Below are 124,902 nucleotides of genomic sequence, written 5' to 3' on the forward strand. Positions count from 1 at the left end.
TGAATGCTGGCATAAACACTTAATCTACATCATTCTTACAAATATATGTTCATACAACACAAATTGGTCTGCTACTACTTTATGGCCATTGTCACAAATGTATATATGCTTGTGCTTGTAAGGTAAGAAAAATACATTGTGTAATTTGATTATTATAATGTAATTCAATCATGAATAATTCTACCGAGAGAGAAGTCAAGACATTGCATTCTAATAATAATTTTAGTAATCATTACATTAAGGTCTGGACTGGCCATTCCAAAACATGAACATCTTTTTAAACCACTCTGTTGTTGATTTACTCATCTGTTTTGAGTTTGTGGCATCACCCAACTTCTATTAAGCTTCAGGTGACGGACCACTCTGTCTGACATTCTCCTGTAAAATTCTTTGATACAATTTTGAATTCTTTGTTCCCTTAATGATTGCAAGCTGTTCTGGCCCTGAGGCAGCAAGGCAACCCAAACTATGATGCTCCCTCCACCATGCTTCATAGTTGGGATGAGGTTTTCGTATTGACGAGCAGTGCTTTTCCCCTCCAAACATCTACAATTCTGCCAAAAAGTTCAACTTCTCTCTCATCCTTCCATAGAACATTGTTCCAGAAGCATTGTGGAATGTCCAGGTGGACTTTTGCAAACTAGAGACATGCAGAAACGTTTTTTGGAGAGTGGTTTCCTCTGTGGTGTCCTTCCATGAATACCATTCTTGTTTAGTGCTCTTCTTATAGTGCACACATGAAAAAAGATTTTAGCAAGTTCAAGAAATTTCTTCAAGTCCTTTATCCTGTTACCTTAGGATTCTTTTTGAGCTGCTTCAGCATTGCACGTTGCACTCATGCCATGATCTTTGCAGGATGCCTGCTCCTAGGCAGAATAGCAACAGTACTGAATTTCCTTTATCTGTTGCTTTATTGTGGATTTTTTAACACCCAGGCCTTTAGAAATGCTTTTGTAGTCTTTTCCAGCTTTATGCATCTCCACATTTCTTCTTCTATAGGCCTCTAAAAATAGTTTTGTTCAGGGCATGATTCACATGAACATATGTTTCTTGAGAAGAGTAGACTATGTCAGTAACCAAAATTAGCATGCCGTTTTATAAGGCAGGCTTCAATTGAAATCAATTGAAATTCTAGAATCAAAACTAGCACTGAAAGCTCTCTTATACCTGCACTAAGGAAGCAACTGAATATACCTGACTAATCAGAAACACATATTACGCCATTTGTACCAAACATTGTGATGCCCTGAAATGGGGGACTACATATAAAAAGTTTTTTCTACATGATGAAAACAAAATGTACTTAATACTCTTATATACACTTTAACCATGTGTGAATTGTTTGATTACAAATCTGAAACTGAGGAGTACAGAGACAAATCATGAAAAAAAGTATTTGTCCCAAACATTATGTATATGTGTACTGTAGATAAATAACTAATGCATTCTTTGAAATTAATTCAGATCTAACAGAGTGGTTGAAATGACCTAAGCTGAAAGAACAAAAGCTCCATCTTGTGGCTCCTCAAAGTATGCATTTTGGACACAGGAGGGGGTCAGTTTATTATTACATTTCAATTAACCAACTACTGCCAATGCCCAATTAGTCCCATAATCAGTTAAGATAATTTATGTTAAGGGACCTTTTAGGATGTTGTACATGGCTAAAAATTATTTAATACAATTTTACTATGCAAACAAATAACATGTTCAGTGTAGCACTGTAGCAAGATTTATAGTTTCTGAAATAAATTGTTTGCTTAAAACAAATACATAAACAAATATTTTAAAAGCATAATTTGGAGCACATAACTTTTACAGGGCCATTTAATCAGGAGTCTCTCCAGGTGCAAGAATGCAGTGATTAAGAAAATTGACACCCCTCTGGATTATGCTGAAGAATCATCTTCTCTTTATTATATATGAATTACGGTGAGATCAAGGTCGAGTTGGCCAACCATTCCATATTCTTGGTATTTCACTGGAATATCTGTAAACATTTTTTAGCCGCATAAATTAAATGTAAACACTAATTATCAGGGTTCCCGCTGACTGACCCCATAAACATTAATTTGTCTGTCACAGCGTGGCTTTATGTTAACCTAAGTCCTGCAATAATTAATAACTTTAAGTACTTTAAACTGAAATTCAACCATTGTGATATATGTGCTAGATTCAATACTCAGTCTCTCTGATTATTCTGTCATGGTCATTTTTGATGGTCAGGTATTGAGTACACGCTTGGTAATATCCGGCTGGTGTACATCGTGTGCCTGTTTTCCCTTACAACAGAAGTCCCTGATGGATATCATGTGTCGTAACGCTCTATGTTCTTGACATTTAAAAATAAGTTTAATGATAATTAATTAACAACTTATATGCAGTGAACTCCATAATGTTTGGGACACAGAAATGTTTTATTGATTTGGCTATACTGCACAATTTTAGATTTGAAATGAATTCACATGTGGTTAAAGAGCACATTCTCAGCAGGACTACAGGACATTGCACCCCACCCCCTTATGTCAGGGCATCATAATGTTTATGACAAAAGGAATCACAGGTGTTTCTGAATAATCTGCTGTGTTCAGTTGCTTCTTGTGTTCAATTGCAGGTATAAGAAAGCTTTCAGTATCAAGTTTTGATTCTAGCCTTTTGATAGCCTTTGGAGTCTGTTATTGTCCATTGTCAAGAAGAGGACCACATTTGTGCCAATCAAAGTCAAGGAAGCCCTTAGGAGGCTGTGAAATAAATAAATAAACAGTTAGAGCCAAACCTTAGGCTAACCAAAATCAACAGCTTGGAACATAATTAAGAAGAAAGAGAGCACTGGTCAGCTCAGGTGTCATGGTTCTGTGTTTTCCTGTCTGTGTTTCCCTTGTTGGGCCGCCAGATGGCGGCACTTCTGTTTTGTGTCCTGCTCCCCCCTGTTAATTGTATGATTGTTTCCAATTGTCTCGTTATTCTATCATTGTTCCCACCTGTGTCTTGTTATCCCCTCCTTTTCTGGTTTGATTGTTTTTTGAGTTCACCTGTGTCTTGTTACCCCCTGTCTATTTAAGTTCTTTGTTCCCTTGACTCGGGTGCTGGTTCCTTGTGTTTGTTTCCGACGTATGTTTCAGACCGTATGTACCTGCCTGCGTTTTTGACCTGTTTGTGTTTGTTTGCCCTTGTACTCTGCCTGCCTGTGTTCTGCCCTGCCTGTGTTTTTGAGTTTCTGTTTTATTAGATATTTTTTGAGTTTGTGTTTTTGCCCATCATGGCCTTTTCTGTTCCCTGCTTGTTTGCCTGTCCTGTAAGTAAAGTCTTTGTTAATTTTCCCTTTTTGAGTTTGTGTTTTTTTTCCCTCTGTGTTTGGGTCCCCCCTACCCGTTACGTGACAGAAGGAACCAGCCAGCGCTGGACCCAGCAGAGTTTTTATTTTTTTATTTTTTTATTTTTTATTTTTTTGTGTGTTTTTTTTTGTTTATCATGCCACCGGGGTCGTGGAGTGACCCGGAGGACTTGCCACCCAGCGACTGGGAGTCCCTCGCCCTTGAGCTTCCCAGCGCCCGGGGCGGGCGGTCACGGAGGCGCCGTGGTCGGGCTGCCTCCCGGTCGGCCAGACCTCCAGCTGCCCAGCCAGCGGTTCCCGGCCCTGCGTCATTCGAAGGGTCTCGACTGGTGATCTTTCCAGGGTCTGGCCCGCGGGGGTCTGGCCCGCGGGGGTCCCGCCGGTCCCGTCCGGCTGCCCAGCCGGGTTCCCTATGGCTGGGGTGTGTGTTCCTGTCCCCTGCCCAGCCCAGACGGCAGGGGCCTCGGCCTGCTCTGCCCCAGGTCCAGGAGGGGCCTTCACGGCCTGCTCCGCCCCAAGTCCCGGAGGGGCCTTCACGGCCTGCACCGCCCCAAGTCCCGGAGGGGCCTTCACGGCCTGCTACGCCCCAAGTCCCGGAGGGGCCTTCACGGCCTGCACCGCCCCAAGTCCCGGAGGGGCCTTCACGGCCTGCACCGCCCCAAGTCCCGGAGGGGCCTTCACGGCCTGTACCGCCCCAAGTCCCGGAGGGGCCTTCACGGCCTGCACCGCCCCAAGTCCCGGAGGGGCCTCCGTCGCCGGCTCTGCCCGCCGCTCCCCATGAGAGGCCTCCTGCTTCACCCCGCGCCCAGAAGAGGCCTCCTGAGCCGCCTCCAGCCCCGGAGAGGCCTCCAGAGCCGCCCCGAGCCCCGGAGGGACCGCCTGCTCTGACCCTCATTCCGCGGGGGCCGCCTGCTCTGACCCTCGTTCCGCAGGGACCACTGCCGCCTGCTAAACCCAAATTTCGTGCTTCGCTTGCACCTCGAGCCCCGGGGGGGGCCTCCGGATCCGCCTCGAGCCCCGGGGGGGGGCTTCCGCAGCCGCCTCGAGTCCCGGGGGGGCCTCCGGAGCCGTCCAGAGCCCCAGAGAGGCCATCTGCTCCGTCTGTTGTCCCGCAGGGGCCACCGCGGCCTGTTCTGGCCGCTGTTCCGCTGGCGAAGCCACCTGCCTTGCCCCCTAGTGTTCGTGCTCCCCCTAGCGTTCGTGCTCCCCCTAGCGTTTGTGCTCCCCCTAGCGTTTTCACGCCCCCTAGTGTGTCCAAGCCATCACTGCCCCTACCCAGTGCCCCGAGACCTCGCCCTATCCATGTTCCCCACCGTGTGTCTGCCTGTGCACCTGCCTCCTTGTCTAGTTGTCTGCCCGCCTGCCTGTCTGCCTGTTTGCCCGCATGTGTGTCAGCCAGTATGTTGGCCTGTTTGTCTGCCCCCCAGGCCGTCAGCCTGTCGGCCAATCTGTTCTCCTGCCTGTCTGTCGGTGTGTCGGTCTGCATGTTTTTTTCAGTTCTTCAATGATCATCCCATTGGCCACGCTTAAATATATCTTTAACAATAGTTATGCTAATGTTTTTTTTCTTCCTCAAAGGTTTCAATACCAACCAGGTCCATCACAGAAGTATTACACTTACTTTTAAAGTTTTTATTTTATTTACCAAACCAATAAATGCAGGACCAAAACAAAACTTGGACCATTTGTTATCAATTTCTGGTGCTCTTTTTCATTTCATAGCTGTCCAAATAACTGCTCCAGAAAATTCTGTTGGAAGTAGTCTACGAAGCTAGAGATAGCACTTTCCTCACTCTCTAGTGTGCAAACAGTTCTGGAACATTGTCAGCACACCAGCATTTATAAGAAAGGCTCACTTTGCCAGGCTGGACAGTAAGTTATATCCTTTACATAGTAATATACTTATTTACCTTGTAAATCAATCTTTGTTGATTTAGTTAGTTGTTACTGCCATGTCATATGTTTACTGACATAGCTTACTTCCATTTACACTTAATTCAACATGATCCATCTGTTCAACGTGACAACCACAACGCTGGGTGATTTTAGAGGGATAGGATAGAAGGGGTTAATCATGGTCTGATGATGCCAAAACAATAAGATCTGTAAGGTGCACCTCTATCCATGAGCCAGCCCTTAACAGTGTCATTATATGATGGCTAGTGGGCTCAGACAACACATGTAATAAATGGTGTAGCTACACGAGTGTGCTGAGGTACTGTATGTAAATACAAATGAATAAGACCAGGTTTGTGGAATAGCGTGTGATACATACTGAAAATTATTTCGGTAAGTTATTAAACTAGTATATTCATACTGTAGATTTAGAATGAAATCACCTGGGTTATTAAACCTGTTGAAATTAATGAAGTCCTGATTTGAAAGGATTGAGTCATGAGAACCTGGGTTTTCATAATGATGAACCAATTTATTTTTATGCCCTGCCATGAATAGAGGGCCCATCCTATACATACCTTTTTCAGTTTTTTTAAAGATCTCCTAATAGGTTACGCATAGTAGACACAGGTGTAAGCAATAGGAGCATGGTACAATGCACACTTCATTTGGGGCAATAAATCACATTTGATAATACTTAAGTTTCAAACATCAATTTGATTTTATCAGTATCATCAAGCCAAAGAAAATAAATATTGATGTTTTAAACTTAAGTATTATCAAATGGGACCTTAACCCTGCCTTAATGTGAACGGGTTAAGAGACAAAAGAAATAATTAAAGCAAATCCCCATGTACAGTCACTCAACAAAAGATAATTAGGCTGATTGTTGTGCAATCATAATTGGAAGCCTTTCCCAGGCTTTACAACAACAGTAATTTGCCTAATTTGCAAATTGAGATCAATTGTTTCAGTGAATGGTTATTAGTGTTATTTTATATCTATATTAAAACATGAATAGGAGGGTTAATTTATGATACAACAATTATACATTTATTACAGAACGCCCCATACAGCACTCGCATCACAAGGTATAGAACCAGTGCTTGAAGTGGGCCCAAATGGACCTGTATGCCGTACTGGGACTGCTACCTTTCACTCACATGAGTAATCCACTTATTCCGTCCACTTTGATCACAACCTTCAATGAACTAAAATTATTGGTTTCTGAAGGTCTGTTTGTCTATGTGGTATTTGTTTGATATTAATCTAGCAGTTCTCTGCAACCGCACAGGTTCTGAGACATGTATTCGATATGCACAGAACAAATGCTTTTTTCAGACGCCTCCTTCTCTGGAGGGTGCTTTGGATTGGACAGCATATGTGCAACTGACTGAATTATCAGCCAGTTGAAACATGCTTTAGATGTACCCCTTTTGCTTTCGTACTCCAGTCTGTAGATACTGATACTTGTGCTGTTGACAGGTGCTACTGTGGGAAACAGCAAAAGCAGTACTAAGTGGAAAAATAATTGAAAATGAAAATAACCTAGAACAAAAAGTTTAAGAATTAGGTAGCACATGTCCAAGAAGCCCCACAAAAATCTATTTCAATGAAGTAGGAAAATATAAATTCCAACTGAATGACATAATGAATAAAAACACAATTTTTAATTCAAAAACATACAAACTTTGAATACAGTAATAAATCAGGAAAATATCTTGTAAACCAACTACAACAGAAAAACAACCATTTCTGTCATGAGGAATTCAGCAGGGAAGACCAAACCTTCACCATAAGCGATGTAATCCACTTTTTACAATAGCCTACACTCATCAGACAATGAACCTGACTCAAAGGACATAAACTCTTTTCTGGATAGCTTAGACCTCCCAAAACTAACACACAATCAAGTTGACTCAATAAACAGACCATTAACACCACATAGATTTCATATAGTACTTAAATAAAGCCCCAGGCCCAGATGGTTTTCCTGCTGAATTCTTCAAACATTTTTGGCCAATCATTTCACCTCTTTTTATCAGGATGACACAAGAAATTAAACATAACTCCAAAATGCAATGCCACATGAAGACCCCAATCATCCCAGTATTATCAAAACCCAACAAAGACCCCACATGCCCTTCGACCTCCCAATATCTTTAATCAACACAGACTTAAAAGTTATCAGTAAAGCTCTATGTAACAGAACTGAACGACTCCTAATTCACCCTGACAATCAGATTAATCAAAGGACGGCACTCATATAATAATACACACAGGCTGTTCAGGCATCTCATGAAAAAATGAAGAAATCATAGTCTCACTTAACACAGAAAAATCATTGGTTAAAGTTATGGGTACTATACAACTCACATATGGCCACAGTCACAACTAACAAGTTAATATGACCACGCTTCACACTACAGAGGGGGACCAGGCAAGGTTGCCCCCTCTCCATCACTATTTGCCATTTTTGTTGAGCTGCAACTGCAAATTTTCAACACACACTTATATGCAGATGACCTACTTCTTTATTTAGAGAATCCACAAATCTCCCTTCAAGAAATCATGAAACACATTTCAAATAAAATAAACACATTTTACAAAATAGCCAATTATTCTATCAATTTGTCTAAATCCAATATTTTAGAGTTGTAATTTGGCAGCCCAAATACCCCCTTTCCCCTTATCCACCAGCACTTGGTATTAATATTTCCACAAAACTGAACCTGGCCTGCACAGATGGATGAATCTACCATTATTGCTTATAGGCAGAATAGCAAATATCAAAATGACAATCTTACTGTAACTGAAATTATCTTAACTCAGCCACCCCCACCTAGTGCAACTCCATAAACTCAACAATAATAACAAAATACCTAAAATTAAACTGACCACCCTGCAGAAGCATACATCTGAAGGAGGCCTATTTTAAAGTGAACCAGCTAACATTCACCATTCATACCATTTGGAGCCAACCCACTAAACAGTGTACCTCATGGATACAAAATTGAGCTATCACAATGCAAAGAAATCAAAATCTCAGGCCTCCCATGTATTAACCCTGCCAGGAAGCACAATAACTGTTTCAAAAGCGTCACCACAGCAATGGCTCTTACAGCTTAGGGAAAAGCCCACAAAATGTCACCAACTCAATAATTGCACCATGTAAACATACCCCATACCCCTCACTTTGTATATAACAGAAAGCCACTAAACTTCACAGCTTGTAAACAAAATGGCATTACACAACTTATCCAAAACAATGGAGTTATGACATTTGTTGGACCTGGTCTGAAAGTACAATATTGGAAACAAATCATTTCTTCAATATCACCAACTTTAATCCATTATCACATCAAAAGTCATTACAATACAATACAGGTTACACCCCCTGCTCTAGAAGAAATTCTAAAAAAAAATCTCAGCTTCCACAAAAACTCTTTAAAAATTATATTAACTACTCAACTACTCAGACGTGACAATATATTTTCCATTGAACAAATGTGAAAAAAATGTATCCCTTTCACCCAATGACAACCCTGTACTGTACCCAACTCTGCAAAAACACATTTTCAATGACTACCAAAACAAACTTACAACTTGTCAACTATTTTATGCCACTATAAAATACATCACAGACCACACGATACAAAAAAATGCACCAGGCAATTGCACAATTCTTCAGTATTTATTACATTTATATATATAATTTTACAACTACCCAGTCTTCATGTAACGAAATTGAACAAAAATAAAACCTGGTGGAATTAATTCATATTTAGTCCTTAGACATAAATGTTTTTATTTTTTATATTATCTTTGCGCTGGTTCATTGAATTTTACATAGCTTGCTGAACTCAATGGCTACGCAATCCAAGAGGGAGAGAGATTAATTAAATCTGCGCACCATAGTTCTATACACTGATTAAAAAAATTTTTTTAAAATAAAATTCCTGTGTGCCATGAAATCACTGCGCCCATTCATATAGTCGACGTGTAACTTAAGACGTATGCTTGCAGAGACAGCCTTGCTATTCGTGGGAATCAGTTCAAAGCAAATGCCTAGCGAATCCACTAGACTGTAATAACACATGAATGCGGTAAGTATGCGCATAGTCACCACTTCGGCGCACATATGACCACTTTATCGTATCCCCATAAGATACGGCTCAGTTTATCTGCGCAGGTCTTGTTCTTACTTGATGTTCGTGAACAAACAGGACACACAGTCACTACCTCCGTAAGGAAGTGAATCTACTCAAAGTGCACAGGTAGGGCACTGTTTACTGCAAACTCACTCAACAAGAAATGTAGCTCTTTGACTCAAAAACAGTGGAAACCGGGGGAGTTAACATGGCAACATTCGGGAGCAAGTATAATATAACCTTTCCAACTAACTTTTAAGTTGCAACTGTGTTGGCAACAAATGGCATGCAGTGTAAATATTTCGGGGAGTGAACAACGTGGGCTTTCACAAGAGGTAAACATTCAAATAAGAAACCCTTTTACGATTTCCGAAAGTAAAATTAGAACGTTTTCATTTGTATATTTTGCATAAATTTCACTGTGAAATATGTTCCGATTTCTGACGGATTTATGATAAGTTGCCAACAGAAGTTGCCTCTTATGAGATGCCACGCAGGCATAACTATTACACAGTTGAATATTATAACGATAGAGGTCAAACTGCTTACATGCCCAGCTCGTTGATTTTTATTTAAACAGGTACATTTTTATTTAAAACAAAGCCTGCTAAAACAAAGAGGATGAAGGTTAGGAAATATTTTCGAGGTAGTGGTAGAGTACTTGGTTTCGTGTTCATTGCGTCTGTCATATGGCTGCTTTTTGATATGGCAGCACTAAAGATTTCAATTAATGACGCTAACAGCCAGCTCTTGAAAGAAATTATTGTTAAGCAAAGGGAGGCGGAAAAACAACAGGTCACAAAACGAACACATGTAATCAATAGGATAGGATTTAAACATTCAATTCAGAAAGTTGATCGGGACTTGGAAACGGAGCTGAACTTTTCAAATAAAGGTGGCAAGAAGGTGAATGCTCTCAACAGAAAACGAAACCTGGGCCCAGCTATTAAAGACAATAAATTGTATTCACAAATAAAAAATGAAGAAAGTGAACTTAATGAAATTGGCGACGGAAAATCTGTATTTGCGATGAATGATGGAAAAGAGATTAACAAAATTGACGTTAAACCAGCGAATTTGCCGGCAGCTATTAACACCAAAGCACCCATCGGTGGAACTCCAGCAGGTCTCAAGAACGTGTATGACGGTACAGATCACCATAAGCAGAACTTGCCTGCACAAACTTCATCCTTAAACAGAAGTGGTTTATTACAAAATGCCCCAAGGAAAGTTCCAGCCGAGCTACCAAATTTGACCAAAGCGCCACCTGGCGTGCAGGAAGAAAAAATGCAGAACCATGATGAAAACCTGAAGGATTTTAAGCAAAACAATGAGAGCATTTCTAATAAGGCTGCCATGACTCGGAACAAAGTCGGTGATAACGTGCTGCATGAAAAACAACACCGCCCTCCCAAAGACAAAACACAGGTGGCAACGTCAATTAAGCCTGAGAAAGAGCACTTAAAGGAAAAGGATAAGATAGTGAACCTTGTCAACAAACAGAACAATGCGCACAACAAGAGTGACCCTGACAAAATGAAAGACCAAGTGCTACTAACACTACCAACAGTGGTCCCACAGAGAGTGGAGATCAAAACAAACCTCTCAAGGGTGCGGAAATCGGGCACACACAGAGTGATGCCACTGGATATGACTGAAAAGCCTAGGGACGGCGGCGCCATTGGGCAGTTTGGACTGCCGGCTGTCGTGCCCATTGGCAAGCAAGAGGAGATGCGTGGTCGGTGGAATGAGGGCCACTTCAATGTCTACCTGAGTGAGCAGATTCCAGTGGACCGGGCCATACCAGATACAAGGCCTCAAACGTGAGTTTGGTAACCATGGGGTGAAAGTACACAGTAAGGCTGAGTGGAGAGGGGTGGACAGCGCTGAGTAACCACCCTGCGTTATGAACCATTTTCAGGTGCTCAGAGAATCTGGTTCATGACAACTTGCCCACGACCAGTGTGATTTTCTGCTTTGTGGACGAGGTGTGGTCCACCCTGCTGAGATCTGTCCACAGTGTTCTCAACCGCTCCCCACCACACCTTCTCAAAGAAATCATTCTGGTGGACGACTTCAGCTCCAAAGGTAATAATAATAATAATAATAATAATAATAATAATAAACTATTTATTTAAATACCACCTTATGTAACTTAAAGTGCTTTACAGCAGTGGTTTACAAACTCAGTCCTGGGTACCCCTGTGTATGCTGATTTTTAATTCAATTAGCAATCCCATCATTTTAACAAGCTGTTAATTTGTCTTAATTATGCTTTTCATGTTTTGAAAGATTACTTACCCTCTCAAGCCGTATTATATTGGAAATGGCTATGCATGTCATAAAGAATAAAAGTCCCACATTCATAGTGTGCTCTACTGCAAATGATTACATGAAAATCTTTTTTTTTTACATTGAAAACCACTGCTTCACATTACTGCATTTAAAATCAGAGTAAGACTGCTAGAAGACAAATGGGGCATGTGTACCAAGCCACTGTAACAAAGCAACAATAATGATCAGTAACAAGAAAGTAATAAAGACTTAAAATTCCACAAGATAAATACGATATAGCATTGAAAGAAATAAAAATTCTAGAGCAACAATACAATTGCCATTTGGCATTAAGCTACATTGTGCTTATTGTGCTACATTGGAAACAATTTCATAACTTTTTTCGATCAAATGAAAGACGGGTAAATTAATAGGCTCCTAATTAGGTTGTTGAACTCGTTTAATTTCTTTTATAATTTTTCCCTTAAACTTATTAACAATGCAGGTTTGACTCATTATCATTTGCTTTGTTTTTGCATTCTTCATTGTCTTCCAGATGGTTAGTTTTAGTGGCCAAGTGTCTACACTTTCACCAATTAAGAGCCTATTGATCCACCTCAGTCTTGAAATTTTACCTGTTTTTATGCAATTGTTTCCAATATAACACAATAAGCCCAATATGAACATGGGAATTTTATTTTTTACGGTATGCATAGCTATTTATGATGTGGCTTAAGTGGGTAAATAATCCCTCTAAATGTGAAAAGTACCTAACTAAGAAAAAATAACAGCTTGTTAAAATTCTGGGATTGCAACTGGCTAGAATGAAAACCAGCATACACAGGGGGCCCCAGGACCGAGTTTGGGACCCCCTGTTATAGAGATTTTATGGTAGTTTTAAAAAGTACAGTTGGGAGGTAATGTGTACACATCATATGACACCCCACACTTGTTTCTTGTTTAAGTAGGATAATTCCTTCCCTTCCCTCTCCCCTCCTTTTTCAAAGACTACCTCAAGGATAATCTAGACGTGTACATGTCACAGTTTCCCAAAGTACGGATCATCCGGCTGAAGGAGAGACAAGGTCTTATCCGAGCCAGATTGGCGGGAGCTGCTGTAGCTACCGGTAGGGCACCGCCTGTATTCCCCCCCCCCCCCCCCACCACACACACACACACACACACACACAAACACACACTTTGACTCTGACTCTGACCACATTTTCTAGAATAAAAAATACTGAAATGTAAGAAGCCACGTTAAGAAAATGTCTTGCAGTATAATGGTATAATGTGGAAATAATAATAATAATAATTTTTTTATTATTTACGTATTTAATTTAATTTTGTGTTAGTGTTAACATTATTATATAAGGAAATGCTCAAGAAGTAACCTTAAGGCCAACAACACTAGCACCACAAGAGAAACTAAGAATTATATAAATGTACTTCACACTCACATGCACACATCCCAGCCAATGCCTTTCCAATGTTAACATCATGTTCACAGTCAAAGATTGCTCCTAATGTGATCATGCCCTTGACCGTGACCATGCCCCTTTTCCCCTCCATCTGGCCCAATGAGGAGCAAGGGGATTGGAAGGACCAAAAGCATGGGTTTGAGAGATTAACAGGATCCGACCAAAACACTGCAGTGAAAAAACAAGCACTGCTGTGGAACGACTGCTAATGTGTGCTCATGCTCTATGTTACTGTGGTGTGTTTATTTAGTGGCCTATGTTTGTGAACAAATTCAGTTTGCTGTGCTTACTGTGCACTTGCTATTTAAAATATAAAATATTTGTATTTTCAGATGGCCATCTGCTGTTTTATGATTGGCTATAAAAATAAGTGAGGTGGAAGATGAGGAGGTGGGGTAATAAAAGGAAATTCTACAGGTTGTTATTTCTAAAGATGTTTGCTCTCTCTCCAGGTGAAGTTTTAACTTTCCTTGACTCGCACATTGAGTGCAACGTGGGCTGGCTGGAGCCTCTGTTGGAGAGAGTGTATATTGACAGGAGAAAAGTAGCTTGTCCTGTTATTGAAGTCATTAATGACAAAGACATGAGGTAATTACCCTGTGGAATGGTAATTATGCTATTGATGTTAGGAATTGCAGAGAATGGTGTTGTCTTCTTTGAGTGTATATGTATGTGTGTGTGTATTTTTAACTAATGAGGAAAATTTGATTCATGAAAATTTTCAGTACAGTTGCCAATCTTTCATAGTGTTGGGCCAATGGACAATGACATCGATGTTACACACACTGACAGTGTAGCACAAAGAAGATTTAACTAGTTACCAGCTCCCTGTTTGCTTACAAAGTTGGCTTAACATTTACATTGTGCAATTATTATTTTTATGTATTAAGATGGAAAAAATAAATTGTGAATCCCCTGAGATTAGAGAATGTTCTCAGAGACCAAGTTAGACTGGCATTTTCTGGAGCTCCCAGTATTTCTGCCAGCTGAGATTGAATCTCCCGATTATGGATCGACGACACGGAATGTCTGGCAGCACCGGCTCTCCCCTGCTGCAGTTTGTCACTGCTAAATTTAAAATTCTTCTAAAGCAAAAAGGATAATCTCTGATTTGTGCAATTCTCATTCACAGTTGTGAAAGGTATTGCTAGTGTGCAGCAGATGCACATTACCATGCTTTACAGATTTTTTTTGTTATTTTTTTCCCCCAGTTTAACCCCCCAACATAAGAAATTGGCAAACTAGGCTTTGCAACAAAACAGCCTAACCTAACCTTACAATATAAAATGTGCAAGCTTACAAAAATGTTTCTTTGTTCACTTTGTTGACTTTAAAGGTGACAGCTTTGGATTTACAGTACATTACTGGTCATCATTTTGATATTCAATCTCATTTTTAATATCAATAATCAATTTTTTCTTTTGCAATATTCAGAGGAATGTTAATATTCATCTGTTAATACATCCGAATAATTGGTTTCTTTATCAGCTTGTAAGTGTCCCGATGAACAGTATTCATTTGTGTTCTGGTATTCTGATTTTTTTACCCACAGCTATGTGCTAGTTGACAATTTCCAAAGAGGCATATTCAAATGGCCCCTGGTTTTCGGTTGGAGTACTCTATCAGAGGAAGTCATCAAAATGAATAAACTGAAGGATTCTGACCCAATCAGGTGAGGCTTAATGCTGCATCGCTGTATGCATGTGTTAATAAATATACAGGTGTTAAATATTAATGTATTAACTGGGTGCGCAGTTCTGGTCCTGTTACAGCAGCAGACATTTGGAAGCACTTTGATCAATTATGTGTGTGAAAACGTGATCCAACACATTGTGGAAATATTCCTAGCCCTGTGAGAGCTTCATACGGCTTGCACATATGCATTTGCTGGCTGTTGAAGAAATACAGAGGATAAAAATTGTGTTTGCTCCTGAAAATGCGTGCATGTTTCTTTTTGACACTACGTGACAACATGTCACGTTCATTCAGTCTTTTTATTAGAGATTTTTGTAACCGGGTACATTTTACTGTTAAATGCTAATGGAAAATAATGTATCATCCTGTTCACGTAGCTGCACAGTACATACATGTTAATAGAAAATAACAGAAAATGCACAACATGTTTTTCAGAAAAAGAAAAATATAAACTGTACAAGCTGTTTCTTTGCTTGAATTTTGTCCGCAGTTTTGAATTTCACTAATGTCATTTTGTGTAACCAATAAGAATATACCCTTCTGGACCATATCACTCTCCGTCAGTTGTAGAGCGTGAAGCAAAGCAAAGGTCACTTACATTTATTTCTATTCTGAGAAACTAGTGGGAAAAGGCTTCTCCCTATAAGGTCAATAAGCAGTTTTATCAATAAATATTTATAAAAGAAAGGCATTTCTTAATGTAGAATACATATAATTATGTAAAACATAAGATCAAATATTCAATTGATCAACAGAACATTATTTCAGGTAATCACTGTCCTTGAATAAACCCTACCATAATATGTCAGATGCCTATTAATAAACTCTACCTTCACTCGATTGCATGCCTTTAACGTATTTATACAGAGACTATACTATTATTTGGCAGGGTTGCAGTGCCCTCCAAAAGTATGGTAACATTTGTGACATTTGTTATTGTTGCTATATATTTGAGACATTTGGATTTGAGATCAAAATATGAATATGAGACAAAAGTACAATCAGCTTTTATGTCATGGTAGTCACATGCTGTTAAGTTTTTCCATTTTAAAGCTGTTTTTGTGGTGAGTCCCCCTATTTTCAGCTGTGAAAAATGAAGTTAAGTTAATATACCAGTGGCAGGTATTGTATTAATCAGGAAACTGGGCAGGTTCGATTCCCAGGTAGAACAATGTCATTGTATCCTTGAGCAAGGTACTTAACCTAAATATATCCATCTGTATAAAGGGACATTGTAAAAATGCACAAAGGGGTATGAGTCACTCTGCAATAAGAACATCTGCTAACATTCCTATAGCATAAGATAATTTGAGTGTCATGGTGCGGCCATCTTTTATGTACATTTCTAATAGTTTTATTAATAGAAATTATATTTCTATATTTCTTAAAATTATAAATTATATATGTTTTATGTAATGTCAGTAGACCTGAAGGCCACTTTCAATGTATTTATTATTATTATTATTATTATTATTAACAGCAACAACAATAGTAATAATAATAATAACCAATTTTATTATTAGTATTTATATTACACACTCTCGTGTCTTTTCAGTCAATAATGAATTCATGTCTTGATTATGTGTACATGCAGCTATTCTTACAATGTATGCCATCTGACCTTTCCAAGCAGCTTAGCAGGCATGTTAAGCATTTCCAACATTTGTTGAATGACTCAATGCACCATTGGCACCTGACAACTGAAAGTTGAACAAAGGTGTCTTCATATCTTCTGCCAGAGTGCATTGTGTACCATACATTTTGATACATTCTAGTGAGGATCAAGTGTGAAATATATTGGTTGGTGGCACCCATGTATTTTCATGTAGTAACTTTCTTTTGGCAAACAGAAAAAACTAATTAATAATGCCCATGTCAGTAAGTCAAATGGTCTTACTTGTTTTCAAATGCTTCTCAGGCTGATAGAAATTGACTACGGCTCACTGAAATCTTACTGATGTTGACATGAACCTATGAACCTACTGGTGATATTTCCCCTGCAATATTTGACTTGAGCGTGCCCTCCTTAAGTTTTTCTTTGGCTTTATTCAGACAGATAGAAAGCAGAGAGGGTAACAGAAGGTGTGACAGGTTAGAAGGTACCATGGTGGGGATCAAACCCATGCACAGATTTGCATATGGCTCAAGAAGTGGCCACCCAATGGACTGTTCCACACATCTTGCCAAAATATTTGCATCTTCAAAAGTGAACTTTGTCTGTCTTTGTGATCCTCAGGTGTCCAGTCATGGCTGGAGGCCTTTTCTCTATTGACAGAAAGTACTTCTATGAATTAGGGACCTATGACCCAGGGCTAGACGTTTGGGGTGGAGAGAACATGGAACTGTCTTTCAAGGTACAAACCGTATATATATATTTTTGTTGAATTTTAAATACCTCAAGAGATGGTTTGTTGAATGCTGTTCCATGTGACCCAATATTTGACCCCATTTCTGTGGCAGATCTGGATGTGTGGTGGAGAGATCGAGATAATCCCTTGTTCCAGGGTGGGCCACATCTTTCGCTCAGAGAACCCCTACAAGTTCCCCAAGAATAAACAGAAGACTGTGGAGCGGAACCTGGCCCGGGTGGCTGAGGTCTGGCTGGACGAGTACAAGGAACTGTTTTATGGTCATGGCTACCACCACCTTCTGGACAGGAAACTCATTGACATTGGCAACCTCACTGACCAGATCCAGCTGAGACAGAAGCTCAAATGCAAGAGCTTCAGATGGTACCTGGAAAATGTGTACCCAGAAATGGATGCCCCCCTTGTTCGAGCACAGGGATTGGTAGGTGAATAGGTGTTCATTGGTGAAAAGTGTGTTATCTAAATTGCTTGGTCAGTTCAGTGCAGGTTTTCTATATGGAACACAATATACTCAATAATTTGTTTTGGAGATATGTAATTTTGAACAGCAATTTCAGTAATAATACAAGCCAAAATTATGTGTAGTTTGCAGTAGTAACGTGATATTTCAATTATAGTGTGCACAGATGTGTGTGACAAAAAAAAAATTGTTTCTGGAAGGGTTTTGTTTTAAAAACGTATCTTAAAATAATCTTAAAATGTTAGCCCTTGCTTACTCAGCTTTCTGTGTTTCTTTTTGCAAGAATCTTTTCTTTGTGAAAGTTTCAGACTGTTGTTTTCTTAGTGCCGAACAAAGAGGGAGCTTATCTCATTCCCTCTAACTGTTCTCTTGGATGAACTAACAGCTTTGTTTTCAAAACAGTATCATCATTATGCCAAGGGCACTATTTTATGCAGAGAGAGGCAGAGGTTTCATGCAAAACTGTCTCTACTTTCCTAGATTTTCAATCTCGGAGCACGAAAATGCCTGGCTCTGGAGAAAGGCATCATCTCTTTTGACACCTGTGATCTTAGCAAGCAGGTAAAAAAAAACAACCCAGACACCGTGTACAAGTTTGATCGCATATTTCAAAGCTTAATTGAATCTATTTTCATTAAGATATACAGTTTTACTTTTGACATAATTTTTCCTTTTTATATTATGCGAGTGCCTTTTTATTGATTTAAAATGGCCACTCGTATTATTTCTAAATTGCCTCTCATGTATTAACCATTGGATTAATGTGCACATAATGTTTTATATGTCATTACATTGCATTACGTTGCATACATTTTAAATGTCAATGTATTTATTGTGCTACCATGTTTTCTTGCTCTCACTAGCATTTAAAAGGCCAGCTTTGGAATCAATATTTTTTCATGCAGTTACTTTTTCACGCATATATTTTAAAACTGAAATAATTTCAATTCTTGTGGAAATAGTAAGAATTTTGATTACGAACCACATGAAACGTGTTCAAATTTATGAAGCAAGCACCTAATAAATTGACTTTACAAGAAAGCTGCATATGCAGCCCACTCAGACAGTTAGCTTTTCATAGTTGCCTTTAAAATCCTAGGGTAACTTCCTGTCTGACTCCTTTTCTGCCCCCAGAGTCAGCTCTTCAACCACACGTGGATGAGGCTTCTCCAGCAGCAGCAGTCCTGCATCGGAGTGCACAGTTTGAGAGCGAGCGTGACCCTGGAGCCATGCGACAACACCAAGTCCCACCTGCGCTGGCTTCATAAATCACTCATCCCCAGCTCCGCTCTGGTGAGTCTCATCATTGTGTTTATATGCAAAGTAGAGCAACCCAAGATACAGACACACTCGGAGTGCGGGCGGTTCAACATTCGGACTGTTTGAGAGAACATTTGAATACTCGAAATCCTATCCAACTGACCTGCCGTTTTTCCTGAAATGAAGGCATGAATGAAAAGCAGTGCATGTTGGAAAACACTGTCACTGGCCAAGTAAGATTACTTAATCTTGTTGAATGACTTTTAAGTCTGTGGTTATTAGAATTTTCCGCTTTCTTGCCTGTTTTTCCCTACAGCGTTGTCTGGAATAACGTACTACATGTAAACTCTGCAAATAACACATGCGGATACTGAAATTTGCTCAGCTTACATATTGGGCACTTAGTTTGTCAGACCTGCATGACTTGAAACATCTCATGATAAATAAACCATTGTTTAATTCAGGAGTGATATTTATAAAGTAACTGTTACAATCAAAATGCTGTAGGATTCAAGTGTCCAGAGCTGCAGTATTGACTGTTGCTCCCATTGGTTTAAAACACGAGTTAACACCCTAATATATATTTTTTTTCACGAATCTTTGGAATTCTCAATCTCCCTACCCTACCTGAGTGGCACAAAGCCATTTACACATCAAGTGGGACAATGTGATACGATCCTGAATTCAGAACTAATGCTTTAGCTTGAAACCGAAGCTTTCCAACAGGTTTTAGTTCGAATATTTTAAAAATCAGTTTTTATTTCTATTTTATTTACAGTATTCCTTTCCACATCAGTTTAGTTTCAGTTCAGTTCAGAGTTTCTCACCATTTTTATTATAATTTTAGTTTATAAAAATGGGACACCCATTTCTATAAGGTTTGATTTTAGTTTTTGATTAGTCTTTGAAAAAACCCTGCTCTGGCCTGCACCACCCTTCCATTGAATCACCAATACTTCTGATATTCTGTGCCCATGCAAAAATATGAAGGTGTCAACGAATTTAACACAAATGGATTTTATTGACACCAAACTAAAATTATTTTACATACATCCTGTCTGTATTTTGACATTGCTAGCTTTGCTGCACTGACCATTCACAGGTGTGTTTACTTTACTTTATTCAGTTTATTTTTACAGGGACAGTGCACATTAATAAACATTTCTGTAAATGTGCCAGTTTAGCCAGCATGGCTTATTTTCAACTGTACTGTTGTTAAATGGCTGCAATGAAAATTCCAAAAATAAAAAGGTTTGTTAATGCAGTTATGTGTTTTCAAGCCACTCTGATTTTGTCCAGCAGGACTGCGATTCAATCAAGCAGAATTATTTTTGGTTTGCCTTCATCTAAGTGCCTGATGATATTTTTAACCTGCAACTACTGCAAATTTCCATTCTGACGGCTTTCTGTTGCCATCTGGTGGAAAGAACACAAAAGGTCAGGTCTATTCATATTTTGGGGGATTTTGTTGCAGCTGAAGCCCTCAAGTAGCAAGCGTAGATCACCAGGGGTTCATTTCAGGGACACATCGCCCTCCACATTTTCAACCAAACACTTTTTCAAGGTTTTATTTTCATATATGAAGTTAGTTATTCCTGCGGTTTAGGTAAACTATTTTCTAACTGCCCAGAATGTCGAACATTTATAGAAAGCCTGAGGTTACACATTTGGGTAGCTTGGCATGTCCGTGGTGATGATGACAACAGGTTGTTTTTCCTCGGGCAGATGGAGCACCTCATCCTTCAGCACATCCCGAAGCGCACGTGTTTGGAAGCTGCCACCCACAGCGAGGGCATTCGCCTGAGTGACTGTGACCCAGGCAACCGGTTTCAGAAGTGGCACTTCACACAGTACTTCACGCCGTGACCACAGTCACAGGCCGTGAACCTCATCACCCAGTCCTCCCGGCCTCCCGGTTTATATTAATGCTGGTTTCAATGTTAATATGCATGGCAGTGATTTGTATGTGATATACTTGTGGCAGGGGGGCAGTCTTAATATTACTTCAATTTTTTCCATTTAAAATATTTCTGTAAAATATTTCTGTTGTGTATCTTGAAACACAGGGTATAATAAACTCAAAGAGGTGGTTATACTCAAAGTACCTGCTACATTGTGTAGCATAGTGTAGTATTGTGTACCACAGTAAGTTTGATACAGAACAACATACAGCAGTTACAGTTACACTTTAGCTGTGGTTATTTGCTTATACAGAGTAACAAGGGCAGATGTGATTAAATGATTAATTAACAGAGTGCTGGATTAGACTGAAAGGTTCTGCTACTGACCAGCAGTGATGAGAGAAATTGAACCCCATAATGGCAGGAGCTAAGTGTGCACTGCCCAATTACTGATCCATATGAAAAACTGCAAAAGATTGCTCTCCACAGCCAAACACAGACTTGATTTAGTGCACCATTGATGGTACACAGCAGTGCCAGCCATTTTGGGGTTCACAAAGACTCCCTCTCCTCAATTTGGAGTATCACTCCTAGCTCATCCTGACCAGTGTTCACATTCATAATGCTGAACAAACTAGAGCAGGATTCCCCCTCTCTCCACTGCAAAGGGAGGTGGGGGGGATGACTTACGGTTAGTTAGGTCAAGGAAAAAAGTGACCTTGTGTTCAAAGAGAAATTCTAACTCTACAAATGTATGATGGCCCACACTTCTAACAAGAAAACAACATTGTTTTTCTCAGTTGGTACGGTTTTAGACAGCACATATTGTTTTATCTTATGTATGCAGGGGGATTATGGTTAGGTTCTGGTTAAGTTTCTCATAGGTATTTCTGGTCCGAACTGGCATGTTCTTATCTTATTTGTATAAAAATGGTTACAGAGCTGTGACATCTGAGGATTTTACTGTCTTTTTTCACAGTTAACGTTTATCACTCCTGGTGACTTTTTTCTGATTTAAAAGGGTCAAAGTGCTGTCATTACAACAATAAGCTCTTTATTTTTCTTTGTTGTGCAACTTTCTTAAAATATACCTGTGAAGTCATGTGCCAAATTTGGAAGGTTGTAATACATGTAATGCATTGATTAGCATGCATGCACTGTTTGTTAAATTATGCATTTTGTTTCATCCATTATGTGGTGAGTACTGTGAAAGTTTGTGTTGAACAAGTACTCCTTGAAATCTTCATGAAATAAAGTCCATTAGTTCATCATTTCATAAATGGTATTTTTGTATAAAGGTTTTGACAAACCATATATCAGTAAAAACACAGACATATTTTGTGTGAAACAGTTCAAAATGTTTTCGTGTTATAAAAGTCAGGTCATTTTTAAATTACCTTTTAACAAATTGAGTGAGTTTATGTACGAGTAAAGCTTTTCTCCATGGGTTTGCCATACTCTTATGTAGATTACGAACACCTAACATTAGAGGGAGCTGTTGTCAATGTTTGAAAATATTTGAAAATGCACAGTAGAACCTGTGACGCATGAAAACTTTGGGAAGGAGAGAAATTCAAAACTCTGAAATGTTAATGAGTCAAATTTGAAAGTGAAGTTATGAGAAATTTCAAGAATCAAATCCCTTGCGTAAATGGTTGCTTATATTACTGGAATTTTATTTTTAAATTAGCTATTTCATTTTATAGCTATAAATCCTTAAAGTGAATAATCAATAATATAATTCAAGTAAATCAGATCTCATGAGTTCTTTTTAGACATACATATATTCTGATTTTTGCTTTCCATAAGGTACATGTCCATTTGAATGAACTGCTATCTTTGATGTCTTCTGAAAATTGTCAGATTTTGCCCTGGCCCTTTATGTCAAACACTGTTGACATTCCCACATTGTATTATTTAGCTACAGTGAAACATGACCCCTTTCTAATTTTGATATTACAATTTCCCCTCTGTAATTTCAATGTTTTGACTTATGTCCATAGGATCTAATTCAGACTCAGTACAGCTGTAACAAAGTAGAAGACTTTGTCTGATATTTTCTTTTGAAGAAATGGAAAGAATGGAAAAACTATAGACCTAAGATATTCTCTTTCATCACAGAAATAATGCATGGCAATAGTGGCAGTGTTATTGGTTTAAATTGTATGACAGCACTGAAACAGTCAGAATGAGCTTTTGCTCAGTTCATTGTGAAGAAATAGTATACATATCATACATATTTGTTAAATCAACAGGTTTCCTCTGATCTCTGCTGAAAGAAATGCACCATGTCATATTTATTCATGATACATGTTGCGTCTGGAGTGAATTGAATAGACTGTTGAAGGATTTCCTCCTTAATAAATATATATATCCCTTAATAAATATAAACATAAATATAATGGAGGACGGATTCTAAAGCTGATACTGTAAATGATACATTAATTGACCATGTTTTGAGCCATTTGTAACCATGTAATTCCTGCTATTAGGATTAAGCCCCTCACCCCACCATCTCCAAAACAAATCTTGATTTATGGCTTAAATCCAGTACTAGGGCAAAACTTTATTTATTTTTATAGTGCTTTGGTAGTGCTAATGTGCAAAGTTGTTCGTTAACAAGAACTGGAACATGCAAACATGTTGAAGTACCTATTTGGCACAACTATTCTTATGTATCCGCAAACTTTCTTTTTATGTGACTGGTATAAATACAATGCGTAGTCTGCTTTCTACCTTTTCTTCAATATGCCTTTGTGGTATTTAACTTGCACTTGCATTGGAATTTAGAGATAATTCCCCCTTGAGTCACAACCTACGTACAAGCAAAGTGGTGTTCTGGAGGCAAAATGCATCAGAGGGCTAAGGACCAATGGGCAAGGCACACTATTTGTTATTGCCGTTGTTTTTATAAATTTTTTAAAAGTTTTTGCCACTTTTAAAACATGAAATGAAATCCACAGTATTCTTAGAAACTCCCAAAATGTGGGCCTAAAATTTTGTGGCATATAGTGACATACAGTGCAGTTCATATGCATTTACACAGTTGACACAATTGTTGTTTTGGCTCTATATTCTGGCACATTGGATTTGACACATCTATGCCTACATCCTGGAGAATTTTCTTGATCTGTTTGATAGTTGAAAAGGGGTTTTTCTTCATAATTCAGTCAACCACAGGTTGCTTTGGTATTGCTTACCAGTATGTTCTTGCTTCTTTAAAATGTACCAAACAGTTTGACAAACAATGCTTTGGCTATGTCTATGATTGATTTGTTCTTATTTTAAGTCTCATGATGGCCTACTTTACTGACACTTCTTTGGTTCTCATGTTGAGAGACAACAGCAACAGACTTCAAATGCAAGTCACACCTAGAATCAACTCTAAACCTTTCTTGTGCATGAACTAATGTAGTTAGTGAGTTGTGCATGAACTGATGCAGTGTCACACAGCTGGCCAAGAATCAGCTGAGCTGCCATTTGTCCAATTACTTTTGTTCCCTGAAAATTGGGTGGACTATGTATTCAAAGGGCTGTAATTCCTACACAGATCACCTGATATGGATCTAATTTCCTTCAAATGTTAGCTCACTGTCAGTACTTTAATCTCATATTCATTGTTTCATTTTGAAAACAAAACTTCTCACTGTCCAAATATTATGTGCACTGTATATCCCTACTGCCATAATGCACATTTTTACAATTTACATTGCCTTGGTTTACTATTTTGGATTGTTACGTGCTCTTGAATTTTCACAGGAAAAGTATCTACATTAAATAACTGAATTGAATAATCAAATATTAATCCGCCCGGGTACAAAATATTTTCAGATAAGTATAAACGCAAAAATATTTTTTCAGAAGGTCACTAGATCTTGCCACCACATCATATTCAATGTGATAATGTTGCAAAAAAATTAACATTAATATCAATAACTAAAATACAGCAAGCAAACCTGCCATCGATCTCATGATCTGGAACCATATGAAAATAAGTTGTGTTTCGACCTTATGATCATACCAAAGTCCATTTGATTCCAAAAAGCTTACGTAAATATGAACTGGTGTAATCTCATTTACAAATAAAAATGAAATTAATCAAATTTGTCGGCAATGTAGGTGTGCGCTCATAGTGCACCATCTGAATAGCATTCCAATGAAAACCAAACATTTTAAACATTTAAAAATATTTAGAACCATAAATAAGGTTAATTTCAAATTTAGTATTTACCTCTAATTTGTGTTAATTTCAAATTGTGAAGGGAAAGATGATGACTACAAATCAGAAATTGATGAAACTTTACATTTTTTCAGGTTTATCAAATCCCAAACAATTTCAGTGATTGTTGGTCACATGACAGCAATGCTGCAATATTTATTTTCCTTAATTTACAAAAACATTGTTTTAAATGAACTATATGCATGCAAAGCATTACACTTCTAACATACTTTATTGATCGCACTTTTGACACCAGTCCTGATTTTTCATGACAACATGACATGTTGTCTTTGATTCCCAGCCATTGCTTCTTGCAGATGTATTTTGACTTCTACATAAACCTATGGTGCCTGCAACTTTTTTACAAGTGCTTCCATGCCTAGTTTAATGTAAATAAGTTTCATTGAAAGGAGAGTGTATAGTATTAGGATAACAGAATCATACTCTGTTATAACTAAAGCCCTGTGTAGCATAATCACTAAAAACAAACTTAAAACAAATTATAAATCTGTTAAAGGTAAACAAAACAGCCACTTCAACCCATGTCAGTCCAATAATTTTCTTAGTGAGACATTGCTTTCAGAAGTAAAACAATCCAGTAGATCAACATTGTCTTTTATGACCAATAGACTCAACTAACTTGTTACAACTTCTGCAAGCGTATATAATTGCTACAATACAAACATACAATTTCATTTTATTGATATAACCACTACCAATGTTTTCATCGGTTTAGTTATAACGTTAGTAAAATAATTTAATTCCCACTCCCTTTATTTATTCTCCAAGTTTGACTATTGTTACAATTTGCATTTTGAACCAGATTATGACTGCAAAGTTAATTTCAAGCAGAGGTGAAAATATATGTATTTTTATTTAAGATGTAAAACCATGCGGTAAGAATCAACTAACGCAAAAGATGTCACAATCTACTGCTTCTGTGTGTGACATCACCATTAAGTGTGAGCAGTATTAAAAATCTGAAACTTATGAAGGAACACAAAGCTTATGAAATCTAATAGTGTAACATTCCAGTTTGTGGCATAAATATTGACATTTTTAATGATGATTTGAAGTTTAACACTTTCTTCTCTTCTCTGGCTGGTGAAGGCTACACAACTCATTTGACCAGTAATGTGCCTTTTTACAAGTGCATCATGGACTCAAACTCATCGATCCTTTGCTTCGTGTTTCCTTTGCGGATCTTACGGTAAGAGACGGTGTTGTACTTGGAGTTGCTGTGGCGGCTCGTGGATGATTTCTGGCTGCCCCCAGGGGACATCTCTCCAGAGGACTGGACACTGCACCTTGGGCTGGCTCCCTGTGAGCTCTGAGAGCCCTCTGAGCTGCTCTCCTGCTGCACACCTTCAGTCACCTCTTCCTCCTCCCCCTCCTCATCCTCCTCCAGCTCATCCTGGCTCTCACTCATGAGCTCCTCGCTGGGCCCCTCTGCTGGGGCCTTTTCATCCCCATTCACCTGACCTTCCTCCTTCTCAAGCACGGGTACTGAGGCAGCCAGCGGCGTCACTTCCTGTGCCATCTGCGGCACTGATATCACTTCGTCTCTCCCTAATGCAGGAGTGACCAGGCAGCAGTGTTAGCTTGCAGCAGCAATCAGCCTTCAGTTCTCAATACAAGTCACCATTTAATTTATTTAAAGAAGCTTCACTGTTATAATTTAATATCTAAACATCAAGGGATTATTTACAGTCCTTTGCTTGCTCCATTTTGTAGTAAAAGCAGCATAGCCTCTATCTGAACTGGACAATATTTACCAGAGGAGCAGTAACAAGTCTGTGGAATTTTAATTTGGTTTTCTGATGGCTTGAATCCCAGGCAATTTGAAGAACAACATTACTGTTGTTTCACTCAATAATTGGGTTATCTACAGTAAGGTGCCACAGAAATGTGCTATACTGTAAAGCTGATTATGCAGAATATTACTATTTTCTACTAATTTCTTTATTAATATTACAAATGAAAATATTATAACATTATGTTTATAGGATATGGCATCACAGAGGAGTGAAAGCATAAACAACAATACACTGAAGTGGTTGTTGGCTATATGCCATCCTATACCAATTATTTTCTTGCTAATTAAAATACAGTATATACTGGAAGGTTAAAGGATTTTTGTATTCTTAGATGTTAAGTAAGTCAATAATATAACGAAAATGTGGAGCAAGCGCAGTTCTCAGTTATACTGGTAACTATGAATTTCCAGGACAAATTTAACTTAGTTGCGTAAAGATACAAATGAACATGAGTCATATCCAGGCTATTGCGATATCAAGCCTCATTTGTCACATCTAACAGCTGTGTGCAAGTCCTGATCAAATGCCCTGTTGTTGTAGAAAGCAATCACCATGAAAGGACGTAGCAAATTACTATCCTTTTATTCCCCACTTACTTTTTAGTTACATATTCCCCCACTTACTTTTCAGTCATTTTATTCCTCAGTTAAAGATGCAATGAAAGGCATCTCCTTACCTTTTTTTCTGTCCAACTCCAGTCCAGACGAACCTGCTGAGCTTTTTATTTCAGTTCCTCCTGGATTTTGGGCAGTGGGTAGGCAAGAACCCTCTTGGGGTTCAGTTTGAGGTTCTGATTCCATCAGATTCAGGGGAGTGCCCTTGTCCTCAGACTGCACAGCTCTGCTCTGGTCGGAAAGGGGGTCGGCGCTGCCATAGCTGGCACCAAGCGGATCTTCAGACTCCAAGGGGCTGGGGTTTCTGGCAGGCTTTGTGACAGCCTCACTGGTGTCTGCATTATTAGGCCCTAGCACCAGCGAGGCCATTAGAGGGCAGGAAATGAGATCAGCCCCTCTCATGCCCTCTTTGCAGATGCCTGGCAATGCAGTTTCCCTATTGTAAAAAACTGAATCATTGTCGTCATCTTCCTCCAGAACGTCAGTGGTGGCATCCACCACATCCACTAGGGCCTGGGTGTCTCTTTCCCCGCCAATGACCTCCACAGCTCCAGTCAATGATGCACTTCCTACCAGGTCCAGCAGGGTTGCATCAGTCCTCTCAGCCATATTTGTGGCAGTTGTGGGCTGTGATTCCCTGCTTCTCAGTCTTGCTTTTTCTCTCCTTTGTCTACATACAGAAGTACGTGTTTTTTGACGTCCTCGCTTGAGTCTGCTCCCCACCCATTTCAAGTCCTGAAATGGTGGGCTGAACAAACAAACAAGTCAATAGGTCCCTAGCCTGCCAAAGCTCAATGCCATTCCAGTTCTCCAATCAAAACCATTTAATTGGTCACAATTATCCCATTGGATTACAAGGGAAGGGACATCTTGCATTTTGATAAATGAACAGTGTGAGACTGGCAGTCCTCTGTGCTGGTTCGCGATGTAATGCTTTAAGCACATTGGCTTGCTGAAGAACGGAGGTATTGTGTTGGGTCAATAAATAGCCTTTTGTCTGCTGGCCTCAACAAAAGAACTGTTTGTCCTAATTCTTTAATCCTTCTTAAGCGACCACCTTTCCTCTGAGACATTATGTGGCCAGATTAACATTCTCTTGCAAGTTTACTTCTGTTTGTGCATAGCTCCATAAACCAGAATGCTCAAACTGAAATCCATCACAGATATACACACTGAGTCATCCATATGGATGATTTAATAATGCATGTTGACTGCAGAAAGATTGACTTTTAAATAAGAGAATTCCCTTTGAGATTTCCTACTGTGCACCAGAGCTGGAACCAAACATTTACTCTTAATATGAGGCAACAGTTGAGGAGTTCAAATTCATATGTAGAGTAATTTAATTCTAGAATAATATAAGGTTATAGGAGGAGACAGCCAATATGCACAAACCCACACAAATTTAGCATTGCATTTTGGGAGAAATAAGACTTAAGTTGAAAATAAAAGGTCGATTGAAGGGCTGCTGAGAGGGTCATCCTGTTAAGACACTGTTAATAGTGTATGAAAGGACCCCACAATCTGGTATTGATTCTGGACTGCACCAGTGATGCCTGTCGCCAACAGTACCACAGGGCAACACACAATTGGCTCTACTGTCACCCAGGAATGGGAGGGTTGCAGTTAGTCAACTGAGCACCAAGAAGTCTACCTAAGCAGCACACAAAGTGTCCTCCTCTGACTCATGTCTCAGTAAGCCAGCAAACTGTGGTGTACTAAGAAGCAGCAGCTCACATCATGTTTCAGAGGAGAGCACACACTGCGCTCCACTAGATCGATAACAGAGGTTATGGCAATGTTCACTGAAAAATATTTATTGGCATTCCAGATTGGGGAGAAATGGGATAAATGCTTTACAAAAGTTTTTTTGTTTAGCAAATTTCATGTAACATACATCACAGTTCACCCAAAAAACACAATTATCACTGGAATCAAGTAACACAGGTGCAAGGCACACTGTTGAATGCTATTATGGTATCTTCCATCGCTTTATCTGGCAAAACTGGTCTCATTTTACAAAACTTGACTCATTGATAGAGGGCTACTTCAAACGGTTGCTCTTCTTGGTAGTGCTACAGAAATTTTGGTCTCCAGCATTTTGAATTGGCTGCCATTTTGGATTTTGTTTGTTCATATGCTACTTTCCCCACTTTCATCTGGTTGATTCACATGACACTTGGTACACTGATAGAGTACCTCCCAACCACAACTAACTAAATATGGTGCCTATTTGTCATATGGTGGCACTATAGTAGTCTTTCATTTTCAAGAATTCTAAATTCAGAAGTCCTGCTTCGTTTGTCCTAGGGAACTCAAAATACCCCCCCTTCTCACATTAGTCAGATTTACATGAAACTTGACAAACAACATCTACAGACAAATTCCTCCAAATGTTGCATAATCAAAGTTGCAACAAAAGAATTTGTGGTGGCAGTAAAACATGGAATGTTTTTCTCTCATAAAACATGACGCCAACCCATAATAATTGGACAAATCAAGAGACACAATGGCACTATAGAACTAATAATATGAACAAATAAATATATTTTTTAAATCACTGTTATTTTATATATTCCAAACATACCACAGTCACTAATTGTCATATGAGAAAAATGTATGTGGTGCATTACTGAAATTATGATTTGTCCTATATAATCCAGTCTGAATTTCCAAATACCTCTGCCAACACTGTGCAATTACCAAATATACCTATTCCACATGCCGGTTATTCACCAGAAGTTAATCATTTCTTCTATGGAGATGCATGCATGCAAGTGGCTGGAAATGAGCTCTCCAGCACCTTCTGCTGATAGGCACAAAAAATTCCATGGTGATGTAAATCCATTCAAAAGTTGTATTTTTGTGAGTAGTTGCACCTGCTGCCACAGCCCACTTTGAGCAATTAGTGTGAAAAGGTAATCAGTTCTTTACACCTTGACCAACTATTCCACAAAGTGTTGTGGTATTAGGTGAATCCCTTTGGAGGTTACATGCCATTTCATGAGAAATCATTACCACCACCACCACACCCCGCTTTAACCAATTGGTGTGAAAAGTAAAGCAGTTCTTTCTTGCCCCTTGATCAGCAAGTTTTGTGGTGTCATGTGAATCTATTTGGAAGTTATATGCCTTAGAGCAGGCGTCCAAATCTTATCCAGAAAGGGCCAGAGTGGGTGTTGGCTTTTGTTTCAACAAAGCAGTAACACACCTGATTCTACTAATCAATCACGAGAGTCTTTGCTAGTCACCTTGATTAGTAGAATCAGAATCATGTTTCTTGGTTCAGCCTAGAAAATACTTTGATCCGGGAAAAATGTATGGATTGTATGTAATATATTGATATGTTTGAACAAACAAAGGTAGAGCACAAGATTACATGTTACCTATACCAGAGATTTCAAGGTACAACCTGCTGAAAACACTCCAAGACTACCTAGCAAGGAAAAAACAACCACACTTCTTAATAACATGACTCTCAAAATTGAAAATGAACATCCTACCAAAAATCAACTACTTATTTTAACATAACACCATTCACTCAAACAGTGGTTCTGCAAATTAGAAAACTTGTCAAGGTTTAGAAGCACCTGGCTTCTTCCTCTATTTTATTTCCATTCTGCGGTATGTATGGTACTAGATGGTACAATGCACTTTATGGTTAGGCACAGAATATCCTCAGAATTCTAGTCTGGCTATAAGAGATACCTAAGATAAACATTGGATCGTGTGGCCCCCCCCAGCGGTTGTGGCCCTAAACAACCGCATAGACCGTTTATGCCACGGGCCGGCCCTGAACTCAGACATAACCCTATGCTTTAAATGAATAACAAATCACTCATATTCTATCTGGAAATATTATGAATTACACAATTGTAAAACCTCTTTAAGGATGGCCAGTTTGTGACATTTGACCAGTTACAAGAACAATTTAACCTTAAAACTATAATACCAAAGTGGATCAATATGTCCCAATTTTAATCAACCATCATTATTCATGGAACTACAGCTCCTCGGTAGGAAGAAATTACTTTCCCAGATATACACGCTTTTTTCTACCACAAATGAACATATCACCATGCCAACAAATAAAGGATAACCTATCTCAACTTGAACACTATCATCCAGATCTACTAAATGTTTGTGCCAGTGCACATTGAATTGTCAGTGTAAAAACATTGTTTTCTGATCTAAGACTGTGCAAAGGAGCTTTGCGACTGAAAAACTGTGTGTTCTACGTGCAGATTTTTTGCAAATTGTCCTACTTATATATGCATTTTTGGGTGTCCATAAAATGAAGCACAAAATAATGGGAAGGGATTATGGAAGTTGGAGGCAGAGGTTACTTACAGTATCAAGAGGCAATACATCTGTTGATTGTGCATGGATTTTTCCACCCCAGAAAAGCATAACTGCTTTGCACACAGTATGGCTACAGTAGTAGTTTGCTAGATGCATAGCCAGAAACATCATCAAAAAGAGAGAGCATTTGGATTTTGAGTGTCTCTTTTTCAATTATTTAGAGGATAAAATAAGACAAAAATATTGGCTATCAAATCATGCTATACTTCATCTCCTTAATAATATCAAGTTTGCCTTGGAGCCTTTTATGGGAAGAAGCCACACTATACCAGCTCTCCCGAAACTTCTGTCCACCCTTCACTTTTTGAGTTAGGGCAGTTTTTAGCACACGGTGGCTGCTGGTTGCAGTCATTTCCCAGTCACGCCTTGTCACTTTGCGTGTTCACCATGATGACAGTGCTTATATGCAGGAAGCATCAGCACATCTACTTTCCGAGTACCCCTGAGGAGATGCAAAGGGCCAAATCAGATTCATAACATCAGGTTATGAATCTACGCCACAGCAGGTTTCCCCAATGGCAATCTGATGGCACACATGTAAATTTGATTTCACCATCCTAGGAGGAAATGTTTTCCAAAACAGAAATCATACTTTCTCATTGAATATCCCGGTGGCATGTAATGCAAAGTGTCACATAACTGATGTCATCACCAAGTACCCAGGGTCCGCACACGACAGCTTTATTTTTTGGAACGCAGCAATTTTCAGGTAGATGAAGAATGTTTGGTGTGAGGGTGGCTGGTTGTTGAGTAAGTTAAACCAATATGTGTACAATTTTCTGTGCAATTTGGCCCACCACTGTGCCATGTTTATATTTCAACATTTGATGAAGCATATCCCTTGCATCCCTTTATCCTGACACCTATTCTAAACTCCACCACAGCAACTGAGACAAGGTATGAGGTCCACATTATTATCAGGAACACAGAGGAGGGCCACTTTGGCCAGCTGAAGTCTTGGTTCCGCTGCCTGGGCAAGCCAGGTTGAGATGTCTCGACACCACCGGGGAATGTTTGTAGGGTTGTGGTCATCCACTGCATCCTGCATAACACTGCTGTGAGCGATGGTATGCCTGAAGGTGATGATGGACACCATGATGATGGACGTGATGAGGTCTCCATTAGCCTGAAGAAAAACAGCAGTAGGCAGGTGAAGTGGAACTGCAGCGGTGCAGCAATGGCAGATGGATACAAGGTGATGTCACACACTTCTTTTCCTCTAGATTTTGTTTTCACGCACCTTGTAAGCATGTTATTAGAAAATGAAGAATGTTTTGATATCATCCACGGACAGTTGTGTTAACTGTGTTTTGTTATTAAAAGCAGTGCTATATCTGTACTTATGATTGTTCTGATTTGTTTCATTGTAATTTTTATCGAGGGTTTTCCCAAATGTAGCTTACCTGATGTTGAAAGTTGTGCAATAATGCAATAATGTTGGTTGCTTTCAATGGCCCAAACTCTCGCTGAAGATGCGCATTGATATGAAACACAGTAAGATGAACTGGTATGTCATAACATAACATTTAACATGGCTGGAATGCAGTATTGGCCAATCAGCATCCAGGACCAGAAATATCCATTTTATAATTTAAGTATTGCTATCCATGGGACAGCAACAGAATGATAGTGACTTGAAATACATCCCCCATAATACAGCCAATTGTCCAGTACATTTTATAATAGCAAATGTGACAATATCGTCACACTGTACAGCTAATTGGGTGCACCTGGTGGCCAAGTACCCAGAACTACCCATGACCCGCCACTGGAAAAAACTACACTTGATTAGGCTGGTCAGATTTTAAGAACTGTTATGATCAAACTCTTGATGCATTTTCTAGCTTGTATGTCTTTATGCTGTGACGGTAGACTCTGAGGCTGCAACTTGAATGGCTTTCCGTCCCCCACACACTTCAGCATTGCCCGTGTTTTTGCATGGAAAGAACGCAACCCAACCCAAGAAACCCTAGCAAAGGAAGCAAGCCAGCCAGTGGCTGGCTAGCTAGCATTTCTAGCTTGATTTAATTCAATTCAGTAATGCTAGAGCATCAGATAATTCACACATATTATAAAGAGAGCGGCACTCTATTCATGGTAAGATGGGCTTTGGTTCACCTTCTGAGATCATATCACTTCTTCCTAATCACAACACCATCACACTATCCAACTGCATTTACTTTATTTGTGATGTCTTCCCATAGCACCGCTTTATTCACCGGTAAGACACGTTGATAAGACACTCCATAGCAAAGTAATCTTTCAAGTTGTCTCTGCAACCAACACCTCAATTTCGAAATTTCTCAATCTCACCTCAATTTGCCAAGATTCCTCTGTGTTTTTTGTGGCGTAATGCAGGTTTATCATTCAAAGTGTGTGATTTTGCCTCTTATATTTCCTCAGTGGCAATTCAAATGAAAGATTTGTGCCTGGGTTCATTTTCGTGTCATGCCATAGTAGATACCTCACATAGGTGGGACCAGAATTTACATCAGATGTTAACAAAACACAAAATGAAGTAATTCCCCCATTAAATGCTCCCTCAGAAGCTCACCCATCCCACCTTCGCCCACCCATACATGGGAACTCACAAGCATTTAATTAAAGAAAATACATACATATACAGAGCATATGTATAAATGTGTACATTTTATGTAAGGAATAAACCACGATGGGCTGCCCCGTTATTGGAAAATAATGTACAATGGGGGAGGTGATGCGGCCGAGGCGAAGCCGAGGTCAATTAACCACCCCCGAAGTACGTTATTTTTCATTAACGGGACAGCCCATCATAGTTTATTCCTTACATAAAATGTGTGTTACCCACAATGACTATATACGGTTACTTTCATATTGATTTTTATGGACTTAATGAGCTGAAACTGACATTTTCTTCTGTGGCTCTTTGGGCATATGGTTTTACCGTTTTCAAGCAATACTCGTTGATTGTTCTATTTGGACCGTTGTCATGCAAAACTCTGGTTGGTAGTTCAATGAAAACAATGATTATATCAGTTTAAAATAGTTCCTTTTCACTTTATGCCATACAATTAGCACCAATTTTTGTCATTTTTGTCATTACATAATTTAAGAAAATCACATGGAACCATAACTCAATCAAATTAATCTCCATAGCTCTGTCTTGCTTTTTAAAATGGTGTAGTCACGCAGTGCAGTGAGGCTGGTCGGTCACTGCCAGAGACACCGGGAGCTCCCAGCCAGCAAACTGGTGCTGTGGGAGCCAACACACGGGCATCCATCATGAGGGCGTCCCACAACAACGTACGTGGAAGTACTAAAGGAAGATGCAGGGGCGGAAAATACTGGCGAGCTAGCCAGATGCATGAAGGATCGAGATGACTGGAAACGCCGCTGGAGGGCTCGTCTGAGGACGACATAGATAGATCACATACATAGTGTCTTTCTACGACCCTCTGACACCGGGTTTGAATGTCAGCTAAATTTATGTTCGCCGTCACTTGTCACCTAGCTAATATTAAAATTCAGCTGGGTTTTAGGTCAAAATGGTCTCACGGCATGCTTGTTATCCCGGCTAGCTTACTAGCTAATTATTGATTTATATTCAAAACAGCAGTTACTATTAAATCAATAATTCACAAAGATATGGAAGAAAATGCGTCCTGTAGCCATGAATTAAATATGGAATGCCTATTCTACTATCCAAATAAGGGACAATTCCGTATTTTGTGGGATGCTTGGCAACCCTAAGTGAAGCTAGCTACAGTAACTAGAACCGTAATTCAACATTGCCATCAATTTTGAAATTGGACATTGAGAAGGGGAGGGGATGTAACAATAATTCAAAATTGAAAGAATGACATTGTTGCTTAACCGCCTTAGATTGCTGGATTTTGTAGCACATTGATTTTAGAACTGTTAAAAGGCAGAGGTGTCCGTTTACTGAGAATGAATGCACACCTTTGGACCAATCAGAATTGAGTATTCAGCCAAGCCGTTGTATGAAGCCAAAAGTATTGAGTATAAATCCAAGGAAGTTATACTTATCTTATACAATACATTGTTAGACCACACTTAGAGTATTGTGTGCATTTCTGGGGACCGTACTATATGAAAGATATAGAAGCTCTGGAAGAAGTTCAAAGAAGAGCAACCAAATTGATTCCTGGTATGAAAGATAAAGCCCCAATAATGAACCCTCTTTCAAAATCACTCAGATCTTTTCCACTTGCCATATGTCCTTTATTCTGGACCTCAGCATTCCAATGACACCATCTTTACGCCACCTTGTGGACCTCTCAACCATTGACATTAATCCATTCCGAAAGAACTAACAACAGCTAATAAAGTAATCCTATTGAATTGGAAAGACAGAACCAAACTATCGATTGAACACTGGCTCAATTTATTGACAGTCCATTCAAACAAGGAAAAGCTCACAGCTCCTTAGCGCAATACATAGCTTCTATTTATTTGCATTGTAAGGGAGAGCTGAACCCTCACCACCCCCACTATTACCACCTAGGCTTGAGCCCTCCACACAACTACACGCACAATATAAGCCATAGAAATATAGGTAAAGGCTACATCCCTGCCCATACAGGGGAGCGTATCTATGTTCCCAGGATCCTATGTTCCCAGGGTCCTAAGCTCCCAAGGTCCTATGTTCCCAGGGTCGTATGTTCCCAGGGTCCTGTGTTCCCCAGTTCAATATTCTGTTAACACACATTAACCCTCCTATTGTGTTCAGGTCAAATTTGACCCGTTTCAAGTTTAAATATTTCAGAAATATTATCCTGTTTTTTTTTTTATTGGAACAAGGCTTCAAAACAGCTATATAAACACAACAAAACCCCATTATGTGCTATATAGAGCTGGGGAACATAGGACCCTGGGAACATAGGACCTTGGGAACATAGGACCCTGGGAACATAGGACCCTGGGATAGCACATATGTAGAGCTGGGGAACATAGGACCCTTTGTCATGTTCCCATTATGTGCCATATAAATCTGGGGAATATAGGACCCTGGGAAATAGGAATGACCCGAAATCAGGCACATACACAAAGAAGCAATATAAAAGTAATAATTACCCAATCAGCCCCAAGCCCCCATTCTGCCTTTTTTTTGGTTGGTTGTATGTTTGTTGTTTAATCTACTGTTTATCTACTGTTTTTTATTATTTCCTTATTGTGTTATTGTTTACCATCATTATTTGTTGAATTAGTCATTGTATGTTGTTCATGCTTCTCAATATATCTATTTTCTGTATTTCTATTTAATATGTTTGTATGTGATCACAAGAAAAATGTTCAATAAAAATGGATTTGAAAATATTGTGGCAAGTGGCAGCAACTAAACAGCCAAATAAGGGAATAGCGAGATCGAACTTGCTTTGATAGCCAACTGGCCCGGTTTTATAGCCTTCCAAAATGGCTCACAACTAACCCGAGGTTGAGAACGCCGTGCTATCCCTCTAGTGCAAATTCTCTCAGCCTGAGCCAAAAACCTGAACTAGTCCGTCCCCCAAAACCTTCCCGCCTGCAATCCTTCCTTACACAAAAATGACCCACCCGCATACTACTAGCCATTTACCCCTGCAGCAGCATCTCCCTCATAACTCCCCCAGTAACACAATACCAATTCACCCCCCCCCCCCACAGTCCCAGAGTCCATAACCCCAGTCACAGCGTTACACTGCCCCCCCCCCGCCCCCCCCCCCACGACTCCTCGACGGCTCCATGTCGAAATCCTGAAAACGCTGTGGCCTCCTGTGTGTTCTGAGAGGCTGTGGCACCCCTATGGGATGGATGACTGCGCCCATTGGTGTGACCACCTCTCCCACTCCAGGTTGACAGGGCGACCCGGCATCTGGTACCAGGGACTGGAACGCAGGGCTGACTGCCCTTCTTGGGGACCCCCAGTGTTGGAAGGGCATGCCTGGTGAGGGGGGTCATCCGGAGGAGGGCTGAGCTGCACCCCGGTAAGGTGCCAACCAATCGCGGTGCAACACCACAGTGCGTCCTCATGGAGCAAGCCTCACTCTGTAGACAACTTCACCAAGTCACCCCAGGACCGCACAGGGTCCCACCCAGGCACTCTGCAGCTTAGGGGACCTCCCCTTTGTCCTTTTGGGTCCGTACACCCACACCAGGTCGCCAGCCTTGAAGTGTGTCCCCTTGGTGTGCTGGTTGTATGCTCTTTTCTGTCGTGCCCCTGCTGACTCTGATTGCTCCCTGGCGAAGGTGTGTGCTGCTTCTAACCGCACTCTCAGCTGATCGGCGTACTCAGGACCTGCAGGCACGGACGGTGTGTCCGGAGGTTGGCCAAATGCGAGGGAAGGCAGCGTCCTGAGCTCCCAGCCAAACATTAACAGGGCAGGCGTACAGCCTGTGGTCTCTTGTGTGGCCGTCCTATAGGCTAACAGGATGAGGGGAGGCTTCAGGTCCCAATCCTTCTGGTCCTTACTGACTACCACTGCCAGCTGCGCCCCAACAGTCCTGTTAAACCGCTCCACTAGGTCGTCACTCTGTGGTCTTAGTGGAGTGGTACGCGTCTTGAAGATCGACAATTGCTTGCACATTTCTGCAAACAGCTGATTCAAAATTGCGTCCCTGGTCGGAGTGCAACTCTGCTGGGACCCTGAATCTGCTAAACATCCCCTCGATAAGCACCTCGCACACCGTCGCTGCCTCCTGGTCGGGTACGGCATAGGTCTCCGGCCATTTAGATAAAATAGCCCATAGCGACTATTACGAAGTGGTTGCCCCGCGGCGTGCAGGGGAATGGCCCCTAAATGTCAACAGCGATCCGTTCCATTGGAGCCCCAACACGATACTGCTGGAGTGGAGCCCTGCTTTGGCCAGCCGGACCTTTGCGGGCCGTGCATGGGTCACATTGCCGACAGAATACCTCTACGTCAAGCTGGCAGGTGGCCCAGTAGAAAGACTGGCGGACCCGGTGCAATGTTTTATTAACCTCAAAATGTCCCACTCTCAGCTGGCCGTGACTGGACTCCAACACATCCGTCTGCCGGCTCTTGGGGATCACCACCTGCCACCGGTCCCTTCCCGTGGCTGGCTCCTTCCATCTTCTCCACAGCACTCCATCTCGGAGGCTCAGGCCATCGCACTGTGCCCATAAGCCCTTCACTACTGGACCCTCCGCAGCCACCTCAGCCCATTCAGGTTTCCTTCCCCCTTCCAGCCAGTGGAGAATCTTCTGCAGCTCGGGGTCCCTAGCCCAATCGGTCGAGTCATCTAACCGGAGCACCATGCATTTCTCTCCCCATGGCTTCGCAGCTTCCATCTCCTGTGCCTCAGCACGGCTACACTGGCTATATTCGGGCCTACATGGCCGCCTCAACAGCCCATTCGCATTGGTGTGACTTCCCCCCTTCCGATGGGCAATACTAAAGTTAAATTCCTGTAGCTGCTCGATCCACCTAGCCACCTGCCCTTGGGGTTCGCGGAACGACAGCAGCCACTTCAGGGAGGCATGGTCCATGCGGATCTCGAACTTCGGGCCACACAACTAGTACCTGAAATGGTTGACGGCCTCCACCACAGCGAGTAACTCCCGACGAGTAACGCAATAATTACGTTCAGATTTCGAGAGGGCCCTGCTGTAATAGGCGATAACCCATTCCCCATTGGGAGTAACCTGAGCCAGAACCGCGCCCAGGCCCTCACTGCTGGTATCAGTGTCCAAAACCAGCTCTCCTGCTACATCAGGTGCTGTCAGGACGGGGGCTTGACAGAGCACCTGCCAGTAGCCGCTCTTAAGGTCGAGGGTGGAGAACCATGAAGACCCCCTAACTTTGTCTAGGGCCTCGTCGATTTGGGGCAAGGGGTACGCGTCCTTCACCGTGACGTTGTTCAGGGAAGCATGTCAACACAGAACCTCAGCGACGAGTCCTTTTTAGGCACCATTACAGCTGGGGACAACCAGGGGCTGTCTGATGGTTCTATGACCCCTGCTGCCTGCATTCCTGCCAAGCACTGCCGCATCGCTGCCTGTCTCTTTACCGGTATCCGGCGGGGGCGCTAGCGGATGGTGCGGGCCATCCCGGTGTCGATGTGATGTTCCAGTAGGTGTGTGCAGCCAAGGTCTCTGCTGCTGGTCTGTCAGCCCTTTGCTATTCTGCTCCATAATCTTCTAAATCGTCTCCTCCACTGTTGGGCTCACTCCTACTATCACGTTGTTGACCACATGCTCACTGGCATCAGGGACCCGCTGCCTCTTGAGAGCTTGGTGCAGTTTCGGTTGGAGGCCGGCGACCGGCTGAAGTGGTGGGGAGTTCAGCTGCACCACGGTCGAAGGCACATCCACATCCTCCAGGGTCGTCCTCCAACGCTGTGGAGCTCCTGGCTGCTGGTCACCTGGGGGGGGGGGGGAGACAGCACGGGGGCAGGAATGGTGGGAGTGGGGGTCAGTGTTGTGTCTGGCGAATCTACTGCCCCGCCCTGATTGTTGCCAGGGGAGGTCTCAAGCAACCGCAAGCTGTAGCTCAGGGGGCAGGGGGGTTCGCCCATCAATGACACTATGCCTCAGCCCAAGTCTAACTCCAGGAGCCCCAGGAGACATGGCTCTGGGATATCTGCAACCCAAATATCATGGTTTATGTTGTTTGCACCTACCCTAATGTTGACTAGACAACCCCCCAGCACCGGAGCTCGTTCACCAGTAACAATAATCAGGTGGAGTTTGGTGGGGGATAAGGGCTGGTTATCCTTCAGGAGCCCGGGCTGAATGAGCGTGATGGTAGAACCAGTATCTACTAAGGCCTGCACTGCATTACCCTCAATTTCCACAGGAAGACGGCAACCCTGCGCCAGCTGGAAGGGGATCAGTGAACAAACTTCCCTCAAACAGTTATTCGCAACATATAGGAGTGGGGGAGATCCTGGGACTGGGGTGGCGACACTCCCCTCTACGTCGCTCCTGGCTCGTTTCCTGGGAGGGACTGGGTTGTGTGGGAGGCGGGGTTAAGGGCAGCAGGGCAGCGGTACTGGATGTGTCCCTTCTTACCACAGTTCCAACAGGTCTGCATCTGGGGCTCATGCTGGGCCCCATTCAGGGAGGTCTGGGGTGTGCGGGGCGTTCCCTGTGCTGCATCTCCCTCATAACTCCCCCAGTAACACAATACCAATTCACTCCCCCCCAGCCACAGTCCCAGAGTCCATAAGCCCAGTCACAGCATTACAATATGTTTGTAAAGCAATTAATTCATTGGCTATTATTGAATGAACTGTTACTGTGAATAATTAGTATGAACCTGAACTAGAACATATGAAAATCTAACACGTTGGTCCAAAATTTCCCATTGGTGTTCAACTGGGTTGAGATCTGGTGTTTGCAAAGGCCATAGCATATGATTCACATCATTATCACAGCCCTCTGAGGCCCAGTACACCATGTCGACAACAGACACGAATTACTCACAGTAGAAAAAAAGGAAAGGGCCCTCCTCTGGGGAAATAATTGTTCTTAATACCATTATTAGGACCGATGCCCCTAAACAAACACAGAACCACACTTACTCCTGCTACACAATGAAAATCGATTGCAGACAATGAGAGATCACTCATGAGCAAAAGACAGAAGCAGCCAGAAGTTACCTAGAACATTTTTCAACGTGTAGTAGTTTTCTTGAGGAACAATAATTTATTTTGTCATTTAATTATTTATACACCGATCAGCCACAACATTAAAATCACCTACCTAATATTGTGTAGGTCCCCCTCGTGCCGCCAAAACAACTCTGACCTGTCGAGGCATGGTATATTTGGATTTCTGTATATATTTGTATCTACTGTATATTTGTATCTGATATTTTGTATCTACTGTAAATTTGTATCTGATTGTATTACTTTGTTGTCTTTGATGCTGCAACAGTGCAAATTCCCCCTGGGGGTCAATAAAGTACACTACTACTACTACTACTTATTATTGGTCATTATTGGTTTTTATTACATAAAAAATTTGAAATGGATTACATTATTGGGAATATTACACTATTGGTAGTTTATTACATTATTAGTTGCTACAGGGCTATAAAAAGCTAAGATATTGTTAGAGGGTGAATTATTTCCACATGATTTTAAAAACTCTCGACGGGTCAGAGCTGTTTTGGTGGCACGAGGGGGACCTACACAATATTAGGCAGGTGGTTTTAATGTTGTGGCTGATCGGTGTATGAATAACTATTTTCAGCAATACTCAAAAATAATACTTTAGCATATGCATGTTTCATTCATAATGAATGATTAAATTGATAAACTCTATATGCAACACTGCAGAGGCTGGTTCAGTTTTCTTCATACATGGTCACTGACCCTTCAGGGAACTAAAATGGTCACTCCGTCGAGGAGTTGTAGCAAAAACCTATACACTATACTTGCTTTGGCCCAGAAAATGGTGAAAGAGAAAATGCTGAACCTTTTTCACTTACCACATCCTGTTTTCAACATTTCTCATGTGGTTCTGTTTAAAACTGCTACTTTTACTGTGAGTGTTCCATTAGTCACTAATGCCAATTCTACTTCACTTTCTCTCGCTTGCCAAATTATCACATATCCCTGAGTGCAGGAGATAAAGCGGAAGAGTAACATGTTCTCTACGCTTCAAATGCACCTGGTGTCCTCTGCACAATTTTCACACTCCTTGCAACAAAAGAAAAACACTAAAGCAAGAAAAGACAAGTAATTAATTTTATTGGATTTCCCTTGAGGCAATTCTTAAAATTAAAGGCTTATGATGTTTTTTTTTTGTTTTGTTTTTTTTTTTTAATAATTTAAATTTACATTCTAGGTTGAACTCACATCCAAGAAAAAGAAGAGTAGGATCCGCAGAGGTTTATAAAGATTTCAACACAAGCCTTGAAGGGCCCCTGCAGTCAAATCACATCATTCAGCCTTTCTGACAAAATGAATGAAACACTCACTTTACAAAGTGCCCCCACAACATAACAATACTCAATATCTAACTGCAGCAATTTGTCAAAAAAGCCAATACAATGTGAGAGAAGTAATGTTGTTATTCCCTTAGGATACATTCAGTGGAGAACAGAATTATTTTCAGAAAGTTTTAAATAACAATTACATGAGAAACAACTTTAATTTTTGAATTTATGAGTACACTAGAATTGTGATGCTTTGACCGAGCATAGTTTACCCAGATTCTGAGCGTTAATGTTGGCTAATAGTGAATGCCACTTAATTGTAACAAAAATAAGACAAATAAAATTAATAATGTTTCCGTCCCTCTTGGCCTTTTACCCTGTGTTTTTTTTTTTTGTGAGGTAAATATTTAAACACAATCTACATTATACATATCATTTTTGAAGCCTCAGTAATGCTTGCGTGATGAATCATGTCATGGAGGGATCGTGTGGCCATGGGTCAGTGGCTCTCTTCTTTCTTCAGCGAGCAGTTGTTTCCAAGGATTAATTTCATAATCCGTTTCCTGACACTTGTTTGTCGAGACTTCCAGGGTAGTGTCTCAAAAGGTGAGGAGGCCCTATTGACATCCCTGGAGGGGGAGGGTGAGAGAGATGGGGACCCAGTGCTGCCAGCTAGGCTTACACTGCACGTATGGCCACGTGGGTAAAGGAGGCCCCTAGGGGTAAAGTCACTGGAGGAGAAGCAATCTTCGCCAGTGGCAGATGTATGACTGGAGTTAGAAGGACTCAGGTCCTCAGAAATGTAGGGCAGGGGGGCACCCTCCTCACTCTCCACTGCCATAATGCTCCCACAGCTGCCGTCACTGGAGCAACGCTCACTCATGGGCAAGCTGAAAGAAACGGACATGTCCAAACTGGGGAAAGGCAGGGCGTCGTTGAGGTTTCCTGGAGAAACAGGAAAGAGTTGTTATGTCAATTATAACCAAATAATAACAGACGGCAACATTTTCTAACTAAATTCGATAAAATAAGTTTCTTATTCTTTAATGCATGTGAATGTTTATATGTTTCAAAATGTTCATAATTTTCAGATCATCTTCTTTTGAAGAGACATACAAAATTCTATGATGGCCTAACCAACTTTTGTGTCCACTTCAGAATAGACACAGTGAAAATGATAAAAGCGATGCTATGGTTTTAAAAATAAAAAACCCCACTCACCCCGGATAAGGCGTTGTTCCTGTAAGGTCACTGCTCGCAGTTCCACCCATTTTTCTCGCAGACTTTTCTGTGCGGGAAATATTGTGTTATCTTACCATCTGGCCAACTTTGCATGACCAGCGCTGTTTTCATCTGAATCATTAGCTGTTTCTCAGAAACAGTCACACATTGTCAAAAGTGCATTGCTAAGGTTAAGTAGGTTGACCATTTGAATCTTGAGGCTACTGTATGTGACGAGCATCACAGGTAATTCCTGACCATGTTTAAATCACCCTGTGGGGAACCTGTTGACATCAGCATCTTCAGTATCATCATTCATCATTTAAGTCAATTATCATTTATCAGTGTCACAACCAATAGTTTAAGTCCGATAAAAGTACATATTTTACATTAACTATCATAAAATGTGCAAAATGGAGTTTGTGGATTTAGTTCTTTAAGCAGCAAAACAAATTGAGCAAACCCAATTGCCTAATTGTTTGCTCGAATAAATGTTCAGAGTTCAGGATTGGCAGAATTAAGATGTAACGGTTTAAATAGGATATTATTCAGCCTGTGGAGGAAGATGGACAGTGACTCAACTGTCCTGTTATCTTCAAAATCTCATTGATTATCTGCAAAATCCTCACTCATCTTGAAACAGGATGTCCTCTTTCCCTTAAATGGTTCATCTGCTACAAAGGTCCAAGGTCAAAGACCAAGATGAGCTACCGAATGCAGTATTTTACAAATTTGTTAACTTTATCAGTAATCGATGTGTGGACATAGCAGCATACCCTTCACTTGGTCAAAGCTACAATAACAGTTCGCCATTTGAACCTGCAAAACTGATTATAACAAAAGAAGAGAGAAAACAGAGGATAGGGAAAAGCAAACAAGAAGATTGTGGTGAGAGAGAAACAAAAAAAACCCTGAAATATACCTTCAGCATCCTTAGTTTGTTCTCTAGCTGAATTATTTTCACCATGGTTCCATTGATTGTCTCCATCCTAGAACGAAGAGGCAGCATGTTGACACAGTTCTGGATTAAGAAAGGGATTTTCTAGTTTAATCAGCAATGCTAATCACTGATGACACACCATACCACTGCTACACTCTGCCACTACACTACACAATGCTATGCATGTCCCTATCAATGCACGTGTGGTGTTTTTGCAGATTACATCATGCTACATTTGTGTACTCCATTAGTGCATTTCAAACTCATAAAGCATGACTTCTGTCAGTATGTATTCCCATAAAGTAACATATTATGGGAAAAATACCCATTGTAGAACAAAAAGTGTCTAAATATATTAGGAATTGATTGTTGAATTTATCCCAGGTTCTCTCCAGACACTAAAGACCCTAATAGACCTGTGTTTGTACAGGAAGAATCACATAATCGTTGTGTAATACTGCAACTACCCAAAGTGATATACCTATGACTCATGAAAGCCAATGATTGTGTTGGATAGTTAAAATGCCTACAGTATTGCATCATTTTTCAACAGAGTAACATATGCCTGTGCACAATTTTGGTTGTATTAAGATAATAATCAATAGCTACCATTGGATAGTTAGCTCTGAACACAGTGGAGTAGCTAGAGCTATCTACTGCAGGTCTATAGTAGGGTATGCAATAAAATGTGTAATGTCTACTGCAGTTCAGGTATAAAGTAGGAAACACCAATAGTAATTATTGCAGTTACATTTTTACGGACAGACCACATTAACTAATTGTAATACTTATGGTCAAGGGGCTGTGTCAAACAGTATGGTAATGCTGCACCAAATGTTGCCTTTGTTTAAAACTTTGTCCAACATGGAGGCACTATCTTTGTGAATTTACTATTAAATTATTTTGTTTCACCAGAGATTTAGCCCCATTAGTACTTTTCATTTTAAATATATAGTGGTTGAGCTTTTACTTTAAGTGCATAATAAGAGATATACCATATTAGAAATGTATAGATTAATCATCTGTTGACTGGTGTTAATTATTTTCATGGTGTTATTATTATCTCAGTATGTCATACTTTCTCATTTCAAAAAAGCATCCAAATGACATCCAAATAAAAGCTGCTTCATCAATTTGTGCATTTGGGATCAAAACAATCTTAGTCTTACGCTAATAAGTTGGTGGAGTTCTGAATCAGTTCCAGAATGTGCTGGTGCGCAGAGCCCTCTGTGGAGGAGCCATTGACAGTAACAATGATGTCACCTGGTATGGAAGAAAGCTTGGTTAGCTTTTAGCCACACAGCAAGAGAAGAGAGTGAGGAGCTATGTGCATGCACGACGACTGAAGGAGAGACAATGGAGCCCAGACTGATGAGGATGAGGAAGATGTAGTGCCTACCGATGGCCAGGCCTGCATTCTCAGCAGGGCTGTGTTCCTGTACATTACACACAAATGTGCACATCTCCACTGCACTGCCGTTCTTCTGCAGAAGGCCATATGTCTGCCAAGAAAAAATCTGTTCAAATAATGTACTCAGGTACAGAACTACCACGAATAGAAAGCAATTACATTTCTTTCAGCATACAGTGCAGCAGAAACAGAATTGTACATGTTAATTATTATGTGGGTGTAGTTTCGGGTCAGGAAGTTCATCTGGTTTTGCAGTTGAACTCTCAATTTGCTGTTGCTGTACTCTGGAAAAGTTCTCATGGTCCAGATAATGGATACAATTAAACAGGATGTAGTTTTAAAAAACTGCACTGTGAGTATGCTGATGGACTTCAAAATATAATTGTAGGAAGTGCTATCAGGTGTGCTTAGATATAATGAAAGAATCTCACTTGAATTTCAAATCCGAATGTTTCATTATCCTGTTTCTCCAACAGAACCAATGTCCTGGGAAACAAAGCACCATACATGTCAGGTTCATGAATACAGTATTGAAATGACTGTGAAAATCCTTACCAGGCTCAATCTAACAGTGACTTTCCACTGCATATTAATGTCCACATGTTATGCATTCCAAATACATAATATTTAATTTTTTATTTTTTATTTACTTCATTCATTCATTCATTTATTAATTCATTCTTATGGCAAATGATCATACCCAGACGGAATAATATGATCTAATTCATCATAGCAGATGCAAGAACTACAGCCTTACTAAAAACTTCCCAGTTCAATGGAATATAACTATTTAAATCACTTTAGTGGTATTTCACAAGCAAAGGACAGGTAACAGTGATTCTATCCTACATATGGTGGGAATTAAAAAATAAACCAATCATTTTGTTTACCTTTCAGGATCAGTATAATCCACCAGGGAATTTGATAAGGAACATGTGCCCTGAAAAGGAATCTACACATTTAATTATCAAAGGATAACAAACTGGTCTTTGTGTTGTAACAGTAAACATTGTAAGTCAAGGTTTGCATGAGAATGCAGTTAATGTAAGTTAATTTATTAAAATGAAATATTTAGTTGATATCTGAGATAAAACAGTTTTTCTAAGGTTCTCACAAGCTCATAGCCCATGTGACTGACAAACTCAAACAAAAAAAGGATATTGAAATTATGAATGCCAAAAATGAAATCCCCCTCAATGGCATTCATACTCGATTCATGGTTCATGGTTCATACTGAAAATGAATGGCGAATTAAAAACATTTTATGATTTAAAAATATTCAGCAAACCCAGAAGACATGTTCATTCACCTGTTTTTGTCCTCTTGGCAAAGTTCCAAGTGTTGAAACTGCATTCTGAAGGTGTTTGTCTTTGCTATCCCTGTTGAGCGAGCATCTCTGCCACGGACGGCTCTTTTTCCTTTGGGAACCTTGCAGAATGTCATTTCTGAAGAATCCCTTTAAACTCATTGCTGAAATCATAACAGCCAAGAGTCCTTACTGCGTCAGGGTGTAGCGCTGCATGACTTGTGAGATCTAGCTCAGCGCCAATTCATGTGCTAAATGTGTCAAAAAGGAAATCCAAACCATGTGACTGCTGTGAACCTAATTTACAGATGACAGACTGTCAGTTAGATTCTCTGCCCCCCCCCCCCCCCCCCCCATCTTTGCTGTGAACTTTCCATCTGATTTGGAAAGATTAGAAATATGCTGATGTTTCTCAAGTTTTTTTTTTTTTTTAACAACAGTCAGTCATATTCCTTGTGCAGCCCCTGCGGTCTGGTTTGTGGTCTGACAGAAAGCAGAAACAAGTCAAAGATACATTTATGTGTACAGACACATTGTCAGCACCTGCCAAGTACAAAACTGCTACATGAAAGTCAACATATATATTGTACATACAGTACAATATATTTCAAAATATTAATAATATACTGTAAGATTACCAGACAAAAATTGATTCCGCCATGCACATCTTGATTGTGTTAGTAATTATTTTTAATAGCATTAGTTTCAATTTTTTAAAATAATTGATTCCAATCCTGAGAACAAATTTTGGGATTTCTTTCATTAAAAAAATTCAACATTTTAACATTCTAATCCAAGTTGCATTTGAAGTACAGTTTCAGGAGAAAGGGACAGCTCACACTGGTTTCATATTACAATTAATTTATCAGCATTGCACTTTGTCCTTAATTTTAGCTAAAAGTATTGTTTCGTTGTGAGTTTAGTGATCAGTGAAAAGTTATATAGGAAAAGTCACTACATATTTGAAATCCATCAAAGGAAATCCTTCCTTGAGCCTTGTGATATTTCAGCGACAGAAAACAAGTATGTCAAGGATTTCATCAAAATATAGTTGCTTGCAGTATAACATGGACGTGTGCCTTTAAGAAAACTGGACAGTTCTACACAGTTTACATTTTCACTGAGAGACCCTGTGACATCATCAAGTCACTTCTTGTTACGTGCCAGGTTTTTGTTCTCTCCCGGTCTCATTATCCCGTCAAGTCTGCTACAGGTCACTCCGCAATTGGTGAGGCAGAGGAAGAGTGCGTTGTTTTCCCCCCAATCCTCTTCTGCGGACCTGCCTGGCGGCCAATGAGGAACCGACCCACACCTATATATAGCTAATATTGTCAGTTACCCGGGAGTAACTTGGATTTGAATTTTAGTTCACTTCTGTATTGACTCTGTGCTATTTTTGACTTCTGTGTTTCGACAGTATTTTCTGAATAGACTTCGAGTTTGGGTTTGCGTCTCTGGTTTGGTTGCTGGTTTTGTGTTGGGTTAGGAGTGGGATTTAGGTAGGTTTTTTTATAACTGTCACTGTTAGTTTCACTTGTGTATATATATAGATAAGGGCGTGTACCACCTTTGTATGTTTTTGTTCAGTTTAGAATAGTCAGTATAGTTAGTTAGGTTTGGAAGATTTTCGGGTTTCAGTTAGTTTTTTTCATTTCTAGAATTGTTAGTAGCTTATATTTTTGTTCTTGGTTATTTTCTTTTGTTTGGTACTGCCCAGTGTTTCCCCTCCTGTTTGTTCGTTGTATATAAAAATAATTATGTAAATAAAATTAATCATTAATGGTCATTCATTTTGTTATACCCCTGTACCCCTAGACCATCTTGGGGACGTAACACTTGTGTAATACATAAATTGCACCTGCAATTCAGACACCACACTATATATTGACCATTTTCTTAGAGACATTCAGTGAATGTAATCTCTTGATTTTCTACTCTCATATTCAGACTGGAATGAATAGGAGCTGCACTGAGAACCAGTGCTTTTTCAGGAATAGCTACATGACAGTCACAATGTATGGCACTTTTTAAGTGTTCTGTGGGGCAGTTCCATTTGTGTTATGATGTGTTCCTCTCTGTCTTTTGTATGTTATTTCACCCCATGTCTAGATCATGGGTGATTGTTCTCACATTGGTTTATTAGCTGGTCATAATCCTTTTGACTTGAAACATAGAAACCATGTGCATTGAGCACAGAAACGAAGGCTTATCATCCACCCTGATAGGCATCCTGTTAGTGAGAACTGTGTCATTTAATTTTACTGTTTAAAGTTAAAGGGGGAGGAGGTTGAACATGATGAATGCCTGATGATGTAAACCATTTACCGGTAATCAGCAAAAACATACAGAATTACAGTTCATTTAGACAAATGGTTCTGAACGTTTGTTAATGTAATGGCTCAGTAGGTCTGTTAGCAAGCTGAAATGCAGCAAAACCAACAGCAGTATTTATAGAGGCAAACTGCATATAACGCCGTCAACTGTAGCTGCAACCCCTAAGGCACTGAGAAAAGTGACATTTTATTTCTGTACTGGAAAGTTTTCACATGTACAGCTGAATGAGCCGAAAAGGGGAACCAGCTCCATACTGAACATGTTTGTGTTTCTTTCAATTCAAAAACAAAAAGACTGATTTAAGAATGATTTAATGTGACTTTCTGAATGGGAGAACAGGAATCAGCGAAGCTCTTTATTGCTCTCCAATTTATTTTTGACCAAACTTTACAGCTTCCTTGTGTTCATTATGCATTGTTTTGAAGGTAATTATTTTATGCGCTTTTCTAGAATCCTCTCACATCGAAAGGGATCTTGCTCTTGCATTCCGAGAAACGGTCAGCCAAACCACAAAATAACTGTCAAGTCAAATTTTTCCACCATTACTCCTGTTACCCGGCAATGAGTACAGACTCAACGCCATTAGTCATTTAGGTCACTGAGTCAATCCTTAAGTGTGGTCAACCACAAGAATGAAAACTTTCACTGTTTAACTGACAAATAAATTGTTGAGCTGGCAGACAGTTAGTTATGTGAATACAGAGTATGTAAAGATGCAGGACAAATTCCTGTTTTTCAATCAGCAGAAGTCCAGTGCATTCCAGAAGGTGCTTAACCTGAGAGTGCAATGTACTGGCATGTTAATGTATTGCCAAATTAATTAAAACTGAATTACTTATCTTTGTTTTTACTAAATTTATGTTTCACGTTGACTTCATATTTCTCACTTATTCTTAGACTGCTATCCGCTGAAGTGTTTTTGTATATTTTTTTCTCTGAAATAATAATGATATATATTAGGAAGAGCTGTCTCCAAAGACAACCGCAGGATTGAGTGGCTGAGGTTTATAAGTTTAAATAGAGCTTCAAAATATAGTCTTCAAATATTTTCCCTCAATCATACTATTTATACACCAGTCATCTTCCTGTCTGAAAGGAAATGGGTGACAAAAATCAACATAAATTTATTCACTATTCACGAATCAACACAATGTCAATAATGCACGCCAGCCATTTAATCCCCACATAGGAATATATGGAAATGTTTAGACTGATATAAGCTGATATTGCAATGCAATTGCTTTCTTGTACTGTTGCTGATGCTTAATACATACCATAGTAACCCTATGCAGTGTAGTCTGAAGCCATTCATGCATTTACCTTTACCTATCACTTTAAGTGTTGCAAGTAAGAAATGCAAAGCCTGCAGAGCTAGTCAGCTGTATAAGGTTGTGGGGCTTATGAGAAACAATGCAGGGAAAGTTATAGACATTATGATTAGTGAGTAATTCTTTCTCAGTTACAGAACAGTGAGTGTAAACATTGTATTAGTAAAGCTTGAATATGACATAAGTGACTGATGGACAACTTTAAAGAAGATTCATGCATCATGCCATAACCCTCATACTGCAAACTGTTGTTATCCTCCCTCCTCAACTCACCCCCTCCCCCACCTCCCTCTTCTCTCACAGCAGATGACTTCACAACCTACTTTCACTTGAAAGTAGCAGACATCTGCAGTTCCTTCACACAATCTCCAATCTCTAGAATGTATATATGTGCATGTATGTCTCTCTAGAGGTTATCTTATGGTTTATACATTTATATGCATTCTTATCAGTTACTCATAACAAACACAGTACAATCAGGAATGATATCTCAACAAAGACACATTTTCAACAAACAGAAAAGTCATCAATTAAAACTTGGATTGCCTTGGATTGTAACGGTTCTTCTGCTGGATTTGGACCATTGCATAATAATGGGAAATAGGCCCAGAAACACCTGTGTTGACGTTGCTTGGCACATTAGCAATTTACAACATTAGCATAAAATTCAGACTACATTCACAAACTTATGAATGGTTTTGCCTGTTTCATATATATGTTAGAAGCTTACTACAGTCAGAAAATGTATCTTGTAAATATTCTTATCCCTTTTGCAGACCCAGATGCCCTAGTACTGACTGAAACCTGGCTAAAAAATAGTGTTACTGATTTCACTGTAACTATTGACATTTACAATATTTTTAGATCTGAGAACTGGAAGGGGTGGTGGTGTAATCATTTACACCAGTTCATGTGCTTCAGTCTGTTTCATTTAAAAATCAATTAGAATTTTGTGCTTTAAGGTTACTCCTGGGACAGAACTACTTGTTTATTTTAGTTCGAGCCTATCACCTTCCAGCTGCAGAATGTGCAGTGGATAGTTTTAGTGATTTGAACTACGCTTTTGCATATTCTGAATTAATTAATTGCTATGGGTGATTTTAATTTTGATTGGTAAAAAGATGTTTCTGATTGTGGTGTGGGGATGGCTGGTTTAAGCAGCCACACCTGCCCTGGGTCAAGCTAATTAGACCTGGCCAATTGGATAATTGGTTAAGAATTAGATAATTGGCCAGGCTAATTGGACCCAGGAACAGGAGTGGCTGCACCTGTGCGTAGTGAGGTAATCACTGCGCACAGGTTAAATCTGCCATCCCCACCCACACAGGGGAGCTCTCTGTCATGACAGGGTTTAAGATCGGCTCATTTGGCTGTACCACCTTGCCAAACCCTCGTAAAATAAATCTGGACTGTTGGAACATCTTCTCCCTGTGTCTCTGGAGGGCCCCAAGGAAAGCCACTTCGGTGGCCTGTGGCAGGCGTGTTTGCCACAGTGGCGCCCAACGTGGGGCCGCTCCGGCACAGGAAAGAGGCACAGGAGGGCCAGCCAGGAAGCACACTGGAGGAGAGACAGCTGAGGTGTTCCCGACAGGGCTTCGGGTGGGGTGGATCCTCCGGGCCAAAAACGGAGTGGAAGATGACCAGGGAGGGGAAGGAAGCGATCCTCAGCTGGGACGCTGGGGAGCTGGACCTGGCCGTGAAGGCAGGTCAGCTACGGGCGGTGCACGAGAGGTGGTCGCGCCGTGAGCTGGACTTGGCCGGGAAGGCGGGTCAGCTACGGGCGGCGCACAAGCAGTGGCCGCGCCGTATTGCTTCCTTTCTTGTCTGTTGGTTGTTTTAGTTCGTCGTTTTGGCCTGGTTGGGTTGCCCGGAGCCCGTGAGGGAGGAAAGCCTGCACCAGCCTTCCAGCAGAGCCGACTGGCGGCCACCACACCTGCAAGGGTTCCTGGTCCCCCAGCGCCACAAGGAAGCCAGCCCACCAGCCCAGCCAGCCTACCAGCCCAGCCACCCCACCACAGCCCCTGGAACAGCCCAAGCCGGTGACATCCCCACCAGCCAGCTGAGCAGCCCAGGAATCCCCGCGCTCCGAGAGGGAGGAGGAGGAGGAGGGAGGGCTGCCTCATCGTCCGGGGGAGGGTCACGACTATGTACTGGACTGTTCCGGGGCCCTTAAAGTGTTAAGGGCGCTTGGTTTTTTTTTTTTTTTTTGGTTGGAGTGCTGGGGGGGAGTTGGCTTCGGCCAGGGATCCTCCCTGGCCTCAGTTTGGCGTTGGGGGTATGTGGTGTGGGGATGGCTGGTTTAAGCAGCCACACCTGCCCTGGGTCAAGCTAATTAGACCTGGCCAATTGGATAATTGGTTAAGAATTAGATAATTGGCCAGGCTAATTGGACCCAGGAACAGGAGTGGCTGCACCTGTGCGTAGTGAGGTAATCACTGCGCACAGGTTAAATCTGCCATCCCCACCCACACAGGGGAGCCTTCTCTGTCATGACAGGGTTTTACATCTGCTCATTTGGCTGTACCATCTTGCCAAACCCTTGCAAATAAATGTGGACTGCTTGAACATCTCTCTGTGCTGGAGGGCCCCAAGGAAAGCCACTTCGGTGGCCTGTGGCAGGCGTGTTTGCCACGCTGATAAATTGAGGTCTGTTCTGATTTAAACCTAACACAAATTATCACAGAATCAACTGACGTTTCTACCTCATCTGAAGTTTTAGCTGCACTTACATCTCTCAATTCATACAATTCAACTGGAGCTGATTGTCATGGTTCTGGGGTGTAGTGGCCTTGTGCTGCCACTAGAAGGCACCCGGCCATTGATAATTTCTTAATTTGTTCCAGGTGTCTGATTCCCAATTATTTTCACCTGGGGAGGTGCCTTTATAAGCACTGACAGAACAGCCATCAGCGCTTCTGTGTCAAATCCCGTTATCACAAAGCCGGTACGGTATAGGTATAGGTGCTCGGTGGACGGTTTACTGAACTGTGTTCGTGGTTGGTTCTGTGTCCTCTTAAGGCGGTTAAGTCTCTTAGCGCAGTGAGCGCATTCTGACGCCTTAAGAGCATTTATACTTTTATTTTGAGCTCGTGTGAGCCGGTGGGTATCGGGACGTTGTCCCGGGTAATGTATTTTGTTTGTGTTTTTCTGAGCTGCGTCTCAGGTTTTTCTTTTCGCTGAGTAAGTTTTGCTAATCAGTTGTCTTTTCTTTTGAGACCAGTTTTGGGTTTGGTACCAGAGCTTCGCCTCTGTACCACTGGTCCTTTTCTTTTTTCGCCCTGGTTTTCACGGGTCGCTTTTGATTTTGCAAGCCAGTTTTACGGCTGGACAAGGTGGTCCTTCGGAGTGGTTTTTTACTCCGTGTTTTTTTGTTGTTTAGGATCCTTTGTGTGCGGGAGTTGCTCTCCCAAGGATCTTAATTGTTTTGTGTTTTAACTTTCGGGTGTTCCCTTTCCTTTGTCCTTCGGGACTTTGTGGCTAACGCTTCCAGTAGCATTAGCTTTTCGTTCCCCTATATTAGTCGCTTCTGGTTCTCCTACACCCCCACTCCATTATACTGATAGTCTAGATCTGTTTTTTTGTTTATTTTCTGCACCGCTACTTACACAATGCATTTTGCAAATATATAATTTGACTATTACTACCAGTATAATCCTCAAAATGTGGATGGCTGCTTATGTACTCCCTTTACATAAAGGGGGAGATTCTGGTGATTTAAATAATTACTATCCTAAGTAACCTAGCTAAGCAAAAATGTTATAATCACTGATAAATGTGCAGCTTCTTATCTTAGGTCTTCCTGGCTGGTCATTCAATCCAATGTCACCAACAGTCTGGTTTTAGGTCTGGACATAGCACCATCACCGCTACCTCCTTAGGCATAAATGATATTGTATCAGCTTTTGACAATCATCAGTTCTGCACAGCTCTTTCTGTAGCCTGGCCAAGGCTTTCGATAGAGTTGATCATCTCATTCTTTTACACAAACTTGGCCTCAATGCCACTCCTCTCAAGTGGTTTAAGAACAGCCTATAGATCACAGTATGTGGTTTTCGGTAGTATATGATCTGAATCAATACATGTCACAATAGGAATTCCTCAGGGTTCTATCTTAGAATCCGTCTTTTTTACACTGTACATTAATGATAGTGTATCTTCTATAACTTCTGGAAAGTTTTACTGCTTTGGTCATTCTATACATATAGCTTTTGAAAATTTTCAGTCTGCTTTTAATTATTTGTAGCATGCATTGATGAATCTCAAGCTTGGGTTAAATACATCTAAAATGAAATGTATGTAATTCTCAAAAGCAAGAAATATTGAATATGCTAATCTGATGATCAATACATTAAGTGGTGCTAACAAAGAAAGTCTCTAGACATAAATATCTAGGCATTTGGCTTGACACCAAATTTACTTTTAAAACTCACATTGACATTTTGTATGGCCTGTACCATTGCCAGATAGGGGAAATGGACCTGTCCAGGGATAGCATGTCTCACAGGTAAAACACTGTTGTAGAGTAAAACATTTGAGCATGGAACTCATAGGCATATACTTGCACACTTTTGACACACAGTTTATTAACTACAATCACAAACACTGCTGCTGTACACACTGTCTAATAAAGCATTAAAGTACAATATATGTACAATATTTACGCTTCAGAATGTCTAGTGTATAACTCCCTACACATGTAATGCACTAGAATAAGAAAAATAAAACACTGATGTAATGATTTGTGCAAATTACAAATGCACGGAGGCCAGTTGTTATTACAGTGCATCAAGTAGGGCAAATGCAAAGGGTATGTCATCCACTTGGAAGGCACAATGTGCACCATAAGAGTAAAAACTGAAAAGAGTAAAAACTTTGGGAAAATGGTCATGTCTGCAAAAACATCCTACCAGTACATTCATTTTAGGCATGTGTATACTGCTGAAAATGACAGATTGTTATTCAGATTTCTCCCTCAGTGCAGAATTTGTGCTTTGATGTGCTGCTGCTATCTTCACCGATGACCACAGAGGACAGTTCAGTCTGGAACAATGCAAAGTCATGGTGACAGGCTCTTACACTATGGTGGTAAATGCCGATGTGTTGGGGGTGGGTGATTAGTCACATTTTTTTTAAAAACAGCAAAACAGCACTTATGTTAAAACCCAGCAAAGGTGACATGAAAGAAAATTCATCCTAAGATTTGGATCAACCAAATCGACAGAGTTGATTTCATTGTAGGGAAAAAAAAACTGAGAGTAAGCCACTGTGATAAGGGGGTAAGAACAGCAGCCTTCAAAGACAGCATACACAAGTGACTCAGGAGACAGATCTAACTCAGATTCCCCAAAGGTAGGACATCCCAAAAGTAGCAATTCACCGCCAAACATTGTGGTTTTTGTAAAGATTCAGAGATCAGTGAAAACATTTCTGTGTAGATAGTCAAACATTGATGGCAAAGCTTTTTAAGCTTTGAAACTACCGGTATGCCTATTTTTCAGACATGTGCATATGTCTACATATGTACCCCTTGTCCATATGTAGACTCACCTGTCCCCAAAAATATAAGTATGAGTCCAGTGGGCTCTGTTTGGAATTGGGTCAATGTTCCATATGCCAACACCAGGCAGTTATACTGACCAAAATGCCCATTTTTAATTTTAATCTTTAAAATTTAAATCAATTTTAAAAAGTTAATCTTTCTTCTGCACTTTAACTCAGGGGAAATGTACCTTTGTTCATGCTACCTCACTACTGCTCTACTAAAAAAAAAATAGTTCACCAACTAGAAAGCTAATTGTTTTCCAAAGAGGTTAAGCTACCACATGCTATTGGGAAATGTAGTTAAGCAAGTAGCTCTGTTACATGTAGTTCTGGTATTTATGTATGCTGCTATCTTGGTCTTTTCACCTTTTGAAAAAGATAAAAATCTCAATAGGACTCTCTCCTGGATAAATAAAGCATACCTAAAAAATAAAAAAATGAATAATTTATTTGGCCTCACAGACACTTGTGGCACCCCGGAGTGGGTTATCTGCCCAAACTAACAAACAAAAGCATCAGGTTCACATTCTCTTGCTAATACAGCTTTTCAGTAATACACACAGAATATGTACTCATGTAAACACGCATATATGGCAGCTTATAGCAACGCTACAGTGCAATAGAAAACAATCCACTCAACTTACATACAATGTAGAAAAATATACATGTATATTTGTAATCTTTGCATCAAGGAATATTTTTGATTTATGCTTTGCAATAAATGTAAAAAATAAATGCTTGGATTGCACAAAGATTTATAGTGATTTTCAGTTACATTCAGAATATCTTAAATACAGTAAAAGTTGTACTTGCTTTGCTTTTCACAAACATCTTGGAGACAAATTCTGCAACCCCCTCCTCTAACTACCTCTAGCTGACATGTATTCTGTACTTGAGCAGGGGATGGTCAATGTAAGGACTCATTGAAATAACACATTGAATAATCCTGTAATGGAGGTCCGTGTTGTGGAATTAAAGCTGTTACAGACTGTAAAGAAAACAACTTCCTTTTTCAATCCCTTAAAATAAGAATGAAAACATTCAGTGTTTTTCAAAGAGATATTATTCTCTGTAAAAGTAATCACACAATCTTTAGTTTTAAACTTTTCAAATCAAACTAAACTGAAGTCAGGTATTTGACAAGCAAATATGTGGATTAAAATTCCCAAGGTTAATGTAAAAATGAGTCATCACTTTAGGCACTAAGAACTAGCTTCATTCATTCACAAGGATAAAGCATTTACCTCTATCGTAGCGGCTGTGGCAATAGGATACGTGGTAACATCCCCGGAACAGAACACAAGTTTCCTGTACAATCAGGCATAGCAGCGGGTGTGTTACATGGTAACATTAACATTAACAAACAATACGCATGTTTCTCAAGCAATACATGGATGGCAAAAATAGTTGCTGTACAGCTTCTCTGGCCACTTTTTGAGGTAGTGTGGAATCTATACAATATACCTGCCTTTTCTCGGTCTTATATGACCATTATGGTGAGGTTATACCTTGGATTGAATAAGTAACTTCTAGCAGTGACTTCTGCTTCTTAATAACACCTTGTTTCCCAGACAGCACACTGAGAAAAGCAACATGGGGCCAACGTAGGTGCTCAGTCGCTTTCCATCTTTATGAGGTAGTCGTGACATCGTGTGGAGGTAGTTTGCCCATTGGGATGATTTCGCAGCTACGTTGCTTGCCGCGAAATCAGATGTGTCAAAATCAAGAAAACATTGTATTAAGTGTCAAACACAGCCGATAGTTTTCACAGCACAGAAAACCAATTGATTGCAATATTTTTCCATTTTGTTCCAGATTCAAAAGTCTTAAATTTTACTTTTGAAATCAATTTATTCGCAATATGTATTTCTTCGCTCTCAATCAGAAATATTTTGCTTGATAATTTTGGCACAGATCTGTCAAACGAATAATGTTTTCTCTAATAATTTTGACACAAACCTGATTCCGAGGTAAGCATCTGCCTGATGGGCTAACTACCTCTGGGCTTCGTCATGGCTACCTCCCACAGACGGAGCTTGACAGAGTGTCTACGTTGGCCTAACGTAGCTGTGCTGTCAGGGTTCTTTGGCATAGTAGGCCAAGCATCCCACTGCAGGGCATTTATAGTTCATGGGTGAAGGTCCATGATTGAAGTCCTGGTTTTACATTCATGTTAGCTGTGAGGCCAGCGAGTCTTTGCCGTCCATGATGGTCATCACCTGGGAGACAGTTTTCTTTATCCGTAGCGCAGTGAGCCGAGCAACAGCATTGGCATACCAGCACTCTCGCATGATTTTACCCATCACCCTTAGTGCCTGCCAAATAGAGAATCATAGACAAGGAGAAAACCCATTACAGACCTAACCCAAACCCCTGTTACATAGTTCACATTTTAGCTGCCATGCTGCTTTTCATACTATCAATTACACTATGTACATTTCTTCCGAAGTAATTCCACTGCCCCTCTCCCACCCTTCATACCTCACAGCTTTGCCACTGGTTGGGAATGTTGGGTCTCAATTTTTGGTCACAGACCACCTTTTTCATGTCTTCTAATGATGGATCTGAAGCCACCATGTCATAGTAAGGCAACTGATAATCTTCATAGATGCCTGTACAAAAACATATGTTTATCGCTTCATGAAAACTGCAAGCAGAAATGGTCAGAAATAAACTCTACTATACATGATTGCATAGCGCTTTACAATAAAGTATGATCACATCAATCACAACCACCAATGTGAATGTAACGTCTTTATTGCAATGTAGTATTTCTCATCAATTAGTCAACTCAATTCATTTGAATGTCCTCCATTGATTTAGGGGGACATACCAGCATGCAAGCCCTCTAAAATTCATGCAGTCAGTCAGTTTGTCACAGGTCAAAGTTGGGTGGACCCAAATGCAGACTCAGACAACGAAGTGGCGAAACCCCCGAATGGAGATGTTTAATGTGAAAGTACACAATACAGCAGGCAGTCTCGTAGTCAGTTCGTGCATAGATCAAAACCAGAATTTACACCGGGGCAAAAGTACAAAAATCAGGCGAATGTCAAAACAGGAAATCAGCAAAGCAAAGACGGCAGGCAAAAATCGGTGGTCAGGAAAACAGGCAAGATCAAACACGAGTCAAACTAGCAAGAGAAAAACGCTGGAAAGGCAATGTAAACAGAAGCACAATCTGGCAGAGAATTTATACCAAGGGAACCAGGTGAGTGAAATGAGAGATACTTGAACAGAGCATGTACATGCAAACAGGGAACAGGTGAATGAAATGACTGATTAACCAATGTGTGAGAATGCGGCCAGAACAGGTGAGAGTGATCAGCTGAGGGGAGAGAGAGTTAGAGGAAACCACGCCCATACTACAAACCGAAACAAAGATCGTGCAGGAGGAAAAAAAAGATAATCAACTAAAAGGTGAAGTGAAACAGAAACATAACACAGTTTTCTCTGTAATTCTCTAGATGAGCTACCCAGGTATTGCTCTGGATGGCTGAACAACTGAAGTAGCTGTTGCAGGCAGACTAAGCTGCTGATCGATTAGGGGAGTGGCCATTGCTCAATGAAAAACCTGTCAATCAAAACCCTCCCTCCATGGGTAAAGCCTCAGCCCTTACTGCTGCAGTTCTGCTTGCATTCCTGATACAGTGGGTCACATTGAGAATAGTACTTTAATCTCTTCATCACGCTGAAATGAATACATTTTATTTAGCATTATAATCAAGTGCTTCACTTCCCCACATGTTTTTAATAAGATGGCTCAGTTGCACTGATGTTGTGCTTGGAAGTTGTCTGAACAACAATACCTGTCACAGGGCACCTCCGTGCCAATTCCCAGAACACTAAGCCCAAGGAGTAGATGTCTGCCCGCTTGAACGACTCAAAGGTGTTCATGTTGATTGTGTCGTCCAGGACCTCTGGAGCCATATACCTGCGTTCAGAAAGTTAAATGTGCTGTCAATTATAAGCGTTTTGTGACTGATAGTGAACTTGCCTCTGTCAAGTCCCAATTGTAGAGAGGGCGCGACAAGTAATTCTGGTCACAACCATACAACAATATTCTTTGCTGCAATTTAAGAAAAAAATCCAGTTTATGTAGTTTATGATGCCATGAGGGAGATGCAGTTTTGCAGGGTGAGTTTAAAAGCACCCTGGCTAGTTGTAGAAGAAAACTAAATCCTGGAAAATGCAACCTGTTTCAGATACCCCAAAGTCACAAACACATTCACCGTTCAGTTCATTCGCACAAGCGCCAACTGATAAATCCATGTGTCCATGAGCATGTCACCAATTAGGAATAGATTGAGGTGGGACTGATGTGAGTGGGCAGATAAACTGGGGACAGGGAAGCAGGAATGCTTGTCTGGTTAGAGGAAGTGAGGCCAGATAAGGTAACACTGAGATCAGACACAGCTGCATGTCTGTGGTGGGAAAACCTAGGGCCCAATAGGGCCTGGTCTGACTTGACAATTTAATTGTTTATTTATGATAGCTTACCAATCCATTGATAATTGAATTGTCAATTTATGATACCTTACCAATCCATTGATAATTGAATTGTCTATTTATGATACTGTGAAACACATTTTCGACAACCTTCACTGATGAAGAGATTGGATTTCAGAAAAACCAGCGCTAACTAGGTTAACTAAAGTAGGCGAAATGCTAACATGTTAGGGTTAGCTAAAGTAACGTCAGGCGATAAAGCTGTGCTTAAAAATCTTGTGCCGTTCGAAGTGGTGATTTTGGGAGATGCACCTGCGCATGCGTCCTACTAAACGAAGCACCACCTGCGCATGCATCCTACCAAACATCCCTCTCAGGTCGTCCATGAGTGAGTGAGTGAGTGACCACAATTTGCCATGCATAGCTAACAGTGGCAGGCAAACCTGCTCGCCGTGGGGAAAAGACATACAAGATTTAATGGATGCATTTTTGACATTCCACTTGAAAAAGCGGGCAAATTTTCAATTATGTGCATTTTTAAATGTGGCAGACCTGGTCAAATCAATTGACAGCATGTCTGTGGAAACAAACAAGTCAACAGACGGTAATTATTTTTGCAAATTTTATTCATTCTGCAAGGAAAATAAATTAGGTCTAATGATTACGGGGCAGTAGGTATTTTGCTGTACTGTACCATTCCCAGTACTTCAATATGTACTCCAGATTTGAAAAAAAACATGGATCTTTCAACCAGATTATAGCCTTATGAACCAGGCACTGCATATATCTCTCTGGGACAGAGGCAAAAAAAAAAACCACTCAGAATGTTGTTCAGAAGGCAAAACGATACGTGCCTGTTTCAACCAACTCATGCTGAAAGATGCACCACCACAGAATGACAGAGGAAATTGTTTGAACAACTAACTACAATCAAATTTTATCATAAATTTAAATCCTTTTTTTATCTGAGCTCATCTGTTGTAGCCTTTCAATTTTATAGCCTACACGACAGCAAACTATTTATTATTAGTCTTATTTTTGTGCAGATAATATAATATATAACACTTTTTATGTCTAGGTCTACTTCCCATTGCTTAGAAATGTGACCACTCAACACTTGTCAAAATTGTCTGCTACATGTCCGTAGTTATATGCGCTGAAAATGTCATAAACAAAAAAAGGCTCTATCAACCCCTTCCTGAGCAATGACATTGAATTCCAGGTCAGAAATCTGCCCTTTATAAACTGGTGTTCTTATGCATACAGGTCTGATTGTCTTTGCCAGATGGGGCACTGTTCTTACCTCTTTGTTCCCACTCTGTGATTGGATGAAATATCTGTAGTGTTGGTGACTGAATCATGCTTCACCGCCAGGCCCAGGTCAGCAATGACAGCAGTGCCATTCTTCTTCACCAAAATGTTCTTGGATTTTAAATCTCTATGAGCGATGGCCGGCTTGCCTGTCACATAAGAAAAATTGCACATTTCTTCGTTGACTGTGTTAGAGATGAGGATGCTTCACATGCATTTGAATTCTGAAAATGACAAATTAAAAAATAAAATATATATAATTTAATTATTATAAATTTAAAATTAATTGATATATAGTATTAATCAATATAATATAGTATTAGTTATATATTTAGCTTTGGTTTAGGTTAGGTATTAGTGATGTCTATGATTTTTAGCATGGTCTTTTTTAACTTTGACCAATAAAGATAAAAATATTGTAGGCAGTATAACTGACTAAGAAAATGATATTTCTGTTAATAGACCTAATTAAACTATTGGTAAATTGGCAGATTTAACTGTCTGGAACAGAAAATCTTTCAAAAAAAAATTTATGCCCACTTAATCACAATACATGTGTATTTCGTAGACTTTTACTTTTGATTGACAGTGCAAACTCTGAAGGTGGAATTATCTCAGTCAGAAAAACTGTGTTCTCAGATTGAGAAGACAGGCTTATCTAACTTGGTAAAATCAGATAAGTAACAAAGCAGTTAATTATTGGAAATGTATGAACATTAAATGCAAATGGTTTGCATTTGATGTTCATACATTTTATTTCTTAAATAGTTTATGCAGAAAAATGTAATTTTTAATTAATGAAGAGCCAATAATTTACTACAATAAGTTTGTCTTTGATTACTTTTGTGTCAGAGTTGATTGACAGTGGGCGTTACCCTGAGCACCGATGATCTCCATGTGCAGGTGTGCGAGTCCACTGGCTAAAGAGACGGCAAGGATGACCATCCCCTCCACAGAGATGGTGTACCTGTTCAGGTAGTCAAACATGGATCCATGCTCATGGTATTCTGACACCAGCCAGAGCTGAGTCCATGACCCGTTGTCTGCAACAGACAGGAAAACCATTTTCTTGGCATGATAAATGGTACCATTGTTTTTTAGGTTGACTAGCAGAATGTTTCAGTTCAGTTCAGTTCTACTACTTGGAGGAGACTTCCTGTTAGAAAAGTGTCCAACAAGTTTTGAAATGAGCTCAGGGTGCTTTTTAAAGATGTGAGTTTTCATTGGCTTGTTGGGCATGAAAAAACAAATCAAGTGAGGTAAAACAAATGCTCACACCACCTTAGCCCCTCACATCTCATGCTGTACAGGGACTGAAACCTCATCCCCCAACATTTAGTCATGCTTTTGAGTTGTGAAAAAAATATACAAGAAAGACAACCCACCTAGATTTAAACCCATGTGGCCAGTTTAAGGCAATTCAATTCAACCAGACTGACCTCTTCATATTCAAGCGAACATACTTAAAAGCTGAAGACTGAAAAATAAAAAAAGCAACAGAATTGTGCCACCTGGGCTGGAAGTGGGAGCTTTTTTAAAAGAAGGGGTGAACTTGCACCTTTTGCCAAGAATCTGTATGCCTGCCTCCAATTCACAGTTCTCACTGTTTAAAACAATTAATAAAATAAAGTTATTTATGTTTTGCATTTTTTTTAAAGATTTAAAAATTTAATAGAAGGAAATGAAAGGATGAAGAAACATCATCATGCTCAATTAATGCAATATTTTATGAATAAAGCAATTAAATAATGTAGTCCTTTTCCAGGCATACGGTATGTTTAAAATTAGTTTGTGTAGGGGCCTCTGGGTGGCGCGCTCTGTATAGATGCTCATTGAGCCTGGTTTTTTGGGTCCTGGTTTTGCCATGGCAAGCAACATTTGGCCCAGCCTCATCGGGAACTGAGAGGGGGTAAGCCGGATAGCTCAGATGGTCTCATTGCTTTAGCAGCTACTCCTGGTCAGACCGGATGCACAAACCAAGAACATGCTGACCTTGTAATCCTCCGACGACATGGGCAGTATATAATTGGTGGTGCATCCGCAACGCGAAAAAGAAGCAAAAATACCATCATGTGAATCAGAGGAGCCACGGGTCTATAGCTCACTACTCCTGAATTCAACAGGAAGGGCTGCTGACGGGAGATCAAAAAGTTCGGGTGAGTTCGGGGTGGGAAAAAAATCGAGGATAGAATATAAATTTAAAAATAGCTTTGTGTAATAAAGCAATGTGTAATAATGAAGAAGAGAGAAACAAATATTGGCTAGACAACAATGTATTTCAGTGCAATATATTTCAGTTGCTAACAGTAGAATTAACTGCTAAAATGTTATTGGGATAGAGTGTTTCACACAATCAATCAGTAACTCAGCAGGTACGTATTGGAATTATGATGTGCTCAATGAATATTAAAGAGATACAGCACTGGCCTTTTAGCATGAAAAGGTGCATATTTTAAAAAGTGGTCTAACCATAAATATGCATGTCGATCATTCCCTGGAAATCATTTCATTAGGCTGAATATGCTACATCTTGCTGCAATTGTGATAGTGCAAAGAAAGTAGCCTTTATTCTGATACAGCGTCAGATTATTCTGGAGGGTTTGAGAGAATTGACCTTAAACAGTCTAAGTGTGTTTAATTGTATTTGGCCCATAGTATATGAAAATGTATGGGTCATATATGGGAAAATATAGACATATTCCTAGAAAAAGCTCTGTCTAAAATGAACAGGGCACTCTCTCCATGGCTTTGATCATTCTGAAGAGCAGAGTACCTTTATTGTCGGCAGCAATGAAGCCCAGGATGTTTTCATGTCTAAGCATGATGGTCTGGTACATCTCCACTTCTCGGAACCAGGACCTTTCATCCCGTGATGAAAATATCTTCACTGCCACATCCTCCCCCCTCCACTTCCCCCGCCACACCTCCCCGAATCGGCCCTTCCCGATGCTCTCCTGCAGGACAATCGTCCTAGCTATCGTCCTCTGGACGAGCAGTGGAAGTCCTGATGGAGAAACCAGCCCCAGCAGGAACATTAATGTATCTAAATAGCGTGATACAACCAGGTATAAGAAAGCTGAAGAGTGATTCAGACCTTTTAGCCATATCTATTTGAAAATTACACCATGGAAAACAAATTATGGGCTGGACAGAATGTTCCAGCTAACAGTCCACCAGCACAAAAGAAAACCATTTTGAGAACACAGGGGTCAGAACCTTCACAGACCTTTCCATTAATACAGACTAAATTGACCTGCTGAAGTGTTGCACTAGTGTGGAAAGTAGTCATTTGCTATCAGGTGGGCGGCTTGGAGGAGAGCATACACTTCCCTGCATGAGTATGACAGAAAAGTGGTGACTGGAGAAATTAAAGTGGTGATTCCAAATCTGGAAATAGAAGGGGGCTAAAACATTTTTGAAAAGCACTACTTCACCTGAGATACCATGTCATGATCTTATGAGGTCCATACCAGATCCAGACCCTGAGGTGCTCAGGTCAAAAATGAGGTCTTTGAGATGCTTATCAGGGGACATCTGGTCATCCAAAGTCTCCTCCATGTCATTTTTGTTGGCCTTCCTGTAGATACAACGCTGTCCATGGAGAGTGTGGACCCACAGTAGGATGCTGACACACAATAGGCAAACAGGCACCAGGGTCACCATCACCAGCTCCAGACTGCTCCAGCTGTTTCCCCCTGATGGCCTCTCTGATCACACAGGGCAAACAGGAGAAAGTCACCAGCTATAAACCTATTAAGTTGGGCTCATTTACTCTTTCTAATGCACAGTTTATTGCACCTTTCAGTTCTGGTATTATAATGCAAATGAACCTAAATATTTTAAATTTGCAAAAACCTGAAAAATATAGACGTAACAAATTGAAGTGAAAATTTTAGGTTTATCCAATGAAACATTTTTTTGAATAGAATTACAGCAAAGCGTTAGCACTGATTGTTTGTGTCCCGGTCGCGCTATTGCAGACTATGGCTGGAGATCTGCATTGGCAAGGCAACAATTGGCCTTGTTGGGGATGATAAGGGGCAAGCCAGGAAGCTCTGTTGGTCTCATTGTTTTCTAGCAGCCACTTCTGGTCAGACTAGGCACCTGCAGATACACAAACCAAGAACATGCTGACCTCGTAATCATCCAACGACATGGGAAGTATATAATTGGTGGTGCATCCGCAGTGTCAAAAAGAAGCAAAAATAGGTGTTGTGTATCAGAGGAGTCACATGTACATTTAAAACTGTTCTGGAAAAAAGTCTCCTGGACAAGTTTAGAATTAACCTATACCAAAGTGATAGAAAGAAGAGAGTATGGGGAAGGAACTTTTCATGATCCAAAGCACCCCACCAAATCTGCAAAACATGGTGGAGTTAGTGTTCTGGCTTGGACATGTACGGCTGCCACTGGAATTTACTTACTTGTCTTTATTGATGATGTGACTGCTGATTTTTTAGCTGCAGGATGAATACTAAAGCATGCAAGCATCTTAGCTACTCGCATCCAACAAAATACGCCAAAAATCATTGGACAGCACTTCATCTTACAGCAGAACAATGACCCCAAACATAGCGCTAAAGCAAGCAATAAGTTTTTCAGGGCCAGAAAGTGGAATGTTTTTGACCAACCAAGTTAATTCAGACCATTTCAGTAGGACATACAAGATGATCACTTTCTATCTGTCCATGACCAATTAGTCTGGCCAAATAGAGTGTGCTCCCTAAGAAAAAACTTTGAGTCAAAATCATTTGTGCCATTTTTACTTGCATGTTTTTAATGATCTCCTCTTCCTCTAGTGGACAATTTGTCCCCATAAATTTAATTTCACTCAGCAGCGATACCATTAATGTGAATTACTACAAGAATAAAAGCACAAGTTGTCTAAGATTTCCACATATTTTAAAACAAGTCCATTCCAATAACTTGCAACAAACAGGAAAGCCATTTGCTATGCGCACTTTTAGAGTACCGTTTCTTTTCAGATTGGGTCACAGAATGGTCCAGTTAAATGAGAATTTCTGCTAGGGGATATGATCAATAGTATTTTATCAATTTTGAAACGGCACTGTGTTTCGTCACTTTTGTTGACCATTACTTCTACTACTAACAAAACAACCTGAACATTTTGTGTTCCCAGAATCTACTTAGTCAAATGTGTAATAGCTACTGAATCTGAATGTGCACTATTTTGCTACAACACAGTATATTCAACTTTAGATTACATGTATTCCTGATTAAATTGAATTACCAAGCCTTTTATCTCCTAAAACTTCTGTGCAATACTTATTATATGCAATTGTAAGGCTAATAAACTCGTAGAATGAATAAACAGTACAAAATGAATGAACAGTTTTAAAAATAATTCTGCAAACTGAATCCTGAGAGCCTACATTACATTTCTTAGAGACAATAATACCATGGCAATAAAGCTTATGAGGCCCCATTGTCAGTGCATAGTAATTGCTTTGATAATGCCGTAGAAATTCCAAGGATGACTTGGACAACAGAGTCGTATGAGTGAGTGGATATCTTGCCCGCTAGATGTGACAGAGTGTATAATGAAACAGTTTGTGAAAAGCTCAGAAACATACAATACAGAAAAATATAACTCATGTTATCATTACTGACAATCCCGTAGAAATGGTAGTAATGGGAACTGCCTGATGACATAATATTACAAGCAGTTTATGGATATGTGTGGCCAGCACAGGCATAGACAACAAATGCATCAGAGTTGTCATATTTAATAAAGCATGGGCAGGCAGCACAGAGCACAAAGTGAGAGAATTTACACTGGCCAATCAGGATGTTTTCAGCATTCCCACAACTGAGAAATTTTTTTCAGTATTTTCCTGTGTGTTTGTATAGTGCATGTTCTACACCTACTATTACCCTCTCCTCTCACATTTGACAGTCCACCATGTTCTCAATCTTACGCTAAATTAAAGTTTTGCTGCAGGTTAATTAGGAATTACAGATACATTTGTTATTCATTGATGTTTTATTGAAATTGTGTACCTCTAATTGGATCTAATAATGTGATATGTCTGCTTATAATAATAATAATAATTATTATTATTATTATTATTATTATTATAGCTGCAAGCAGCAATGAAGGGGCCAAGCACGACAGGGGCACCAGGCAGACAAGCAACCAGAACAACCCCTGAACAAGACACCAGTCCATCGCAGGGTGAACGGCATAACCCTCTACCATTCTGCAAAGTTTTGTAAAAACCGACCAGTCGGTTATAGGGGCTGCCATAGACGTCCATGGCAGAAAGCATTTAAAGCATTTGATAAAAATGTCTAATTTGCGGAAGATCACAACTCTAGGAAAAACGGTTCAGTTATAAGCAAAAATGTACCTTGAAGTTTGGCCTGTTGGTGGCGCTACAGAGATGGATGGATTGACCCCAAATCCGATGCCTGGATACAATCGACTGTCCTTTATCAATGTGCCAAATTTAATAAAAAACTACCAATGGGTTCTATGGGCTGCCATAGACTCCCATTGCGGAAAGTATAATAATAATAATACTAACGATTACAACAGGTGCCCTGCACCTTCGGTGCTTGGCCCCTAATAATAATAGCTGCAAGCAGTGATTCTTGGGGTCCATCAGCTACAGTTGGCAAACACAGAGCTCTCTTTTCCGTAAGCAATGTCGCACGATGCATGGGCATAGTCAATGGCGCAGTGCAGTGAGTGGCGCACTGGGCATGACTTGTGATTGTTGGTAGTTTTGGAACCAGAGGGGAGCAGCACACAGCGTAAAGCATGTGGTCCACCTGGGAACAGGGCAGGGTTATACTGAATATATCATCAGTGGGTGTGGTGTAGCTGCATTTGTTAATAGCCAATCAAATTATCAATTTTCATTCCCTTTAAGAGCTGTGCGCATTGAGCAGGGCATGCTGCCAATTTCCATAGTCTACCTCTGCAATATTAGATGAGCATAATGATATACTTATCAGGCGTTTCTCACAAGGCATATTTTTTGGGAGGTGCTGAGTTGGGCTGTAATTTTTATCATAAATTGAGTTGAACAAATCTCATAAATCAAATTTATTGTTTGAATTTGTTCAAATTCTCTTTCTTCAGAATTAGAACATCGCCTACAAGTTTATAATGGGTCAGTTTTAATTTCCCATTAAACCTGTAACCAAATAGCTTAAATACTCTATAAATAAGAAATAATGACAACAGTATCTTGATGTTTTATTAAACAAAATAACTGAACTGAGAGAGCTTGGACGAGTGTTGGTTTTGTCATGTTTTAAATACACATATTTCAATTATTTATCTCCTGTTTCCAAATTAGCATAGGCTTGACTTGTATTACTTACTCACAGATATTGCTAAGCAATGAAACATCAAGTCTATTCTCATGGCAAGGCTGTCACGTCTACATATAGAATGTAAATAGAACATACATACATACAATAGAAGGGTATAGAAGAGGTCAAACCTGGCTTCCATCTCACACATGATCAGTAACTGGCCAACAAATGATTTGAAATATGTAGTGGCTACATCCCTCTGTGATAATTTATGGTCTATTTCAACTATTTTCAGTTACTTTACAATCACTTAAAAAAGATACATTAAATAAAAGCGGTGAATGTCATGTACAAAGTTCAAATGAAATCTCTGTAATTATAATTTATCATGGCCATTTGTTTGTCATTGAGTCACAATGCTTGGTGAAAAGTTGTCTATCAGAAGACACACATATTTCTAAATCAACTGAGTTTGCTACCATGGCCAAGTATCATTTGGCCTTTTGAGTAAGGTTTAGAAATATTTATGCAGTGGTATTCCAGAATTCACCCAGTCACATTGCAGTGCTGTTTTTTTGGGCAAATAATTTATAATTGCCCAGCTCGGATTTACATTTCTTGTCAAAACCTACAATTGAGTGTAACAGGAGGGTTGACACACTTGCTTAGGATCAAAAATCGAATGGTTGATATTTGTGAGTTGATCAGGGTTGAAATATGTTTGTTTGAGAGTTTCTCTGCAACTTCATTGAAAGGTTTGATGCATTGCTGGTTCATTGTTTTGCCTGTGCTATCTGCTGGCCATATGCACAATATTAACTTGCATAACCATAATCATGACTGTAATTGAGAGGATTAAGTGCCCCTCCAGTAGCTCAGCTTCCCTAACCAACTAATAAAAGAATTGTATTTGAGTCCCGTTGGTTTTGGGCCATTGTCACCCCAGCACACAGAGGAATAGAAAACAACATAGCCTCTATTCTGTGATAATACACGTACAGCATGTTGCTGCATATTTGAATGACCTTGGCACACACACACACAACCAAGCTCAACCATTTTAGCATATTATACACATGTATGTTGCACAATGAATAAGCAGGGTAGATCTCAATACAAAAAGGCTTATTCTTATGGCACGCCAAATCATTGCAGTAGTGACGCTAGCCCGTGGATTGCTGTGTCTTCAGAATGCAGGACATTTCAACATCTCCATTTTACACTAATTCACATGCATTCTGATAAAAAAACTAATATTTTTGCCATAATCTGCCAATAATACACGATAATAACACAATAAATGTACAGACAGGTGACACAAAGGAAAAATCTGAATAAATGAGAATAAATCAGAAGCATAATGAATGCAGATGCTTCCATGCAGGTGCACTGCATAATATAATTAAGCAATTAACATCCTATCATGCTCTGCGGCATGTATAAAAATGCTGAGCATGCCCAGTTGACCTCGATTTTGGATCAAGATGGCAAGAGGAAAAGATTTCCGTGACTTTGAATTATTCATTATTGGTGCACAGATGGCAGGAGCTTCACTCACAAAGACTGCTCAACTGGCTCGTGCTTCAATAGGAACAGTGACTAAAGTGACTAAATCTGCATTTAGGTCTATGGGAAAGACATCAGTAAATAGGGTTGGAAATTGTGGTTGAAAGTGTACCTTTGATGACCATGATTTTCGTTCATTAGTGCGATATGTAAGGAAAAACAGAAGAGCACCTCTTCCTCAGATGACCGAGAATGTCAATGCAGGATGTGATTAGACTGTATCAGCAAGAATAGTCTGTTGACAACTACATAGAGAGGGATATTATAGTAGGGTTGCAGTGCTTAAACCCCTCATTACAAAGATGAATGCACATTTGAGAGTTCAGTGGTGCAAAAACCATAGGCACTGGTCTACAGAGATGGAAAAAATTGATATGGTCAGATGAGTCATCCTTCACCATATTCTCGACAAGTGGGCGAGTGCATGTGTGGCGTACATAAAGAGAATGGTACAGGCCTGAATGCTTGACCCTCTACAGTGAGGTCCGGTGGCTCTGTTATGCTGTGGTGGGCATTTTCCTGGCATGGGTTGGGTCTACTTATCCCCTTAAAGGGAAGGGTCACTACTAACGAATAGAAAGTTATTCTGAGCGATCACCTTTATCCTATGATTAAACATTTTTATCCTGATGGGAGTTGTCTCTTCCAGGATGACAATGTCCCCAACCACAGGGCACGAGGGGTCACTGAATGGTTTGATGAGTATGAAAATGATGGGAATCATATGCTATGGCCTTCACAATCACCAGATCTCAACCCAATTAAACACCTATGGGAGATTTTGGACCGATGTGTTAGACAGCGCTTTCCACCACCATCATCAAAACACAAAATGAGGGAATATCTTTTGGAAGAATGGTTTTCTGTCACTGCAATTTGTATTTTCTTGACAACTCAATCTTAAAAACAGGACTCACATTGAATCCACAATGAGATCAATTGCACCTTCATTTGCTGCCATTGTCTTTGAGAACTGTACATGGTCGCCAGACTGAACAACTGTTACTGGCGCAAATGTAAATTACATCAAACAGAGGTAGCTGAAACAGAGGAAGTGACACGGGGATGTTCTAATCACTACAATTCAAATTTTGATTGGCAGATGCATGGTCACTCATTGACTTATTGTCTCATTGTTAGACCATTGCTCGTCCTCAAGTGGCTGGAATGGCAGGAATTGTTGCCTTGGACTCGGAAGCCCATTCAAATGTTCCTATAAAACTTGCAGTTTATGAACTCAAAAGTAAATAATTATTTTATTAATCAACTGTCAGATTTAATCACTAAAAATTATATTTCCTCAATTTTGGTTGGGGTAGCAGATGGTCAGCCAGTGTAAATATGCATTTTCAGATCTATAATGTGGGATCACTGAATAACAGAGTAGTATAATGTGTAATTCTTAACAGCGCTTCATGAGTATGTGTTGACATCACAGACAAAATCACATTTGCAAGCTCATATTTTTCAAGCTCTTTCCTCGCATATTACTCCGCTTACATTGCCAAGTTCTCTGCTTTCAGGGAAATTACATTTGGTTGGACAACAGCATAGCAATGCATGAGTCCTGGATGGGGAAAAAATTATAGGAGCATTAGCTCTCTATGCCCCTAAGTGCTATCTACCACTAAGCAGATTGGGGAAAGTCTTTTCAGTCATGCTTTGCAGAGATATATATAAACCCTGAAGAGAAGATTGTGGAGTACCCTGTGGATAACCCCAGCTGACATTGTAATGTCAGAGGATACAGGAATTGGATCAGCGACTCGCTCAAAACATTTTTATGGTAAATTACAAGCAGCTGGATTGCCAGAACTTTACTGTATAAATAACAGTAACAACATGTTAAGTATATGGAAGCAGGATGTACTGTGTTTCACTGTAAATAGTACAATTATTTACATTTCAGATGTTTAAAATTTCTGGACTTACTGTAAAATTCATGGACATTACAGTGTAGATGACAGTATTGTATTTTTGATGTGAACATTGTTTAAATAGCACATACTAAGACATAAAATACAATGTTTGTCTGGAGTTTCCATCTTCTGAAATTTTGTCTAGAATGAAAAGAAAAACATTGACAAGTAAGCATTGTCTTTGCAGGGCTTAAACCTCATTTGTGTGGAACTCCACCTGGGTGTAGATGAAGCGTTTCATTGTTGCAGAAGTCAGTGAAGCAGCAGTTCCTCTTGGAGACGTTCCGCGAGCTGTAGCAGAAGACCTGGCCCTTCATCTGGGAGGGAGACAGGCAGGACTTGACTGCCTCCTCTTTCCCATCAATCAGCATCACAGAGTTCCAGCAGGCTCCGTCCGCCCCCGTCTCACAGGTCTTATTGGTACACAACTGGCACACGCACTTCAGGCCTGAACACAGGGGAGAGGAAATTTAAGCAAAAGCAATGCTGGCAACCTTCACATCTGCCCTCACGTCAGCTAAAGCCTCATTTTTCCAATCAAAGATCAGTGCATGTGTCTCTAACCCACGCAAACTATTCCCCACCTTCTCTTCCCTCCTCATTCCTCCTCTACCCCCATCTCCCTCTTCCCTTTTCGCAGATGACATTCTGGTTGCCATTGAAGGAAAGGTGGCTACAATCCGGAACTCCTTTGCCCATCCAGTGAGCCCCCCAACCCCCCGGGACAAACCCACGGCCACACTGACCTCCTTCGAGATGCTGGAGGACTCCGATGTACTGCAACTCATCACTTGTCATCGCGCAACCATCTGTCCACTTGACCCCATCCCATCTACAGTCCTCCAATCCATTTCTAGCGAGATCCTTCCCTATCTGTTAATTCCTCCCTTGCCTCTGGTCATGTTCCCTCTGATTTTAAGATGGCTCGTGTTACCCCACTCCTCAAAAACCCACCTCAGACCCCTCTGATGTAATGAATTATCAACTTGTATCGCTTCTACCTTTTCTGCCCAAAACCCTTCAGTGAGCAGTGCTTAAACAACTAACCTCTTTTCTCCATCAGAATGACCTGCTAGACCCTCACCAGTCTGGCTTCCAATCCAGGCATTCAACAGAGACTACCCTCTGTCTGCTGCATTTGACACGGTCAACCACAAAATACTCCTGTCCACCTTGGCTGAGGTGGGCATCGCTGGGACCACCCTGTCTTGGTTCGCTTCCTATCTTGCAGATAGGTCCTACCAGGTCACCTGGATGGGGTCTGCCTCTGCTTCTCATCCCCTTGTTACAGGTGTACCGTAGGGATCTGTACTGGGTCCTCTGCTGTTCTCCATATACACCAAATCTCTTGGTTTAGTTATTAATTCACACGGCTTCTCCTATCATTGTTATGCAGACGACACAAAACTCTTCATTTCTTCCCCCCCCTCTGCCTCACAGGTTGATGATAAGATATCTTCCTGCCTGGCTCTACCTGGATGGCCAGCCACCACCTGAAGCTCAACCTCAACAAAACTGAGCTGCTGTTCTTCCCATACAAGACCTCCCTACTATGTGAGCTCTCAATCACAGTTGATGGCACCACAGTGACTGCCTCTCACTCTGCAATGAGCCTGAGGGTGGTCCTGGACAACCAGCTAGACCTCAAGGAGCACATCAAGCCAACATCACGGTCCTGCAGATTCCTTCTGTACAACATCAGAAGGATTCGACCATACCTGACTACGCACTCAACCCAGCTGCTTGTCCAGGCTACAGTGACCTCCCGCCTTGATTACTACAACTGTCTCCTTGCAAGCCTGCCAGCTTGTGCCACACAGCCACTACAGATGGTTCAAAATGCCGCGGCCTGACTCATCTACAACCTTCCCAAATTCTCCCACGTCACTCCTCTGCTGCGGTCACTCCACTGGCTACCGGCCACTGCCAGGATCCAGTTCAAAGGCCTGCTCGACCACTCCGCTCTGCAGCAACAGGGTGCCTTGTACACCCTCCCACCCAAGTAAAGGGATCACAGAGTTTCTCCACCCTAGCTCCCCATTGGTGAACGAACTCCCTGTCCCTCTTCAAACCTCTCCCTCACTACCCATCTTCTGCCATGGTCTGAAGACTCATCTCTTCAGACTATACCTGGACTAACTACCACCAAACTGTATCATTTCACTTTAAATCCCCCCCTTTCATGACATATGAGGCTGAATATGGAATGACTCCTTCACTTCTACTGACATAAAAACATAAAAACAGATAATGGCAGAAAAAGCATGGGAACATTAAATCGGGTCTGCAGTGTGACAGAAGATTATGAGACTCAAAATAAAACCGTTCTTAAATAAACTTATAAACAATGAACTAAATAAACTCAAACGTGATGGATTTTATTTTGTATAATATAGGTCCCCAGACTAACTTTTTACGTTGGTTGCACTGGTGCGCCTAATTTTTTCATTTAGGTGCATCAGCACATAATTTAGGTGTACCCAAAATTTTTCACCGTGCCTTTTGGCGCCGCAATAATACATTTTAAGCGTTACCTTTTTTGTCAGTTCCAATACACTCCACACAATTCCAATATTGGTAATTTCTTAACACATTATGTAAATGATAGTAAACAGGAATAAAGGTGCAGATATATGTTTTTTCTTTATTTAAATCACAGCCCAAACAAGAAATCACAATAACCTCAATTGTTTAAAAAATAAACTTAAAAAGTACTGATATTTAAAGTGCTTGACAAGCTCAAATAAATAAATCAAACTCAAATAACTCAAACAAAAGTGTGCGCTGCTCCCGTAGGAGTACAGGGCACGGTTTCACACATACATGCCTTATTTTTTCCCCAACCCGCATTCAGCGAAGAAGAATAAAATTACGTAAAATTTTCTCGTAATAATATGACTTTTTTCTCGTAAAATTACGACTTTATTCTCATAATATTACAACCTTATTCTCGAAATCTCAGAATTTTCCTCTGTGGCCATAATACTCCGTCGTAACACACAGAGACAGACCTGCTAAATGTCAGGCGCACCGGTGCGACCAATGAAAATGTTTAGTCGCACTTGACAGATTTATGGTCGCACTCTGGAGCCTTGTAATATGAATTTCTACAAAAGGTGGCATTCAGTCATGACAATCAACACAAACTAACTGCGACAATGCCTACATTGAAAAACTTTTCTGTAAGACAAGTGTAAGAGGTTCACCCTCTGTACTCCAGCACATTGGATTTGTCCGTTTTAATTTGAGGGTATTTGCACCCACTGAACTGTGTAGGAATTTCAACCCCCATTTTAGGCGAACCATAGCCTTAAATGAAGTGGTCATATTTAGTACTTGGTTGACATTCAATGATTGCCTGAAGTCTGTGACCCATTGACGTCACCAGACACTGGGTATGATCCCTGGTGATGCTTTGCTAGACCTGTACTGTCAGTCCTATTTTCAGCAAGTTAAACATACATTCAGTTGGATTCAGGTTGAGTGGCTGACTTGGCCAGTCAAGAACATTCCACTTTTTTCCCCGGAAAACCTTTTAGCAGTATGTTTGTGTTCATTATCCTGCTGAAGGTGAAGCACTGTGAGTGAAGACACTGTTCAATGAACAGGGTAGGACTGACGTTTTGACGTCTACAACGTCTTCCTCAGAGTAAAAAAAAAAACACAGTGTCAGTTCTACCCTGTTCATTAAACAGTGTCTTTTGCCCTGAGCAAAGTGTACAGTGTTCCTTATTTCAGGCCAGTCCCTGTGAAGTGTACAGGTAAGGAGTTTTTACTCATGGAAAATATTTAACTTTAACAATGATTCAAGGGAATCAACAAAAATAGTGGGTAGGGGGTTAAATCCCAGATCTGGCTGTCTCAAACTTGCCACCAAAACCATCCCCAGATTTAACTGGCTAAATAAATGTTCACTCCCTCTCCACCTTCGCTAATGTGTGGTGAGTGTTCTGGCGCAAAATGGCAGCCGTGCATCACCCAGGTGGGTGCTGCACATTGGTGGTGGGTGAGGTGAGTTCCCCTTCACTGTAAAGCACTTTGAGCATTCGGAAAAGTGCTATATAAATGTAAGGATATTAAATAACACTTTTCTCAAATAATATATTGCCCAAAGATTTGTCACAAACATTCACACGTTTTCACTACTTTGGGCCCCTTTACTTTATAAGGATAACAGTATTGACTGGTTCCTATAGTGTTTTATCATATTGTAGTGAACCTATAGCCATTCCTCCATACAAAATATTTCCATATACTTCAGATCCTTTGGTCTATGTTCGTGGACTATGAATTTGGAGACTGGGATGGCCACTGTAATTTACTTGTGAGTTAATCATTGCTCAGTTGGTTGACATATACTTGGGCATTGTCCTTGTGAAAGACCAATTTGTGACTACGTTTGACCTTTTTGGTAGAAGAAACCAAATTTTTGGTAAAATTGTCTTGGTACTTGCTGGAGTTTATAATTTCATTGACCTGAACAATAGCCCCAGTAGATGCAAAACAACTATAAATCATCAAAGATCCACCACAATATTTTAAAATAGGTATTACCTTTTTTTTGACATAAGCATCTTTCTTTCATCATCAAACCCACTGCTGGTGTGCATGGCCAAAGGCTCAATTGTTGTGTCTAATGACTATAACACCTGGTTTTGTTAATTGCCTGTAACAGAGGTATCTCTTTCTTCATAATGCTTCCAAAAAGCATGTAGAACATTTTAAAAAGGAATAAAATGGATATTAAGCACTATTCAATCACTGCCCTCTGCTGTTTCCTTTCTGTAGCTCGTCACTCTGGATCCGGGATAGCTCTGTCTCATACAATATCTCAGACTGTCTTTGCTCAAGTTCAGGATTTAGCATGGTAGAGGATGGCAAGGCTGTATCAGGCAGTGGGAGAACAGCAGGGGCTCTCCTGTGTGTATGTAACCTCCTATGATTAATGATTAATGATTAATCATTAATGATTAATTTTAGGGACAGCCTTCGGCCTTAAACTCAAGAACCATGTATTAGAATATGCTGAATCCTACACTACAAAGGACATTCAATAAAAATAAAATAAATAATATTTTTGAAAATATTTTCACTGCAACATGTTTTTGTCATCCAAGTCATCATAAAATACTTCAACATTTTTTCTGCGTCTAGGGACGATATCTCATACAAACACTACAAAGCTACTCATGACCATTAATTTATATCAAATTGGCTCTGGTGGGCAAATGTAAAATTTAAATCAGAGTAATGCATTACTGAACTTAGCTAGACCCAGGGGTTAAATTGTGATTTGGGAGGTGGGTGGACCCTGAGATCCGGTATGAGGTGGGTGAAAAAAGGTACAAACTAATGAATGTCTCAGCTCAAAATAGTTGTATCTTTAATGTATTGTGCACATAATTGTAATTAAGGAAACATTGTTTCAAAAAGAATGTATACTATTGATGCAAGCTTTTACATAAAATATTTCAAGTTTATTGAGTGTCATTAATGCTGAGAATTTGTTTACTCATGAAAATAATCAGTCATCCTCCTCTTTTGTCCTCCCTTTCTTCCTCCTTTATCTATAAAAATCAGTTTTAATCACTAAGCAGTGGCGGAATCTTCCCCTGATTTTCCTTGAGTATCAATGCAATTAATCCACAAAATAGGCTACTAGCAATACTATCATATAGCCAGCTCTCCCCAAATAGGCAGTTTTAGCGAGTAGCCTAGGCCTTATAGCCTACATTTATTTTCATTTACAGTAGGAAATTGTGCACATTTTTAATCAACAATATTTGTGGATACATGCACTTCTTTCTCCGCACTCAAATTCATGGCAAATATCTGCAATGCATAGATTGTAAACAAAATTGAAGTGCAGGTTTTGTTTTTGCTGGTTATTCTGAAAGCTAACACGGTAGATAACCGACTGGTGTATGTTTGTTATGTGTAGACTACTTGGTGATTAAAACAGATTTTTAACGGATAAATTGAATTTATGATTTAATCCCCCTAACACAGTATGAAGATGCTGTGTGTTAGGCTACTTGCCATTTGATTAGTCCGATCGTTGGCAAGCTTGATAATAAAGGAAAAATTACTAATGAAAACAGGTTGAGATCAATGATTAGCTAGTTTAAAGGAAAGTTTCGCACCCCACAGATTTTCAGCTCACCAGTCGCCGCTGAATAAAACGTTATGTATGTGGAAATTTTCAATTCTAGCTTAGCTGCTGACCAGCAACCTGCTGATTTTGCTCAAGCAATCAAAGTTGCCGTTAATAATAGCCGGCGTTGGTGGGGGCTTCATCTCTCTTTAAAATGCTGCATAGATGAAATTACATGTTAATGAAATTACCTACTGCGTCCACTTCCAAACAATCGAGACAATCAACGATATTTTTCTTTCTGTGCCTGTCTATATAAACGACTGTTCCGCCTGAGTTTTTTTCTTCGGATTTTTGATTGGTTGAGCGAGTAACTGGCTAGAGGGAACACAATAGACTGGAGCACACGAAAAATGGACTGGAATGGACCTCGCTATCGACTAAGCAGAGTGAAACTGGAATATCTATCAAGACAATAAGAAAAAAAAGTTTTTTCAAAAATACAAAATATTGCTAAATCACGCTAATTTACAATGGTAAGATTATTTGAGTAATGGCCAGCATATCTTGCTGCATGGTCTTGTAGGACAGAACATGGATGGAGATAGAGACCGACAAGAAGAGAGCTTGATTCAGTAAATGTTTCAGCCTAAGTAATTAGATGTGGTTGAATGGACATAAATCGATAAACATTTATTTTTTTAATCAGAAAAGAAGTAGTCAGTGCTGTGTCCAGGAAAAGTGAAAGAGGGTATAGGTGTTGCAGCACAGATTGGAGGCTTAAACTTTGAGAGCACAATACCCACTCCACATAGGGATCTGCAGATTCTGCATTTGCATAGGTTTGTTGTCTGGTTCATAGAGAGAGCTTGCTGTAGTTCATCAAAATCTGAAAATTAAAGTGTGACACACTTTAGAGTTTTCAATCAGGATTTAATTTATTTATAAAGAAATAATAAATTGCACCTAGAATTTAGTAGACTTGGCTTCCTCAGCTTCATCATAGAAAAGTCCAGTGAAGTGCAGTATTCCAAATCAACCAGCTCAACAAGTGCTCAAATATTGTTTTTCTTCTATATTTCCTCAGTGGGGCCTTGAAAATACCTTTCCTTGAACCATGAAATACAATCAGGTACAACACTGCGTAAATCTTAGCACTTCATCACATCCACCCACGTCTCCTTTGAGGTAGGAAATGGAAATATCCTTGACAGTGGCCACTCTGTCCTTCAGGAAAATGTTTCTGAAGACGTTAAAACACTATTGCTGTAACATAATACACAATTGACATACATACATACATACATACATACATACACACATGCACACACACACTACATAACCAAAAGTATGTGGACACCCCTTCTAATTAGTGGGTAATTTCCATAGATACACATTGGCAGATCATACATAGGATACCACCTTTCCAACAAATCAGTTTGTCAAGTTTCTGCCCTGCTAGAGTGCTGAAGCGCATAGCTTCTTTGGTTGCAACACTCACTACCGAGTTCCACACTGGCTCTGGAAGCAATGTCAGCACAAGAACTGTCCAACCTGGTAAGAACTTCGCATGCAATTCTGTGCACAAGGTTCTCACATGCATGAGGCCCTGTGCCACTGCTCCATTCGACCCCCCAAACAGCGGGCGCCTGTGGTGCACTACGTGTTCAGCAGTGTCACATAAGTAAACAGATAACATATCGATGGCCATGAACCTTTTCCTAGCCTACCAGAGGAATGAAAGACTAAATGAACAACCATAACAAAAACAGCAACAACATGAAATTTACTATTGAAAACAGCAATGTAAGGTCACTGAACAGCATATGCTATTGTGAGAAGACTGTGTGTTGTGTATATATTATGTGTTTGAATTAATCCATAGGTGAATGGAATTATAGCATGAAAACAATTGTCCCTTGCATTCATAGAACTACAAAGATGACCACCTTACATCAGTGACAACTAGAGATCCTCCGTGCAAGTATCGGCCAGTAGGAATACTGCCTGTGTGTTTCTAATTTCAGAAGTCTCCCTTCTGCCCTGATTTTTCAGTAAAACAGCAGGATTACAAAAATTGGGAGCAATGTGTGTCCTCATTAGGGGGAATGGGGATCCTAGGCAAGTGAAATGCAGCTAATTAATCAATTTTGGGCAAAATTACTTGGAAAATGTAATCTGGTATTAATTACAAATTGCATGATTAAAATATTTAAATCTGTTGGACAGCTTAGTTTTACTAGCCAGGTATATTCAAAAATAACATTAGTTTGTCTGTTTTTGACAAGACGTGGTTTATTTTTCCTCTGAATGAGTAGCTACAATGCACCCACTTTCTGCTCAACCTCCTATGTAGGTGTCCATTTTGTGTGTTTGTGGTATTTGTGTGCGCACATGTGGTGTGCTTGTGTGCATGTACATTGGCTGTGTGTGTCTAAATTGTACACTGAAGACATCCAAAATGTAATCATGTAATCTTTGGAAAATTATCTATAATCAGATATTATCCATATTTTATGGATAATATATATTATGCACTATAGTCAATATTTTAAAAGTATCCTGGGCTGATGACAGTTACTTTTTAGTAATCTGATTTCATAACCCAGATAAAATAAAAACATTACTACACAACACTGTATATAATATAACATGAGGAGAGTAGAGGAGAGCATGACAAGAAGGAAGAAACTTGTGCTAGATGCTTTAATGAGGAGTTACCATGCCTTACACTGAAGTGAGTTCAGCATAGTTCAAACAGACTTGTTTGTGAGTTCAAACAGACTTGTGCATAATTAATGAGCCACATTTGTGATAGCCTTTACTGTATATACATGCTGTCCCTCATTTGCCCAGATCTTCCCATTATTTCTGCACTACTTGTTTTTTTTCAGTGTTTTTTTTCTCGCTATATGTGGTGCGGCTAGGTGTTTTGCCCTTTGACAGAGTACAAAAGGGTAGTGCTTAAGATGCAGCTTCTCCCTGGCACCAGTGCTGTCTGGCGCTCTAATGGATTTTCAGCCGATCCTGATCTTCTTGTTAATTAGACAGTTTGGCAGCATCAGCCATATGAAGCCATGTGCATGTGAAAAATCAACAGAATCCCCCCAACCTTGAAGTGCTACCTCTAAATTTTGGAAAACAGCAATATAGCTAGATGTTCCCCCTGGCCTAAATAAAGTTTTTCTATGATATTTTATTATATTCTATTCTGTTCAGCCAGGTGTGTCCAGGACTTGAGTTAGAGTTTGAATGATATGATCATAATGACAATTATATAATAACCCAAGCAGTGTCCTTTGATTTTGAAGACAAATGTACTAAAGGTCTCTACAAGCAGCGATACTGGTACAGGGAAGACTTGAATTCATAATTATTAGGATTTGGCAGTCTGTGCTGGATCCCTTCCCTAACTACTTAGAAAACCTTCATAAAGGAAAAAAGTGGCACTGTGTAGGCAGTGCTTACAACAGATCTTAAAATACATTTTCTCATTTGCTTTTGTTTCCATATTCTGTATGCCATGTACTGTACAGTATAGTATGATTGACATGACACACATTTCTCCATCCTTACACAGGTAGGTGATGCACTGTATAAAACCTGTCCTTTTATAGTCTAACTACATTCAATATTTCTAAATATATCTGCCTCTTATGCATCCCTCTTGAAAGCATGTGTTTAGTGGTCTCGGTCCACATTTGAAATACTTCCGCTGTATAGACATGAACTCAATATGTCTGAATAAATTCCTACAGTACATAGCTGGCAAAAAAACTGCACACTGCATTCTTTGGGACCAGAAACCCAACCAACCATGGCTTGTTGCTGGCATAAATGCATCAGTCCTGTCTTTCTACAATAATCAGCTCAAAAGTTTTGACAGTTTCAATAATGAATGTTCAATCGATCACTATTGTGCCACCAATTGGCCAATCGATGCAATTTTAATGTAGATCATAGGGGCCATCAGCCAAAGAACTATTATAAGCCTTTAAGATTATTATTATTATTGTTATTATTATTATTATTATTATTATTACAAAAGAGCTCCAGCAGCTTCTTTGCTTGGACCCCTAATAATAATTGGAACAAAAACAAGAGGGTTCCAACTGCTGCTTGGACCCCCAATAATACCATGCAGTAGGCTAGAACAGGGTGCCTCACACCTTTGGTGCTTTGTCTCCAAATAATAATAAGAACAACAAGAACAACAACAAAAACCAAGAAACGTTATAGTTAACATTAAGTGTATGAGCATCAAACGTAGGGTTGAACACGGTACACATATTATCTGTGACTTATACGGTTTTTTTTTTTTTAAGCCAATGGTGCAGCATTAGTCGGAATGACACTATAAACTTATAAACTTCAAGCATATTTACGATATTCACAACAAGTAAAATGATATGAAAAAAACAGTTAGATACCTGTGCCGAGTTGTGCGACCAACAGAAATATCAGCGCCGTCCCAACAGGTGGTAAACAGGGGCACGTCATGGCCGGAGATCCACTAATTTGACAAAAAACGACACTTTACTAAACGATTTTCTTAGCCACATTCATTTGGTCCCGCTTTCCCTTAAATCCAACAGGCGCACATCACATTGCTTCTATGCTGTCAAAACAGGCAAAAGAAGAGGTGCCCCGCCCCCGCTGACTGACACTAAAGGAAATTATAGTGCGCTACGTAGGAAGGCGGGAGATCACCGTCCGTGTGGTGACGAGCTAATTGTGTCCGACCCCGTTTATTCAAGGTGCATTCATAATTTGGCATTTACCTTACATACGAGAAACAAGGCAGAAATCTAAATTGCCTGAATAGGACATCATATTTATGTCTCCATTATCTACAGCAAAACCCAAAATGTAACAAGAATAACGGGCCAGTGGAATAGCTTACATATTTCCAAAGGTTATCTTACACACAGGGTATTAAATTAAACGACCTTCATATGCCCTAGCCAACTGGTGTACCAGATAAGCTATTACAGATGAAAATATTTTAAAATGTGGTCACACACGAGTCAGAAATGTGTTAAAGGGGTCTTGATATTCAAATTAAAGCAAGAACTTTTGGTTCAGAAATAGCAGCTCGGTTCTTGATAGGTACTGTGAATTGTGTATTTTCACGATTGAATACTGAAGATGTCAGCCATTTATTTTTCTGCAAACAGATTCTTATTTGCATGAACTTATTACACAGTATGTGAATAAACAGTAATAAATATCCCAAAGCAAGCAATCTATTAGTCTGTGATTGGAGGAACAGTCGGCCGCATAGTTTATTTCAATTAATTTTAATATATTCCTTTATTCACTTCCCACAGCAGCTTTAAAGACAAACAGGTATAAAATAGATCGCAAGCAGCAAGAACACAGACACAATAAGCATGAAGCTGTAAAATCAGAGCCAAAACAAAAGTACACAACAGTAATCAATGCCTGATGATATTATGATTATGCTTAAGAACAGCACAATAAAATTATACTAAAATTAGTGTGAAGTAACAAAACTAACAAAACTCCAGAACAGCAATAAAGCCACAAATAGTCTAATTTGCATGGTGTGACTAATGATCCAGTTAGGATTCACCATTCAGTTGTACCACACTACTATATTCATGGTGACAAACACTACTCTGAAAAAACACAATATAGACAGAATTAATTTTTAAAAAATTAAATGATCAGACTTTGGGAGGCATGGCAGGTGCATGGCTTGGAAAAAGGGCACTCGGTACTCTGTAATTCTGACTGTTTACAGGTGGCTCATCTCTACCGATTCATAGAAAAATATAAGGTTGGGATGTACAACAGTGGCAGGGAAGAACTGCCAGATGACCAGCAGTTGTGAACTACAGTTTCTGCAGAAGTGTAAAGTGAAAGGAAGGATTATAAAGGAAGAAAAATGCCAACAAGGTGTAACTGCACACTGGACCCCTGTATTTGGTACCATCGGCGTTTCCACGGCACCTGTCCACTACTGGTGTCAGCACAGGCGGACACCTCGCTCCCGAATCCACACGGGACCTCCCTCATGGGTTCAGGCAAGTAGGCTCATTGTCCTCCGAAATGAAACCACACAGTCCTGCAGAACCTCCCGCTACAGACAGGATAACATGACATGCCCAGTGTTGCTTAAGAATCTGAAGAAATGCACCTGCCTCTACGGCAGTCGTGCAAAAGCATAGTATGCTCTCCCTCACAAACTGTAACCTCTTTCAAAGAGGTCAGCATGCCATGCTTACCATTTTAGTTTGGTCTTTCCGCATGCTGCTGAAAAGAATATCCCCATGAATCCAAGAGACATTCAGGAAAAACTTGCAGATTACTGAAAAAAATGCAACTATATTGATAACATAATTAATTGTGTAAATACAGAAAGCAACATTAAAATATACCACGGTATGTAAATACGTCCTCTAGGGCACAATTATACCTTTTGCAAGCATGCTTCATCATGATCTTTCTTTAAACTGGAACATACCTGGGCCCGTTTCCTGCATTTTGAACAGTTGTCAAACCTGTCAACTTGCCTCAATTTTGCACATCTGGTTCGATCCAAAAATTATCAAGTGTATTCTTGGTATTGATTCACAACCAAAACATCTCCCAAATCTCTGTGTGGGCAGTGCGGCGCACAAATATTAAGTACTCAGATTCCATACAAACAACAATCCGAGATAAACACATTTACAGTCCGACAGTCCTAAAACTGCATTCTGTATTTACATCACAACATACATTTGTTCACCGTTATCAATTTGCCCCATTTTGGGAATTATCTTACCCCATATAAAATATAGCTGAACGTGCATGCTGAAAATGACATATGTCAAATCTGCAAATGAGCATGGGAGTAACATGTAGTGTAATACTCAACAAATATGACTGGTAAAAGCAATAGAGGAAAGATGGAAGCTCACTACCACTGAGCAAGGTACTTACACATACTTGCTTCACTAAATCTGCAGCTGCATAAGCTGAAGACATGTACATGTACTTCCAAGAACAATAATGTAATGTAGAGCTTAAAAGTCAGACCATGGCATTCAGTTGCACTTCAAATCTAACTAATATGACTGATCTTTAGACAATACTAGGAACATACAACTGTAATTACTGAAGAACTCAACTGTAAGGGTGATGTTACAATCACTTCCTATTAATCATTCAATAATTCCACACAAAATATCTGCATCCATATCTGACTTGGAATCATATAAACTTCATATAAAAAAGTATCCTATTTAACCAGACTTCACCCAACAGTAGTTTTGCACTAGTCTGTCCAACTTGTTTTGTATTTTAGAGGTACATAACTTTTGGATTATTCAGTTACCAAACAAGGGAGAATGCATGCGCTAGTGTATTGGGCTGGTGAAAACAATGGGACTGTATTCACTACTTAGTCAGTCAGTCTAGCAATGTTATTTGTTGCTATGAAAGCCATAAGGCCGAATGCAATCAGTCGTCTAACCTAAGCAATCAGAGGTGTAAAATGGTTGCCGCAATGAATATACTATTTTTCATCCTTTTACCCCCCAATTTGAAATTCCCAATAATGCTCACACTACTATTGACTTAATGAGTAAAAATGTACATAAGTATGTAATGACTTCAAGATGATCCAGCTGTCAATGTCTTCAAACTGGGGGGAAAAAAATCGAAAATATCTGGTAGGCCACGAAATAAAGATTTTGTCCAAAATGAACATCACCAGCTCCACCTGTCAAAGGTCATACAGCTTAATAACAGTATGGGACAAAGAACAAAGTAGCCAGTTGTCATAGCTTTGCATTTTTCTATTTAATCAATAGAAATAACTACTTAATATAAAATATTGATTAAACCAAAATGGTTTGACTTTACAATACACGTATTTAGTGTGAAGACATTACAACTTTACAGGCATGACTTCCACTCCTGTAGAAAATTGTGAATCTGTCTCTTCTAGTAAATGTTTATTCACTTTTTTAGCATCTGTACTCAATAAAGCTTGTGTAACAAACAAAACAGTAACACAGATTGATAAAGCAATAGTGTAGAGCAGGGCTACTCAACTCCAGGTCATATGGGCAGCAGAGTTTGCAGGCATTTTCTCCAACCATACATTACATCAACTGATTTTCCTCATGAGTTTACTTCCTGAACCAAGGAGGTTAAATGAGTGAAATCAGGTGGTGTAGTGCATGATTGAAGCAAATGTCTGCAGACACTGCAGCCTGTACGACCTGGAGTTAAACAGCACGGGTAGTGTCATACAAACTGTCTCAAGAAAGGGTACCATTATCTTCAGCAGTAGTTAACAACTCATCAGCATGTTAAACAGGTTACAGTTTTTAAGAAAAAATTTCATTCCCCCAAAAGGATGATAAACACCAGTGCAAGTGATCTGCCGAGTGGAATACTCCTTTTCTCAATAAATATAAGACATGGTGTTAGTGTGAACAAAACATGGTTTTGATTTTTTTTTTTTTTTAAAGAATACTAATTTAAAAAAACTGGTTTATGGAGAGCCCCCCATAGCACATCCTATGCAAGAAATGCTTAGTGCAGCAAAAAAAGGCACGATATTACAAAAGGAAATATATTTTTGTCAATGACACAATGACAACAGTCAAAAACAACTGCTTGACTAAACTAATAACATCAATTTCCCAAAATTCCTATGAATTCATAGATAATTACCTAAGATCTGATGATGAACAGTTTAAAATAAGCACTGAGCAATCTTTGGACATCCCAAGGGCTGTTTAAAATAAATACTTTGTGCAACTATAAGAGCACTATGCCTGACAAGTTCCTTCTGTCTTTGCCAGGAAAACCGTCCTGGACTTCTTAAAGGCCTTTAAGTTTCCCTTTGGAACAGTTCAACAGTCCGCTTTAATTTTGTCAAGAGAGTTGTCGATTTTTGTCAGCGTCTTTCTGATGCGTAATGCAGTCAGTCTGGCGGATGGATTCTGGTACCAACACTCTTTCATAAGTTTGGCAATCGATGTTAGAGTCTGTAAAGAGAAGACAAAAATAAAAATCTAAAATGAGGACAATTAATTATAAAGACAGTTTCAAGTAATGAAACATCATCCAGCATGCCTGTTATTAAAAAGAGTTTAGAGGCTATGCCTATTTTACTTTACAATGGCATTAGGCTACCTGTGGCTTTAAAAAACTTAAGGTAGATAGGATTTCATTACCCCTCCACCTCCCTTCCACCTCTCCACCCCACTTTGCAGAATTCCAATAGAATTCCAACAATTTGTTTAATTGTAATTAAAGCCAAAGAAGTATAGAAAATTGAAAAAAGTTTGTACTTTGGTTTGTTATTCAATAATTGCACATACATTAATTGAATTGTTCCCTACCCAAAGTTTTTTTTTTTTTAAACCACAGGTGGCCTAATACTTTTGGCCTGTACTATAACTCACCTATTTTTAGTGAAACATTACACTTTTAAGCTCCAAAGACCCAGGAGAACCACCAATTCAGCCATAATGTTATTTCTTGGCTGAATTTTTAGAAAGCATTTGGGTATAATGTGGCTTAAGCAAAAAGCCATGAATAATATTACTGAGTCTCATAAACCATCTTTGTTTTCACTGACAGCACAGTCAATCGCAGTATAACATGGTTTGCTAGCTAACCCTTGTGACTGAACAATATGAATAACCACCTTTATAAAATGTCATAAGAATAATCGGCATCATGCGGTGTACCTACAATCTTCTTTGTTTAATCATACTGGATGCGGTAGTAAACAAGGCGTCAGAGGCCTTGTAAAACGCTTCCATGAAAAAACATCCTTACTGATTGGGTGTTTAGACAGCCAATCAGCAGTAAGGTCGTACAGCTTCTATATGATCAAGCAATGTGTTTTTTCAGTCACATGGAAGCTGCAAGACATGATACCTAGCTAGTGTCACATACAATCATTTACAATCACTGTAGATAGCAAGCTCATTAATGTTACATGCAAACTAGCTAGAAATTCAGTTAAGATAAAACATAGAAATGTGCATATAGATTCTGATTGCATCCCTGACAGAGTGCCCCATAAATCAATTAACCATTTAAATGTTTAAGTGTAGAAACTTAGTGGACCCCCTTCAGGCCCCCACACAGTAACCATGGTGTCCACTCAAGAAAGATTAATATCTTTGTTAAATATTGCAAAATAAAAATATTGTTCTGAAACTAAGAAAAGTACAAATAGCTTCAAATAATTTATTGTAAAACCAAAACAAAGCCGCAACCAAAACTTGAGAAAAACATACATTTCAAGACCAATGTATGAAGGCTTACTGGACTTACAGGGTCTGAGAACCATCTGTTAGGGATATTGGGCCTCTGCTGGTCAACACACACCACCTTCCTCATGTCCTCAAAGCTGGGGTCACTGGGCACCATGTCATGGAAGGGGGGCTTGTAGTCCTCCACAATTCCTACAAAATTGGGGGAACAGAAAAGTGCTTTGCAGAAACTGCCAAGATCATTCCTACTGAACATCTGTCACTTAAACAGCAAGCAGTTATTCTGTCAGATGCAATGTGTCCCAATTTTAAATGTAACAATTGCAAAAGAACATTTACCATGTTTCAAAGCATATACTGATCCAACTGTAAAGGCAAAACGCTTTTTTTATTCTATTCAAAAAAATCTAAATTTAGCAGTTATTCAGCTTGGTGGTGCTACCATTACTATGACGCGCCAAAAAAGTAAATCACCAATCAAGTGACAACTGTACGAAGGAATCTGGTATGGTGCAAAGACACAATGTAAGAGCGCAAAAATAGTATAACTATAATAATTTAAAGGAAATGCTGCCTAATTAATGAAGAACACTGGCATTTCTGCAGCCCTGCTCTCCATTAAACCTACAATACAGCTTTAGCTATGACTGTCTGCCCGGCAACAGCTATTAATAGCCATATAACCATGTCACACTCAGTGGAGAAACCAATGTCCACGGAAGATAAATTGCAACATTCTTAAAGTACTCCTCTCTATAGTGTATTAACTGGAGCTGGCTCAGAAAATAATTTGTAATGTACTACATTTAATCGTCCAAGGACAGGAAAGCACTCATCAACTGACCCAACTGTTGAATACAAAGACTGCTGTGTCAAGTAGCTTTGACCTCATATTAGATCTTAACTGGAGAGGAAATACTTACAATTGAACGTTGCTATCTGATCAGAGACAGAATCAGGAAACTAGGTCTGTATGTACAGACGAGACCTCCGATAAGAAAGCGAATGCTTGGAGGCCTTCTGTCCCTACTTGGTACAGTTTTTTACTGTGTTAATGAAGGTGTTGCTTCCTATTCATCCTGAACCCTCACCCTTATTCTTACAGTGCTAATGATATTCACTTTATTTACTTTATGTGTAGCCGTGGACCTGAAGTCACCTTCGATAACAGCAGAAGGACAGCTAATTTAAAAAAAACAGCACGCTAAACACATCCCCAAATAGACAGAAAAGCAGAGTGGTGACTCAGTGAGGACAGCGTGCCCGTTGTCTGCCCTGACCATTGCTAACGGTCCTCCTGGCGATCTCCCACAGCACCAGCCCGAAGGCCCAGATGTCCACCCTCTTGTAGGACTCAAAGCAGTCCATCTGGATAGAGTCGTCCAGAACCTCGGGAGCCATGTAGCGCTTGGTGCCCACTTTTGGGTTGTTCCCCACGTCCAACTCGTTGGTGTCTTGAAAATGCATCACAGCCAGCCCTGGGGTAAAACAGGAAACTTTGTGAATGATGAAATACTAAATAATTAAGAGAACCCTTGGCCATGACAGGATGCCAAGGATAATAAACCACAGCAAATATAATCTCGTACAATTGCTACCAAATCTTTTATCCTGAATAATGTCATTTTAAACTTGCAAAATCATTTAACATTTGAACTGTCACCAATATTACACTTGGAATGTGACTGGCATCAAGAATTAGAGTTGAACAGTTGTCCTTTTGAACCAATGTCCTTTAATGCAAAACAGTTTGGAAAGATTCACTAAAAATGTTACATGGAATGGAGTTCACTGAAAATGACCAGGGACTAAATTTAGCAAACTCCTTTTTCCATCCACGTTCCGGAGATGAACTTTTACACTGCCATCTTCTGGTCAAAATGTTCTTTTTTAAAATTCTTAAACCCCACTGCCAGAATTGTAAAAACATGACTATTAAAATGAATATCCATGAATATAAATGCATTTAAAATTAAGAAAAAATAGGCTGATGTGGTTCCATGCGTGTACACACAATAATAGTTTGCAGCTGCCCCCTCTTTAGACAGTTTAGATGCTCAGTGTGGACAAAGTGGTTCAAGTGAAGTGGTTCAGTGCACTTTTTATTAAGGTTAAATTTCCTTGGTGCAATCAGTTTTCCACCTCCAATCAATTCATAGCCTTTGGACCAAGCAGAAAAAGGTCCAAGCATTTCCATCTGCTGCCTCGTGAGTGCTTTTCTCTCTCTGCCTTCCATGTCAATAAAGACCACATGACTACTTTCAATTACCAACCTACCTGTCCTTAACAATCTTACACAACGAACAAGCTATTCCGATTCAGTGTGCCAGATAAAATTACAGCAAAGCGGGGTTATTTTGCACTGTGTGTGTAACCTTGATGCAATTTTCAGTTAATTTTCCATAATTTACCAGATTGTTGTTACTGCTTGACAGAAACGAGTAGATGCAGTCTTTGCCTCCTCTCTAATGCCCATGCCTTTAATGCAGCATCATGAAAATATGAAAGCTCCCACTTCTGGCAGTCACAGAATCACTGCAGATCTGTTTTGAATTTTACACAGTCACACAATACTATGCAAGTCGATTTTCCATGATACAAGTTAAATGGGAAGGACTATCGCTCATTTTATCCAATAAAACAAGGGAGGGAGGTGGGTGGGGGGCATGCAAGTTGTGCTAGTAGCTCTTGTGACTTGGTGGTGTGTGTTGTAGCATTTATAATTTTTGTTCAGAGTAGTTTTAATAGCACCACGTTTGCAAATCGGTCCTTTCCACTAGAGTGGTCGACCGGGTGCATTTGGATGAGCAGGGCACTGGGAGCATCTCAACAGCGTAGATGGAATGTTGTATGTTTGCTAAGATATCGTAATTTCCTATTGGTTGGTATGGTGGGGAAATAACACCTGCTGCCTGCCATGTGCACATTTTTTTTTGAATTGGCAAGTAAAGTTAGCTAGCCTACCAACCACAGTGGTGGGTAGCTTTCAAGACTGTTTCGTATAGCTCAACAGTGAAAACAACGACGTCGACAGCTTAACTACGTACACCATGTAAAAAACCTCCACCCATATGCACAATATCAAATAATTCAGTATTAAGTGTGTCCACCCTCTGCCTTTACTACAGCCTTCATTCTTTTCAGGAGACTTGCTCTGAGTTTTTCAAAGAGAGCTGAAGGGATATTTTTCTCGGGTGGCCAGTCCATTGTTCTGAGGACACCAGCAGCTTGATCTTCTTAGCGGTGTGCTCGGGTCATTATCTTGCTGTAGAATGAATCTCCTCCCAATTAAACATTGTCGTAGGCAATTGTGGTAGTGGGCATGGTTCCGAGGGTCTTTCACTGCTTTGGCGGCTTACATACTACCTTCTCTTACTTCCAAAAATCTGAAATTTAGACTTATCAGTCCATAAAAACGTACTCCACATCTCAGGTGGAGATTCTCGCGTGTTTGTTTCCTTTTCTCAGTAGTGGCCTTTTGACAGCTACACATTGTTTCAAACCCACAGCATTGAGTCTTCCCACGGTGGAAAGATGGACAGAAACACCTGTGGTTTTGTTTAAATCCGAAGCAAGAGTAAAGCTTGATTTTTTCCCATATTTCAAAGATAAAATCTTTAAGTAATGTCTTTGTGATGTTGATCTACCAGTTCTTAAATGATTGTTATGAGTCCATGTATCTCTGTATCTTGCAATAGTCTTTTGAACTCCAGTTCTGGAAACTCCAGTTTTTCATGCATTGTACTTTGACTATCACGCTCCTTATGCAGTTGAGTTATCTTATTTGTAATCTCATCAGAAATATCTGCTTCAGCCATTTTAGATGCACATAAAAAATAAATGTGCAAGGCAGCAAAGGGGTGTTTGCATAGTTGTTTGTTTGAATGAGTCACTTCGAAGACAAAGGGTTCTAACATAACGTCACTGACACTTTTGGTAAATTGTTTGGAGGACACACCTGTAAATTGGAAAAATGCACGACAAACTTGTACTAGGGTACACAAAAAGAGTGGACAAATAATGATAGGTTTCACGTAGTGGTGAAGGCTTTGCAGTAATTTTCTGTTAAATATAAGTTTCTTGCATCATTGTCAGACATTGGAAAAAAAATACAGAATGAAAAAAAGGGTAGTCTCTGAGTTTGTACAGTACTGCATGCAAACATGAACGTTTCCTCTTCATACAGCAAGGCCAAAAGTTTACATACACCTAGGCTAAAGACATTCAAACTCAATTTTTCACAACTCCACGCATTTCATGTTACCATACATTTCCTGTGTTAAGTCAATTAGGGTATCTACTTTATTTCCATAAGAGGCAATTTCAAAATAATTGCTAAGAGACAGAATTATTTCAGCTTTTATGTACTATATCAGATTTTCAGTGGGTCAAACGTTTACATACACTTTGTTAGTACTTGGTGGCAGTGCCTTTTAAGTGCTTATCTTGAATCAAACGCTTGGGGTAGCCTTCCACAAGCTTCTCACAATACTTTGCAGGAATTTTTGCCCATTCCTCCTGACAGAAATGGTGTAAGTCAGTCAGGTTGATGGGTCTCCTTGCTCAGACACGCTTTTTCTGTTCAGTCCACAAATTTTCAGGGTGTTGCTTCAGTATTTCTAGATCAGCGTTTTTCAACCCTGGTCCTGGGGACCCACTGCCCTGCATGTTTTAGATGTTTCCCTGCTCCAACACACCTGATTCAAAGGAATGGGCCGTCATCAAGCTGATAACGACCCATTCATTTGAATCAGGTGTGTTGGAGCAGGGAAACATCTAAAACATGCAGGGCAGTGGGTCCCCAGGACCAGGGTTGAAAAACACTGTTCTAGATAATCCTCCTTCCTCATGATGCCATCTATTTTCTGAAATGCACCAGTCCCTTTTCCAGCAAAACACCCCCACAACATGATGCCACCCCCATGCTTCACAGTTGGGATGGTGTTCATCAGATTAAAAGCCTCACCCTTTTTCCTCCATACATAGCGCTGATCATTATGGCCAAACAGTTCAATTTTTGTTTCATCTGACCAGAAAACACTCCTCCAAAAGACCAGGTCTTCGTCTTGGTGATCACCTGCAAACTTCATTCTGGCTTTATGCCGGACTTGGAGCAGGGGCTTCTTCCTTGTGTGACAGCCTTTCAGGCCATGGCGATATAGGATTCTCTTAATGGTGGATGTAGATACTTCGGTACCTGATGCCTCCAAGTCCTTCACCAGTTCCTTCGTTGTTGTCTTGGGGTTCAGTTGAACCTTTTGGCCCAAAGTTCGTTCAGCCCTGGGAGTTCATATGTGCCTCTTTCCTGAACGATGCAGAGCCTGTGTGGTCCCAAGATTTTTCTATTTGCATACAATTGTTTGTACAGATGCTTGTGGTACCTTCAGTTGTTTGGAAATTTCTCCTAAGGAGGAACCAGGCTTTTAGAGGTCCCCAACTCTTTTTTTGAGATATTGGCTGTGTTGCTTGGATTTTTCCATGATATCAAGGGCAAAAAGGCAGTGGTTTTAAAGGTAGGCCCTTCAATACAGCCACTGGTGCCAATTAACTCCCAATTAAATCCTTAATTATGACAATTGGAATCTCCCAGACTGATTAAAGAGTATATGTAAACTTTTGACCCACTGGAATTCTGATATAGTGAATTAATAAATCTGATGTGAACAAAGTAGATGCCCTAATTGACTTGCCAAAAGAAATGTATGGTAACAAGAAATGTGTGGAGTTGTGAAAAACTGAGTTTGAATATCTTTAGCCTAGGTGCATGTAAACTTTTGGCCTCAACTGTATTCAATAGTATCACTGTAAACTTTAGCACTCACAGCCCTGACATGAAAGAACATGCAAGGGTAGCAAGTCATTTTACAGGTTACATATTACAGAAATGGCCTCGCCGTGGCCCTGACAGCGGTTAGCGGAACTTTCGCCTCGAGGCCGTTTACTCACCCAAGTCGGCGATGCAGCACTGGACGTTCTTGTTGACCAGGATGTTCTTGCTCTTGAGGTCTCTGTGGGCGATGGCGGGCTTCCCCTGCGTGCCGAAGATCTCCACGTGGAGGTGGGCCAGGCCGCTGGCGATGGACAGCGCCATCCGCAGGCAGCCGGCCGCGTCCACGGTGCTCTGCTGCAGGTAGTCATACAGGGAGCCCATCTCGTGGAAGTGCGTGATCAGCCACAGCTGCGTGCTGGAGTTCCGCGACGTCATGTCCGACGCGATGAAGCCTGCTCAAGCCAGCGCAAACACGTCAGGTCAGAGCTCCGCCACGAAACGCTGCAGGGTGCTCCAGTTACAGACACACTTTTAAATCCAGGCTCATGCTGGGAAGACAGCTCGCTTTTTATTTGTTTATTCCACATATCAGTATCTTTGTTTAAAAACTCATTAAAAATAAACACTTGTGAAGCTAGGCTGGCTTCTGTGTTTAACATCTCTAATGGTTACTTTATCTGTGACTGGCGGTCCATCATAATTCATTTGCATATCACTGCAAATGCATCTACTTGGGTAGGAACATGATTCAATGATTAGTGGAAAATAAATGATCTGAAAACAAATTGCCTGCGATTTGATTGACATAATCAAGACATGTCAATGACCTTTACAAAGCTGATTTACAGATACAAACTTTTATCTGTCAAGATAATCTTAGAAGTTATAACAATTATTATCTGTCTGGTTTGACTAATACACACATATTCTTGAAAGTCTTAGTAAGACATGCCATTTGTTTATTCTCTAGTGCAGGGTTTTCAACCCCGGATATGCTGGTCTTTGCTCAAACCTTTATTGCAATTCCTGAAGCATCAAGAGTTGTTTTTAATTAGAGACTTTTAACATCTAATGAGGGAACTCTCTCAATGACACATATCAGAAAGATATTCATGTTTAAAAGAATGTAATATTCCATATTAATTTAAGGAGATTGGGACATTTGAAAACTAAAGCTTTCACTTTTCTGTTGCTCTCACATGCTGTGGTGAGTGATTGATATTGAAGAGGAAATGAAAAATGAATAGCTGAAGGACAAAACAAACAACCATGAGCCAAATCAACACTGTGTTAAAGTATGCTTAAAGGTGCAGTGTGTAGAATTTAGTGACATCTAGCGGAACAGACTGAGCAGAAATGGAATATAATATTTATACGTATGTTTTAATTAGTGTATAATCCCATAAAAATAAGAATCGTTGTGTTTTTGTTACCTTAGAATGAGCCCTTTATATCTATATAGGGAGCGGGTCCTCTTCTACAGAGGCCGCCATGTTGCACCGCCATGTTTCTACAATAGTCCAGAACGGACAAACGGTTCTAGAGAGAGACTTTCGCGTTTTTTTTTTTCAGCGTTTTTAATTTTGGTGGGTGGCGCGAATGCACCGGTTGGAAGACGAAGAAGAAGAAAGAAGAGACTGAGTGGTCATATATTGTCTTGGACAATCCATTTGTGAAATATACGCGCATTTGTGATGCCTGGGTACCTTCCAAAATAGCTGTGCGTAATACCACACGTGTTGTTTACGCCGTTGTCATCCTATTTGTTAGTCTGGCTTGACTGACAATCCATTTATTCAGTAGGTGAGAGTATAAGCTTTCTAATGATGTATAACATGTCTAATTTTGTTTTTTGAATAGCGTTTTATTGGTCAGCGTAATCGAAGGTTTTGTTATCATCGCATTCACTTACGCATTCACTCTGTGGTAGCAGTAAAAGACATTGCACCTAACGAACCATTGTCAATGATTTTCCGTAATTTCTTGGAAAATACCATTATTATTGAGGACGTCTGGGCATAGCTAAGCCATATGTTTGCTGATAGACCTAGCTGACATCGTTTTCTGGTGTAAGACAGAAGCGGATAGAAATATCATTGATTTACTGTCTCTGTCTCTATCTATTGAAAACAGATAAGATTTCATCATTGCTACGTAAGTATCACTGCTCAAAATATTTCAGTTATATACATTATTTTTGAAATTGAGTGTCTTTAAATAGGTTAGTGGTATTTTATAATGAGGATATTTCACACTGTGATGTAAGCGTTAGTTAGTGTAATAGTTTTTGTGACACATCATGTCTTTCTATGATTTACCATGCAAAGCAGCTAACATTAGCAATAAACGTTACCACAATACGAAACAATTAACAATCATAATCGCTATCTTACTGTAAGCTATGACCTATAGTTTTACAGACTAAATAACTAAATACAATGTATAAATCTATCAAGGAACCTCATCACTTTACACTTGGCTACTCGATGCTGTCGTAGACGATGACATCATTTTTGGAACTTACAGTCCACCGTAGCTTCTCCTACATCATTGGAAAGGGAGGGGTGAGGGGAGATGAGGGGTGGGGGGGGGTATTCATTTGGTTGCAATCTGCAACGTCATGGCTAGATGCCATTAAATCCTACACACTGTACCTTTAAGGAACAGTCAGCTAATTTCAATGCAAGTTTAGCTGAAAGAAAAACCATTATGCAGGGGTACTCCAGGACCAGGGTTAAAAACCACTGCTCTAATGGTGCACACACATCAGCTAAGCACAAAAAAAGGGCCGAACACTACCATTTCTCAAACTAATTCCCCGCGCTTATGGGGCCGGTCTCTATCCCCCCGGACTCACCCAGTATATTTTCATGCCTAAGCAGCACCGTGTTGTAGATTTCGGTCTCTCGGAACCAGGACTTCTCATCCCGGGAGGAGAAGATCTTCACCGCCACGTTCTCGCCCTGCCACTGTCCCCTCCACACCTCCCCGTAGCGTCCTTTTCCTGTTTCGGGGGGGGGAGAAAAGGGTGACGGGACTGACGAAGGGGCACCTGCGTTCGTGGCGCATGAGACCAAAACCACGAGCAATGGCCGAAACAGGCCGCTTTTCCAGACATGTGCTTGTTTTGCCTGGTGGACTGGCTCCCGCCCCCACACCACTGACTCAATATAGTTAAAATATTTCGGCCTCTGCTGAACGGAACTAATTGCACTGCACAAATGCAGCCTGTGATATTGCGCTGTGGGCAGGGCACTATTTTGGACTATTTCAGACAGGGACTAAGCAGAATTACAGGGGGGGTTTCCCCCCCAGATCTCTGGCCCAAATCAGGCATGTTTTAAATGAATGCACAGAGAGGGGATTCACAATGCTCAGACCCACTTCACTATAGCATGAACTTTTATGGTGTATATGGTTTTACCACATTATATAAGGCCATATTTGAATTAATTTGTTTAGAACGTGAAGCCCCGTTCTGGTCACAAAGGGCTACAGGATGTGCTGGTTTTTGTTTTGCCTGAATAACAAATCTGTAGTCAATTAAGACCAGAGAATCCTGGTGTGGGAAGCTACTTGCTTGCTGTAACGTCCCTCGAATCGAAGAGTTAAGGTCTGAGAAACGAAAACCAGCAGAGCACACAGCCCTTCAGGACCAGGGCAGAGCCCCCCCGCCTCCCCCCCATTTAAAAGATGGCCTTGTCCGGAGGGACAGAGGAAACGCAGTTTCCCCTACATACAGGCAGGAGGGGTGCAGTGCGACTGCTCAATTTCCGGCGCCACTGCTAGAATTTATCCTTTTTTTCTTTGTTCAGAGGCGAATGGGTTCATTGGCCTAGATAAACTTTGTTGCAACAAACAAGTAAAGCTATGGCCTATATTATCTTGCAAAACATTTCTTCCACAACACTACTATAAGCAGAAAAATAACCTTTTGTCATATTCAGGCAGGTTGCGCTCGTTCACTTTTGCTTTTAAGCCAGCCTGCAATACGCAACGTATTCGATCGTTGTTGTTTGTTTCAGGGAGCCCTGTGGGAGTCTCTCGCATAGATGTTCGCTACACAAACTCATCCATAGGGCTTTATGATGCGTGTTGATGAGATGCCGGCACGAACATTGGTGAATCAGCTGAGGCGGGAATCAGATGTAATAAAGTTCCAAGAATCAGCTGCGTACGTGCGTGCAAAATCGAGTTGCACCGTAAACCTGAGAACCTTTGTGAAACCCATGCACCGCTGCAGCAGAAAATCCTAGGGGCAACACTGAGAACGGCACATACACTAAGGCAGATCAACACCGCGGTATACATAATGAAACATAATAAAATGAATTGAAACACTGCACATGTATACATTGATGCAATAATCAACATGTAAAGGCTACACTTCAAAACCTCAGGGGTCTCACCACGACATCATGTGTCATGTATCATGTATCAGTATAACAACTGCAGCAAAATAACTTGCTTTAATTTATTACATGAAACATGACCCCTACAAACATATTTTCTAAGATTTTTAGTACTATGTTTCAAATGAAGTGTCTTTTTAGTCTTGTGAACATAACTAAAAAAAACTGAAATTAAAGCAAAATAATAAATCTCAGCCCCTTGGGCAAGGGATGCGATGGGATACTGACCCACACACTCGTTGAGTGTGATCTGCCTAGCGACAGTCCTCTGTACAAGAAATGGGAGCCCAGAGCCACTTCCTGAAGTGCAAGAGTGATCCAGCAAATCCTATGAGAAAAGAAAGGAAAGACAATTAACCCACCAATCACTGAGCAAAGAAAAACAAAACAAGACCAGGTCAAAACCTAGTATATGGCTGGACCGGCCGACCAATGGTGTAACTTCATAACTCGGCCGACCAATGGTTTAACTTCAGCACTCACTCAGTCACTCAGTCACAGACATTCGCGTTTGTAGGGCTGGCCACGCTGTTGCGGTCCAGCCAAAAAGCAAGTAATTTACCAATCACAGCTCAGAGAAAAAACGACTTTTACTGGGATTCGTGGACCTGTTCCTGAATCATAACATCCATAAATGACACCATCTGTCACTCCACTGTAGTTCATCGGTCTGTCTATGCACGTATTGTGTTTCTGTGCCAGGATGATTACTAATATTCAACAAAGGATATTACCTGAAGGCTAAACTCTTGTATTGTAGATTTTAAAGGACATAGCGCTGAAGTGCTAATATTACTCTCTGCTGTATCAGTTTACTTTCTGAGAAGGACCATGTCACGGAGAACATGCAGTACCTCACCCGAGTTCACCCTGTCGATAACGAGCGCCGCGATCATTTTTAAGCATCAAACCTAGCCTGCTTCTGCACCTCCTCAGCACGTTTCTCAAGTAAGTAAGTAAAGCCGACGAACTTAGCGGCAGGCGATCTGTACACGAGTTTGTGGACAAATGAGGATGTGGGTGGGTGGCTTGGCCTTGGAGCGGCACTCGTGCTGAACAAAACCAGCTGCGTGGACCGCTTACGACACTGTGACGAATGCGCGCTACGCGTGGTGACAAAGGACGAACCAACCCACGTGGCTCACAATGTGATGCCGAGGCTACAAACCAATACACTTCTTGGAATAGTAACCGAACAGCGTGCCGAAGACACTGCCGTCAAATACAAACAATTAAATGTTTGTTCAACAGCATGCCTAATGCGGCACACAATACACCGTGTTACTGGAAGTTCTATCACTTTAGCGGAGGGTAAATAAAGCAGAGTGTCTAAATGGCTCTTCATTTATATACTACCCCAGTGTTACATGTGCATCCAGGAATCACCACTGAATTTAAGTGAGTGAATAACAGAGAAACGACTGAAAATTACAATTACATACATTTCTTTATGAGGCATGTCTCACGTGTACAGTAGGCAGTTATTTCCCAGTTTGTATTTTGTTTTAACTATTGGCGGTCACAGTTTCTCTAAATCCCTCAGTCTGTGGGTAGAGCACATCTGTGACTTATTTGGTGCAGTTGCACCAAAATGCAACTGCAACAGATCCCCAAGCTTTAAAAACTCTTAAAAATTTTTTTTTTTTTTAAAGTGCAGTTCAAAATATTTCAGAACAAACTCTGCAGGCCATCTTCTATGGTCTTTTCCGCCCCCTGTTTTTCTGAGATTTGGGCATGTATACACTAAATGCAAGTAATGGGCTGCTGCGGGTCAGCTGAAACAATAAAAAGGTGACTGAAAAAAAGCCTCCTTTCGCAACTCCCCGCGTCTCAGGTTATGTTCCAGGATTCACTCGTTCAGAGTCACGGCCCACACTGAGAGTTTGCTGGAACGTGATCCTCGGTGCGGCAGTAGATGGTCTCTTATGGTGACCGAACAGACAGTATGGTTTTATCCTGTATTAATATCCATGTGTCCTTCCATGCGTCAGGCCTTCTGTAGCTGGCATCCAAATCATATGTAAATACAGGAGCTACAGCTTCATACAGTGGAAAAACCCCCGTTAAATAGGAGCCCCATGCCATTGCTGCGCCCACCCTCTGTGACCAACAGCAATGTGACAAAAAATTAATCTAAAGCCTGCCCCACACTAAATAGGCCCTTTTTAAACCTTTTTCCATTTTTGGCTCCTCAACCGAGAGTTACATCCAGGCACATGTAAATATGCTGACAAAAATAGTATGAGACTGGAGGAGGAGATGAAGACAACGACCCACAAAAACCACAAAAGGCTGTATATCTGCTGGAGCATTCCTGAGGGTGAGACAGAGACAGGGCAGCAGAGAGACAGAGACAGGCAGGCAGGCAGAGACAGAGACAGGGCAGCAGAGAGACAGAGACAGAGACAGGGCAGCAGAGAGACAGAGACAGGGCAGCAGAGAGAGAGACAGAGACAGGGCAGCAGAGAGACAGAGACAGAGACAGGGCAGCAGAGAGACAGAGACAGAGACAGGGCAGCAGAGAGACAGAGACAGGGCAGCAGAGAGACAGAGACAGGGCAGCAGAGAGACAGAGACAGAGACAGGGCAGCAGAGAGACAGAGACAGGGCAGCAGAGAGACAGAGACCGGGCAGCAGAGAGACAGAGACAGGGCAGCAGAGAGAGAGACAGAGACAGGGCAGCAGAGAGAGAGACAGAGACAGGGCAGCAGAGAGACAGAGACAGAAACAGGGCAGCAGAGAGACAGAGACAGGCTGGCAGAGACAGAGATAGGGCAGCAGAGAGACAGAGATAGAGATAGGGTGACAGAGACAGGGCAGCAGAGAGACAGAGACAGGGTGGCAGAGACAGAGACAGGGCAGCAGAGACACTGTGACAGAGTGGCAGAGACAGAGACAGGGCAGCAGAGAGACAGAGTGGCAGAGACAGGGCAGCAGAGAGACAGAGACAGAGGCAGGGCAGCACAGAGACAGAGCGGCGGAGACAGAGCGGCAGGGAGACAGAGACAGAGACAGAGACAGGGCTGGGCTGGGCTGGGCTGGGCTGGGTTGGGTTGGGCCTGAGGGGAGAGTCTTCATGGGATCCGGTGAAATCGGGTCATTCTGCAGACAGCAGAGCACCCTGTAGCATTGCAGAGATAAACTAAGGGGCCCTTCCCATTCCCAAGTGCATTTTCAGCCACCGCAACCATTCTCAACAACTCTTTCTGGGGCACTGCCAAGCCCTTTTAATTATATTTGCGCAGGCATTCCGCGGCCACCCATTTAGAGCCCCTGAGTGGAGCACTGCGACGCTCTTTAAAATAGCCTGAAACCGCTCCTACATCAGCGGCCTCAGCGAACACGCCACCGAGCTCGGTATGAAAAAAAAAACGGCAAACGTTTAAACAGTTTTTCAAAAAGTAAACAGCCTCTACATTTTTTAATTAAAGTGAGCTTATGCTGACATCCCAAGTATTTACGCCGAGCAAAGTTTGCCAAAGGAAAACAAAGAAAGTTCTAAGGCTTTACGGCAGCCCTGCTAGCCCTGCAGAAATACAGAGGGATGAAAGCGGCTGTTTCGCCCAGACCTTGTGAGCTAAAGGCGTGCGCGATTAGCGCTTGCGCTCACTTTGAACTTTCTTACAGCACAATGCTTCACGCTTAAATAAAGAACAAACGCTCAGGAGAAAGCTCATGCATTAATGTGGCTAAAAACCACATTTAATTCTTATTTTTGTACCAATTCTTGCTCTCGGTTGGCTATTTATTTAACTGGAGCACTGAAAAACACGCGTACTGTAGGAAAAACCTGTTGCGGAATGTACACACCCAGAAGTGATATGTCGTGCAGACAGCTGAGAAGATGCAATCCCCTGCCTTACATTACATTACAGTACAGGCATTTAGCGGACGCTCTCATCCGGAGCGACTTACGCAACGTTGCACACAGCAGAGCGCTTTACCGCGGCGCTCGGCTGAGAGGAAAGGCTCACCGCCAGCGTGCTGTCGCCGACGTTGGAGGCGATGAGGCCGTCGATGGTGCCGTACTCGGCGTCCCGCGCCGTCAGCCTCTCCATCTGGTTCCGGTGGATGCGCTGGAACACCAGGGCGGCCACGCCCGAGAGGAGCACCAGGACGACGACGGGGGCCACGATCACCACGGCCAGGGTGGTCACGCTGTAGCCGGGACCCGCGCCTGCTGACCGCTCTGAGGGGGACACGGAGGCGGGAACATGGTCACGTGACCCGCAGCAAGCTGCAGGGCAGCCGGACTGAACCACCCTGAGAGTGTACCGCCATGTAATAATAATAATAATAATATATAATATAGTATTAATAATAGCCAATAGAGATGCTTAAGATTATACCTACACATTGTACTCATGCATCACATTTGTACACTGTATTTTTGGACCACTCATAAACCACTCATATGGACTGACCTTATTTTAACACTGTACGGATAGAGCAAACTAGTGAATCACACCAGATCATGTTTGCAGACAGAACTGGTGAGCCAAACTTGCACAGTAAAGAGTAAACCAAAACGATGATTACACCTCCGTTGAGAGCACCCAGTTCAGAAATGAAGGAGTCTCTCGGGGAAGCAGCTTTGGTTAATGAAAAAGCCAACTTTCACAGAGCTTTTTCTGCATTACTAACCAAACAGGGATGTGGTTTGAAAATCTCTGCAGAACTGATGTAGCAGCATCTCAGAACTGCTCCCAAAATAATTTATTTTATCCATTTAAAAAATCAATAACCAAACCCAAGTCTTTAGAAAGCAAGGTTTTTTGAGTATTGAGACTACTTCAACAATGAATATGATTCTTCTATTTTCTATTGATCATTAATACAGAGCTCACTCTTGACTGAGAGAGAAGCAGGGAGAAGACTAAAGGCTCTTAACAGAAGTCATCCGTTTCAAATGCCACCTAGAAAGGCTTCTGTAAGTGATCAAGAATAGCCATTCTTAGATTTCAAGGATTGAGGTAACAGCTTGTTAACATAAGTGTAATATCATCTCAGACAACATACAGATTAAGCACAATCTGTCATGATAGTACATGGAGTCAATTTTTCCTCTAGCATGCATATTTTTTGATGTGATATTGTGTCCTTCACAATTAAGTTATGGTTAAGTACAAAAATGGTACAAACCATGTAGTGTTCCTACAAGACAGCAAAAATTGCAGAATATTCCATCTACTGCAGTCGCCATGTTTTTTATCCAATGATTGTCACTTAACACAATTGCAATACACAAGTCACGTAAGGCTAATTGAAAAATCAAAAAAGTTTTCATGTAGCAGCATACATTTCATGTAGCATAAATTTAATTGACGGGAACTTTCACAATTTAGTTAAGGACTATAAAAAGATGGTACCAAGTTTCATGTCAGTCAAACAAACTTTATAGTAGTGTTTAATTTAGTGCTAAAAAATAGCAGAAAATGAAACATGGCAGACTCTGAGTCAAAATGGCATACTTGTTCTAAGTGAGGAGATGGATCTCTGGTAACTGTCTCTATGTGAAATGGAACAGGAATTTTTCACAGAACCACAATGTGGCCAACTGCCACAATTTTGAAGATTTGGTGGTGTGGTGTGCCCTTCTCCCACAGTTGGCAAGTTTCAGAAAAAGTTACCAAGCTGAAAGGTCAGAACAAAGAAAACTGGCGCGAGAAACATAACTATAAATCATATGATAACAATAGAGTTCCAGCAAGTCTTTCAATAACAGTGAGGTTTCAGTCACCTTTAGTGCTTAGGCCCCTAATCACAATGGAAACACAACATAAGAAATCTAAATTCAAAGGTAAGCAATGAACCTTGAAACCTTCTTTAACATATTTAAAAGGCAACCAGTGGTGCTGTATGAAAACAAAACAATAGCTGCATGAAGAGAACAGACTAATGTGTACCAGAGGTGACTAGCTAAGTGTGCGCAAAGGGTCAGTTCTGTCTTTTCCCAGTGAATTCACATTGAAGTTCAAGCTCTCGTATGTTCTAGTGAAATGGGGCTTGCGCGCGCAGTACCTTGGACGGGCAGCTCCACGGTGACGTTGAGGTTGCACAGGTGGCCCTGGCAGCACTCCACGATCTGGTCGGGTGACGGGGGGGTCCGGCAGGTCATGCGGCCCTGCTCGTACACCCTGAAGCAGCCCTTCTGGTAGACCGGGGCCCCGTCGCTGAGCGTCAGCGAGGAGAAGCACTGATGGCCCAGGCAGCGGTCGCCGCTCACGCACGTGCGGCCCTCGCACACGCACTCGTGGTCCTTGGACGCGGGCCTCACCTCCTCGTCTGGACGAGAGGAGAGGCGCGGGGAGGAAGCACAGCACGTGAGAGCTCTGTGTTTACCGGGCCGAAACGACCCGTACCTTTCAGCTGCACATGCTAAGTGAGGCAACAATGACATCTAAAAGCCAAGGCGAAGCAGGAGGACTGAGATAAGGCTATGCAGGTGAAATCGTGCCCTGTGCATCTCGGCTCCTTGTGCTTGGACCAGCAGGACACAGTGGAGTGTCAAAGCCTCCAATTCCAGGTACCTAAAATGTCCACAATTTTAAACTAGTCCTAGGGTGCACAGTTACAAATGTACCTCTCAAGCGAGATAAATGTACCATTCGTGAACTCTAGGACATGTTACAACAAAACAAGTTCAGCCAGCCACAGCAGGATGAAGGGATAAAAAAAGAAAGTTAGGAAAAAAAAAAACTTCAATCCCGACAACACAGGCCAGTTGGGAGAGGGCACTGAAAGAGAAAATGGCTTTAATTCCTAGGCTAACTGCAATACATTCATTTTAAAGTGTCAAAATTATAGAGGATCACAGAAAAGCTCCTGGCTAGGATAAGCCGCGTTTCCACCCAAACTACTTTTCAAGGAACTAAAAGGTTCCTTCAGCCCATTGTTGTCTGCGTTTCCACCACGGTCTAAAGCGAAGATTAGGCAAATTAGTCCACTGATGTATGAAAAAGCGACGTCGTCGTCGGTCCATCTGTCCTATGATTTCTTCTGTAACCCCATACTACATTACATTACAGGCATTTAGAAGACGCTCTTATCCACTACCACCGAAGTACATTATTTTCCAATAACTGGGACAGCCGGAGGGGTTTATTCCACTTATACAACGACTATATATGGTTACTTTAGTATTTATTGATTTTTATCGACTTAATCACCTGAAATTGAAATATTCTTCCGCGGCCGTTTGGGCATATTATTTACCGTTGTCAAGCAAAACTCTCGTTGATAGTTTGACTTGGACCGTTGTTATGCAACAAACAGGATATAACAGGCCAATATACAGACTGTAACTGTTTTATATATCCTCTCAAACACATTCATTATGTTTTTATGCGACCATTCACTTTCATGTCTTGACATCCAAGGCGACAGAATGCATTCACATTCTACAAATAACTGGTAACAACAGCAGAAAACATGCACACGTCATAAACAATTTGCTGTTGAATTGATTAATTCGACTCTTACCGTCATTTCCAATATAGGCTAATTGCAAAATGACAAGAATAAATAGAATGAAAACTCTTGCGTGAAAATGTAAATTAATATTGCAGTGGTACAGCCACCGTTTTTTTACTTGAAAGTTACTGCTAGCAGAGCAGCGAAGTGTGCCCTTTAGATGCGAACCATGCACCATAAATATGTCTAGTCTTCCTGGTCTTTTTGTGGAATTGAAGAATCGCAGAGTGAAATTATGGCAGTCTGAAAAAGCAAAAGGGACGATTACTAGAATTACTAGTTATTTTACCTTGACAAAAAGTACGGAAGGTGATTTCAAGTTTGCTTTTACTGTATCCCCAATGTAAATTACGCAGCACTTCCGCATACCTCACATAACTATAAGTCAAACGTTGTGAGTCAATTATAACGGACTAACAAAGAAAATTCGGAAGAAAATATTCAGCAATCGAATTAAACCATTTGAATGTTTTGGTACATAATATGCTGTCCCAGCACGAATGCTTAATATTTTACAAAACTAATACTAAAGCAAGAAAAGAACAGAAGAGCACACATTATAATCCTCAATCTTAATTTCATTTTGTTCCAAAACGTTGGCAGGCTATAACCAAAAGTAGGTTACAGCGCTGCATAACATATAAGTTTGAATTCAAGATATTATAATGAAAATAAAACGGTTTGCGGCCGCAGCTTTTTAAAAATGGCGGTTGAAATAAAATACTGCGAGTAGTCGACCAATCAGAAATATTCAGCGCTTGCGCCCCACCCCAAAAGTTCCGGTACTTTTGGAAAGTACAACCCCCCGAGCAGGGACGTTTTTTGGGGGTCCCCGGAACTTAGACCCTGGTTCCTGCGGTGGAAACGCACTCAGTTCCTCAAAAGGTTCCTAGTTCCTGGGGAAAGTTCCTGCGGTGGAAACGCGGCTATATTATAAGGTGCCTTTATGTGAGGGGTCTGCAGCTCTGGTCCTAAAGGCCTGCAGGGTTTGCTGGTTGTTGTTGTTACCCCAAACTTATTTAATTAAAGCAGTTCCTTACAGACTGCAAACTAACATCTTCTGGACTCCCTGGTCTTAATTTTGCGCCGATTTTATGGTGAAAAACAAAAAACGGCGCACCCCGTGGTTCTTCATGACGGGGGTCCAGACCCCTGTGTGAGGTCATCATGGTACAGTGGTCATATGGGACTGAACTTTCAGCTCTGGAATGCATGTAATATACCCAATTCAGGAAGGCCATGATATCCACAAAACGAACATCGTTTTCTCTGGGACTGAGCCTATAAGCCGAGCAATTTCCATTTCTTTCTTTCCACATTTTATAATTACTGCGCTCCCAGTGTAAGGGTATGCAGAACAGTGGTGACACAACAGCACGCTTGAGTAAAATTGGTGACTATTAAAAATAAACAAATAAATAAAATAAAAAACCATTACAAATGGCCCAAGTGTAAGATAACTATTTAAATCTGGTGTTCCAAAGGTCTAGGCTATGTATTTCATGGCTGTGTCCATATTACCATCATTCCCATAAAATGCAGAAATTGTTCATCAGGACCAATACGTATAATTTCATTTGTGCTGTTATAGCAATCGCTAGGCTCAATTTAAAATAATATAGATAAAAAACTTGATAATATCGATAAAAAATTTAAAACACCTGCATTAACGGCATCTCACCAGGGGGAAAGATCTGATGACATATGAGATTTAATAAAATTTTAAATAGTTCTATCCTTTAATCCAAGTGTTTGATGAAGCTTCTTGCAATTTAGGCAGAGCCAGACAGAGGGAACACTGCGAGAACATTGTTATTCTGGGAGCAGTCAGTCTCCTGATGAGTCAGACACTTCTACATTTAACTTTTCCAAACAGATTCTTTAATTTATATTCTATGCACATTCGTGCATAAAAGCTGAATAGTGACAATATGGCAAACCGGCAATACAGATTGAAATCTTCATCACACCTGAAGAAATCGGCGTATAAAAAGGATTTCACCTGTCAGGCGGAAAGGGTACATGAAAGGTTGCGGGATTAACAGGCGAAGCATAATTAAAGTGGAAAACTGGCCGAACAGCCACCCATTTGTCCCAGGGCCATCAAGGATGAGGCAGGAGGGGTCCCACCTGTTTGGTCAGCAGGTACCTTCAGCCGGTCCCTACCATTGCCAAGACACGCGGAGAAGCCATCCGTACATGCAGTTAATATGTAGGACATAGCCAAACACAGTAACTAGGAACTCCATTTTCAGTTCAAGTGAAAAAGAATCGAGATGTTGTAGACTCCAGAGTTTCTCCTATAGTTGTACAGACCCGGCAGACCACCATGTCAATGAGAACTCCCACCAGGCCAATAAAATCCTTTTTTTAAATGCCAAAAATAGCGGCAAACACCTATCCGTTCAGAAATCAATTAACATTTGTGCATGGGAGCCATTGTGCAGTTCCGAAACACTCCCGAAGTCAACTTCTGCGTTGTTGCCTGGAAACTTCACGCAACGAGAGGGCCACTGCTGTCAGTCCATTTCTATTACGTGAGCACGAGCATAATGGAAGCGGGTAAAGATGTGGAGCAGTGGTCTCCAACCCTGGTCCTGGAGAGCTACAGGGCCTGCTGGGTTTTGTTTTCACCTTAAAATCAGCACCCAATTGAGACCCAAGGCACCAGGTGAGTTGTGAACTGTGTAATCAACTGCTCTAATTGATTCATGAAGTGCAGAGTCACTATGAAAACCAGCAGACCCTGTAGCTCTCCAGGACCAGGGTTGTGGAGGGTAAATGAGCGGAGAGGATTTTTAAAAATCTTCATCAATTCCTCAAGGCTTCTTCAAGTGAAAGTAAATTTCTGATATTTTCTCATTTGACTGCAGTGTCACAGTATGTCTCTGGTTTGTACGGTCAACAGTACAATCTAACTTTACTGCTTGTTGGTGATCATTGTATCGACATGATTGACCATAATGCTACCTCTGAAATCCAATATAATATCATTGCATCAATTCTACTTAAATAATCAACAAGCTAGCTAGCGTTATGCCCAATTCACATGATCAACTTGGTCGCGTGCAGTGACAAGGGGGCATTGTAGCCCATTTGGTGGAACACCAATAACTTAACGACATTTTGCATTCTGAATTTGCATTATTGACATAAAAATTGTGAGAAACCCGATTTCTGTTTGTTCATCCCATGGTTGCATCCTATGCTGTTGCGATTCTAGATAATTATATATGGAGTGGCAAAAGGATGGCAATGTGAAATTTAGGGATGTTATGACCACTGTTATAAATTCATAGGCTGTTCAGACAATATCAACTTGCATTGCTGAAGCAAGTTTCTACTTTTCCAAATATACTTTCTACATTTATCCAAATATGTAGCTCCACAATAAAGCTATCTGTGCAGTCTTGCTCATAGGAGGAGTTCCTAAGTAGAGTTATAAGGTGGGGTAAGTAATTCTAGGAACATAAATTTAGGTAGAGCATGGATATTTCCAGGCAGCAAGCTAATGTCACCAGCTAGCTAGAGGGCCAGTAAAGACAAACTCAGTTGACAGAGCACCTGATTGGATAAACCAGCAATACATCTGAATATATAACAGCTCTTCAGTGAAAGGCTGGCATGTGCATCACTGGCTACGATAAATGATGCTGAGTTAATTGGTTAACATTAGTGTTAAACAGTCTTGTTAGAAATAGAATTAAGACAGGGAGAGGCTAGTTTAAGTGTAGCGGACAGTATTATCTCAAGTTATCTTGCAAACGTAGCTTGCTAGCATTGTTATTCTTGCTCTTACTAAAGACCACCTTTTTTGATCTGATTCAGTCAAGGCACAAGCCCATCAGGGGTTTCATAGAATAACTTAGCAATATAAATTCTACTGTCATAGCAAACTAGCTAGGTATATTTAGTAATTCACGGGATGAAATGAAGCTTACCTTCCACACTGAAGGAGGGCAGGACCAGCATTATTAAGACCAGGAGAATCATGATGCCAGCTAGCATTGTAAATCTGCAGAACAAAGGATAAAGGAGAGGTGAAGCATTATTAGGGTTTTCAATGGTGACTGTAACAGAAATGGAACAAGCATTAGAAATTGGACTATTTTAATTTCATATTTAATATTTGTGAGGTAGACATCAGAAGGGATCACAACTTTTGAGTATTAAAAGAATCCACTGCATCCAGTTACAATGCTGACTTCAAAAAGGCAATCTGCCATCTCAAATAAAAAATTTGGAAAATGTCAGAGCTTAAAGCAAAAGCTAAATTAAACAATTGTATAGAAACTGAATACATACACTCTGGCTTTCCTGAAACTCACATGCATTGCCTGAATTAATTCAATTCCTTACTCACTACAGCACTTCTCTGGTAACAAAAAGGAACTGAATGAACTGTTGGCTTGAGAGCTAGAGGTAAAGCAGAGGAGTTCTAACAGTTCAAAAGAAGGACCTGTCCGTATTGTCAATAAAGGGCCAATACAAAGTAAAAGAATCCTGTAATGGATGTGGTTCCTTCTCAGTGTCCTAGCAACAATACCCTGAAGAGCAAGCAGAGGGGAGTTTGGTGCTGTCCTATCAGATGATGGAGAGTGAGAGAGGCACAACCCACTGTGTTGTGATTGGCGAGTACGAAGAGGGAGAGCAACACAGCAGGACAGAGGCCCGAGCACAGGCAGAGCACGGACAGTAACAGAAAAAAAAACAAAAAAAAAACCTGGAAATTATTTTACACTGATTTTTTTGCTATTTCTTGGAATTAACACCGCAAGATATCCTTGCTTAGGATGTGGATTAGGTTTCCCAATTCAAATAAAACAGACATTTAATATTAACAAGGCAGAAAGTAAAATAAACAATTTGGTTTCTGTACTGGTCCCAGCTACAGTTTGGCTTCTAGTTAGCAGTGACGCAATGAGATGCTAGCAGAGGGTAGCCCACTCCATCTGTAAATGCTTGTCATTACGCACTTAAGGCCTTACTAAAGTCAGATCACACAGCTGTCAGAAACACACGGACCCAGCCATAATGACGTGCATACTCGAGACACGAGGGAGACACTTGAGACACCTATATCAGCATCGGCAATGGGATACCACTCACAAGTTATCAACATCAGTTGAGCTTAACATTTTCTGGTCACGTGTGTTTGTCAGGTTTCATTCCAGCCACTGCTGAAACCTCTGAATTGTAACAAGCTGCTAATTGATGTTGATTAGACATTTTTCAAATTCCAGTTGGTCATATTAAGGTCACAGTATTCATCATAGTCAGAAATTGTTATGCATTCTGAATAAATGTTCCCCATTCAGATCCCAAGACATTTAATGATCAATTAATATTTCTATTCAATGTAATACGGTCTCTGAAGAATGATTTCTTAAGAACAGTGCCTCCCAACCTCAAACTTTGGGAACCCCCCAGTGTATGCTGCTTTTCGTTCCATCCACAATTGTAACCCCAGAATTTTAACAAGCTGTTTTTTTTGTACTTGAGTGTATTTTCATTTTCATAGGGATTATTTACCCCTTAAGATGTAAGAAAGAGCTAACCAATCCATTAAGAGTAACAGTTTGATCATGTTGCCCTTAATTTAAGCTATATTGCTAACAATTACATAAAAAGATGTAAATTAAAAATGAAGACAATTTTAGAAGCCTCAAAAGCCAGTGAAAAGCAAGGACAGCAAATATGCCCATGCCCATCTGCAGAACACATTGACAACAAAATGAGGTTTAAATGAGGTTTTCCAGTTCTGCCTGCGCACCCTCTTCTGTTGCCACACACCAAATTCTTTGGCAGCGGCCGACGGATTGTGTTCACAGAGCTGATACTGTGCCAGGCCACACCCCCGCAGGGAGCTCGGGCTGTTCTGGTTGGCTACCCTTTTTCAGTCAGGATGCTGGGCCCTGGATCTGGTATCATTCTGTTGTGGTTAGGCAGAGCATGAGTAAAACAGAAGATGTAATGAATACCTCCAGTGTGTTTAATCAGAGGACTCTGGGATACGTTTGGCAGCGGCCCTTCGAGGACGGAAAAAGAAAGGAGAACAAAAGCGGTCAAATCAAGCACCCCCGCTCTCAGCAGATGAACAAAATCAAGAAAAAGAAGGGCTGCGGGGGTCGACCACATTAGAGCTCTCCAGCGTCGAGTCAAGCTTCGGTTACCATGTTTATGACTTCTTTCCAGACAAGAGAATAGCTTTTGCCACCCATGCTTTAGCCAGGTTGTGAGTTCTAAAGTTTTTCATAACAATTTGGTGCTTTTTCAATATAGGAATGAAACAATTTCAGTCATAATCAGTCATAATGTCACTGATGGAGGTGGAGTGCACTGAGAGGAAAGCCTAGAACAAGCGCCTTTGTGACTCATGACACTCACCTACCTGTAGTAAAGCACTGAATGGCTGCAACTGCTATGCCATGGAAGTAGGCGACCAGGCGTCCTAATTAAATGGGGACAGTCCTGATTTGAGAGCATTTGTCCTGAGGAAAGTACTGCCGTTTGTCCCAATATTAGAATTAATGTATCCAAAGTTTCGACTTGAAAGTCCACACCCACCCCCCCGGTCTCCCCAACCCCTCCAGTTTGCGACCGCAATCTCCAACCATGCGTTTGCCCTGACTTTATACCCTACTCTATCTGGTCACCTATTTTGAACTCTTAATTCCATCTGGTAATGGAGTGAAGTAGTAAAGCAGATGAGGACACGGTTAACGTCTGTCGCATTCAGGCCAGCAATCCTTCCAAAGTGGAGGAGTGCACTCAAGGTTTCGTACAGACGGCCCTAAACACCAAGCCCTGCATAGGCTACAGAGTCACTGAGCCGTGGAAACACAAGTGGGAAGTGTCGTTTTTATCTGAGCCAGGAGTCTGATGGTTGCTGTGGCACTGTAGTGGTGGCCTTATGCGACCGGCAGAGAGAGAGGGACGAGCATCTCTTCAACCCACACTTCAGTGCACTGGAGAGTTACCTCCCAAAATGGTGGAATGGCCCATCCACAGGATCAGTATGAAAACACAGTCCTCACCAATATGAACCTTCATATTTTGACACTGGAATACAGGTAGGACATTTTGACTAAACTAGCCAACTACTGTTCTACTCTACACTGCTGTAGTTTCATCATCCTGTTATGCAACACAGCATGGTCTAAACCAACTGAATTACACATGACATGTGCATTCATTAAATTCATACACTTTTTTAGTACTTTTCAACAATAACACCAGTGTTACTAAAAAAAAAAGAAATCTACTGAAAAAAAGGGAATGAATACAAACCCTGTCGGAACAGACCTGTGGAAACTGAAAAGGAAACTGCTGCAATGCGCAGGTCAGTTAATGGACGTCTGATGCGTATCATATGCAATCCATCAGAAATGAAAAGAAAGATGCAGAGATGAACAGGGAGCATTAAGAAGAGAGGAGCGTGGTTATAACTCATTCCAGAGGCTGAGGGACGGGCCCAGCCGGGCAGGCGAGGGGCCTCATAAAACGTGCATTGCAGACCGTCTCCGTGGCGATCCGGGGTAGCGGCAGAGCGCGGAACCCCAGATCTGCCGTGAACTATGCCTGCACAAACAGCCAACTCCAGGGGCATTCAAATCTGCGCCGCAGAGGGGAAAAAAGCAACGATGCACAGGAACGTCAGGGAGGAACACAAACGCCAGAATGGCACATATTGGAGGGGGAGAGCTTTAAGCGACAGTCCCACTTCCTGCCTGCAGCGAACTCGGCTCCAACTAACTACAGTCGGTCTCAGATGCAGAATTCAAGATGCGTTCTGGCTGCACTGGGCGCACGGTTATTAAACGCTTACAGATTAGAGCTAAAACAAGCATCTGACAGAGACCGCTCGCAAAAAAAGCAGATTGACAAAGAGACTGGAGGACCCCTACAATGCCTTGCTTTGCAGCCTGATAACACATCCGCCTCTAATCAACAGAAGAAAAGAGAAACTACAAGCACAACTTACTCCCGGCCCGAATGTCAACGCATGGAAACGAAGCTCAGCGTCTCTCGGCAGGCATCTGAACCGACGGCTCCTCAGAAAGGTTGCTGCTCCGTCTGGGGAGTCCTTCGCCAGGTCCCCCACGTACGTGCGCGGACTCAAAAACGCTCACGCGTGCGACGCTCCCCTCCTGGGTTTCGCTCGCACCTACCCTGTTTCTGTCTGGGCCGGGGCTCCGGCTCGGTCCTGAAGCCGCGGGTCTGCGCGCTCGGCTGTGGTTCTGCCTCTAATGACGGCCTGAAACCCGATCCTTCCGCGGGGTCCTCAGAGCGATCGCCCTCCTCCCTGACTCGGCTGCCGCATTGTTCCAGCCCGTACCGCCAGCTGTTTCTGACAGCCAAATTACTGTGCGCTGAGCGGAGAGCGGTCGGAGAAACCTCCCCCCACCCCCCACCCCCCTGCTCCCCAAAACTACTTTTGGCATTATAAACTACTCGAGCCTCACACATTATTCACTCTGTGGCATTCATCAGTACCGAGAGGGCAACTGCTCAGACACAGCAGAAATGGCCAGGGGCCAGATCAGACAGCACTTGAAATATTGTGACAGAATTTGTTACTTAAAATGTCTGTCTGCAACTCATAATCATCAGTGCGAATTTTAAACTGTGCAAAAAGCATAAAGGTTACTAATACAACAAATTACCATCTAGGCCTACTACTTCAAATGAACTGTCGTCTACTACAGTAAAGCAATCTCCAATTAAAACTCAACCACTTTTAACGCTATCCCAAACTCCCAATATTGTGCAATATTGTTGGTTCTGATATAAAAGCTCTAGCTAAACCACTGACAACTTTTGGCAAAAATATGGAGAATCAGCCACCTGTAATATCTGTAAAAAATTTGACTCCTGTAAATTTCATTGGAATCTATTCTAAATAACGGTATGTTTTTAGGAGCCACCACATGGGTGATTCTGGTCTGAACTTTTCTGTTTTAAATGTTTTAAGAGGCAAATGGCCTAAGTCACATTGCAAAACAAATTTATTCCCCTTGAGGGGATATGAACCAAAAGGGTGTGAATTTTGGATGACCTGTACCAAAGCTCTGTACAGCAAGGGCACGCATTTTAAAACCTATGCAGAATCTTGGACTGGGCTGAAATTGGGGCAGAAAAAACCCCATAACATAACCCTTGTCTGATAAATTAACAGAACTTAGCTATCTAGAGGTGTTTTCTGGTAAAAAGTCCCTTTCTGATTTTAGGTCAGTTTCATCAAGTCATAGGTCAAAAAGAATGTTCAAGAAGAACAGAACTTCCGGGGTTTCCACCAAAACTATACGCGATTTATACTGAGCTAAGCGCTGTTTTCATGAAATCCTTACTGATTTAGGTCAGTTTCATGTCAAGGTCAAACAGAAATGTTCAAGAAACATAGATACTGCATCGATGACCATTAGTTCATAACAAGATACATATTTACAATCGGAACCAGCATCTGATGTGACTCATGGTTGGCCCTTACATACCACATTGCCCTTTAACAGTGTCTAATAATAGCAATACTAGAATCCTTCACTGGGAAAATAAGTAGATGTCCATCTCTCAATGTCTGACACTCTTTACCACACACAGACTCATTATGAACATCAAAATAAGCCATAGATTCAAAGAGAAGAAATGAAAGTTTTATCCTCCTTCTACACAAATCTCACAAGATCAAGTGACAATGTTTATCATCAAGCCAAGTTCATTGCTCCTAAAGTGTACAACATTAGGCAGAATGCTGAATATATTTAAACTTCTAAGCCAAAGGATGCTCATCCATCAAGGACTACATTACATGCCATAAACACGTTGTTTTACAAAAATTTTATGCCGGTGACACCCCTTCCCTAATTATGTGCGGTTTGGATATTTCAGCCACATCCAGAGCTAACAGCTGCACAAAATCAAGCATACAGCCATGCAATCTCCATAGACAAACACTGGCAGTAGGACGGGTCGTACTGAAGAGCTCAATGACTATTAATGCAGCACTGTCATAAGACACCACCTTTCAAACAAGTCAGTTTGTCATATTTCTGCCCTGGTACAGCTGCTCCGGTCAACTGTAAGTGCCATTACAGTGATGTGGAAACATCTATGAGCAACAACAAATGGGTTTCCTTGGCCAAGCAGCCACACACAAGCCAAAGATCACCATGCACAATGCCAAGCGTCGGCTGGAGTGCTGTAAAGCACTGCCATTGGAAATGCCTTCTCTGGAAATCATACTTCACTATCTGGTAGTCTGACAGCTGCCCGACTCATCTACAACCTTCCCAAATTCTCCCATGTCACTCCTCTGCTGCGGTCACTCCACTGGCTACTAGTCGCTGCCAGGATCAGGTTCAAAGTCCTGACCCTCGCCTACACTGCAGCCAACAGGATGGTCCCTATCTACTTGTAGGACATGATTCAATTCTATACGCCTGCTCGACCACTCCGCTCTGCAGCAGCACCCCCTCCCACCTGAGTAAAGGGATCACAGAGCTTCTCCCCCCTAGCTCCCCAGTGGTGGAACAAACTCCCTGTCCCTCTAAGAACCTCTCCCTCCCAACCCATCTTCCGCCGTGGTCTGAAGACGCATCTCTTCAGTCTATACCTGGACTAACTGCCACCACTCTGTATATCATTCCACTTCAAATCCCCCCTTTCATGACACTCATGTTACATGTACCCTCATTCCAGCACTTTTGGTAATCTGTATTTGTCCTAATATTGTAGCTTGTACTTCTCCCTAGTTTGGCTTGGCATAAGTTAGGTCAGAATAGTGTTCACTGTGTGAACTGAACTGTGTCCTTGGCTAGAAATAGCTGTACGAAATGAGTACCATGCCTTATTGAACCTGTGTTTTGTAGTTGTCCATGACCATGAAATGCACTTTTGTACGTCACTTTGGATAAAAGCGTCTGCTAAATAAATGTAATGTAATGTACAGACAAATCTGGTTTTGGCACATGCCAGGACAATGCTACCTGACCCACTGTGCCAATTGTAAGGTCTGTAAAAAGGTCAGGGGCTGTTTTTCATGGTTTGGGCCAGGCCCCTTAGTTCCAGTGAAGGGAAATCTTAATGCTACAGAATACAAAGAGATTCTAGAGAATTGTGGGCTTCCAACGTTGTGGTAACAGTTTGGGGAAGGCCCTTTCCTGTTTCAACATGATGATGCCCCCATGCACAAAGCAAGGACCATAAAGAAATGGTTTGTTGAGTTTGGTGTGAAAGAACTTGACTGGCCTGCACAGAGCCCAGACCTCAACCCCAACGAACACCTTTGGAATGAACTGGAACGCTGACTGAAAGCCAGGCCTTATCGGCCAACATCAGTGCCTGACCTCACTAATGCTCCTGCGGCTACACAAAAGCGAATACCTGCAGCCACGCTCCAAAATCTAGTGGAAAGCCTTCCCAGAGTGGAGGCCCTTATAGCAGCAAATTGGGGACCAACTCTGTATTAATGCCCATGGTTTTAGAATGCGAGGTTCAATAAGCACATATGGGTGTGACATTCAGGTGCCAACATACTTTTGGCCATACTTTTAGTGTATTTTAACTAGGAGCATACTACTGAAGTTAAACATCACCTAAAATTTCTTGTGATGAGCTTAACTAAACAACCCCTGCTAAACTGATAATAACAAGTTCAACTTGTGGACAAAAGTAAGTGAACTTTATGGAAAATTGCCAGAATATTCCATAAAGTTCACTTACTTTTCATAATTTAGCTGGCAAAAACCTTGTAGATTAAAATACAGCATGATGTAATTATTTATTCAACAAAATTGCGGGCTGTATGCTTGTGCAAAGCACCTACATTAAAAGAGAGGCAGACGGTAACCAGCCAAGCCAATACAAAGGTAACAAACCTAGAGGTGCTATGGTCATGGTCAGGACATAAGTGAGCTTGCAATCAGTCAATAGAATGTGAATTTTATTTCACTGAACCCAGGTGAGACATGTGGTCTCTTCATCAAAAGAATCTACTTTGACACAGTGATTAGTGCCATTCGTACCAATCTTAAAGACATGCCAATTGTGCTCTCTTGTGAACCAATTGACATTACCAGTACTTGCGCTATAGAATTACAGATTTCTTAGATTACATATTTTCAGATCATGGTGGAACCGAGAATGCGGCAAACCATTCGTCTCGATATTACCGACACTAACGGTTTAAAGACCGATAACATAAGGTATCTGTATCTACTGCACAAAATGAGTCTGTAATTTTTTTTACAACTGCTCAGAAAATAAACGGCATGTCAACGTGAACCCATTCACTTTTCTATTTTAAAAAAGTGTTATTTGACTTTGAAGAATGTTTCATAGCGGCTGCCTTAATGTTTAGTACTCAGCCGAGTGCCGCAGATATTGCAACACTCCAATGGGACCACACACGTAGAAACTAAAAATAATGGGGACGAAAATGTTCTAAAGCTATGCTTCCCAAAACAAAAACAAAAAAAGCATTCTGGATTATCACCTTCCTACAAGTGTAAAGAGAAGAGATGTGAACAAGATTTGACAAAAAAGTTTGAACAAAGAGCTGACGTTAAGTAGGCATTAACCATCCAAGTTACCAGCTAACGTTAGCTTTTAAATTGAACTAACGTTAGCAGGCTTAACTTATATTATAATTGGAGTTACTCATATGATATAAGCTACCAATTTTATGGGCTCCGAGCAAATGTACAACCTTAGCTAACCAGTACGTTACTCTTTATTGTCGGAAAACGAAAATCAGCTGGGACAGACCGCTAGGATTTACGAGTTAGCTATCTTATAACATAAGCTATCTACCCATCTTTCTAACTAGACTAGACTAACGCTAAACAGTCGAAATTAGCTCGATGGTTTCATTCATTTATTATCAGACCATACGATTCTAATGAGACCATGCAAAAAAACGTGTATTGCTTACCGTAACGTTAAGTTAGCAGAATGATGTGGTTTCAAGACGGATGGATAACGTTAACTAGTAACGATAGTTCGCCAGTAACTTCCCAAAAGCTGGTGTTTAGCTAGCTAGCCATCATAGGTCTCGAACCCGGAGAGTTTTTGTTTGATCTCATCAAAAGCAAACTTTCAATTTCAGCCAACATTGTTGGTCTTCGATCTTCAGGACAGCGAATTAATTAACTTGGATGCTTATGTTCACCAAAGTTAACAGGAAAATTGGGACGGTGCTCAAAACTAAATAAAGTTAGCCTGCTAACTGGTTACACTCAATTTTGGAGAAGAAAAACAACTCTTCTTCTTCCCCTTCTTCTTGTATTTCGCCTCCTCGTTAAGTGGATGAATTGTGGTTTCGAGTCAACTACAAATGTGCTTACCGCCACCTGCTGTCGCGGAGTGCAAAACATAAAATTACGACATCTGAACCATTAAAAAATACGTTTTCAACGTACAAAAATACCAAGTTACTCACGCATACAAAGTACTGTCCTTAAATCAGTCATTTAAACTCGCAAAATATAGGCCTGCCATTAATATGACTGATATTAAAATTAGGCCAAGATAAAAGAAACAATATTGGCTATCTTAGGTCACACAAATTGAACAAGCCATATTCGGAAGCAGTGCTAACCAATGTTTCCTGAATTATTTCAAGTAATTTGGCCCTGAGTTTTTTCATCTAACCATTTGAAGAGAACGTGGTCAAAAAGAAGTGTGAACAAATGAAGGAAAAAACAGAAAAAAAGTTCTCCATATACCCGTGCCTTCACATCCTTTTTTATTACCCCTTTTGAAATCACAAATCTGTGCACTTTGTGATTTAAGAAATGTAAATAACTCCACAATCCTATCATCACTACTATCCCCTGTCAATCACAGAAATCTGAACCACAGACACTGCACCATGATATGCACAAAATCACTGAAACCAAGTTCTGTCTAAAAATATCATTTTATGTACTAGAATTAGGACAGACAAGAAACCCATGTTCCACTGTGTCAGCCAGTGCACTCAGTGCACAGCCCAGAGGCATTGTCAGTCTGATGTCAGGTGCAATTTAATTTTGAGCCCTCCAGACAAAGACAAAGACTTAGTCACAGCAGAGGACCACTAGGTCCTGCTAGATTTTACAATTTAGCAGTCGTATGGGAGGAAGGTAACATGAATACTATGCTATTACTATTGTAGTATTAAAATAAGTTGCTTGCATTGTTCAAATTGTATTATATAGTTATTATAAAGTCATATGTATTCCTCAATATATCATAAATGCATTAATTGACTATGTTTTTGGGAGCCTTGCACGTATCAAAGAATCAAACCTTTTTGGCTCCATGAATCTAGCTATCAATAGACTTTTTTGAAACTGCAATGCATTGTAATGTTTGCTGAGAGTATCGGAGCCAGGTTAAAAGTCTAAAAGATTTGGCAGTCTTCATTTAATTTATTTCCAGTATTCCTTCATCCAAAAATGTGCCGGCAAAAGAAGTTCAGAAACGGATCCAGTCCAACGTTTAATATGGTGCAACGCATCATATTACTATGTTTGACAAACATATTTGTCACATAATGTTACACTGACCAGCATTTCGATGATAGGGTGGAATCTAAAAAGTGTAGTTGATTTTTTTGTGATCCAGTATTTTTATTTATTTACTTTTTGAGAGTGAAAGTTGGGTAGGGAGAAAGGGGAATTCAAATACTTTTTTTGTATATTTGTGTTATTTGAAATGTTCTGATATGCCAGCACATTACTGAAAATAATTTTCTTTTGAAGGCAAATGTCTATCTTATCTTTTTCTTTCTCTATGTCATATTTTCAGAGAATGTTAATGAATATGTTAGATAAATTTAATAGATTCTATGTGTCAGTAGAGAGTTTGGATGTGTAGACTCTCACCTACACTGCAGCCAACAGGACAGCCCCCTACTACCTAAAGGACATGACTCAATTCTACACGCCAGCTCAACCACTCTGCTCTGTTGCAGCAGGGTAACTTTCACTCCCTGCCATCCAGGTGAATGGTTCTCGCTCGTCCCAACCACGGAGCTTCTCCACCCTAGCTCCCCAATGGTGGAACATACTCCCTGTTCCTCTATGAACCACTCAGTCATTGCTAATCTTCCACCATGGTCTGAAGATGCATCTCTTCATCCAGCACTTATATTGCACTTGTATTGTTATGTTGATGTAAGCTCATTGTCATGCCTCCTAGTTTGACCATAACTTTCTGACCTATCCTATGATTACTGTGTGAACTGGACTTAATGTGTTCATGGCTATGAATAACTGTTACATAATGAGTATAGTACCTTATCTGACTTGTGTTTTGTAGTTGTTCCAATGACCCTTGGTATGCACTTATTGTACGTCGCTTTGAATAAAAACATCCGCCAAATAAATGCGATGTAACATAGAGAAGTGGAGGGGAGGTGGTGTTGAGATGTAGAAAGACCTGGGTAAAATAAAAATATGCATTTGTATGTGTATTTGAAAATGTAGTTAAATACATATTTGAAGTATTGTCAAATACATTTACACATGAAATACTTTGTATTTGATTTACTTAAATTCTCTTAATGGAAAACCAAATACTTTCCCAAATAGTATTTAAAAATACATTCCTTTAAATAAATACTTTCCTGGGAAACCAAATACTTTTCAAATAGTATTTAGAGCCTTTTAAGAATACATTAAAATACAAATACAATTTTAAAATATTTTGAAATATTTCTGTGATAGATAACAGAAATGGCTGAGCCAGCAACAATGTAGGTTTCACACTGAAGGGGATATCACAGAGTTCTTTGTACAATCTTTGTGAGTGGAATCGATGAGATGTCAGCGAGTTATAATACTGAGGGCACTCCAGGGGAACTACTAGGGGCTAAGGGTTTGAATTTGGATTATGGGCAACGGTAATCTAAGATGGCAACTTTAAACAACCCATGCACTGCCTCTAACAGACAGTAGCCTAAATGCATATCTTTGCATTGGGGGATGGCAAACTCAGACTTCTTGATAAGCTACTTGCCTGTTTATTTGTACCCATTTTGTTTTTAAGTTAGTGGCCCTTTTTTTCTGTTGTCAGAGTGTTCAACAGCCATATGTACAGTCCCATCTTTTACATTTTTTAAGGTTAGGCACTGATAAAATGAAATAATCCATGCATATTCACTACCAATTAACAATGGAAATCGGTACAATTGGACTGGGGCTGTCAGCAGTCATTTGATGCATTCTCATCAAAATACTGTCCTCTAATTTGACAAAATTCTCAACATTCAGAGCTGATTCCCGCATATCCAGTGCTTTTCAAGTCTTTCAACAGCTTGGTACAATTGTTGTACATGTTGCACCACTGGCCTTATGTTGTGAAAGTATTTTCAAATAATCCCATTAAAGAAAACACTTTGTATTTGAAAATTCAGTATTTTAAATATTTTTAAAGACATATTTGAAAGTAATTGCAAAAACACATAAAAGCTCCTTAAATGTATTTGTATGTAATACTTTAAATATCTATTTGACCCAGGTTTGGATGTAAAGTAGCTCTTCTTCAACCTTGTTCAGTTGGCATGCCTCACCTGCACCACACATTTATTGCACATTTATAATGAAGGCTTTTAGTTAGGTGTCTAAACACAGAACATCTGTGATGTATTTAATCCACGCATTTCAATATTAGGGGGTTAAATACAGTTTAATTAATTTGATTAAACATGATACTTTCATTAGTGTGCCCACTTGAGGGCGTCTACTGTGCCTTCTTGAGTCTATTACTGATTGGGAGGTATCTTGCATCTTGCATATACACAGTACAATAAATAAACAACAAAGCCTGCTCTGGCAGGTGAGAATGGATGAGGCCAGCATGTGTCTGCATCTTTAATTCCAATAATGGTGGCTATGGTGGACCCAATGAGTTTTCCACTAACATTTATTGTGGGGGCGGGTGGCAGTAGGGGCTGGGGAGCTAATGTATCCCCCCCAATGTCAAACTCACTCCTATGTCCCTGGTAAAAGGTAGTTAAAATTAAAACTGAATTGAACCTCTTTCCGGTTCAAACAACTTTTTGTTTTCAGAACCAAAAATTAACATTCCTCTCTTGACCAGCTCGTTCCATCATCAGCTTAAAATGAATGTGGTACATTATTGAATAACCAGGAGAGAATTTCAGGAATAATTATTGAAAAACACCAGGCTAATTACACATGAGGGGTACCATTTTCAACTGTCACAATTTCTACCTCTCGAGTCCTTTTAGCAATATGATAACCAGAAATCTTTCCTTAGCCTGTGTCTTCTTTCACTGACACTTGATTACCTTTGTTCAGTATCAGAGAAGCTGAACACTCTGTTGTCCATCAAGGGAAACTATTAGTGGTATATTTAAAAAAAAAGCTGTCTCCACAGCCTTAAGTAAGCAGCATATCTCCCTCAATGATTGTCCACAGTCATCTTCTGTATACCCACTTGTGACAGACATACATTTACACAATATTTACCACATAACTCCTCATCAGCAAAATGTCCTTGTTGTTAAACCAATCCACTCCCATTATGCACCAGATTGGACAATAGTTGCTGCCTATAGAGGAC

At 40.6% G+C, this 124,902-nt stretch overlaps 5 protein-coding genes across 8 annotated transcripts; 1 reads left to right on the top strand and 4 right to left on the bottom strand.

Annotated features, from left to right (window-relative positions):
• The first annotated feature begins 9,415 nt into the window (after positions 1–9,415).
• On the top strand, positions 9,416–22,101 carry LOC135250741 (polypeptide N-acetylgalactosaminyltransferase 5). The gene is made up of 10 exons (XM_064327358.1): positions 9,416–11,204; positions 11,303–11,469; positions 12,663–12,782; positions 13,589–13,724; positions 14,689–14,808; positions 17,068–17,185; positions 17,292–17,621; positions 18,141–18,221; positions 18,795–18,953; positions 20,646–22,101. The coding sequence occupies exons 1-10, from the start codon at positions 10,003–10,005 to the stop codon at positions 20,784–20,786; spliced, it is 2,574 nt and encodes an 857-aa protein (XP_064183428.1). The 5' UTR covers positions 9,416–10,002; the 3' UTR covers positions 20,787–22,101.
• A 3,063-nt stretch (positions 22,102–25,164) lies between these two features.
• LOC135250742 (ermin-like) lies at positions 25,165–28,286 on the bottom strand. The gene is made up of 2 exons (XM_064327359.1): positions 27,534–28,286; positions 25,165–26,609 (listed from the first exon to the last, which is right to left on the bottom strand). Exons 1-2 carry the CDS (start codon positions 28,078–28,080, stop codon positions 26,185–26,187), a joined length of 972 nt encoding a protein of 323 aa, XP_064183429.1. The 5' UTR covers positions 28,081–28,286; the 3' UTR covers positions 25,165–26,184.
• Positions 28,287–42,511: 14,225 nt separating this feature from the next.
• LOC135250743 (cytohesin-interacting protein-like) lies at positions 42,512–47,871 on the bottom strand. Of its 2 annotated transcripts, none has more exons than XM_064327360.1 (8): positions 47,598–47,871; positions 47,179–47,240; positions 46,720–46,774; positions 46,277–46,379; positions 46,047–46,140; positions 44,860–44,926; positions 43,938–44,004; positions 42,512–43,661 (listed from the first exon to the last, which is right to left on the bottom strand). In XM_064327360.1, the coding sequence occupies exons 1-8, from the start codon at positions 47,766–47,768 to the stop codon at positions 43,216–43,218; spliced, it is 1,065 nt and encodes a 354-aa protein (XP_064183430.1). In that variant the 5' UTR covers positions 47,769–47,871; the 3' UTR covers positions 42,512–43,215. The 2 variants fall into 2 exon arrangements, with proteins under 2 accessions (XP_064183430.1, XP_064183431.1); XM_064327361.1 differs by having other exon boundaries at positions 47,179–47,228; positions 47,598–47,870.
• Positions 47,872–55,828: 7,957 nt separating this feature from the next.
• LOC135250744 (activin receptor type-1C-like) lies at positions 55,829–84,073 on the bottom strand. Its single transcript, XM_064327362.1, has 9 exons — positions 83,854–84,073; positions 73,547–73,777; positions 66,028–66,264; positions 65,331–65,561; positions 63,433–63,600; positions 62,550–62,706; positions 60,607–60,731; positions 59,279–59,409; positions 55,829–59,112 (listed from the first exon to the last, which is right to left on the bottom strand). The coding sequence occupies exons 1-9, from the start codon at positions 83,921–83,923 to the stop codon at positions 58,966–58,968; spliced, it is 1,497 nt and encodes a 498-aa protein (XP_064183432.1). The 5' UTR covers positions 83,924–84,073; the 3' UTR covers positions 55,829–58,965.
• Positions 84,074–87,216: 3,143 nt separating this feature from the next.
• On the bottom strand, positions 87,217–120,451 carry LOC135250745 (activin receptor type-1-like). 3 transcript variants are annotated; one of them, XM_064327364.1, is made up of 10 exons: positions 120,263–120,451; positions 111,273–111,346; positions 105,880–106,143; positions 103,833–104,047; positions 100,087–100,186; positions 98,304–98,450; positions 95,623–95,898; positions 90,957–91,154; positions 89,738–89,868; positions 87,217–88,434 (listed from the first exon to the last, which is right to left on the bottom strand). In XM_064327364.1, the coding sequence occupies exons 2-10, from the start codon at positions 111,337–111,339 to the stop codon at positions 88,300–88,302; spliced, it is 1,533 nt and encodes a 510-aa protein (XP_064183434.1). In that variant the 5' UTR covers positions 111,340–111,346; positions 120,263–120,451; the 3' UTR covers positions 87,217–88,299. The 3 variants fall into 3 exon arrangements, with proteins under 3 accessions (XP_064183434.1, XP_064183436.1, XP_064183435.1); XM_064327366.1 differs by lacking the exon at positions 120,263–120,451 and adding an exon at positions 115,503–115,524; XM_064327365.1 differs by lacking the exon at positions 120,263–120,451 and adding an exon at positions 115,316–115,476.
• Between the last annotated feature and the right edge of the window lie 4,451 nt (positions 120,452–124,902).

Source organism: Anguilla rostrata, chromosome 3 (assembly GCF_018555375.3).
Source record: "Anguilla rostrata isolate EN2019 chromosome 3, ASM1855537v3, whole genome shotgun sequence".
Lineage (NCBI taxonomy): Eukaryota > Metazoa > Chordata > Actinopteri > Anguilliformes > Anguillidae > Anguilla > Anguilla rostrata.

Bases quoted from the DNA above. Each gene is read 5' to 3' on its own strand.
- LOC135250743 (XM_064327360.1), bottom strand. From the start codon at position 47,768: ATGATTTCAGCAATGAGTTTAAAGGGATTCTTCAGAAATGACATTCTG. The intron at 47,241-47,597 runs GTGAATGAACAT...TTAAATGTGTAG, and splicing joins TGCCAAGAGGACAAAAACAG to ATTCCTTTTCAGGGCACATG. The intron at 46,380-46,719 runs GTGAGATTCTTT...TTTTCTTGGCAG, and splicing joins CATTCGGATTTGAAATTCAA to ACATATGGCCTTCTGCAGAA.
- LOC135250741 (XM_064327358.1), top strand. From the start codon at position 10,003: ATGAAGGTTAGGAAATATTTTCGAGGTAGTGGTAGAGTACTTGGTTTC. The intron at 13,725-14,688 runs GTAATTACCCTG...TTTTACCCACAG, and splicing joins ATTAATGACAAAGACATGAG to CTATGTGCTAGTTGACAATT. The intron at 17,622-18,140 runs GTAGGTGAATAG...CTACTTTCCTAG, and splicing joins TTGTTCGAGCACAGGGATTG to ATTTTCAATCTCGGAGCACG.
- LOC135250745 (XM_064327364.1), bottom strand. From the start codon at position 111,339: ATGCTAGCTGGCATCATGATTCTCCTGGTCTTAATAATGCTGGTCCTG. The intron at 98,451-100,086 runs GTCAGTATCCCA...CCCCCGAAACAG, and splicing joins CACACTCAACGAGTGTGTGG to GAAAAGGACGCTACGGGGAG. The intron at 95,899-98,303 runs GTGAGTCCGGGG...TGGCTTGAGCAG, and splicing joins TAGGCATGAAAATATACTGG to GCTTCATCGCGTCGGACATG.
- LOC135250742 (XM_064327359.1), bottom strand. From the start codon at position 28,080: ATGGCTGAGAGGACTGATGCAACCCTGCTGGACCTGGTAGGAAGTGCA. The intron at 26,610-27,533 runs GTAAGGAGATGC...CTCCTGCATTAG, and splicing joins GGAGTTGGACAGAAAAAAAG to GGAGAGACGAAGTGATATCA.
- LOC135250744 (XM_064327362.1), bottom strand. From the start codon at position 83,923: ATGACGTGCCCCTGTTTACCACCTGTTGGGACGGCGCTGATATTTCTG. The intron at 73,778-83,853 runs GTATCTAACTGT...CCCTGTGTTCAG, and splicing joins GGTCGCACAACTCGGCACAG to GCCTGAAGTGCGTGTGCCAG. The intron at 66,265-73,546 runs GTGGAGTTCCAC...CTGTGTGATCAG, and splicing joins AACGCTTCATCTACACCCAG to AGAGGCCATCAGGGGGAAAC.